This window comes from Macaca mulatta, chromosome 19, assembly GCF_049350105.2.
Source record: "Macaca mulatta isolate MMU2019108-1 chromosome 19, T2T-MMU8v2.0, whole genome shotgun sequence".
Taxonomy (NCBI): Eukaryota; Metazoa; Chordata; class Mammalia; order Primates; family Cercopithecidae; genus Macaca; species Macaca mulatta.
The window spans coordinates 16,224,283-16,365,409 of NC_133424.1; the positions used below are offsets into that span (position 1 = coordinate 16,224,283).

Consider the following 141,127-nt stretch of genomic DNA (forward strand, 5'->3'; position numbering starts at 1 on the left):
TGTTTGTTCCTGCTCCTAGCAGTCAGGTCTCCAACAGGGCCCTGGGCTGCCTGGAGGCAGGACTTGAACTCTATCCAGCAGCAGGGGGGATAGAGGCTTATCTCTTCCAAGTTGCCTGATTCAGCATCCAGAAGTGGTGCATGGTGTCCTGCTGGCCCAGTCTTAGAGAGGAGCGCAGGAGATGATCTGGAACAAGGCTTGGCTTGGCCTGGCTCACTTGACACCTGAACTCTCAAGTTCATGCTTTTATCTGCCACACACTCAGTAGCCACTCTTCAAGAGCAGGTGTCACACAGTAGAAACTCTATCTGACCCCTCTCAGCTTACTCTTCACCTTATGTGGGAGGTGCTGAGACCTGAGGATCCAGTGCCCTTGCTGTGTCACCCGAGCTGGTTCTTCTGCATCCAGCTGGTCCCCCACACCCAGGTTTTGGCCGGCTGCCCAGACACAGGAGAAGCACCCAGGCTGTGGGGATTGGCTGGGCCAGCTCAGCCCAACCCAGCCTCCCACAACCCTCCCTACATCAGGGGCCAGGGGCAAAAACCTCTCAGAAGAAGGGGAGAGGAAGTTGTGTGGGACAAGCTGCTCCTGACAGAAGGTGCCAGGGTGGGGGTGGCGGGCCTGGGGCATCCTAGCCTGTGATGGAGAGGGGCACTGGGCAAGGGGTTGGGTGTGCGAGCCCCTGGCCTTCCCACATTCTCCATGGCTGCCCAAGGCCCAGGCAGCTCCTGGGTGCTGGGCTGGAGGATGGGTGGGTTCCTAACTGAAACCAAGCCCCTGGCAACCTCCCAGTGATTCAGGCTGGGTCTTTCTGGACTTTAATCAGTCTCTCTCTCTCTTTCCCAATCTAAGTGCTTACCAGGTAACTGGAGGTCACTTGGCTGCTGGTTTTGGCTGGGCCTTTGTGGACTTTACCTCTCAGCCCCTGTTTATCCATCCGTGTTTACCCTCCCTGTTCTACCTCCAGCACTGCCCATCCCTGCCTCTCTCCACTGTCCCTGGAGCTCCCTGGGCCCTTCCCTGGGCCTCAGGGCCTCACCTACCATCCCATCTGCCCTGCAGAATGCCACAGCTGAGCCTGTCCTCGCTGGGCCTCGGGCCGGTGGCAGTATCCCCGTGGCTGCTCCTGCTGCTGATCGGGGTCTCCTGGCTCCTGGCCCGTGTCCTGGCCTGGACCTACACCTTCTATGACAACTGCCGCCGCCTCCGGTGTTTTCCGCAACCCCCGAAACGGAACTGGTTCTGGGGTCACCTGGGCCTGGTGAGTGTGGCAGCAGGATGGGTCTGGAGTCTCAGAGTGAATGGACTTCCTGAGGGGTCTGAGGTTCAGGGAGTGCGGGTAAAGGGGTGGGCTGGGGTCTGGGGTAGCAGAGAAGCAGGGGAGGCGTCTTACTCATTCCTCTGCTTATTCACTCATTTCTGTGCTGTGCCAACCCAAGCCCTTCTCACCTCCTCGTCCTCCCACTCCTGGCCTGCATCGAGTCCTTTTCCTGCCTGTCTTCCCACATTAGCGGAGAGAGGCCACTGCGGGGCTTCTGGGCAGAGGGTTGGCTGCACAGAGAGGCGAGTCCCTGGCATTCCCACATTCTCCGTGGCTGGACTCGAGGCCTCCTGCACCCACTGTCCAGGGTCCTCTCCCTGCCTCGCCTATTTCCTGTTATGAGGGTACAGGTGGGCCCGAGGAGAGGTGTGGGCTGTCTCTCACCTCCACCACATCCGGAGGCACCTTCCTCTTATCTTGTTCCTCCCCAGTAAGATGTCCCAATGAGGTCCTGTTGCCAAACCCACATAAAAGTTGGTCACTCACTTCCCCTTTCAGAAGCCTTCCCTGACCTTTCTCCTCCCCCAGACCTTGCCCTCTGACTTAGACCTGCTCTGCCCTTTGGGGAACGTGGTCTCAATCTGCTCATTGCAAATGGCAGGATTGATGGGTGTGTCCACAGGTGAAGTGGGAGGGTGCACAGGACGCATTAGCACAGAGCCTGGTGCAGAAGCTGCTCCCAGGTGGGAGACACTGTCCTGATGGACGGTCAGAGTCACCTCTGCTCCCCTAGTGGCTGCTGAGAAGGGAGGGTCCCCTGTGTGCAGAACATTCTCCATGGGAGGAACTGGAACCTGTGTGGCTGGCAGAGGAACCAGTCAGGGCATGAAGGGATGTGAGGACCAGTCTTAGGGACATGTGTTGAGGCCATACTGCTCCCCACAAATCTCTCCTGTGAGGACCTCCCCATGTGGCCGCCTCTGGGCTGAAATGACTCCCAGAACAAGAAAATCTTTCCTCTCAAGCTAAGCAGACCTCTGTGAGTGGACGGTGTGTCTTTTCCTTCTGCCTTGGGATGCGCTCTTGGGACTTGGAGGTGGCCCCGAGAGAGAGAGCAGGAGGAATGTAGACAGATAGATAGGTAATAGGATAGATGGATGGATGGATGTACAGATAGGGTGAATAGATGGCTGGCTGGCTGGATAAGTAGGTGGGTGAGTAGATAGATAGATAGATAGATAGATAGATACATACATACATACATACATACATACATACATACATACATACATAGATAACAGGATAGATGGATGGATGGACAGATGGATGTATGGATTGGATGGATGGATGGATGGATGGATAATACATACATAGAATAGTAGATCGGATGGATAGATTAGGTGGATAGATATCTAGATTAGATATGTAGGGTGGATAGATTAGATAAATGGATAGATAGCCAGATGATTGATAGATAATAGTATAAATGGATAAGTGGATGAATGTACAGATAAGATGGATGGATGGATGGATTGATGGGCAGATAGATATATAGATAGAAAGGTTAGATAGGATGAATAGATTAGATACATAGATAGATGAATAGATAGGTAGGTAGGTAGGTAGGTAGATAATAGGCTAGATGGATAAATGGGTGCACAGATAGGATGGATGAATGGATAGATAGATAGATAGATAAGATAAATGGATGGATTAGATAGATGGATAGATACATAGAAACATAGGTATATAGAATAGATAGATAGATAGATAGATAGATAGATAGATAGATAGATAGATAGATAGATATGTAGGTAAATAGATGGATAGGTAGACAGATAGGTAGATAGGTATATAGATGATAGATAGGTAGATAGATATATATAAGAGGAAGTTTATTACGGGAATTGGCTCACAGGATTATGGAGGCTGAGATGCTTCATGATCTGCTGTCCGCAGGCTGGAGAAATAGACACTAGCAGTGTAACTCAGAGTCCAAAGGCCTGAGAAGGTGGAGTTCTGATGGCCAAGGGCAGGAGAAGATGGATGTGCCAGTCCCAGAACAGAGCCAATTAGCCTTTCCTCTGCTTATTTGTGCTACCTGGGCTCTCAAAAGATTGAATGAGTTCTGCCCATACTGGGGAGGGTGGTTCTTCCTTCTTCAGTTTAACCAAATCGAATGCCAGTCTCTTCTGGAAACATCCTTACAGACAGATGATCAGCTATCTGGGCATCCTTTAGCCCAGTCAAGAGGACACCTAGAATTAACCATTACAGGAGGTGATGGCCCCTGCCTTGTTTGCAGGTCACCCCCACGGAGCAGGGCATGAGGGTCCTGACTCAGCTGGTGGCCACCTACCCCCAGGGCTTTAAGGTCTGGATGGGCCCCATCATCCCCGTCATCCGTTTTTGCCACCCCAACCTCATCCGGTCTGTCATCAACGCCTCAGGTACCACCTGGAACACTTGGTGGTGGGTGCTGCGGTGCATTTCAGGCCTGCGAGTCCCTCTGTCCCCAAGCTCCCGTTTGACCCCTGCAGTACTCTGGCCTCTCCTTTCCTTCTCTCTCAGCCATCTTCATCTTTCTTTCATGTATTCACCAATTCCCATCTCAGCATCTCCTCTCTCCATTGCCCTCTGACACCCTGTCCTGGTGTTCTGGGCTGCCCTGAGGCCCCAAGAGACTTCAACCCAAGGCCCTGTCCTGGAGGAACCCCCAAGTTTAAGGAGGTGGATGTGGATGGAGACATCCCCAACTTCATGGGGTCAAGAAAGGGCCAGAGGGAGATGGATGATAGCCCAGAGAAGAGCAAGTTGTCTGCTGGGGCAGGCTGGAAGCCTTCCTGGGGGAAGAGTTACTGGAGCCATGTCTGGAACAATGAGTAGGAATGTTTGAAAGGAGAGCGCAGGGTGATGCAATTGGGCATCGTTAGTATTCAAGGCCCCTTGCCAGGTCTAGCATCACCTTGCCTGTCGCAAAGCCTAGAACAATGAGGAGGACTTGTGATTGGTGGAGGATCTGGACTGTTATTTCCATGACGTCCACCTCTGGTGTGGGTCAAGTCCTTCTACCCCATCCTGTAGTTTGTCTGCCCTAAATTCATTGCTCTCCTGCTGCAGGCCCTGGGAATCTCCAAAAGGAGACTCCACCCCAACTTGGGGCCATCTCCTTGACCCCTGTGCTTCCCATCTTGGACAGGCCAGGCTGAGCAGGGGAACAGGCAGCATCCTACAGACGATGACTCTGGCCTCAAAATGCTGAGTGACTCTGGGCTGTTTCTCAGCTGCTGTCTCTGGTTATTGAGGTCTCTTTCAGTTGTGAGTGGTGGAAACCCAACCTGGTGTGGTCTAAGCAAAGAAAGAGAATCTATTGATTTTAAAGTCCAGCGAGGATGGCCTTTAGGCATGGCTGGATCCAGGTCTCAAACAACGTCATTGGGAATCTGCCTTCCTCTCTTGGCTTTAGCTTTCTCCACGCCACTTTTCCTTTCAAGACAGCCTTTCCCTCATGACATCAACAATAAGTCCCAGAAGCTCAATTCTCACGGGAAAGCCCACATTTCCCCCAGAGTTCCCAGAAAAGGCCCATGATTTACTTCTCCTGGCCTGGATCACAGGACCAATTTTTCACCCAAACCCTGTGTCTCCGATTGCCCAGTCTTGGCAGGCCTGGGTCTTCCAGAGCTACTGTTTTGGGGGCACAAAGAAGTTTGATGGTTAAGGACTCAGACCATGGGTGCAGATAGACCCAGTCTCAGGCCTCAGGCTTGCCATGGTCTGGGACTACGGGCAAGTGACTTTATCATTTAGAGCCTCAGTCTCTTCATCTGGAAAATGGGATGAAATGAAAGCCCAGCCCAGGGAACATGGTGTGTGGATCCACATGGGGAAATACTTTTTCTGTCTGTGTAACTGAAGGACTGGAGAGTCCTGTGTGGAGGATGTGAGGAGGAAGCCCGGGGCGGGGCTCAGCACTGAGAGGAGGATGAGATGCTGCTTGAAATCCTCAGGGTGAGGGCCTCGAACTCCTCTCTTCAGATCCTTCTCTCTCACAGCCTAGGAGAGCTTGAATTGGGTTCTGTGTCTTTCTCTCCAGATTCACAGCTCGGAGGAAGGTCTCCTATACATACAAAGCCTGGTGTGCACCTTTGGTGATGTGTGCTGCTGGTGGGTGGGGCCCTGGCACGCAATCGTCCGCATCTTCCACCCCACCTACATCAAGCCTGTGCTCTTTGCTCCAGGTAGACACTGCACTGGCCACGCCTTGCCCACAGTTGGGGTCTCTGTGCTGCCTCCAGTGGATTGCGTGCCCACGTGCAGACAGGAGGAGCTGTGGTGGAGATGCCACTGCCTCCCTCTCCCCTGGACTTCCACCTGTCTGACCTCTGTTCCTGTTTGCTCATGTCTGGGACATGTCTGTATGATGGCTGTTATATGGTCAGGTCTGCTGTACGGCTATGTCTTGTCACGTGTATATTTACACGTGGGTCCTGGTTACACCTGAAATGTGTTATACCTGCTTACATCTGGTGTATCATTCCAACTGGGGCCATGTAGAGCTGGTCATGTGTGGGGCTCATCTGTGGCCAAGGACATGTGGGGCAATGTGAGGGCCTGTTTGGTTCTTGTCTCAGGTGCTGTTTGACATTGCCGTTTCCTCCTGCTGGTCACATCTGGGCCATGTTTGGGGCTTGTGTGAGGTCTGGGACCCAGAGTCCCTACGTGAGCTGTCTGAGACATTATTTGAGTCTTGTCTGAGGCTGTGTTATAGTATGTTTGGGTCATGCCTAAGGAACAGTCTGGATCACATGTGGGCTATGTCTGGGACGTTAAAGATACCATATTTATATTCAACCCGGAGCCTGTATGTGGAACACGCGTTTAAGGTCATGTTAGACCATCTCATGTCCATGTTAGAGCATACTGTCTCATGTTAGGAATTGTCATGTATTTTGTGGCCATGTCAGGACATGTGAACACATGTCAGGGTCATGTCTCATGTCCAGGTCCATGTCAGAAGATGCCATGCCAGGAGATGTCAGAGAGTGCTGGGGCAGACAGGGTGTCCTAGGTCCTCGTGAAGGCATTCTGTAGAGTGCCGAGCTGTGCTCAGGGGTTGAGGAAAATGTTGGGTCATGTAGGAGGCGTGTCAAGGCATGCTGGAGGCCCGACATAGCTTCTCCGTGCCAGGTTAGGCAGTGTCATTGCTGTACTGTGCTGCCGTAGCCTGGTCTGGTCTTCCCTCCCCTCCCCCATCCTCCCTTCTTCCTCTGCCTGGTCCCCTTCCTGCTACGTGGGGCTTGGAGGGGAGAAATGCAAACCTCTTGCTGGGAGCCTCCCCCCACCCCCAAAGTTCCTCCTTCACCTGCCTCCATGGCCCCTGATTGTCCTCATTTATGTCAGCCGCCATTGTACCAAAGGACAAGCTCTTCTACAGCTTCCTGAAGCCCTGGCTGGGTGAGTATCTGCAGGTGAACAGGGCTGGGAACAACCTGGAGGGCCAGGGGAGGGAGACACCCTTGCCCATGGCCCTTGGCTGCCCTATTAGGGGATGGGCTCCTGCTGAGTGCTGGTGACAAGTGGAGCCGCCACCGTCGGATGCTGACACCCGCCTTCCACTTCAACATCCTGAAGCCCTATATGAAGATTTTCAATGAGAGTGTGAACATCATGCATGTGAGTTATTTGAAGCCAAGGTCCCAGCTGCAGCCTTTGGCTGGGGGGATCAAAGACAGATCTGGTATGGAATTTTGGCTCTGCTTGTGCCATTGGGTCATTGCTCTTCCTCTCTGAGCTTTGGTTTCCTCATCTGTAAAATGGGGCTAATCATCCCTACTTAAAAGATAGTCAAGGTGATGTAATGGAGTCATGTCCCTGGTGCATAGTAGGTGCCCAGAGGTGTCTGTTTCTATGTTTCCGTCACCCAAGCCCTGTAAACTCAAGAGGGGCATGACGACAATTACATAGTAGCTATTGCTGAGAAGAAACAACCTGAAAGCTCATTGGTTTAAAGCAGTAAAGGTTTATGAACGCTGATAAGTCTGTGGGACAGCTGGTGGGTTCTTCTGGATGTGGATGGAAGGGATCACTCATGATACGAGAGCAGCCTGGGGTCATGTAGGCAGCCTTGCAGGTGTTGGCCGAGTTCTCTCACATGTTTGGGTTTTGGCTGGCTTCAGCTGGGACCCCTGGATGTTCCTTCCATCTGATTCTCTCCCTCCAGAAGGCACCCCATGGTTTACAATGCAGACAGGGTTCCAGGGAGTAAGATGAGGTTTAACTTCATTCGTTATCACCTCATCATTTTTACCACATTGTATTTTGACATCAAAAGCCATTAGTCCAACACAGAATCAATGGCGGGGGGTAAAATAGGCTCTGTCTATTATTGGGAGTTGCTGAAAAACCACATTGCGAAGGGTGTGGATATGAGGAGAAGGGAAGGATTGGAGCAAAAATTTTGTGAAGTGTTTAGATTTTTTTTAACTTTAAAATTGACGTTAAGCTAGTTGCTGTTTCATAAATTCTTCTGGAAGAACAAGAAGCTCCTGGGTCAGAGACAAAGGATAGTTTTACTATTCATGAAACAGAGAGGAGTATGTGTTTCTTGTTAGATTGCATTTCTTCTCCAAGCCTCTCAAATCCCATGGGCTGACACAGGTGGGCTTCTTTTTTTTTTTTTTTTTTTTTTGAGACGGAGTCTGGCTCCGTCGCCCAGGCTGGAGTGCAGTGGCTGGATCTCAGCTCACTGCAAGCTCCGCCTCCCGGGTTTGCACCATTCTCCTGCCTCAGCCTCCCGAGTAGCTGGGACTACAGGCGCCCGCCACCTCGCCCGGCTAGTTTTTTGTATTTTTTAGTAGAAACGGGGTTTCACTGTGTTAGCCAGGATGGTCTCGATCTCCTGACCTCGTGATCCGCCCGTCTCGGCCTCCCAAAGTGCTGGGATTACAGGCTTGAGCCACCGCGCCCGGCCACAGGTGGGCTTCTATAAATGCCGGCTGACATCATATATTGCATTACAGGGAAGGGGCATTAGGCTTAGGAATCTGTTTTTATAGCAAGCAGAAGCAGCATATCCAGGGGGTGTCCCTTATCCTCAAAGTTATTTTCTGCAAACACAACTCTGAGAAAATTTTCAAGTTAAGAATATCAGTGTCTTGCATTTGTGACATGCCCAGAAAGGGTGCTCAGGACTCATGGAGGACTACCTCTGCAGACATAGGTATGTTTTGGTAATCAATTTATAACAATGCAGATGAGGAAACCCAACATTTATTAAACACTCACCATATGCCAGAAACAATGCCATGTGCCCATTCCATGACACGAGTACATATTGTCTAATTTGATTTTAAGAACTCTGTGAAGGAGAGATGATGTATTTCTGCCCCATGGCAGATGATGAAACTGCAGGTCTGAGAGATTAGGGAGCTAACCCAAGTTCACCCAGCTAATGAGTGAGCTTGGCGTGGTGGACCAGTTTCTAACGTGGATTATATGGCTCCAAAGCACATCATCTTAACTGTTCCTGAAGATTTGACAGGTGTGATATAGGGTAGGGTAGTGAATTGACTAATGGCACACAGAGCACAGGAGCCAGAGCTGGAACTTGAACCTAGGTCTCCTAACTCCCAATCTTGGGTCTTCATCTCTTAATAGTAACAGCTTTTGCTTGCAGCATAACCTGGTCCTCTCTGGGGAGGGGTCCCAGGGGAGAAGATGAAGAGGCTTATTCTGGGGAGTGCATCTTGACGGTTGGGGTTGGAGAGGTGCTCAAGGGAGCAAGGAGCCTGCCCCAGCTCCATCCCCTTCTCTGGCTAGGCCAAGTGGCAGCTCCTGGCCTCAGAGGGCAGTGCCCGTCTGGACATGTTTGAGCACATCAGCCTCATGACCTTGGACAGTCTGCAGAAATGTGTCTTCAGCTTTGACAGCCATTGTCAGGAGTAAGTTCTTGCCCAGGGTCTGGGATCTTGGGCCGTGGACCCAAGGTGGGTAGGTGGGGGAGGGAGGACTGAGTGGGGAAATCAGACAAACCTTCCTGGAGTTTTGTTATACCTGATCATTGAAGGACTGGTGTGAATTTTATCTTGAGGTTTCTAGGGACTCATTAAAAGGGTTCGAACTGGTGGGTGTGGTCAGAGCGGGTCTCTGTCAGGGACTGACTGTAATGTAGCACTAAATGGAGTTAACACTGATGCAAAGAAGCTAGGGTGGAAGCTGGACCATGCACTAGTTGGAGGAGCATAAAGTCCTAGCTTTGTGAACAGCTTCAGGAAGGAGAAGGGGCAAGACTGCATACTGGGAGGGAGAGAGAGAATAGGAGCATAATGTGCAAACTATCCTCCGGGTGCCTAGCGGCATGGAGGCATCTCACAGAGATAGGATGCAGGGAGAGATAAGAGAGCCTGGAGAGTTGATTTCGTGCTGATCCCCACCCTGTATCTGTGGGGTCATCTGTTCCTGGATACTCCGTTTACTGATAGGAGGTAGCTCCTGGCTACTGGTGGGAGGTGCTCCTGGGGCTTCAGGTGTATTAAATTGTTTCCTCCCTTTCTGCCCTTATCCTGCAGGAAGCCCAGTGAATATATTGCCGCCATCTTGGAGCTCAGTGCCCTTGTGGCAAAAAGACACCAGCAGTTCTTCCTGTACATAGACTTCCTGTATTATCTCACCCATGATGGGCAGCGTTTCCGCAGGGCCTGCCACCTGGTGCACGACTTCACAGATGCCGTCATCCAGGAGCGGCGCCGCACCCTCCCTAGCCAGGGTGTTGAGGACTTCCTCCAAGCCAAGGCCAAATCCAAGACTTTGGACTTCATTGATGTGCTCCTGCTGAGCAAGGTGGGCTTCTCTGGGATCTGAATTCAAGAAGCAGAAGGGAGTTTCATGTGAAATGTCAGATGAAAGAATTTGAACTTGATCCAGAGGGCACTGGGGAGCCATGGAAGGTGATTGAGGAAGGGAGGGACAGGTCAGAGATAGGTTTTGGAGATGACTCTGTGGAGTGCACGTAGCAGGGAGCTGCTAGGTTTGAAACTGACAAGTCTGGGAGTTTGCTCTATTTACAAGCTAATGAGTTAATTGGCCACATTTCAATCTATACATCTATGTCTATGTCTGGGTCTATGTTTATGTTTTTGCCTATATCTTTCTATATCTTTGTCTCTGTTTGAGTTTGTGTCTTTGTCTATGATTGTGATTGTATGTGTTTGTCTTTGTCATTGGCCATATCTGTATGTCTTTGTCTGTATCTGTGTCTTTGTCTTTGTCTATGTTTTTACCTTTCTTTCTTTCTTCCCTTCCTTTCTTTGCTTCCTTCCTTCTCCTTCCTTCCTTCCTTCCTTCCTTCCTTCCTTCCTTCCTTCCTTCCTTCCTTCCTTCCTTCCTTCCTTCCTCCTTCCCTCCCTCCCTCCCTCCCTTCCTTCCTTCCTTCCTTCTTTTCTCTTTTCCTGTTTTTGACGGAGTCTCACTCTATCACCCAGGCTGCAGCTCAATGGCGCAATTTCGGCTCACTGCAACCTCTGCCTCCTGGGTTCAAACGATTCTCCTGCCTCAGCCTCCCCCAGTAGCTGGGATTAGAGGCACCCACCACCACGCCAGGCTAATTTTTTTGTATTTTTAGTTGAGAGGGAGTTTCACTATTTTTAGTCTTGAACTCTTGACGTTGTGATCTGCCCGTCTTGGCCTCCCTAAGTGCTGGGATTACAGGTGTGAGCCACCGCGCCTGGCCATATTTTTGTCTTTGACTGTGCCTGTGTGCCTGTGTCTGTTTTTATCTGTCCATGTTTATGTCTACGAGTGTTTGTGTCTGTGGGTGTTTCTATATCTATGTCTTTGTTTATGTCTATGTTTATGTGGATTTGTGTGTCTGTGTTTGGGTCTAAGTCTATGACTTTATCTATGTGTGTCTGTGTCTATGTCTGTGTGTCTATGTCTTTGTCTATGTGTATTTCTATTACGACAGATGCATTAAACCTCTAAATCAGAGCAGCCCATGTCTTGCTCACGGCAATACTATCAGCCAGAGTAGGATCGTGGCACTGACTTTCCACCCCCAAGTCAAAGTCCTCCAAGGGCAATGCAATGTTTTCACCTGTATGTGCAGCACAGTTTGTACCCTAGGAGAGGCACCCTACATTATGAGTTCCAGCACATTTTCTACAGAGAGAGAGAGGGAGAGAGCGTGCGAGAGAGAGAGAAAGAGAGAGAGAGCGAGAGGAAGAAAGAGAGAGGGCACCAGCTTTGTGAGAGATTATGTGCTTTGTTCTGGATGCCATATTCCATAGACTTACAACTCAAATATCTCCAGGGAGGTAAGATTCATTTACCACTGTAGAATGTGGGCAAATATCTTTGAAGCAATACTTAATCTCTAATTTCCAAAGCAAATTGCCATTTAATTATCCTGTAACCCAGGTTGCCAGCAACTTTTTCTCGGAAAGTTTTCATCATGCAGAAACATGAAAGCATCCATGGGTCATTGAGTCTTCCCACTAGGGACCAAAGGAAAGGCAAGGAAGCCGGGAGGAAGTCCATGGGGTTGGGGCTCTGGCCATGGTGACCAGTAGGGGTCTAGGAGTGCAAGATGGGCTTGGGTTTCTGGAAGGAGGATGAATCTTCAGAGCTTGTCTCAGATTAGACTCAAGAGCCCTCAGAGGTAGTGTGGCTTTTTATGGGAGTGGGGGTTGGGAAATTATTGCCTTCTCTCCAGGATGAAGATGGGAAGAAGTTGTCTGATGAGGACATAAGAGCAGAAGCTGACACCTTTATGTTTGAGGGTGAGGGCCCCAGTGTGGGGCTAGAGTGGGGACTTGGATCTCTTCATTCCAGGAACAGGGTGGGTGGATCCCTCGCACTTCCCATCCCCCTTTCCCCATCTTCCATGAGGCCCAAAATGCACGGTTGCTGTCCACCCTTGGGTGCTCAAGCAGCCCAGAGACCCAAGCCTGCCTTGCTGCCTCCCAGGCCATGACACCACGGCCAGTGGTCTCTCCTGGGTCCTGTACCACCTTGCAAAGCACCCGGAATACCAGGAGCGCTGCCGGCAGGAGGTGCAAGAGCTTCTGAAGGACCGTGAGCCTAAAGAGATTGAATGGTGAGTGCAGGTGCTGGTGGCTGTTCCTGAGCCTCTCTCATTGACTCTGTTCCCCAGGTGGGAAGGGGAGGAGGGGTTGTTTTTGTTGATTCTTCCACTGTTGCTTAGTGGGAATAGGAGCAGAGGACCACAGGCAGGACTTAATACCCAGCCTGACTGTCTGGGGAAAGGTTACAGGCCGTTAGGTTACAGAAAGACCTGGGCTTCTGAGAGAATTGGTGATGATATGTGAGGACAGATAACGCCACTTAGCACATGTTCAGCAAATGAACTTCCCCTCCACTCTCTTCCTTTTCTCCCAGAAATATCATTTTTTTTCAAACATCTTCACTTGTTGAATGTTTGCTCTTCTGTTCCCTAATTCCTACCCTTCTGTCCAGTCCAGGGATTTATAAGGGAGACCTGGGGGTAAAAGTCATCCATTCTAGTCCAGAACACCTGCATCGTTCATCCATCCCGTCCTCATTCAGCAAACGCTCCCACACTGCATTCCCACCCCCACATCTGTGCACAGCATCTTTCTGTGCTCTGGAGACCTGGGAAGGATCCAGCCCAGGGATCTGTTTTCCAGGTGCTCCCAGCCTGGTGGGGGAACTGTCCCTGGGCAGGACTCTCCCAGCCCACGTGGGCAGGGATGGGGTTTAGAGTAAGAGAAGCAGGACTAGGGGGATATAGAAAGTGTCTCAGTTGAGAGCCTGAATAATGATCAGTCGATAATTGGGTACAGTTGGGGAGCAGTGCCCTAGGTCAAGAAGACCACCTGGGGTCTTTGAGGGAGGAAGAGAGAGAGAGGAGAGAGAGAGGGGGAGAGAGAGAGAGAGAGAGAGAGAGAGAGAGAGAGAGAGAGAGAGAGAGAGACAGCAGAGCAGGGTCAGGACAGAAAGGAGGAGAAGGGGAGAGAGAGGAAAAGACTGAGTTGTGGGTTGTGGTGAGATGATAAAACTGGAGATGGTAGCAGGGGCTGGTTGTGGAAGCCTCTGGGAAAATGTTAATGGCTTCAGTTTTAGCCAAGGGCAATAGGGAGCCATGAGAAGTGTTTGAGCAGGGGAGGGACAGGTCACATCTAGGTACCAGGAAGATCTTTCTAGGGCTAGTGTGGAGGGTGGACTGGAGAGGACCAGCTATAGAACGAGGGCACAGTGGGGACATTCTAAGGCCTGAGCCAGGCCAGGGGCTGGAGGAAGGAGAGGAAGTTTTGGAATGAATGGGTGTCTTGGATTCAGTGTCCTCCTGTCCACGCCTTTGCCCAGCACAGCAGTCCTGGGAGGGAAATAAACATTTTTATGCTTTTAAAATAAAGAATATTTTTGCAATTTTATTTTTTAAAACACATTTTTATTGATGCATAATAGATGTACATAGTTTTGAAATACATGTGATAATCTAACATATGCATATAATTGATAAAGATCAAGTCAGTGTTCTTGGGATATCCATCGCTTGAAATGTTTATCTTTTCTTTATGCTAGAAACGTAACTAACACAAGCAAACTATTTCAGAATGTGGAGAACATATTGTAAACTATAGTGAGCCCAGTGATCTCTCGAGTGCTAGGTTTCATTTCTCCTATCAAACCTCATATTTGTACCCATTAATCAACTTTTTCTCATCCTTCCCTCCCCTCTGCCAACCTATCTTCTTTTTTCATGAGATCCACTTTTTCAGCTCCCACATATGAGTGAGAACATGCGATATCTGTCTTTCTGTTTTTGGCTTATTTACTTACCACAGTGACCTCCAGTTCCATCCATGTTGCCACAGATGACAACATTTCAGTTTTTTAAATGACTGAATAGTATTCCATTGTGTATACACACTACATTTTCTTTATCCATTCATCTATTGGTAGACACTTAGGTTGAATCCATATTTTGGCTGTTGTGAATAGTGCTGCAATAAACACGGAAGTACAGATATCTCTTCAACAGATTCATTTTCTTTCTTTGGGATAGAAATTTCTTGTCTTTCTTTTCAGTAGTGGATTTTCTAGGTTATACGGTAGTTCTAGTTTTAGTTTCTTAAGGAACCTCTGTGCTGTTCTCTGCAGTGGTTGCACTAATTTATATTCCCACCCACAGTGTGTGAGAGCTCCCCTTTCTCCATGTCCTCACCAGCATCTATCGTTGCCTGTGTTTTTGATAAAAGCCATTTTAACTGGGATGAGACGATATCTCATTGTGGTTTTGATTTGCATTTCTCTGAAGATTAGTGACATTGAGCATTTTTCCATCTACCTATTGGCCATTTGTATGTCTTCTTTTAAGAAATGTCTATTCAGATCTTTTGTCCGTTTTAAAATCAGATGATTTGGTTACTTTTCCAATTGAGTTGTTTGAGCTGCTTATATATTCTGGTTATTAATCGCTTGCCAGATGGGTAATTTGTATTTTCTGCCATTCTGTGGGTTGATTCTTCACTTTGTGGATTGTTTCCTTTGCTGTGCAGAACGTTTTTCTTTTGATATAATCTCATTTCTCTATTGCCTGTGCTTTTGAGGTCTTACATAGAAAATCTTTGCCCAGACCCAAGTCCTTTAGTATAAAACCAAGATTTCAAGCAAAATTATATGTGTAGTTAAAAAAAATGGTCAAAAGACTTTATGATAAAAATGAAGTTCCTTTTTAAACTCCACCTTAGCAGTGACTACAGTCAACAGTTTTCTGTGTATTCTTCTAGAAAATGGCTATCCCAATGCCAACATTTATATGAACTCACACTGTGACTTTTATTTATATGAACACGTACTATGCTTTTCTTTGTAAGTGAAAGTCCACAAAATAGACACAGGTCTGCATATTATCTCTGAGATCTTTTACTTTTCTCAAAATATTAGGCCGGGCGCGGTGGCTCACGCCTGTAATCCCAGCACTTTGGGAGGCCGAGACGGGCGGATCATGAGGTCAGGAGTTCGAGACCATCCTGACTAACACAGTGAAACCCCGCCTCTACTAAAAAAATACAAAAAACTAGCCGGGCGTGGTGGCGGGCGCCTGTAGTCCCAGCTACTCCCGGAGGCTGAGGCAGGAGAATGGCATAAACCCGGGAGGCGGAGCTTGCAGTGAGCTGAGATCCGGCCACTGCACTCCAGCCCGGCGACAGAGTGAGACTCCGTCTCAAAAAAAAAAAAAAAATATATATATATATATATATATAAATTTTGGAAAATGAGTTTTTTTTTTAATTTGTTCTTTGTCTTCGACAAGTTTTAATTATATATGTTTAGAGGCACAATATGATGTTATAATATATATGATATATGTATACATATATCAACATAGAAATGAGCTGAATAAACTATACAGCACTCAGAAAAAAATAGCATTAAGGCACCCTGTTGAGTGAAAAAAACTTACAAGTATATACATAAGTACATGTAAAACAGCAAGAAGTATATAGATATATATTTATAAAAATGAATGATTTATAGGTAGATGATGGAGAGATAGATGATTGATGGATAGATAGATACGTTGATATATGTATATGATATATTTATGATATATGATATATATGATGTATGTACACAACCTGAAATTATTAAATCGAGGTAATGAACAAATCCATCACTTTATGTATTTATCATTTTTGTGTTGAGAACATTTGAAGTTTACTTTCTTAGCAATTTCAACTAATACAATACTTTGTTTACTAAAGGCACGAGGCTGTGCAGCAGATCTCAAAAACTTATTCCTGTTGTCTAACTGAAGCTTCCACCCTTTGACTAACTTTTCACCCTCTCTGTCCCTCCCCCAGCCCTGGCGTCTGGTAACCACCATTCTATTCCTATTTCTATGAGCTTGACTATTTTAGTCAAGATAAGTAAGATAAGATTATTTAGCCAAGATAAGTAAGATCATGTGTGTTTGTGTTTCTGCACCTGGCTTACTTCACTTAGCATGAGTTCCTCCAGGTTCTTCCATGTTGTGGCAAATGAGATAAGTTTTCTTTTTTAAAGGCGAAATAGGATTCCATTGTGTATACATACACACCACATGGGAAAAGAGCATTAAGTTACAAAACAAATGATACAAAAGAGTTCTTCTTGCACCAAATGAGACATTACAGATAAGACTAGGGTTTTCCTTAACAATCCTGCCACCCCACCTAAGCCTTTCTCATTCTCCAAAGGTGTCTCTAGAGCCATAGATTTGTTATCTATCTATCTATCTATCTATCTATCTATCTATCTATCTATCTCTGTATCTATGTAACTATGTCTCTATCTTCTGTTATCTATCTCTACTTATCTATCTACATATTATCTATGTATCTATCTATATCATCTATTTATCATCTATCTATCTATCCATCAATCATCTATCTCTCCATCACCTATGAATCATTCATTTTTGTAAATATATATCCATATACTTCTTACTGTTTTACAGGTACTTACGTATATATTTGTAACTTTTTTCCACTCAACAGTGTGCCTTAATGCTATTTTTTTTCTGAGTGCTGTATAGTTTATTCAGCTCTTTTCTATGTTAAAGAGGACATTAAACATTTTCAATTATAGTAGATATTTCCAATTTGCCTTCCAGAGTGTCTGTACTGATTTACCTTCTCACCTGCAGTATGTGATGAGACTAGTGATCCCTATTTCCTCCTTTTGTGTAGCTGTATAGTATTCCATTGTGTGGCTGTTTATCTAAACATTTTCCCATCGATGTATATTTGGCTTGTCTCCAAACTTTTGCCAAACTGGGTGTGATGCAGTCAGCATGTGTGCACAGTGACCATTCCTTACATATATAAGCATCTCTGCAGGACAAATTCTCTAAAGTGCAATTGCTGAATCAAAGACCATTTGCACTGTACAATTATTATATTTTTTGAGACAGTTTCACTCTTGTTGCCCAGGCTGGAGTGCAATAGTGTGATCTCAGCTCACTGCAATCTCCACTTCCCAGGTTTAAGCAATTCTCCTGCCTCAGCCTCCCGAGTAGCTGGGATTACAGATGCCTGCCACCAAGCCTGGGTAATTTTTTTGTAGAGATGAGGTTTCACCATGTTGGCCAAGCTGGTCTCGAACTCCTGATCTCAGGTGATCTGCCTGCCTCGGTCTCCCAAAGTACTGGGATTACAGGCGTGAGCCACCGTACAATATGATTGCAAATCCTTTACTATTAGCTGAGTTTTATGGCACAAACTTTCCCATAACTTTACCAATAGTACTATTGTATTATTGAATTTTAAATCTGGACCAATCTTCATATTTCTTCTTTTGATGGACATTTAAAAAAATAAGAGTGAAACTGAACATCTCTTGCATGTGCTGATGTTATTTGCTTTCTTTTTATGGAACTGATTTTCTTATTATTTTTCCTCTTTTTCTTTGGACTGTTTAAAAGTATTTACTTTTAAGAATGTGTATTAAGATTGATTTTTTTCTGCCTTGTGTTGCAAAATATTGCCTTTTAACTTTTGGAGGGTACTTTTGATTAATTTCTATGACGTTAAGTTGGTTCACATGTTTCTTTCAGAACTGTAAAATCTATCCATTTCCCAGGATTTTGTTTGGGGTGGGTGGGGGTCCCTTTACCAAATGTGAAGTTTTCACTTATTCTCATGTCTTTTTCTGAGCTCTTTGTGCTGTTCCATGGGTCTGTTTTCTTGTTTCTGCAACAGTGCCACACTGTTTTTATTCCTGCAACTTTGTAACAATTATTATTATTATTATTATTATTATTATTATTATTATTTTATTTATTTATTTTTTTTTGAGACGGAGTCTCGCTCTGCCGCCCAGGCTGGAGTGCAGTGGCCGGATCTCAGCTCACTGCAAGCTCCGCCTCCCGGGTTCACGCCATTCTCCGGCCTCAGCCTCCCGAGTAGCTGGGACTACAGGCGCCCGCCACCGCGCCCGGCTAGTTTTTTGTATTTTTTAGTAGAGACGGGGTTTCACGGTGTTAGCCAGGATGGTCTCGATCTCCTGACCTCGTGATCCGCCCGTCTCGGCCTCCCAAAGTGCTGGGATTACAGGCGTGAGCCACCGCGCCCGGCCGTAACAATTCTTTTTAAAAGTTTATTTCGTTACAGGGAGAAAACGTCTCACTTGCAAACAGAGAAGCTGATAGTTGTGTCTTTGCTCCCTTGATAAGGATTGGGGCTGGGTGTTTCCTTAGGGACGACTTGGCCCAGCTGCCCTTCCTGACCATGTGCATTAAGGAGAGCCTGCGGTTGCACCCCCCAGTTCCTGCCATCTCCCGCTGCTGCACCCAAGACATTGTGCTCCCAGACGGCCGGGTCATCCCCAAAGGTGCCCACAGCCTCAGGGGGAGGAGCCTCCTGGGTAGGAAGAGGAGCCCCTCAGGCAGGGGTACTTGTCCTGATGGCCCCCTTCTCTCCCACAGGTGTTATCTGCCACATCAGTGTTCTCGGAACCCATCACAACCCAGCTGTGTGGCCGGACCCTGAGGTGTGGGGCCCCCTCCATCCCTCTGTTTTTTGTCCATTCCAAGGCTCCTAGAGGAGGGGGCAGGATTTTCATCAGGAGAATCCAACATCGCCTCCCTCCAAGACACACACAACTCTCTCTCTCTTCAAGGGTCGTGGACTGGGAGACCCCATCCAGCAACCCTTCTTGATCTCACTTCCAGGTCTACGACCCCTTTCGCTTTGACCCAGAGAACATCAAGGAGAGGTCACCTCTGGCTTTTATTCCCTTCTCGGCAGGACCCAGGTAAGGGTGGCCTGTGTCTGAGGTGGGGACGGGTTGATGGGTGCAGGGGTCTGGGCATGACAGTGGGGAGAAGGGGGACATTGTAGATGGTCCGAGTTCCAGCTCTCTTTCCCTCACCTCCTCTGGAGTTTATGGGAAAAGGTCCATAGAGTAGGGTTGGGTTGGTCCTAGAAGGGTCTGTGGTGTGCTCAGAGCCCTCTCCCACCCCACCTTGGTCTAGGCTGGGGGCTGGAGCTGGGCTAGACTTGCAGGATATGCAAGCCCACATGGGGATCCAGGCACGGATACCCACTTCTCTATTCCTCAAACTGACCTGGGCGGGGTTGGGTGTCCCAGGCCAGGTTTTCAGCTTGAGGGGGCCAGGATGGGGCTCCTGGGTGCAATCAGAGTTTCCATCCCTCTCCCCAAGGAATTGCATCGGGCAGGCGTTCGCGATGGCTGAGATGAAGGTGGTCCTGGCGCTCACGCTGCTGCGCTTCCGCGTCCTGCCGGACCACACCGAGCCCCGCAGGAAGCCGGAGCTGGTCCTGCGCGCCGAGGGCGGACTTTGGCTGCGGGTGGAGCCCCTGAGCTGAGTTCCGCAGAGACCCACTCTGACCCCATTAAAATGACCCCTGATTCATCAAAAGTGAAGCACAGAATTACCCTATGACCCTATTCCACACTCCTGTATTGCATCCTAGATACCTACTCAAAATAATTGAGACAGGTGTTCAAACAAAAAGACGCTTGTGCATGAATGTTCATGGCAGCCCTATTCACAGTGGCCAAACGATGAAAACAACCCCAAGGTGTATATTACCAGATGAAAGGATAAAACAAAATGTGGTCCATCCATACAATGGAATATTATACAGCCATAAAAAGGAATGAAGCAGTGATCCCTACTACACTGTGGATGAACCTTGAATACATGATACTGAATGAAAGACATCAGATGCAAAAGGTCACACAGTGTGCGGTCCTTTTATATGAAATTTCCAGAACAGGCCAATCTGAAGAGATGTATAACAGATTGGTGGCTTTCAGCAGCTGTGGGGAGGTGGGACTGAGGAGCGACTGCTAATCAGGATGGGGTTTCCTCCTGGGATGGTGAAAATGTTCCGGACCTAGATAGTGACGAAGGTAGCACGACATTGTGAGTGCACTAAATGCTGTTGAATTGGACACTTTAGAATGGTTGGAATGGTGATTTTTATGTGAATTCTACCTAAAAATGCTATTATAGCTCATATATTCTTCTTTCCATCTGGATTATTCACACAGGAATATGTTGTGAGCATCTTTCCATGACATTAAATCATCTTAGGAAACATTATCTGGTGTTCTTCAAAATGTGTATGTTAAGTATTCAAATCACTCTTAAATGTTTTAAAAGATGTAATTTTAGAAAATAATGTAAAAGGGTTTTGTCTCAGTTTGTAAGATTTCTTTTCATGCACATTAATGGCTTGAAGTATCATTATCAGTTAGAAATCGAGTTATTCTTCATCAAATGACTTTTGGAGTAGAGATCTTATTTTTATAGCAATAGATGCACAAATATTCCTGTAAGATACAGGTGTGGTTAGACACGTTTCTAGAACAGGTATGCCCTGCGAACTCCACAGACACTGATTGTTTTTGTCCTATTAACAAATAGACCACTGAGAAGGGAGAAGGTGGCATTTTAGCTCTCCCAGGTAAAAGTGCTTTTCATCCTCACACCAATTTTATGGAGTGGACGCTAACTCTCTTGCTCAAGGTCACTCAGTGAGTGGCAGAGTGGGAATAAATCTGGTTCATTTGGCATCAGAGGTCATGCCTTATCCTACCACAGAAGTGATTTTCAAAGTGACCCTCTGCCCTAGGTGCATCAGATCACCTGGGTGAGTAGACGAGACTTTGATAGGGGGTGCCTTTTTTTTTTTTGAGACAGAGTCTCACTCTGTTGCCCAGGCTGGAGTGCAGTGGCACGATCTCGGCTCATTGCAACCTCTACCTCCCAGGTTCAAGTAATTGTCCTGCCTCAGCCTCCCAAGTAGCTGGGATTACAGGCACCTGCCACCACACCCAGCTAATTGTTGTATTTTTAATAGAGACAGGGTTTCGCCATGTTGGCCACACTGATGTTGAACTCCTGACCTCAGGTGATCTGCCCACATCAGCCTCCCAAAGTTCTGAGATCACAGGTGTGAGCCACCATGCCTGGCCTTAAATTTTTAAATGTAATATTGTGGACATGAAATACATTCACTCATGTAAAAAGTTAAATGCACAGTGAGAAGTACTGGTGCTACATATGTCCTTCCTCTGCCCATTTTCTCCCTCTTTATAAAGGTAAACACTTTTACTCTCTGAGTATCCTTTCATCTATTTAGGCAAACAATACATGTAGTTAGTAACCCTCTGCCTCACCCTCAAATTACGTTAAATTTTCAGAAGTAAAACTTTGTTCTATTGGGCGCACAGTTCTGAGTTTTCACAAATGGCTAGAGTCGTGTACCCATCACTACCATAGCCACCCTTTGCAGTAGAAAGCTTTCTTCCATCCCTAACCCCTGGCAGCCACAGGTGTTCCCTTCCTTTCCCTTCCCCTCCCCTACCTTCCCCTCCCCTTCCCCTCCCCTCCCCCTCCCTTTCCCCTTCCCTTCCCCTCACCTTCCCCTTCCCCTCCCCTTTCCCTTCACCTTCCATTTCCCTCCCTTTCCCCTCCCATTCCCCTCCCTTTCCCCTCCCCTTCCCCTTCCCCACCCCTTCCCTTTCACCTCCCCTTCCCCTCCCCTCCCTTCCCCTCCCCCCTCTCTTCCCCTCCCCCCTCCCTTCCCCTCCCCCTCTTCCCCTTCCCCTCCCTTCCCCTCCCCTCTCTTCCCCTTCCCCTCCCTTCCCCTCCCTTCCCCTCCCCTTCCCCTCCCTTCCCTTTCCTTCCTCTCCCTTTCCCCTCCCTTCCCCTCCCCTTCCCCTCCCTTCCCTTTCCTTCCTCTCCCTTTCCCCTCCCTTCCCCTCCCCTTCCCCTCCCTTTCCTCTCCCCTTCCACTCCCCACCCCTCCCCTTCCCCTCCCCTTCCCCTTCCCTTCTCCTTCCCCTCCTCTTCCCCTCCTCTTCCCCTCCCCTTCCTTCTGTCTTTCTGTCTTTTCTCACTGTGTTGCCCAGTCTGGAGTGCAGTAAAGTGATCTCAGCTCACTGCAACCTCCGCCTCCTGGGTTCAAGCGATTCTCATGCCTCGGCCTCCCAGGTAGTTTGTATTTTTAGTAGAGATGGAGTTTCACCACGTTGGCCAGGCTGGTCTCCAACTCCTGACCTCAGGTGATCTGCCCGCCTCGGCCTCCCAAACTGCTGGATTACAGGTGTGAGCCACCGCACCTGGCCCAGTTTCTCCCTCTTTATAAAGGTAAACATTTATTCTTTGGGTATCCTTTCATTATTTAGGCAAACAACACATGTAACTAGTCACCCTCTGCTTCACCTTGAATTACGTCAACATTTCAGAAGTAAACTTTCTTCTACTGGGCGCACAGTTCTGAGTTTCGACAAATGGCTAGAGTCGTGTACCCATCACTACCATAGCCACCCTTTGTAGTAAAAAGCTTTCTTCCATCCCTAACCCCTGGCAGCCACAATGGGTTTTGTATTCCTATAGATTTTCTTTCTTCATATTGTTGTAAATGGAGTCATATCATATGTAGCCTTGGAGTCTGGCTGCTTTCCCTTAGTATAATGCATTTGAGATTCTCCCATATTGCACATGTCAAGACTTTGATTCTTTTTATTGCTGAGTAAGAGTCCCTGGCATAGATGGGACACTCTTTGCTCATCAGCTGAAGGATGTGTGGATTGTTTCCAGTTTTCAGCTATTATGAATGAAACTGCTACGAATATTTGTATAGAGGTTCTTGGGGGAGCCTAAGTTCTCATTGCTGTTAGAATGAGATGGCTGGATCATATTCTAAGTGTACGTATAACATGATAAGAAACTATCAAACCGGGCCGGGCCTGTAATCCCAGCACTTGGGAAGGGCTACGCAGGCAAATCACTTGAAGCCAAGAGTTTGAGACCAGGCTGGGCAACAGGGTGAAACCCCATCTCTACAAAAATACAGAAGTTAGCTGGTTGTGGAGGTGCGGGCCTGTAATCCCAGCTACTCGGGAGGCTGATGCATGAGAATCACTTGAAACTGGGAGGCGGAGGTTGCAGTGAGCTGAGGTGGTGCCACTGCACTCTAGCCTGGGGGAGGGGGACATAGCGAGACTCAGTCTCAAAAAAAAAAATAAAATAAAATAAAAAGAAACTACCAAACTGTTTCCAAAGCATCTGCATCATGTTTAATTTCCGTAAGTCATGTATGAGAATTCTGGGTCCTCCAAATAATTAATAGCCATTGGTAGTGTGAGCTTTTGTTTCAGCCTTCCTTATGGGCATGTTGTGGCATACCCCTGAGATTTTAATTCGTGTCTCCCAGTGACTAACGGCGTTGAACCACTCGTGCCTTCCTGTGCCCATTTGACACTCCTGTATTTTCTTTGGTGAAGTGTCTATTCAATCATCTGCTCGTTAATTTTTCCTTGGGTGGTTCGCCTTCTTATTGTTGGATTTTGAGAGTTCTTTATAAATTTTGTGTACAAGTCCTTTGTCAGTTGTGTGATTTACAAGTCTTTTTCCTAGACTCTGAAGTTTCTTTCATAGAGCAAACGTTTTAAATTTGAATGAGGTAAGACTTATCAATTATGTTTACACTGCCATATGTAGGAACTCTTTGCTTAACTGGACGTCACGGAGATTTTCCCCTACACTCTCTTTAAAAGTTTTATAGTTTTAGATTTTACATGAAATTCCATAATCTCTATTTAGTTAAATTTTGTACGGGGCGTGAATTGTGGTTTGACTGTGTTTTTGGATGTGGATATCCAATGTCTGACAGGGGAAGCCAACAGGTCATAAGAGGAAGGAGGCAGAAATGGACACATCTTTTAGCTATTTGGTTGTTCCTCTGGGAGCTGGGTTTTTATACTCCTGGCACAGCCTCAGGGGCTGGTCCCTACCCAGGGCCCCATCTTCAATGTCACTCAGCTTTCTGCTCCAAGGTGACCTCTGGGGGAGTCCCTGCGTGATCACCGCGTTCAGAAGAGCCCCCTCCCTCCCCTTCTAGCTCACCTCAGTGTGGCAATGATTTTCATTACCACCACCGTTGGACTTGGTCTTATGACCTGTTGGCTTCCCGTCAGACGTGAGCAACAGGATGGCAGGGACCCGATCTGTCTTGTTCATCCTGTATCCAGGGCCCTCTCACTGTGCCTGGCACAGTGTAGCTGCTCAAGTAAAGTGTGTTATTGAGTTCAACTACCTGTGAGGTAGAACCCCACTTCTTCCTCTTACCAAGGAGGCTACGAGGCTCAGAGAGAGCAAGGGACTTACTAAGGGTCACTGAGCCGGCAAGAGTCTGGACATCAACTGAGTTCTACTAAATCCAGAACTTCTTCCTTCTTGAAAGTTGAAGACAGGCAAGGTGAAACTCCAGCCAACAGGCGGCATGAATGCTTGTTCTAGAGACCCCATGCAGATTCCTAGGAACTGTGTCTTCATGGACACAGAATAACAACTGCTCACCTGTGTTGTGTGTCAACTATGTGCCTTTGCTCTGCCAAATCCTTATTCCTTCCTAAATATTTGCTTAGCAGTTAAATGTATAGCAGCTCAGTTTGAAAAACAAAGCAACAGAGATGTGTAGAAAGATAAAATGGTCTTTACCTTAATTCTACTTCTTCTAATTCCATGGTGATGTGTGGATTTTTCTGAAAATTTGTCAAGTGCATATATAAATGAGTAAACAAATATACACACATACACTGTATTTTTTTTTTTTTTTTGAGACGGAGTCTTGCTTTGTTGCCCAGGCTGGAGGCAATGGCACAATCTTGCCTCATTGCAACCTCCTTCTGCCTCCCAGGTTCAAGTGATTCTCCTGCCTCAGCCTCCTGAGTAGCTGGGACTGAAGGTACATACCACAATGCCCGGCTAATTTTTGTATTTTTAGTAGAGACGGGGTTTCACCATTTTGGCTGGTCTCGAGCTCCTGACCTCAGGTGATCCGCCCGCCTTGGCCTCCCAAAGTGCTGGGATTACAGGTGTGAGCCACCGAGCCCGGCCCACTCAGGCATTTTCTATATAGATGGGATCAGCCCTCACCTAAGATTTGAGACGTACTTGTCCCTGCTCTCTGTGCTGGTGTCTGATGGAACATGTACAATGCTGTGTGAAGGTTTATGAGGACTGTTTCTCAGATGGGAAGACTGAGGCTCACAGGTGAATGGGTGATGCCTGAGCCTGGTCCCTCACAGAGTGGTCTCCATGGCTGGTCCGACATGCCTGCCCACTGTCCTACTCTAGGCAGGGGGGCAGGGGGTGGAAGAGCCCCTGAGAGAAACATGAACTTCTGTCTTCTGGATGGTGGCTTCCTTCCCTCCATACTCGCTAGGAGACATCCCTTGAGGTTGTGTGACTTGGCAGCTGAGACGTTCCTGGTTGGAAGGAAAACCACTGAAGGGGCTCCAGCCTCTTGGGGCTCTGACAGTTCCCACCTGAGACTTCCTGATCTCCACACTGCCTCCCTTTTTGCCTCCTGTCACCTGGAGCAGGATCTGGCTGAGGGATGCTGCTGCCCCACGCCCTTTATTTTTGGATGCCTACTAGGCAGGGAGGAGGCAGGCAGGGATTTGATGGCCCAGCCCAGCCTCTCCTAGCCTTCCCCAGGGGATAAGAATAGACCAGGAACAAGGAAGTCCTAGGTGGAGCTATTGTTTTGGGGGCTCTGATATGGTTTGGCTGTGTCTCCACCCAAGTCTCAGCTTGAATTGTAATTCCCATAATCCACATGTGTCTAGGGAGAGGCCAGGTGGAGGTGACTGGATGATGGAGACTGTCTCCCCCATGCTATTCTCATGATAGTGAGTGAGTTCTCACGAGAACTGTGGCACTTCCTCATTCTCTCTTCTCTCTCCTGCTGCCAAGTGTGAAGGTCCAAGCTTGCTTTGCCTTCACTCTCTGCCATGACTGTAAGTTTCTCGAGGCCTCCCCAGCCATGCAGAACAGTGAGTCAATTAAATCTCTTTCCTTCATAAGTTACCCAGTCTTGAGTATTTCTTTATAGCTGTGTGAAAACGGACTAATACAGGCACAAAGAAGTTTGATGGTTAAGAACTCAGGCCATGGATTCAGACAGACTCAGTCTCAGGTCTCAGGCTTGCCACTTGCTATCTCGGGACTGTGGGCAAGTGACTTCATTGTTCAGAACCCATCTGGAAAATGGGATGGAGGAGAACCCAGGGAATGTGGTGTTTGGAATCCACATGGGGAAAGACCTTCTTTGTCTCTGTACCGTAAGGACTGGAGAGTCATGTATAGAGGATGTTGGGGGAAGCTTAGGAGAGGGCTCAGCCATAAGAGAGGATGTTGAGATGCTGCATGGAATTCCTAGGGCTTGGGTCTAGATCTTTTTCCTGCAGTTCCTTCTCTCTGACAGCCTAAAAGGGTATGAATTGGATTTTGTGTGTTTTTCTCCTGATTCAGAGCTCGGAGGAAGGACTCCTATGCACACAAGGCCTGTTGAGCGCCCTTGGGACCATGTGCTGCTGGTGGGTGGGGCCCTGGCACATAGTCATGCACATCTTTCTCTCCATCTGCATCAAGCCCATGCTCTTGGCTCCAGGTGGACACTGCACTGACTGTCCTTTGCCCGCTGCTGAACTCTCTGTGTTGTCTGAAGCTGGTCGGGTGCCCCATGTGCGGAGAGAGGGGGCTGTGGTAGAGCTATCACTGCCTCTGTTTCCCGTGGACTTCCACCTGTTTGACCACTGTCTGCTTATGACTGAGGCGTGTCTGTGGGATGGCGGCTGCTGTATGGGCAGATCGGCTCTATGATCACATCTTATCACATGTATATTTATACCTGGGTCCTGGTTACACCTGGAATATGTCATACCTGTCTACACCTGCTCTATGTTTACACCTGGGATCATATGGCCCCTCTCAGCCTCATCCCCTCTGCCTCCACTCTGTCCTCCTAGGCTGAGCCCAGCCTGTAGGTTTGCTCCTCCAGCTGGACTCTTTATCCCCAGAATCTGACGCGGGTAATCCTCAGTGGGGTTGGGATTGGATTGTTTCTTCCTGCTTCCAGCAGTCAGGTCTCAACTCAGGCCCTGGGCTGCTTGGAGGCAGAACTTGAACTCTTGCCAGGTTATGAAGCCAGAGATGAGAGGCTTCTGTCTCTGAATCTCCTAAGTCTGCACCAGGTAGGGTGCCTGACATAATCCCCACCCGTGTTTGGAGAGGAGCCCAGATGATCTGGGACAAGGGTTGGCCTGGCCCAGCTCAGCTGACTGAGAACTCTCACGGTAAGTATACACTTTTACCTGAATGCCCTTGTCTTGGAAGGGCAGGGTGGAGGCAAACTTGGGGCTCAGAGTCCTCTTCTTGGCAGACTGCCAAGAAGGTGCAGAGACCTGAGAATTCAGTGCTCGTGCTGGGTCACCCTGAGCTGCACCAGCTGACCCAACCCCAGGTTTTGGCTGGCTGCCCAGGCACGGAAGACACACCCAGACTGTGGGGATTCGCTGCCCCAGCCCATCCCAGCCCAGCCCAGCCCAGCCTCCTAGGGCCTTCTTCCCTAGATCAGGGGCCGGGCCACAGACCTCCCAGCAGAGGAGGAGAGAAGGTTGTGTGGGACAAGCTGCTCCCGACAGAAGGTGCCAGGCTGGGGGTGGCAGGGCTGGAGGGTCCTGGCCTGGGATGGGGAGAGGCACTGCCCAAGGCTGCGGTGGCTTCAAGCTGCTGGCCTGGGACAGTGGTGGTTTCCTGGTACCTGGACTCCTAGCAAACTCCCAAGGATTCAGGCTGGGCCCTTCTGGACTCCAATCAGCTCCTCTCTCTTTCCCTTTCTCTGTGGTTACCAAGTCACTGGAGGCGACTTGGTTGTTGGTTTTGGTTGGGCTTTTCTGGACTTTAGATCTCAGCCCTTGGTTACCCATCCCTGAGCCCTCCCTGTCCTGCCCCCAGCAGTTCCTGACCCTGCCCCTCTCCGCTGTCCCCAGAGCTCTTCCCGGGGCCTCAGGACCTCACCCTCCATCCTGTGTGCCCTGCAGGATGTCGCTGCTGAGTCTGCCCTGGTTGGGCTTGGGGCATGTGGCAGCATCCCCTTGGCTGCTCCTCTTGCTGGCTGGGGGCTCCTGGCTCCTTGCCCGTGTCCTGGCCTGGACCTACACCTTATATGACAACTACCGCCGGCTCCAGTGTTTCCCGCAACCCCCGAAAAGAAACTGGTTTTGGGGTCACCTGGGCGTGGTGAGTGCGACAGCAAAATGTGTCTGGGGTCTCAGGGTAGATGGATTTCCAGAGGAGCAGGAATGGGGTTCAGGGAGCTGGGTATTGATGGTGGCTGTGATCTGGGACCCCAGAGAAGCAAGGGCGATGGCTCACTCATTCCTCTCCTCACTCATTTGTCGGCTCACTCACTCATTCCTCTCCTCGATCACTTATTCCTTTCCTCACTCACTCATTCCTCTCCTCACTCACTCCTTCCTCTCCTTACTCACTCCTTCCTCTCCTTACTCACTCCTTCCTCTCCTCACTCACTCCTTCCTCTCCTCACTCACTCATTCCTTTCCTCACTCACTCATTCCTCTCCTCACTCACTCATTCCTCTCTTCACTCACTCATTCCTCTCCTCACTCACTCATTCTTCTCCTCACTCACTCATTCCTCACTCACTCATTCTTCTCCTCACTCACTCGTTCCTCTCCTCACTGATTCCTCTATCCACTCACTCATTCCTGTCCTCACTCACTCATTCTTCTCCTCACTGACTCATTTCTTCCCTCACTCTCACTCATTCCTTTCCTCACTCACTCTTTCCTCTCCTCACTCATTCATTCCTTTCCTCACTCACTCATTCCTCTCCTCACTCACTCATTCCTCTCCTCACTCATTCCTCTCCTCACTGATTCCTCTCCTCACTCACTCATTTCTCTCCTCACTGATTCCTCTCCTCACTCACTCATTCCTCTATCCACTCACTCATTCCTGTCCTCACTCACTCATTCTTCTCCTCACTGACTCATTTCTTCCCTCACTCACTCATTCCTCTCCTCACTTGCTCATTCCTTTCCCCACTCCCTCATTCCTCTCCCCGCTTGCTCATTCCTCTCCTCACTCGCTCATTCCTCTCCTCACTCACTCATTCCTCTACCCACTCACTCATTCCGCTCCTCATTAATTCATTCCTCTCCTCACTCACTCCTCTGCTCACTCACTTATTCCTCTCCTCGCTCACTCATTCCTCTATCCACTCACTCATTCTTCCCCTCACTCACAGATTCCTCCCCTCACTCACTGATTCCTCTGTTCACTTACTCATTCCTCTACCCACCCACTCATTTCTCTCCTCACTCACTCATTCCTCTCCCTGCTCGCTCATTCCTCTCCTTGCTCACTAGTTCCTCTCCTTGCTTGCGTTTCCTCTATCCACTCATTTGTTCCTCTCCTCCCTCCCTCATTCCTCTCCTCACTCACTCATTCCTCTCCCCGCTCGCATATTCCTCTCCTCACTCACTAGTTCCTCTCCTTGCTTGCGTTTCCTCTATCCACTCGTTTGTTCCTCTCCTCCCTCCCTCATTCCTCTCCTCGTTCACTCATTCCTCCACTCACTTACTCATTCCTCTCCTAACTCTCATTCCTCTCCTAACTCACTCATTCCTCTCCTCACTCACTCATTCCTCTACCCACTCACTCATTCCTCTCCTCGCTCATTCCTCTCCTCATTCACTCATTCCCCTCTTCAGTAACTCATTCCTCTGCACCTACTATTTCCATCCTCAGTTCAGCTTCAAACACTAGTATCTCCTGAAACACTCTCAGAGACCCACATAGCAATAATGTTTGACTGGGTATCCCGTAGCCCAGTCAAGTGGACACCTAGAATTAACCATCACAGGAGTTGACAGCCCCCTGACTTGCTTTCAGATCGCTCCTACAGAGGAGGGCTTGAAGAACTTGACCCAGCTGTCGGCCACCCATTCCCAGGGGTTTACAATATGGATGGGTCCCATCATCCCCTTCATCGTTTTATGCCACCCTGACACCATCCGGTCTATCACCAATGCCTCAGGTACCCATGCGGAGTTTGTGGTAGCCTCTGCATGGCCCCTGCAGTACCCAGACCCCTCCTTGAGTATTCATGCCCATCACTGAGACTTCCATCTCAATGTCTTCTCCCTCCATTGCCATCTGCTTCCTGCTTTGGTGTTCTGGGCACCACTGGGGCCCCAAGACGCCTCAATTCAGGGCCCTTTCTTGAAGGAACCCCCATGCTTGAGGAGAAGGGTCCAGACAGAGACATTTCCAGCTTCATGGGATCAGGAATGGGCAAGAGAGAGATGGGTGTGACAACCTAGAGGAGAACTGGGTGTCTGCTGGGGCAGGCTGAAAGGCTTCCTGGAGGAAGAGTTGTTGGAGCGAGTCTGGACCAATGAGTAGGATTTTTTAAAAGTGTGTGGCAGGATGATGCAGTGGGGATCATTTGTATTTGTGGGCCCAGCCAGTCCCGGCGTCAGGTTGTCCATCCCTCAGCCCAGAGTGGTAGGAGGACTTGTGGCTGGTGGAGAATCTGGGCTGCTATTCATGTGACCTCCATCTATGATGGGTCAGTTCCTTCTACCTCATCCTGTCACTCATCCACCCTGCGATCACTGCCTTCCTCCTGCAGGCTTCAGGATTCTCCAATAGGAGATCCCACACCAGCTGCTTGATCTTCCCTGCTCTCTGCCCTTCTCGTCCTTGGACAGACCAGGCTGAGCAAGGGAAGGGGCAGCATCCCACAGAAACTATGGCTCTGACCCCAAAATGCTTAGTGACTCTGTGCAGGTCACCTGCTCTCTCTGGTTGCTAAGGTCTCTTTCAGTTGTGAGTGCTGGAAACTCAACTTTGTGTGCTCTTAGCAAATAAAGAGAATCAAAAGAGTGTAAAGTCCAGGGAGGGTGTCTTCAAGCACGGCTGGATCCAGGTGTCAATGAACATCATCAGGAATCTGTCTCCTTTTCTTAAGTTCACCATTCTCTGCATCACTTTTTCTTTTAAGGCAGTCCTTTTCTTACGGTGTCAACCATGGGTCCCAGAAGCTCAGTTTTTGTCAGAAAGCTCACCTTTCCCCCAGGGGCCCCAAAAATATTCTATGATTTCTATGTTACACCTCATTACATCTGGTATTGTTTTCCTGGGATCATATGGAGAAGTCATCATGTGTGTGGCTCAGCTGTGGCCAAGGACACTTGGGGCATATGCCAGACTTTCTGGTTCTTCTCTGACATGTAATTTGAAATTGTCTTTTCTCCTCCTTGTCATCTCTTGGCAATGTTTGTAGCTTGTCCAAGATCTGGGACCCAGGGTCCCTTTGAGAACTGTCAGAGTTATTATTTTAGTCTTCCTGAGCCAGGTTTCAGAATCCATTGGAATCATACTTGAAGAGTCTTGGTTACACCTGTGACATGTCCAAGACATTTAAGAACTCATATTTAAATCCTATCTGGGGCCTGTCTTTGGGGTACACAGAGGTCATGTCTGACTATCTCAGGTCCATGTCAGACGATGTGTCATTTAGGGCTCCTCATGTGTGTTGTGGCTATGCCAAGGCATGTTAACATATGTTGGGGACATGTCCCAAGTCCCAGGTCCATGTCAGGAGATGATAAAGAGTGGCCCGCCCTAGGCCTCTTTAAAGGTATTTTGTAGAGTGTGGAGCTACGCTTGGGTGTTGCAGAACATGCTGGGTCATGTAGGAGCCATGTCAAGGTGTTGTGGGGTGTGCTGTGCCCCGTTAGGTTGTGTCATTGCTCTACTGTGCTGTTGCAGCCTGGTCTGGTCCTTCTTCCTGTATCCTCCATTCTTCCTTTGCCCTTGGCCTCCTGCCTGCTCTTCTAAGCATGAAGTGGGGAAATTCTTGGTAGGGAGCCTCCCTCTACACCTGAAGTTCCTCTCTTGCCCTCTGCATGGCCCCTGACAGTCGTCATTCATGCCAGCTGCCACTGCACCCAAGGATGACCTCTTCACCAGGTTCCTGAAGCCCTGGCTGGGTGAGTACCTGCAGACGAAAGGGGTTGGGGATAACTTTGTGGGGGGTGGGGATGATGCTGCTCTTGCCCACTGCCCTTGGTTGCCCTACTAGGAGAAGGGATAATTCTGAGTAATGGTGACAAGTGGAGCCGCCACCGTCGGATGCTGACGCCTGCCTTCCATTTCAACATCCTGAAGCCCTATATAAAGATCTTCAATGAAAGTGTGAACATCATGCTCGTGAGTCCTTTGAACTCTGGTTCCCAGCTGGAGTCTTTGGGTGGAGGGACCAGGGACAGATCTGGTCTGGGATTTTGGCTCTGCTGGGTGGCACTGAGCCATTGTTCTTCCTGTCTGAGACTTGGTTTCTGCATCTTTAAAACGGGGATAATAATCCCTAATTAAAAGGTGGCAAGACGATCGAATGAAGTCATTTGCTTGGCACACAGTAGGTTCTCAGAAGGTGTTAGTTCCTGTTTTTTTCGCAGAAACCCTGTAAACTCAAGAGAACAAAGATGAAGATTGCATAGTAGTCATTGCTGATTACAAACCACTTCAAAACTCATTGGCTTAGAGCAATAAGGGTTTATGATTGCTAACAAGTCTGTGAGACAGTTGGCTGGTTCTTCTGGATGTGGAAGGAATCACTCTTGGCACATGAGCAGCTGGGGATCAGGTAGGGGCTTTGCTGATCCTGGCTCAGTTCATTCACATGTTTGGGGCTTCACTGGTTTCAGGCTGATTTGGGATGGCCTCAGCTGTGACACCTGGACTTTCCCCCATGTGATTCTCTGCCTCCAGAAGGCATCTTGTTGTTCACATGGCAGAGAAGCTGCAATGCTTCTGGACATTGTCTCTGCAATGCTTCAAAGTTCAGCCAGGTTTGGGTCTGTCAGAGTTATTACATCATCATTTCGCCACATTGTATTGGCCAAAGAAAGTCAAAAGTCCAGTACAGACTCAAAGGGGTATAAAATGGAATTAATGGGAGTTGCTGAAAAATTACTGTACAAAGGGTGTGAATACAGTGAGAAGTGAAGAATTGGGGGTCAGGATTTCGTGAAGTGTCTAGGATTTTTTTAAAAAATATACAAGCTGGTAAGTTAGCTTGTTACTGTTTGATGGATTCTAACACAAGACATGAGACTCCTGGGTCAGAGACAAAGGGTAGTTGATTACTCATGGCACAATAAGCAACGTGTACTTCTTGTTGGTTTGTATCCTTTTTCTGAGCCAGCCTATATTCCATGGGGGTGACACTGGTGGGCCTCTATAGTAGTCTGCTCATGCAGTACATTGCATGACAGACAATGGGCATTAGGCTTAGGGAATCTGCTTTAATAGTGGCAATTACAAGCCTGATATTGGTCCAGGGGGAGTCATTGCCTTATCTCTCCAGGTTGTTGTCTGCAAACACAACTCTGAGATATGGCTCAGGTAAGAACATCACAGTCTTGCATTGGTGGCATACCCAGCAAGGATGCTCAGGGCTGATGAAGAAGTGCCTCTTCCAACACAGGGATATTTTTGAAATGAACTTATTACAATGGAGATGAATAAAGTGAACACTTACTGGTCACTCACCATATGCCTGAGAAAATGTCATGTCCCAATGCCAGGATATATGTTGTCTAATTTAATAACCCTGTGAGGTTGTGGTTATTTTTGACCTATTGCAGATGATGAACTGAGGGCCAGAGAGATTAGGGAGCTGAACACAGTTCAACCAGTTAGTAAGTGAGCTAGGAGTGGTGGAACAGAGATTGTATCCTGGTTTATCTGTCCCCAAAGCAGATCACCTTGACCATTATTGAATATTTGACAGGTGGGACCTAGAGGAGGGCAATAGGTTGTACCAAGGGCACACAGAGCATAGGAGACAGAGCTGAGACTTGAATGCTTGTCTCTTGGCTCCAAGCCATGGGTCTTCATCTCCTAATACTAACACCTTCTGCTTCCATCCAAGTCTGGTTCTCGCTGGCAATTGGTTCCTGGGGCAGAGGACCAGGGGGCTGATTGAGGGGGAGTCCCTCCTGATACTTGGGGCTGGGGAGGGGCACAAAGGAGGCAGGGCCCAGCTCTAGCTCTCTTCACTTCTCTGGCCAGGACAAGTGGCAGCACCTGGCCTCAGAAGGCAGCAGTCGTCTGAACATGTCTGAGCACATCAGCCTGATGACCTTGGACAGTCTGCAGAGATGCATCTTCAGCTTTGACAGCCACTGTCAGGAGTGAGTTCCTTGCCAGGGCCTGGGATGTGAATCCACGGACCAAAGGGAGTTAAGTTGGGGAGGGAGGAATGAGCAAAGTAACCCGAAGTACCTTTCAGGAGGATTTGTATCATAGTTGGGCTTTGAAGGTCGAGGAAGAGGAGAAAGGGCTGTCTTTCCAGGTAGGTAGAAATATCTGGGTAAAAGCAAGGTTAGGATGAGCCAAGCATGTGCAAGAGACAGTAGAAATGAGGTTGTGGAAGTAGGGGCTAGATATTAGGGACACTGAAAATTAGGAAAAGTGGTATGAAGTTTATCAAGAGATTTTCAGAGAGCTTTTGTAGTTTCAGCTGATGATGGATGTGGTAAGAGCTGAGCTGTGTGGGAAACTGACGGCTCGCCATCACACCCAGCTAATTTCTGTATTTTTGGTAGAGCGGGGGTTCGCCATCACGGCCAGGCTGGTCTCGAACTCCTGACCTCAGTTGATCTGCCCGCTTTGGCCTCCCAAAGTGCTGGGATTACAGGCGTAAGTCACTGTGCCCGGCTGCTCCTTCTGTCTTACAGTGTGAAAGTTGAAACAGAGAGAGAGAGAGAGAGAGAGAGAGAGAGAGAGAGAGAAATAGAGTTGGTTATGGTGGGGGTTGGAGCAGGGATCAACTGGAAGAGGATGAAGTCTGAGTTGTGCGGACATTTTTGGTAAGGTACTGGATACTGGGTAGGAGACAGAGGAGAGAAACATGGTGTCCAACCTATACTCTAGGTGCCTTGGTGCATGGAGACTGCTCTCTCAGAGATAGGAAGCAGGGAGAGAAGACGGTCTGGAGAGTCAATCTCATGACTGATACCCACCATGCATCTCTAGGACCATCTGTTTCTAGATACCCAGTTTCCTGATGGGAGGTAGCTCCTGGCTGCTGGTGGGAGGTGTTCCTAGGGCTTTGCATATGTTACATTGTTGCCTCCCTTTCTGCCCTTGGCCTGCAGGAGGCCCAGTGAATATATTGCCACCATCTTGGAGCTCATTGCCCTTATAGAAAAAAGAAGCCTGGATATCCTCCAGCACATGGACTTTGTGTATTACCTCACCCAAGACGGGCGGCGCTTCCGCAGGGCCTGCCGCCTGGTGCACAACTTCACAGATGCCGTCATCCAGGAGCGGCGCCGCACCCTCCCCACTCAAGGTATTGATGATTTCCTCAAGGACAAAGCCAAGTCCAAGACTCTGGATTTCATTGATGTGCTTCTGCTGAGCAAGGTGGGTTTCTCTATGATCTGAATTTAAGTGAGAGAATAGAGCTTGATGTCAAAGGTCAGATGAAATAAATTGGGCTTCATCCAGAGGGCACTGGGAGCCATGGAAGATGCTTGAGAAAGAGAAGGTCACAGGTAGGTTTTACAGATGACTCTGTTGAATGCAGCCATCAGGGCACTGCTAATTTTGAAACTGTGAGGAGCCTGAGATTTTACTCAACTTACAAGTCAGTTTGTTAGTCTTTCACATTTTTATGTATATCTATATGTCTATGTCCTTGTCTAAATCTATGATAAAAGATGCACTAAACCCTTGGATCACAGCAGCCCATTAGCTATTTACAGCAATAACAGCAGGCAGAGTAAGATTGTAGTGCTGGCTCCTCACTCCCAGAGCATCACAATGTTTTTACCTGTAAAATTTGCACCATAGGAGAGGGGCCCCCACACGATGAGTCTTATAGCTTACATAGGACAGCTAGCTCATATGCTCCTTCTTTTTTACAGGGTGAAAGTTAGATGGAGAGAGAGAGAGAGAGAGAGAGAGAGAGAGAGAGAGAGAACACTGTGTTCTGGAGTATAAACTACTCCTCTCCAGTGAGATGGCAATTTCTATAGTTTATAACCCAAATATCTTCTGGACAGATAAGATTCTCTTCAGTTTACTGCTCTAGACTGTGAGCAAATATTTTTGGAGCAATACATAATTTCTAACCTCCAAGGCAAATTGCCACTCAAATATCCTGTACCCCAGGTTGCCAGTATCTTTTTCTCTGAAAGTCTGCATGATGCAGAAATATGAAAATATTCCAGAGCCATTGATTCCTCCCACCAGGGACCAAAGAGGAGGCAAGAGAGCTGGGGGAAGCCCTTGGAGTAGGGGCTCTGGTGACGGTGACCAATAAAGATCTAGAAGGGCAGAGTGGGTTTGAGTTTCTGGAAGAAGATTGGATCTTCAGACGTTGTCTCAGGTTAGACTCGGGAGTCTCAGAGATAGTATAATATGTGTGTGTGTGTGTGTGTGTGTGTGTGTGTGTGTGTGTGTCTGTGTGTGTTTTGCTTTCTCTTCAGGATGAAGATGGGAAGGCATTGTCAGATGAGGATGTAAGAGCAGAGGCTGACACCTTCATGTTTGCAGGTGAGGGTCCCAGTGTGGGACTACAGTGGGAATAGGGGTTCTTCCATCTCAGGAACCTGGTGGGTGGACACTGGATCACTTCATTCTGCCCATCGTCCCCCTCCCTCCATCCTCGTGAGGGCCTCAATATATGGGCACTGTCCACCTGGTGGTGTTGAAGCAGCCTGGAGACCCAACCATACCTGGCTGCTCCTCAGGCCATGATACTACAGCCAGCGGTCTCTCCTGGGTCCTGTACAACCTCGCAAGACACCCAGAATACCAGGAGCGCTGCCGACAGGAGGTGAAAGAGCTTCTGAAGGATCGCGAAGCTAAAGAGATTGAATGGTAAGTGCAGGTTCTTGTGGACTGTTCCTAAGCCTGTCATTTCTTTGATCCCCAGGTGGTGAGGGGAGGAGGAGCTGTTTTGTTGATTCTGCCACCATTGCTTAGTGGGTATAAATGCAGAGCACCACAGGCGGGGCGTGATACTCAGCCTGGCTGTCAGGGTAAAGGTTACCGGCCTTTAGGATTGAAAGACCCAGGCTGCTGAAAAAATTAGTGACAGTATGTGAGGACAGATTATGCCACATTGCACATATTCAGCAAGTGAACTTCCCCTCCACTCTCTTTCTTTTCTCCTGGAAATATATATATATATATATATATATATATATATATGTGTGTGTGTGTGTGTGTGTGTGTGTGTGTGTGTGTGTGTGTGTGTGTGTATGTGTGTGTATATATATATTTTGAACATCCTCACTTCTTGAATGTTTGCTCAGGTGGCGAGGGGGAAGTTGTTTTTGTCAATTCTTCCATTATTGCTTAGTAGTACTAGGAGCAGAGCCCAGAGGCAGAACTTGGTATCCAGCCTGGCTAGCAGGGGAAAGTTTCCAGGCTTTTGGGACAGAGAGTCTTAGCCTGCTGAGAGAACCAGTGACAATATGTGAAGGCAGATGATGACACCTAGACATATTCAGTGAATGAATTTCTCCTTCACTCCTTTCTTGTTTTCTCTGAATTATCATTTTTTTCAAACATCTTTACTTCCTGAATGTTTGCCCTTCTGTTCCCTAATTCCTACCCTCCAGTTCAGTCCAGGGAGTTGTAAGAGAGATCTGGGGGTAAAAGTCATATATCTCTTGTCTAGAACACCTGCATCATTCATCCATTCAGTCTTCATTCAGCAAAGTCTTCCACATGCCTTTCCAATGAGTTCTGTTCCCAGCACCTTTCTGTGCTCTGGAGACCTGGAAAGAATGCTGCCAATGAATGTGTTTTCCAGGTACTCCCAGCCTAGTGGGAACAGTCCCAGTGCAAGGCATTCCCAGTCCACACGGGCAAGAATGGAGTTGAGAGCAAGAGAAGCATGGCTGGGAGTGTAGAAAGTGTTTCAAGCTAAACGAGGTGGCTGGCGCCCGTGATACCAAATACTAAGGAGGCTGAAGTGGGAGGATCACTTGAGGTCAGGTTTAAAATGAACCTGGACAATATCTAAATCTGTAAAAAAATCCATCTAAATCTGTAAAGAACCTATCACTAAAAAAGTAAAAAAAACAAAATAATAAAGTGCCTCAACTGAAAACCTGAATGATGATCAGTAGATGTTTGGAGGCAGTAGTGCCCTAGGTCAGAAAGACAGCCTGGGCAAAGATGTAGACAGCCTGGGGTGGTGGGCAGAGAGGGAGAAGAGGGAAAGAGAGAAGGAGTGGTTTATGCATCGGGGGAAGGAGATGGTTATACAGGGAGAAAGAAGTAAGACGGAGGGAAAGTGAGGGAGAGCAAAATAAATAGAGGAGGGAAGAAAGAAGGAGACAGAGAGAATGAGAGAGGAAGGAACTGAGTTATGATGAGATAATAACCAAGGTGGTGAAGGCAGAGTCCGGTTGTGGAAGGCATGGGAAAGTGGTAATGGCTTCCATTTTAACCCAAAGGCAATGGGGAGCCATAACAAGTGGTTGAGCAGGGGAGGGTTGGGTCAGATCTGGCCACCAGAAAGATCTTTTCAGGGCAACTGTGGAGAGAGGACAAGCTGTAGAATGAAGTCCCAGTGAAGATATTCTGGAACCTGAGCCAGGCCAGGGGCTGGGGATGGAGAGGAGGCAAGGGACTGGACAGGTGTTTTGGAGGCAGTGTCCTCCCATCCACGCCTTTGCTCAGCACAGCAGTCCTAAAAGGTGGCAACATATTTTTATGCTTTTAAAAATCAAAATATCAAGTAACATTGTGCACTTTGTAAACAAAAAGTGTCCAAAACATTCATAAAAATGAGCTTCTTTCTTGAGTCTCACCCTAGTGGTTTCTACCATGAATGGTTTTGTGTGTGTCCCTCCAGAAAATGGCTATCCTGATGCCTACTTTATATGAACGCAGACTTTTTCTATACAAATAAGAGTGTATAAAAAAGACACAGTATTTTTTCCCAAGACGGTGGATTGGAGGCAATGTCAGTGTGCTCTCCCATGTGGAAGGACAGAATAGTATGTAGAGATTCACACTGTGAACTTTCTTTTCCCAAGAAACAACACGGGAACTTAACAGGAAAACCAAAAGAATCCACAGACCCTTCAACAGGAGCTGCAGGTTGCATCCTACTCTGTAAGACAGGTGAAAAACTGTAAATCCCCAGACTGTGAGAGGGGGAGAGACTGCCTCCAGGGTACACATCTTCACTGAGGAATCTGAAAATCCAGACCCAGGAGAAGGCCTTAACTCTACCCAGGGCTTGAACTGATTTAAGGAGTGGTGAGAAATATAAAAGTAGAAGTAGCAGCAGGAAGTGCCTTGCAGGCATTCCCAATCTCCAGCATTGACTGAGGGAAGCCATTCCTTATTGTGTCTCACAGGGGGCCTTGGGGAAGTCATATAACTAGCTCAGGCGAGGTCACAGGTTGAAATGCCCAACTGAATTTCTTGATATAACCTCGAGTGGGGATGAACGCCCTTGACCAGAACCTGGAAGGCAAGCAGGAAGTGTGCTACAGACAGGAGTTCAGGAGCTGGGTGCCTGGCCTTGGACAGGGACAAAAAAGGGCGTGCCCTGAAAGCATTGCTATTTCTGTGGGAAAAGCTTATGGCCTGTGGCAGGTCTTGGTTCTGTTCACAGACTGCCTGGATCTAAATCCAGTGCTATGAGTGGAACACTGCAGGTGTGACACCCACCTTGTGCCAACTGCATGGGAGCTGGATGAGGCTTACTGCCACCTGCTACTCTCCACTCCCTTGGCAAACTCTTCTGTGCGGCAGAGGCAGGTATACTCACCTCTGGAACATTACCTCAGTGACCTGAGAACTGCCCTCTGACTTTCACAGGGCAAAACAAACAAACAAACAAAAGTTACAAAAAACAAAACAAAACAAAACAAAAAACCTAGGAATATACTTAACCAAGGAGGTTAAAGCTCTCTACAAGGAGAACTACAAAGCAGTGCTAGACAAAACCAGAGATGACACAAACCAATGAAAACATATCCCACGTTCATGGACTGGAAGAATCAATATTGTGAAAATGATCATACTGTGCAAAGCAATCTACAGATTTAATGCACTGCCTATTAAAATATCTTCATCATTTTTCACACAACTGGGAAAAGCAATTCTAAAATTCATATGGAACCAAAAAAGAGCCTGTGTAGTCAAAGCAATACCAAGCAAAAGGAAAAAATTTGGAGGCATCACATTACCAGACTTCAAATTACATTACAAGGCTACAGTTACCAAAACAGCATGGTACTGGTATAAAAGTAGGCATTTAGACTGATGGAACAGAAAGGAGGACTCAGAAATAAAGCCAAATACTTACAGCCAACTGATCTTTGACAAAGCATGCAAAAACATAAATAGGGGAAAGGACCCCCTATTCAATAAATGGTGCTAGGAGAACTGGATAGCAATATGTAGAAAAATAAAACTGGATTCTCATCTCTCACCTTGTACAAAAATCAAAGGCTTAAATCTAAGACCTAAAAGCATAATAATTCTATAAAATAACCTTGGAAAAACTCTTCTGGACATTGGCCTAGGCAAATAATTCATGGCCAAGACCACAAAAGCAAATGCAACAAAACCAAAAATAAATCAGTGGAACTTAATTAAATGAAAACGCTTCTGCATAAAATCCATCCAGCAATCCGACTACTATTCACCCAAAGGAAAATAAGTCATTATATGAAAAAGATACAGGCACATGCATGCTTATAGTAGTACAATTCACAATTGTAAAGATATGGAACCAACCTAAGTGCCCATCATCCAACGAGTGGGTAATGTGGCATATATATATACCATGGAATACTACTTGTCCATAAAAAGGAATGAAATAATGTCTTTTGTTGCAACTTGGATGGAGCTGGAGGCCATTATTCTAAGTGAAGTAACTCAAAAATAGAAGACCAAATACTATATGTTTTCACCTGTAAGTGGAAGCTACGCCATGAGGACATAATACATACAGAGTGATATAATGAGCTATGGAGACTCGGAGGACAAGGTTGGGAGGTGGGTAAGGGAGAAAAGACTACCAACTGGGGACAGTACACACTGCATGGGTGATGGGTGCACTAAAACCTCAGAATTCACCACTATAGAAATCATCCATGTAACCAAAGCACTTGTACCCCAAATGCTATTGAAATAAAAAGAAATAAAGTAGACACAGATCTGCACATTAAAATCTATCTTTGGGAGCTTTTCTTTTCTTTTTCTCAAAATATGAGTTTCGGAAAATTTGTTATTTTTAATTGACAAATTTTAATTATATATTTATGGGGTGCAATGTGATGTTATATGTATACAATGCGTAATGACTAAATCAATTTAATAAACATTCCCATCATCTCATATACTCATCATTTTTGTGGTGAGAACATTTGAAATTTGTTCTCTTAGCAATTTTGAGATATATATTATTATTAACTGTAGTCATCACGCATGTAATAGACCTCAAACGTATTCCTCCTGTCTAATGGAAACTTGTACCCTTTGACCAAAGTCTTTCCGTTCTTTCTTCCTCTCTTCTCTGGTAACCACCATTCTCTTCTCGGTTTCTATGATTTCTATGTTAACCATTTTAGATCTCACAGGTAATAAAGGTCGCGTGTTATTTTTCTTCTTGTGCCTGGCTTACTTCACTTAGCGTAATGTCCTCCAGGTTCTTCCATGTTGTCACAAATGAAAGAATTTTCTTCTGTTTTTAAGGCTGAATAGCACTCCGTTCTGTATATATATCACATGGAAAATGAGTTTTGAATAACAAAAGCAATGATGAGAACAGGTTCTTCTTGCACTCAATGAGACATTACAGATAAGACAAGGGTTATCCTTGACATTCCTGCTACCCCACCTAATCTCCCTTTCTCCAAGGGGGCCTGCAGAGATACTGATCTGTCATCTATCTGCCTGTCTGTTTATCAATCTATCTACATATCTTTCTATCATATATCTCCTTTTATATTCCATATATTTTTTGTCCTATGGTATTTACATATATGGACATTTGCGAACATGCTTTTTTTCCACTCAATAGTGTGTCTAATAGCTATTTTTTCTGAGTGCTGAATAGCATTCCATGTTTTATTTGTCCCATCCCTTTCTTGAAGACACTTGTGTAAACATTTCCAATCATTGTAGATATGGTCAATTTACCTTCCAGAGTCTCTATACTGATTTACCTTCCGGCCTGCATTGTGTGACAGGACTAGTGATCCTTATTTTCTCCTTTTGTGTAGCTGTATAGTATTCCATCTTGAGATGAGGGAAATACAGATATTTCATGTTTCTTCTTTCTTTTTTTCTTTTCTTTCTTTTTTTTTTTTTTGAGAGGGAGTCTCGCTCTGTTGCCCAGGCTGGAGTGCAGTGGCGTGATCTCCGCTGACTGCAAGCTCCACCTCCTGGGTTCACGCCATTCTTCTGCCTCAGCCTCCCCAGTAGCTGGGACTACAGGCACCTGCCACCATGCCTGGCTTATTTATTTATTTTTTTTGTAGTTTTAGTAGAGATGGGGTTTCACCATGTTAGCCAGGATGGTCTCGATCTCCTCTTAATTTTTTAAGATGCTAACAATCAGCCCACAAAGCACGCATTAAAAAAATAACCTGGCAACGTGTGGGGAGAAGTAAGCGGCATTGGGCCATAGGAGTGGATTATGTTTTATAGTTTTCAAATTCTGAACCAGATAATTGTAGACGGTATTAAAATTTTAAATAGCCACTGCAAAAGAAGAAAGATTAAGCAGAGAATTCAGCTCCTTTGCTGGATCTTAAATGTTTATCAACGTTTTCCAGTGGGGCCTCTAGTGTTTCCTAAGTATAAAATCACTCTCTGCCAAAATGATACATTTACTCCCACATTCAAATGGCATGAATCTTTTTTTCCCTTGCCTAATTGCACTTGCTGTATCTCTAGTACCATGCTAAATAAGAGCAAAACTTTGGATCTGGGTATTTTGTTTGTTATTCATTTGCATTTGAGTTTGCTTTCTTGCCATAGACAATATTTATTTTTATGCAAATCTGTTAACTTTTTACCGCTGGCTTCTGGGTGTTTTCCTCAGAGTGTGTGTGTGTGTGTGTGTGTGTGTGTGTATATATATATATATATATATATATATATATATATATATTTTTTTTTTTTTTTTTTTTTTTTTTTTTTAGACGGAGTCTCGCTCAGTTGCCTAGGCTGAAGTGCAGTGGTGCGATCTTGGCTCACTGCAAGCTCCGCCTCCCGGGTTCACGCCATTCTCCTGCCTCAGCCTCCCCGGTGGCTGGGACTACAGGCGCCCGCCACCACGCTCGGCTAATTTTTTTGTATTTTTTAGTAGAGACGGGGTTTCACCTTGTTAGCCAGGATGGTCTCGATCTCCTGACCTTGTGATCCGCCCATCTTGGCCTCCCAAAGTGCTGGGATTACAGGTGTGAGCCACCGCACCCGGCCAGAGTATATATTTTTAACTACTTGGCTAAATTTTCTCTGGTGCTTTTCTAATTCTCTGCTTCTCTAATTATTTTCCGCTTTTTAAAATTCTCAAATGTTTGATCCCCGTAGAGTTTATTTTCGTAATAAGGAGAAAAGGTCTCACTTGCAAATAGAGAAGCTGGAACGTTGTGTCTTTGCTCCCTTGATAATGATTGGGGCTGGGGTGTTTCCTTAGGGAGGACCTGGCCCAGCTGCCCTTCCTGACCATGTGCGTGAAGGAGAGCCTGCGGTTACATCCCCCAGCTCCCTTCATCTCCCGACGCTGCACACAGGACACTGTTCTCCCAGATGGCCGAGTCATCCCAAAAGGTGCCCACAGCCTCAGGGGGAGGAGCCTCCCAGGTAGGAAGATGGGCCCTTTAGGGAGTCCTCGTCCTGACTGCCCCCTTCTCTCCCACAGGCATTATCTGCATGATCAATATTATAGGGGTCCATCACAACCCAACCGTGTGGCCAGATCCTGAGGTTCTGCCTTCCTCATTCACCACCCCCCCCATCCTCTACCTTTTTTTTTTTTTTTTTTCTTTGGTGAATTTCAAGGTTCCTAGTGGAGGGGTCAGGGTTTTGATGAGGAAAATCCAACATCACCTCCCGGCAACACACACACAACTGTCTCTCCAAGGCTGCTGGACCTAGGAGACCCCACCCAGCAAACCTTCTTTGTCTCACCTACAGGTCTATAACCCCTTCCGCTTCGACCCAGAGAACAGCCAGAAGAGGTCACCTCTGGCTTTTATTCCCTTCTCCGCAGGGCCCAGGTAAGAGCACCCTGTGTCTGAGGCAGGGATGGGGTGATGTGTGTGGGAGTCGAAAAAGGAGGATGTTGCAGATGGTCCCAGTTCCAGCTCTTCCCTCCATTCCTTCACAGTTTATGGGAAAACGTCCATGGAATGGGGATGGGTAGGTCCTAGAGGGGTCCCCAGAGTGCTCAAAATCCCCTTCTCCATCTGCTGGTCTGAGCTGGGAGCTGGAGTCTGGCCCAGGCTCCAGGACATGCAAGCCCACATGGGGGTCCCAGGCATGCTTAGCCCCTCTCTATATCTCTCAGGCTGAGCTGGGTGTGGTTAGGGTCCCGGACCAGGTTCCTAGAGTGATGGGACCCAAATGCGGGTCTTGGGCACAGTCACAGTCCACTCTCCTGCCTGCAGGAACTGCATCGGGCAGACGTTCGCCATGGCAGAGATGAAGACTGTCCTGGCGCTGTTGCTGCTGCACTTCCGGTTCCTGCCGGATCACACTGAGCCCCGCCGGAAGCCGGAGCTGACCATGCGCGCCGAGGGCAGGCTTTGGCTGCGGGTGGAGCCCTTGAACACAGGCTTGCAGTGACTCTGTGACCCATCCACCTCTTTTTTTGCAGATTCTAATGAATAAAACGGTGCTGTCACCTCTGCCTGGGCCTCACTGACTGCCAACAGGGGCTCTTGGGGATTGGGAGGCTTCAGGGAAGAGGTCTAACCTCGATGGGTTGGGCGGGGTGTTGTCCCTGACCCCAGGAACCTGACTGCCTTTTTGGCTGAGCATAGGGCCTCCATGCCTATAGCAGGGTCTCTCAGAGCCCAAGGATGGACTTTATCCTGTGGACAATATGGAGTCATGGGAGGTTTTTGAGCAGGAGAGGGACCAGGATTAAGAACGGATTTAAGAAGCGAGACCCAGGCTGGGTTAGTGAGAAGCAACCGTAGAGGCAGATCCTTTCTTCTGATCTGGGAGTGTCCCAAGACCGAGATCCCTGGCCAGTTCAGAACATAGGGATAGAAGGGTGCAGCTTTTACCCTGGCAGGCTCTCAGGAATTCTCAGTTTCCTTTCTTGCCAACGTCCCACCCTATGTCTCCCCTTTCCAGTTGATCACTTTTCTGATCCCCTTTCCCTAACTTCAGGTAGCGCCATTTTTTCCCTCTTTTGAACCCTCTGACTCTGTCCAGGCAGCCCGTCCATCAGGTACTACCTGAATCCTCCCCCTACTCTCTTTTGTTATGTGCCAGGCACTCTCACAAGTGTCGGAGGTTGGGCACGTCCTCACCCTTTCACCTCTAGATTCCTCCTTCATTCCCATCACTGACCCGTCTTGGGGTGGAATGCAGTCAGGACCTTCCCGTTTGACCCTTGAGATTCAAAGCAGATGATTGGAAGCAAAACACCATCCCAAACGTATGGGATCTGGAGCCAGACTGTGGTGTTGAAGTCTCATCTTTGCTGTGTGTCTTGAGCCAGTTAATTCCCCTCTATGCACTTCAGTTTCCTCCAACATATAATGCGGGCAACAACACTACCTACCTCAGGGTTGTTCTGAAGACAAAGTCTGAGGAACCCAGAACTGTGCCTGGTGTACATTGGATGCTTAATAAATGTGGCCATTATTACCTCCTCTCTGAGAAAGTCTGGCTAATAAAGCATGTTGCCTTTTGAGATAGTTTTTTTCTACCATGACTTTAAAGACTGTCTTGGAACTCATAGGCAAAAATTCTGATATCTGTGCTCCTTGAATAATCTCTTGCCTTTTAGAGGACGGTGCACTTAGGAGGCAATTTTTTCCAAGACTGGTTGCGGGCACCTGAAAGTGCAAGGTGGTAGGAGAAGAAAAGAAGCTTCAGTTAATGTTTTAAAATGATGTCCTGCTACAAACATTGACCTCTGTTCATAGTCTAAGGAATCCTGCACCACTGCACCCTGCTGACTTGTCAAATCTTCTCTCCAGCTCATATCCCTCCCTTGTTACACTCAGTCGCCTTGTCCTTGATTCTTATCTACAAATACATTGTGTTTTCTTGTTTAGTGCCATTATACTTCCTTTGTACTTTTGTGAAAGATCAGTTGCCTATATTATCGGGTCTATTTTCTGGGATTTATATTCTGGTCCGTTGACCTATTTGTCTTTTCTTTTACTAGTACCACAATATCTTGATTACTGTAACTTTACAGTAAGTCTTGAATTTGTACAACTTCAATAAATGATGCACAACTTCAATAAATTTATTGAATCTGCACAACTTCAATAAATGATGGTGAGAGAACTGGATGTGTACATGCAGAAAATGAAACTAGAGTCTTAGCTCTTACCATATTCAAAACTCAAATCAAAATGGATTAAAGACTTAAATGAAAAATCCTGACACTGTGAATTACTTGAAGAAAATATTGGGGAAATGCTTGAGGAAACTGATACAGGCAATAAGTTTTTTTGATAAGAACTCAACAGCATAAGCAACAAAGGTAAAATAGATGGATGGAGTTAAATCAAACTAAAAAGCTTCTTCAGAGCAAATAAATCAATCAACAAAGTGAAGAGACAACCTACGGAATGAGAACAAAAATTTTCACATTTTCAGTCTGAGAGAGGATTAATAATCAGACCATATGAGGAACTCGAACAACTAATAGTAAAGGAAGCCCATAAATAATTTAAAGAAAAATGGGCAAATGATTTGAATAGCATTCCTCAAAAGAAGACATACCAATAGGTATATGAAGAGTTGCTCAACATTACTAACAATCTGGGAAATGTAAATCAAAAGCATAGTGAGATAACACCTCACCCCCGTTGAAATGGGGATTATAGAAAAGACAGTTTATTTATTTTATTTTTCCTGAGATGGTGGATTAGAGGCATTGTTAGCATGCTTCTCCCACTTGGAAAAACAAATTCGTGTGTAAAGATTCACACTGTGAAGTTTTTTCCAAGAAGTGACACAGGAACTTCATAGGAAAACTGAAAGAAATCACGCTTTGAAAGAAGCATCAGGCTGCGGCCTACATCACGAGCCAGGTGGACAACTGTAAGTCCCCAGAGTGTGAGAGAGGGATAAAGTGCCTCCAGGATATACAGTCCCACCAGGGAATCTGGCAATCCAGGCCACATAGAAGGTCTTAAGGAAATGAGGAAATGGGTATATTCTTGGAAACATAAACTCTCCTAGCTTGAAACAGGAAGAAATAGAAACCCTGAACAGACCAATAACAAGCAGTGAGATTGAATCAGTAATAAATAAATTGGCAACAACAACAACAACAACAAAAAGTCCAGGGCCAGATCAATTCACAGTCAAATTCTACCAGACATTCCAAAAATAATTGGCACCAATCCTACTGAAAGTAGTTCAAAAGATTGAGAAAGAGGGCCTATTCTCTAACTGACTCAGTTTATGAATTCAGTATCACTCTGATAACAAAACCAGGAAAGGACATAACAACATATGAAAACTACAGACCAGTACGCTTGATGAACATAGATGCAAAGATCCTCAACAAAATGCTAGCTAACCAAATCCAACAGCACATCAGAAGGATTATACACAATTGTTAAGTGGGGGTTTATCCCAGGGATGCAGGGATGGTTCAACATATGCAAGTCAATAACTGTGATTAATCACATAAACAGAATTAAAAGCAAAAATCATATGATTATCTCCATAGATACAGAAAAAGCATTCTATAAAATCCAGCATCCTTTTATGATAAAAAAGTCTCAACAAACTAAGCATAGAATAAATATACCTTAAAATAATAAAAGTCTTACAAGGCAAAACCACAGCCAACATCAAATGGAATGGGAAAAACTGGAAAGCATTCCCCCTGAGAACTGAAACAAGACAAGGATGCCTACTTTCACCATTTCCATTCAATGTAGTGCTGGAAGTCCCAACTACAGCAATCAGGCAAGAGAAAGAAATAAAAGTCATCCAAATTAGAAAAGAGGAGGTCAAAGCATCTCTGTTTACTGATGATATGATCATATATCTAGAAAACCCTAAGGACTCCACCAAAAGACTCCTAGATTTGTTAAATGATTTTAGTAAAATCTCAGGTTACACCATCAATGTACACAAATCAGCAGCGCTGCTATACATCAGCAACAACCAAGCTGAGAATCATCAAGAACTTAATCCCTTTTGTAATAGCTGCAAAAAATAAAATGCCTAGAAATATACCTGACCAAAGAGGTGAAAAATCTCTACAAGGAGAACTACAAAACACTGCTGTAAGAAATCATAGATGACACAAACAAATGGAAACACATGCCATGTTCATGAGTTGGAAGAATCAATTTGTGAAAATGACCATACTATCCAAAGCAATCTACAGATTCAATGCAATGTCTATCAAAATACCATTATTTTTCACAGAACTAGGAAAAGCAATCCTAAATAGTGACCAAGAGACATCTAGGAGTGCAAGCTGGGCTTGGTTTTCTGGAAGGAGGATGGATCTTCAGAGATTATTTCATGTTAGACTGAGGAGTCCTCAGAGCTGGTGTGATTTTCAAGGGTGTCTTGCCTTCTCTCCAGGATGAAGATGGGAAGGAGTTGTCTGATGAGGACATAAGAGCAGAAGCTGACAACTTCATGTTTGAGGGTGAGGGTCCCAGTGTAGGACTACAGTGAGGGTCAGGATCTCTCACCCCAGGGATGTTGTGGGTGGACCCTGGATCGCTTCACCCTTCCCATTCCCCTTCCCCCATCCTCCCCAAGGCTCTCAATGCACGGGTGCTGTCCATCCTCTGGTGCTGAAGCAGCCCAAAAACCCAAGACTGCCTGGCTGCCCCTCAGGCCATGACATCATGGCGGGTGGTCTCTCCTGGGTCCTGTACAACATTGCAAGGCACCCAGAATACCAGGAGGGCTGCTGGCAGGAGGTGCAAGAGTTTGTGAAGGACCACAAGCCTAAAGAGATTGAATGGTGAGTACAGGTGCTGGTGGCTCTTCCTGAGCTCCATGACTCATGTTGGCAGTGTGGATGACTCTGCTCCCCAGGTAGGGAGGGGAGGAACAGTTGTTTTTGTCTACTCTGCCACTATCGTTTTGTGGGAATAGGAGCAGAGGACGACAGGCAGGGCTCAATACCCAGTCTGGCTATTAGGGGAAAAGTTGCAGGCTGTTTGGACAGAAAATATCTGCTCTACTGAGAGAATTGGTGACAATGAATGAGGGGAGGTGATGCCACTTAACACATGTTTAGTAAATGAACTTCCCCTTCACTCCCTTCTTTTTATCCCAAAACGTTATTTTGCATGCATCGTCTGTTTTAGTTATTATGACAACTTTGTGAGATGGTGCTACTGAAACACCCATTTACAAACGTGAAGGAGCACAGCCTGGTGGTGAGGGGGGTACAATGTGAGGCTGGGTGGGTGGTCTGGTGCACAGCCCAGATCCATCAGCTGTGTGACTGTGAGTAGTCACTTAAATATTTTCCAGACTTGATTTCTCATTTGTGAAATGGAAAAACAAAATGGTTAATATACTTAAAAGACTTAAAACAGGCTCCATGACTCATGTTGGCAATGTCGATGGCTACCATTCCTGCTCTAGGCTGCCTGCCCATCCCAGGCACACAGGAGGTTGCAGTGAGCTGAGCCCCTCTAGCCACTGGGGGCACTTTCTTCTCTGTCCCTAGGACTCTGGCTGTTCATCAACCTCTGGCTTTGCTCCCTGAGCCTAACAGGGATGGAACCGCCAGCAGGTGAGGTCTGTCCTTGCAGAGGGAGTGGGAATTTTGGGGGATGCACCCTACCCAATTGAGGCCGTAGGGCCAGGTGCCTGAATGCCCTGGCTGTTTGAGTTGGCAGAGGTAGTGGGGTGGGGGTGGTCTAGGGGCTCCCCAACACCCAGCCAGTGTCAGGAGTACTGACTTTCCCACCCTCCTGCTCAGCAGCTCTGCTAGGAGCCCCCTCCTTCAAGCCCCGCCTCACCTAAGTCCACCTCACAGGGAAATTCTGAACAGATCTAGGGACGGCCAGGAGGGGAGCCCTGAATCTGTTGGGCGAAGGATCCTGTGTGTGGGAGAAGGAGCCAGGTACTGATCCAAGGGCCTCAAGGTATTTCTCCTTTGGGGCCTCCACATTGCCTGAGATTCCTCCATTATAAATGTCCCTATATTAACATGGTATTGACGCTAATGAATGGGGGTGGTGCAGCATGGCAGAGAGGATGGATTTGGACTTGAGGGTCTCAGAGACCTGAGTTCCTGTGAGCTCTGCAACTTGGACTAGAGGACTGCCCTCTCCGAGCCTCAGTTTGCTTTTATGTTAAATGGACACCTTCCCTCCTCTGGGTGCCATCACTCAGGTCTCTCCAACAATGCCCAGGGCTCTGGTCTAGAGAGCTGATGGGAGGGTGGTGGGACAGCTTTGGGCACTGTGAGCCAGGTGAGCATCTGATACAGTCGGGTGCATGTTATGTAGAGCACCTGGCACACAGTAGGTGTACTTTATGTGGCGCACCTAGCACATAGTAGGTACACTTTATGTGGCATAATTGGCACACAGCAGGTGCTCTTTATGTAGCATATCTGGCACACAGTAAGGCACACTTTATATAGTGCACCTGGCACACAGTATGTCTGCTTTATGTCAAATATGTTGCACAGAGTACTTTTACTTTATGTAGGGGATCTAACACACAGGAGAAGCATTTTATGTGGAACATCTAGCACACAGTAGGTGTGCGTTATTTAAAGCACCTGGCACACAGCAAGCGTGGTTTATATAAAGGGCTAGGGACTCAAGATACAGGTTTTGTGAAGGGCACTCAGCATACAGTAGACACTCTTTATGTGGAGCACCTGGCACACAGTAGGTGCACTATATGTGGAGTAGCCAGCACATAATAGACAAGATTTATGTAGAATACTTGACACAGAGTAGGTGCGCTTTAGGTAGGTCACAAGGTACATAGTAGACATGTTCAAAGTGGAGCACCTGACACACAGTAGGTATGCTTTATATATGGCATGTGGCACAGAGTAGGCACGCTTTATATGAAGTACTCTGCACAAAGTAAGCTTACATTATATAGAGCATGCTGCACACAGTAGGTGAGCTTTATGTGGCACACCTGGCACATAGTAGACAGAATTTATGTAGAGTAGCTGATACACAGTAGGTGCACTTTATATAGTGAGGCTGGCACACACTAAGTGCACACAGTAGTACCTTCCATACAGTCTTTTGCACAGAGTAGAGACAGGCACACAGCAGCTGAAGTGCTAGTTGCCATCCCCTTCCCTTCGGTCCCTCTTTTTGGAGCTCTTTCTTCTTAGGAGCCTTCCCCTGTCACCCTCTAAGGCCTCATCTGATATCCCATTTCCCAGATGGGAAGCATGAGCCCAGGAGGGCCACATTGCCCACAGTCAGAGAAAGGACAGGGCAGAACAAGGACTCCACTCAGGGTCCTCTCGCTCTGCCCTCCCCTGCCTGGACCCCGTCCACTCACAGTCACGCTCAGCCTCATCCCCTATGCCTCCACTCTGTCCTCCTAAGCCGACCCAGCCTGTAGGCCTGTAGGTTTGCTCCTCCAGCTGGATTCTTTATCCTCAGAATCCGATGCTGGTAATCTTCAGTGGGGTTGGGGCTGCATTCCTTCTTCCTGCTTCCGGCAGTCAGGTCTCAGCTGAGGCCTTTGGCTGCCTGGAGGCAGGACTTGAACTCTTGCCAGGTTGTGAAGCCAGAGATGAGAGGCTTCTGTCTCTGAATCTCCTAAGTCTGCACCAGATATGGTGCCTGACATCCTCCCCGCCCATGTTTGGAGAGGAGCCCAGATGATCTGGGACAAGGGTTGGCCTGGCTCAGCTCAGCTGGCTGCGAACTCTCACGGTAAGTATATGCTTTTACCTGAATGCCCTTGTCTTGGAAGGGCAGGGTGGAGGTAAACTTGGGGCTCAGATTCCCCTTTAACCACCCCCCAACTTCCCCTGCACACTGCCAAGAAGGTACTGAGACCTGAGAATTCAGTGCTCGTGCTGGAGCACCCTAAGCTGCACCCAGCTGGCCCAAACCCAGGTTTTGGCTGGCTGCCCAGGCACGGAAGACACACCCAGACTGTGGGGATTGGCTGCCTCAGCCCATCCCAGCCCAGCCCAGCCTCCTAAGGCCTTCCCTAGGTCAGGGACCAGGGCCAAAGACTTCCCAGCAGAAGCGGAGAGGAGTTTCTGTGGGACAGGCTGTTCCTGACAAAAGGTGCCAGGCTGGGGGTGGCCGGGCTGGAGGGTCCTGGCCTGGAATAGGGAGGGGACTGCCCAAGGCTGGGGTGGCTACAAGCTGCTGGCATGGGAAACTGGTGGTTTCCTGGTAACTGAACTCCTAGCAAATTCCCAAGGATTCAGGCTGGGCCCTTCCGGACTCTAATCAGCCCATCTCTTTCCCTTTCTGTGTGGTTACCAGATCACTGGAGGCCACTTGGTTGTTGGTTTTGGTTGGGCCTTTCTGGACTTTAGATCTCAGCCGTTGTTTACCCACCTCTGAGCCCTCCCTGCCCTGCCCTCAGTAGTTCCTGATCCTGCCCTTCTCCACTGTTTCTGGAGCTCTTCCCTGGGCCTCAGGACCTCACCTTCCATCCCCTCTGCCCTGCAGAATGTCACTGCTGAGCCTGCCCTGGCTGGGCCTCGGACCGGTGGCAACGTCCCCAGGGCTGCTCCTGATGCTGGTTGTGGGCTCCTGGCTCCTTGCCCGCGTCCTGGCCTGGACCTATGCCTTCTATGACAACCGCCGCCGGCTCCAGTGTTTCCCGCAGCCCCCAAAACAGAACTGGTTTTGGGGTCACCTGGGCCTGGTGAGTGTGACAGCAAAATGTGTCTGGGGTCTCAGGGTGGACGGATTTCCAGAAGAGCAGGAATGGTGTTCAGGGAGCTTGGTATTGATGGTGTCTGGGGCGTAGGACCCCAGAGAAGCAAGGGCAATGGTTCACTCATTCCTCTCCTGACTCACTCATCCCTCTACCCACTCACTCATCCCTCTACCCACTCACTCATCCCTCTACCTCCTCAGTCATTCCTCTCCTCACTCGCTCATTCCTCTCCTCACTCGCTCATTCCTCTCCTCACTCACTCATTCCTCTCCTCACTCACTCATTCTTCTCCTCACTCACTCATTCCTCTACCCACTCACTTATTCCTCTCCTCACTCGCTCATTCCTCTACCCACTCACTCATTCCTCTCCTCACTCGCTCATTCCTCTCCTCACTCGCTCATCCCTCTACCCACTCATTCCTCTACCCACTCACTCATCCCTCTACCTACTCAGTCATTCCTCTCCTCACTCGCTCATTCCTCTACCTGCTCGCTCATTCTTCTCGCTCGCTCATTCCTCTCCTCACTCACTCATTCCTCTCCTCGCTCACTCGTTCCTCTCCTCGCTCACTCATTGTTCTCCTCATTCACTCATTCTTCTCCTCAATCACTGATTCCTCTACCCACGGACTCATTGTTCTCCTCTTTCATTCATTCCTCTGCAGTTCCATCCCAATCCTTTCTCACCTCCCTGTCCTTCCACCTCAGCCTGCTTGGATCCTTTTCCTGCCTGTCTTCCCTACACTACTGCACCTCCCAGAGGCTCCTGCATGGCTGTGGGGTGCACAGAGCAGGGCTCTCCTGGCATTCCCACCTTCTACTCTGCTGGACTTGAGGCCTCCCGAACCCATTATACAGAGGCTGCTCCCTGACTGGCCTATTTGCTTGTATCTGCCCATCTCTGGGCTGCTGCTTTCCCACAGGAATTAGCTCTGACTTCCTTCCCCATGGAAGGACACAGCAGGACCAGAAGAGAAGCAGGCAGTCTCCCACCCCATCCCCTTCCACAGACAATGTGCTCTTCCCCACTAAGATGTCCAAATGAGCCCTGTAGCCCAACCTGGATATAATTTGCCCACTCCCTTCCCCTTTCAGAAGCCGTCCTTGACACTCTCAAACCTTGCCCTCTGACTTGAACCAGTCCTCCCCTTTGGGGGATGTGGCCTCCATCTGCTCACTTACAAGTGGCAGGATTGATGGGTGTGTCCACATGTCCACAGGAGGTACTAGCACAGAGCCTGGCATAAGGCAGGCTCTCCCAGGTAGGAGCTGCCATCATGATGGACATTAGAGTCACCTCCGCTCCCCTGGGGGCTGCTAAGAATGGAGGGCCCTCAACATGCAGACTCTTAGTCTGTGGGATGAACCAGTGCCCATGTGGGCCAGCCAGGACACAAAAGGATGTGGGAACCAGCCCTAGGGATATGTCCTGAGGCCACACTGCTGCCCACAAACCTCCTCCCATGGGGACCTTCCAATATAGCAATCCCCAGACTGAAATCATTTCCAGGACGAGAAAACACATCCTCTTGAGCAGACAGCTTGTCTTCTCTCTCTGCTTTGGTGTTTACCCTCGGATCCTGGGACGGCCCCAAGAGAGAAGGAGCAGAGGTCAGCATAAATCCCCTGCAGCTGTTCAGAATCCAGACACGCTGCTCACTGCAGATGCTGCACCACATCCGGTGGCTGCAGGGGGACTTGTGGCTCCTTCTAGGGTGGAGCATTATTCAAGGTTCTTCCTAGAAACGGAATCTCCTTAGAAACAGATAGGGTGTTTCTTCTTACCTCTAGTGCATGTATGTATGGAGACAGAAAGAGACAGAGAGATAAGAATTTATTATGGGAATTGGATAATGTGATGATGGAGGCCAAGAATTCCCATGATATACCATCTGCAAGTCAGAAACCAGTGATGCTGGTGGTGTAAATTCAGCCAGAGTCCAGAAAGGCCTGAGTATCTGGAGTTCTGAGGGCAGGAGAAGACGGATGTCCCAGTTGCAGAAGAGTGAGCAAGTTCTTCCTTTCCTCTGCCTTTCTGTCCTGTTCATGCCCTCAATGGATTGGATGGGGTATGGGGTCTCAGTGTAGATGGACTTCCAGAGGGGTAGGACTTCCAGTAGGGGTTCAGGGAGCTGGGTATTCATGGTGGCTGGGGTCTGGAACCCCAGAGAAGCAAGGGAGATGGCTCAATCATTCCTCTGCTCACTCATTCCTCTCCTCACTCGCTCATTCCTCTGCCCCTTCACTCATTCCTCTCCTCACTCACTCATTCTGCTCCTCACTCACTCGTTCCTCTCCTCACTCACTCAATCGTCTCCTCACTCACTCATTCTGCTCCTCACTCACTCATTCCTCTCCTCACTCACTCATTTCAACACCCACTCACTCATTCCTCTCCTCACTCACTCAATCGTCTCCTCACTCATTCCTCTGCCCATTCACTCATTCCTCTACTCACTCACTCATTTCTCTCCTCAATCACTCATTCCTCTCCTCAATCACTCATTCCTCTACCCACTCACTCATTCCTTTCCTCACTCACTCATTCCTCTGCCCATTCACTCACTCCTCTACCACACACTCATTCCTCTCCTCACTCACTCATTCCTCTGCCCTTTCACTCATTCCTCTACCCACTCATTCCTCTCCTCACTGACTCGTTCATCTACCCACTCACTCATTTCAACATCCACTCACTCATTTCTCTCCTCAGTCACTCATTCCTCTCCTCACTCACTCATTCCTCTCCTCACTCACTCATTCCTCTACCCACTCACTCATTCCTCTACCCACACACTCATTCCTCTCCTCACTCACTCTTTCATCTACCCACTCACTTGTTCCTCTCCTCACTCACTCATTCCTCTCCTCACGCATTCACACTCATTCCTCTCCTCACTCACTCCTTCCTTTACCCACTCACTCATTCCTCTCCTCACTCACTCATTCATCTACCCACTCACTCGTTCCTCTCCTCACTCATTCATTCCTCTCCTCACTCACTCATTCCTCTGCTCACTCACTCATTCCTCTCCTCACTGACTCTTTTCCTCACTCACTCATTCCTCTCCTCACTGACTCTTTTCCTCACTCACTCATTCCTCTCCTCACTCACTCATTCTTCTCCTCACTCACTCATTCCTCTGCACCTACTATTTCCATCCTGCTTACCTTCAAATGCTAATCTCTTCTCAAACACCCTCACAGACACACACAGCAATAATGTTTGACTGGCTATCTGGGCATCCCTTAGCCCAGTCTAGTGGACACCTAGAATTAACCATCACAGGAGTTGACGGCCCCCTGACTTGCTTTCAGATCACTCCTACAGAGGAGGGCTTGAAGAACTTGACCCAGATATCGGCCACCTATTCCCAGGGGTTTATGATATGGATGGGTCCCATCATCCCCTTCATCGTTTTATGCCACCCTGACACCATTCGGTCTATCACCAATGCCTCAGGTACCCATGCAGAGTTTGTGGTGGTGGGTGCCAAGCCAAGCCTCTGTGTGGTCCCTGCAGTACCTAGGCCCCTCCTTGAGTATTCATGCCCCTCACTGAGACTTCCATCTCAATGTCTTCTCCCTCCATTGCCTTCTGCTCCCTGCCTTGGTGTTCTGGGCACCACTGGGGCCCCAAGACGCCTCAATTCAGGGACCTTTCTTGAAGAAACCCCAATGCTTGAGGAGACGGGTCTAGACAGAGACATTTCCAGCTTCATGGGGTCAGGAATGGGCAAGAGAGAGATGGATGTGACAACCTAGAGGAGAACTGGGTGTCTGATGGGGCAGGCTGGAATGTTTCCTGGAGAAGGAGTTGTTGGAACTGAGTCTGGACCAATAAGTGGGATGTTTTTAAAGTGTGTGGCAGGATGATGCAGTGGGCATCATTGGTATTTGGGGGTCCAGCCAGTCCTGGCACCAGCCTTGTCCATCCCTCAGCCCAGAGTGGTAGGAGGACTTGTGGCTGGCGGAGGATCTGGGCTGTTATTTATGTGACGTCCACCTATGATGGGTCTGTTCCTTCTACCTCATCCTGTCACTCATCCACCTTACAATCACTGCCCTCCTCCTGCAGGCTTCAGGATTCTCCAATAGGAGAACCCACCCCAGCTGGTTGATCTCCCCTTGCTCTTTGCTCTTCTCATCCTTGGACACACCAGGCTGAGCAAGGGAAGTGGCAGCATCCCACAGAAACTATGGCTCTGACCCCAAAATGCTTAGTGACTCTGTGCAGGTCACCAGCTCTCTGGCTGCTGAGGTCTCTTTCAGTTGTGAGTGACGGAAACTCAACTTTGTGTGCTCTAAGCAAATAAAGAGAATCAAAGGAGTGTAAAGTCCAGGGACGGTGGTCTTCAGGCATGGCTGAAACCAAGTGTCAATGAACATCATCAGGAATCTGTCTCCTTTTCTTAATTTCACCATTTCTCTGCATCAATTTTTCTTTTAAGGCAGTCTTTCTTTATGGTGTCAACCATGGGTCCCAGCAGCTTAGGTCTTGTCAGAAAGCTCACCTTTCCCCCAGGAGTCCCATAAACAGCCTATAGTTTCAATATTATACCTGGTTGTATCCTTTCTGTTTAACCTGGGATCATATGGGGAAGTCATCATGTGTGTGGCTCAGCTTTGGCCAAGGACACTTGGGGTATGTCAGAGACTTTCTGGTTCTTCTCTGACATGTGATTTGAAATTGTCTTTTCTCCTCCTTGTCATCTCTTCGTCACGTTTGTAGCTTGTCCAAGGTCTGGGAGCTAGGGTCTCTTTGGAATTGTCAGAGTCATTATTTTAGTCTTCCTGAGCCAGGTTTCGAAATCCATTCCTATTATGCTTGAAGAAAAGTCTTGGTTACACCTGGGACATGTCTGGGACATTTAAGAAATCATATTTAAACCCTATCTGGGGCTTGTCTGTGGGGTACACAGAGGTCATGTCAGACTATCTCAGGTCCATGTCAGGAGATGACAGAGAGTGCTGGGGCAGACAGGGTGTCCTGGGCTCCTTTAAAGGTGTTTTGTAGAGTGTGGAGCTGTGCTCGGTTGTTGCAGAACATGTTGGGACATATAGGACCCATGTCAAGGAGTGCTGGGCTGTGCTATGCCCCGTTAGGTTGTGTCATTTGCAACTGTGCTGTTGCAGCCTGGGCTGGTCCTTCTTCCTCTATCCTCCCTTCGTCTTTTGCCCTTGGCCCCCTTCCCGCTATGCTGGGCATGGAGTGGGGAAAGTGCGGGTAGGGAGCCTTGCCCTACACCTGAAGTTCCTCTCTTGCCCTCTACATGGCCCCTGATGGTCCTCATTCATGCCAGCTGCCATTGCACCCAAGGATGCTCTCTCCATCAGGTTTCTGAAGCCCTGGCTGGGTGAGTACCTGCAGGTGAAAGGGGTTGGGGGTGACCTTGGGCAGGCGTGGGGGAAGGTGCTGCTCTTGCCCACCGTCCTTGGCTGCCCTACTAGGAGAAGGGATACTGCTGAGTGGCGGTGACAAGTGGAGCCACCACCGTCGGATGCTGACACCCGCCTTCCATTTCAACATCCTGAAGCCCTATATAAAGATCTTCAACAAGAGTGCGACCATCATGCTTGTGAGTCCCTTGAACTCTGGGTCCCAGCTGGAGTCTTGGGGTGGAGGAAGCATGGACAGATCTGGTCTAGAATTTTGGCTCTTCTGGATGACATTGGGCCATTGCTCTTCCTTTCTGAACCTTAGTTTCCTCATCTGTAAAATGGGGAGGATAATCCCTACTTAAAAGGTCGTTTACTTGGCACGTAGTAGGTTCTCAGAAGGTGTCAATTTCTGTGTTTTTCTCACAGAATCCCTGTAAACTCAAGAGAGTAAAAGTGAAGATTGCGTAGTAGTCATTGCTGAGTACAAACAACTTCAGAACTCACTGGCTTAGAGCAAAAAGGGTTTATGATTTCTAACGAGTCTGTGAGACAGCTGGCCAGTTCTTCTGGATGTAGAAGGGATCACTCTTGGCACATGAGAAGCTGTGGGTCAGGTGGGCAGCTTTGCTGATCCTGGCTTAGTTCATTCACATGTTTGGGGCTTCACTAGCTTCAGGCTGATCTGGGATGGCCTCCGCTGTGACACCTGGATGTCCCCCATGTGATTCTCTGCCTCCAGAAGGCACCCTGTTGCTCATATGGCAGAGACTGGGTTCCAAGAAACTGAGAGGAGGCTGCAATGTCTATGGACATTATCTCTGCAATGCTTCAAAGTTCAACCAGGTTTGGGTCTATTAGAGTTACTACACCATCATTTCATCACACTGTATTGGCCAAAGGAAGTCAAAAGTCCAGTACAGACTCAAAGGGGTGTAAAATAGAATGCATCTCTTAATGGGAGTTGCTGAAAAATTACTGTGCAAAGGGTGTGAATACAGGGAGAAGTGAAGAATTGGGGGTCAGGATTTTGTGAAGTGTCTAGGACTTTTTTAAATATGCAAGCTGATAAGTTGGCTCGTTACTGTTTCATGGATTCTAACACAAGACACAAGACTCCTGGGTCAGAGACAAAGGGTAGTTGATTACTCATGGCACAATAAGTGACATGTACTTCTTGTTGGTTTGTATCCTTTTTCTGAGTCAACCTAAATTCCATGGGGGTGACACTGGTGGGCCTCTATAGTAGTCTGCTCATGCAGTACATTGTACGACAGACAATGGGCATTAGGCTTAGGGAATCTGCTTTAATAGTGGCAAATACAAGCCTGATACTGCTCCAGGGGGAGTCACTGCCTTGTCTCTCCAGGTTGTTTTCTGCAAACACAACTCTGAGAAATGGCTCAAGTAAGAACATCACGGTCTTGTATTGGTGGCATACCCAGCAAGGATGCTCAGGGCTGATGAAGAAGTGCCTCTTCCAACACAGGGATATTTTTTGAAATAAATTTATTGCAATGGAGATGAATAAAGCAAACATTTACTGGGCACTCATCATATGCCTGAAAAAATGTCATGTCCCAATGCCAGGATATAAGTTGTCTAATTTAATTTTAATAACTCTGTTAGGTTATGGTTATTTTTGTCCTATTGCAGATAGACAAACTGAGGGCCAGAGAGATTAGAGAGCTGGACACAGTTCAACCAGCCAGGAAGTGAGCTAGGAGTGGTGGAGCAGAGATTCTATCCTGGTTTATCTGGCCCCAAAGCAGATCATCTTGATCTTATTGAATATTTGACAGGTGGGACCTAGAAGAGTGCAATAGGTTGACCAAGGGCACATAGAGCACAGGAGACACAGCTAGACTTAAATGCTGGTCTCTTGACTCCAAGCCATGGGTCTTCATCTCCTAATACGAACAGCTTCTGCTCTCATCCAAGTCTGGTTCTTGCTGGCAATGGGTTCCTGGGGCAAAGGACCAGCAGGCTGGTTGTGGGGGAGTCCATCCTGATGTTTGGGGCTGGGGAGGAGCACAAAGGAGGCAGGGCCCAGCTCTAGCTCTCTTCACTTCTCTGGCCAGGACAAGTGGCAGCACCTGGCCTCAGAGGGCAGCAGTCGTCTGGACATGTTTGAGCACATCAGCCTGATGACCTTGGACAGTCTGCAGAAATGCATCTTCAGCTTTGACAGCCGTTGTCAGGAGTGAGTTCCTTCCCAGGGCCTGGGATGTGAATCCTCGGACCAAAGGGAGTAAGTTGGGGAGGGAGGAATGAGCAAAGTAACCAGAAGGACCTTTCTGGAGGATTTGTATCAGCTGTGCTTTGAAGGTCGAGGAAGAGGAGAAAGGGCTGTCTTTCCAGGTAGGTAGAAATATCTGGGCAAAAGCAAGAAGGTTAGGATGAGCCAAGCATGTACAAGAGACAGTAGAAACGAGGTTGTGGAAGTAGGGGCTAGATATTAAGGACACTGAAAATCAGGAAAAGTGGTATGAAGTTTATAAAGAGATTTCCGGAGAGCTTTTGTAATTTCAGCTGATGATGAATGTGGTAAGAGTTGAGCTGTGTGGGAAACTGATAGCCCGTCACCACATCCAGGTAATTTCTGTATTTTTAGTAGAGAGGGGATTCGCCATGTTGTCCAGGCTGGTCTCGAATTCCTGACCTCAAGTGATCTGCCCTCTTTGGCCTCAGAAAGTGTTGAGATTACAGGCGTGAGCCACTGTGCCTGGCTGCTCCTTCTTTCTTACATGGTGAAAGAGAGAGAGGGAGAAAGAGAGAAGAGAGACAGTTGGTTATTGGGGTGGGGGGAGGGTAGCTGGAGCAGGGATGAATTGGAAGAGGATGAAGTCTGAGTTGTGTGGACACTTTTGGTAAGGAAAATGATCAGTACTGGATACTGGGTGGGAAAGAGAGGAGAGAAACATGGTGTCCAAGCTGTACTCTAGGTGCCTAGGTGCATGGAGACTACTCTCTCAGAGATAGGAAGCAGGGAGAGAAGACAGTCTGGAGAGTCAATCTCATGACTGATACCCACCATGCATCTCTAGGACCATCCGTTTCTAGATACTCAGTTTCCTGATGGGAGGTAGCTCCTGGCTGCTGGTGGAAGGTGTTCCTAGGGCTTTGCATATGTTACATTGTTGCCTCCCTTTCTGCCCTTGGCCTGCAGGAGGCCCAGTGAATATATTGCCACCATCTTGGAGCTCAGTGCCCTTGTAGAGAAAAGAAACCAGCATATCCTCCAGTACATGGATTTTCTGTATTACCTCACCCAAGACGGGCGGCGCTTCCGCAGGGCCTGCCGCCTGGTGCACGACTTCACAGACGCCGTCATCCAGGAGCGGCGCCGCACCCTCCCCACTCAAGGTATTGATGATTTCCTCAAGGACAAAGCCAAGTCCAAGACTCTGGATTTCATTGATGTGCTTCTGCTGAGCAAGGTGGGTTTCTCTACGATCTGAATTTAAGTGAGAGAATAGAGCTTGATGTCAAATGTCAGGTGAAATAAATTGGTCTTGATCCAAAGGGCACTGGGAGCCATGGAAGATGCTTGAGAAAGGGAAGGTCACAGACAGGTTTTAGAGATGACTTTATTGCATGCAGCTCACGGGGCACTGTTAATTTTGAAACTGTGAAGAGCCTGAGATTTTACTTGACTTACAAGTTATTGTGTTAGTCTTTCACATTTTTATGTATATCTGTATGTTTATGTCTATGTCTATATCTATGATGACAGATGCACCAAACCCCTGGATCATAGCAGCCCATTAGCTATTTACAGCAATAACATCAGGCAGAGTAGGATTGTAGTGCTGGCTCTCCATTCCTAGGGCAACACAATGTTTTTACCTGTAAATGCACAAGAATTTGCACCATAGGAGAGGGCCCCCCCCCATGATGAGTCTTATATCTTATATAGGACAGCTAGCTCATATGCTTCTTCTTTCTTACAGGGTGAAAGTTGAGACAGAGAGAGAGAGAGAGAGAGAAAGAGACAGAGAGAGAGAATGCTTTGTTCTGGAGTATAAACTACTCCTCTACTGTGAGATGGCAATTTCTATAGTTTTATAACCCAAATATCTTCTGGAAAGATAAGACTCTCTGAGTTGACCACTCTAGAATGTGAGCAAATATTTTTGGAGCAATACATAATTTCTAACCTCCCACACAAATTGCCATTCAAATATCCTGTACCCCAGGTTGCCAGTATCTTTTTCTCTGAAAGTCTGTATTATGCAGAAAAAGAAAACATTCGAGAGCCATTGATTCCTGCCACCAAGGTCCAAAGGGGAGGCAAAGGAGCTGGGGGAAGCCCTTGAATTTGGGGCTCTGGTGACGGTGAACAAGAGAGATCTAGACGTGCAGAGTGGATTTGAGTTTCTAGAAGAAGACCAGAGCTTCAGAGATTATCTCTGGTTAGACTTTGAAGTCTCAGAGATAGTATAATTTGTGTGTGTGTGTGTGTGTGTGTGTCTTGCTGTCTCTTCAGGATGAAGATGGGAAGGCATTGTCAGACGAGGATATAAGAGCAGAGGCTGACACCTTCATGTTTGCAGGTGAGGGTCCTAGTGTGGGACTACAGTGGGGACAAAGGTCCCTCCATCTCAGGATCCGGGTGGGTGGACCCTGGATCACTCCATTCTGCCCATCTTCCCCCTCCCTCCATCCTCCTGAGGGCCTCAATGTCTGGGCGCTGTCCACCCCTGGTGCTGAAGTCAAGCTTACCTGGCTGCTCCTTAGGCCATGACACCACGGCCAGTGGTCTCTCCTGGATCCTGTACAACCTTGCGAGGCACCCAGAATACCAGGAGCGCTGCCGACAGGAGGTGCAAGAGCTCCTGAAGGATCGCGATCCTAAAGAGATTGAATGGTGAGTGCAGGTTCTTCTGGCCTGTTCCTGAGCCCATCATTTGTTCTGCTCCCCAAGTGAGGAGGGGTGGAGGAGTTGTTTTGTTGATTCTTCCACTATTACATAGTGGGTATAAAAGCAGAGGACCACAGGCAGGGCTTGATACCCAGCCTGGCTGTCAGGGGAAAGGTTGCAGGCCTTTAGGACCGAAAGACCTGGGCTGCTGAGAGAATTGGTGACAGTATGTGAGGAGAGATTATGCCACTTTGCACATGTTCAACAAATGAACTTTCCCTCCACTCTCTTTCTTTTCTCCAAGAAATATCATATTTTTCGAGCATCCTCACTTCTTGAATGTTTGCTCAGCTGGTGAAGGGGAAGTTGTTTTTGTCAATTCTTCCATTATTGCCTAGCAGTACTAGTAGTAGAGCCCAGAGGCAGAACTTGGTATCTAGCCTGGCTAGCAGGGGAAAATTTTCAGGCTTTTGGGACAGAGTGTCCTAGTCTGCTGAGAGAACTAGTGACAATATATGAAGGCAGATGATGACACCTAGACATGTTCAATCAATGAATTTTACCTTCACTTCTTTCTTGTTTTCTCTGAATTAGCATTTTTTTGAACATCTTTACTTCCTGAAAGTTTGCTCTTTTGTTCACTAATTCCCACCCTCCAGTCCAGTCCAGGGAGTTGTAAGGAAGACCTGGGGGTAAAAGTCATGTATCTTTGTCTAGAACACCTGTATCATTCATCCATTCAGTCTTCATTCAGCAAACTCTTCCATACACGTTTCCAATGCCAGTTCTGTTCCCAGCACCTTTCTGTGCTCTGGAGACCTGGAAAGAACCCTGCCTATGGATATGTCTTCCAGGTACTCCCAGCTTAGCGGGAACAGTCCCAGTGCAGGGCATTCCCAGTCCACATGGGCAAGGATGGAGTTGAGAGCAAGAGAAGCATGGCTGGGAGTGTAGAAAGTGTTTCAAGCCAGATGTGTTGGCTGTCACTCGTGATACCAAGTACCAAGGAGGTTGAGGTGGGAGAATCACTTGAGGTCAGGTTTAAGATCAACCTGGACAATACAGAAAGAACCCATTTCTAAAAAAGTAAAAAACCAAAATAATAAAGTGCAACTGAAACCCTGAATGATGATCAGTAGATGTTTGGATGCTGTAGTGCTCTAGGTGAAAAAGACAAGCTGGGCAAAAAATGCAGAAAGGGGGAGTAGGAGAGAGGGAGAAGAGGGAAAGAGAGGTTTGTGCATTGGGGGAAGGAGATGGTCATAAAGGGAGAAAGAAGTAAGAGGGAGGGAAAGTGAGGGAGAGCAAGATAAAGAGAGGAGGGAAGAGAGAAGAAGACAGAGAGAGAATGAGAGAGGAAGGAACTGAGTTATGATGAGATAATAACCATGGCATTGAAAGCAGAGTCCGGCTGTGGAAGGCATGGGAAAATGGTAATGGCTTCCATTTTAACCCAAAGGCAATGGGGAGCCATAACAAGTGGTTCAGCAGGGGAGTGACAGGTCATATCTGGGCACCAGAAAAATGTTTTCAGGGCTACTGTGGATAGAGGACAAGCTGTAGAATGAAGTCCCAGTGAAGACATTCTGGAACCCGAGCCAGGCCAGGGGCTGGGGATGGAGAGGAGGCAAGGGACTGGACAGGTGTTTTGGAGGCAGTGTCTTCCCATCGAAATCTTTGTTCAGCACAGCAGTCTTGAAAGGTGGCAAAACTTTTTGTGCTTTTAAAAACCAAAATATCAAGTAATATTGTGCACTTTGTAAAAAAAAAAAGTGTCCAAAAATTTATCAAAAGGAGCTTCCTTCTTAAGTCTCACCCTAGCAGTTTCTACCATCAATGGTTTTGTGTGTGTCCCTCCAGAAAATGGCTATCCTGATGCCCACTTTACATGAACACACACTTTTTCTATACAAATAAGAGCATATAAAATAGACATAGTATTTTTTCCCAAGACGGTGGATTGGAGGCAATGTCAGTGTGCTCTCCCATGTGGAAGGACAGAATAGTATGTAGAGATTCACACTGTGAACTTTCTTTTCCCAAGAAACAACACGGGGACTTAACAGGAAAACCAAAAGAATCCACAGACCCTTCAACAGGAGCTGCAGGTTGCATCCTACTCTGTAAGACAGGTGAAAAAACTGTAAATCCACAGAGGGTGAGAGGGGGAGAGACTGCCTCGAGGATACACATTTTCACTGAGGAATCTGAAAATCCAGACCACAGGGGAAGGCCTTAACTCTACCCAGGGCTTGAACTGATTTAAGGAGTGGTGAGAAATATAAAAGTAGAAGCAGCAGTAGGAAGTGCCTTTCAGGCATTCCCAATTTCCAGCATGGACTGAGGGAAGCCATTCCTTATTGTATCTCACAGGGGGCCTTGGGGAAGTCAGACAACTAGCTCAGGCAGGGGTCACAGGTTGAACGAAATGACCAACTGAATTTCTTGATAAAACCTTGAGTGGGAATGAACTCCCTTGAACAGAACCTGGAAGGCAAGCAGGAAGTGTGCTGTAGACAGGAGTTCAGGAGCTGGGTGCCTGGCCTTGGACAGGGACAAAAAAGGGCGTGCCCTGAAAGCATTGCTATTTCTGTGGGAAAAGCTTATTGCCTGGGGCAAGTCTTAGTTCTGTTCACAGACTACCTGGATCTAAATCCAGTGCTATGAGTGGAACACTGCAGGTGTGAGACCCACCTTGTGCCAACTGCATGGGAGCTGGATGAGGTTTACTGCCACCTGCTACTCTCCACTCCTTTGGCAAACTCTTCTGTGAGGTAGGGGCAGTTATACTTACCTCTGGAACATTACCCCAGTGACCTGAGAACCGCCTTCTGACTCTCACAGGGCAAAACAAACAAACAAAAAAAAGTTGCAAAAAAAAAAAAAAAAAAACAAACCTAGGAATATACTTAACCAAGGAGGTTAAAGCTCTCTACAATGAGAACTACAAAGCAGTGCTGGACAAAACCATAGATGAAACAAACCAGTGAAAACATATCCCATGTTCATGGATTGGAAGAATCAATATTGTGAAAATGATCATACTGTGCAAAGCAATCTACAGATTTAATGCACTGCCTATTAAAATACCTTCATCATTTTTCACACAACTGGGAAAGGCAACTCTAAAATTCATATGGAACCAAAAAAGAGCCCGTGTAGTCAAAGCAATGCCAGGCAAAAAGAAAAAATTTGAAGGCATCACATTACTGGACTTCAAATTACATTACAAGGCTACAGTTACCAAAACAGCATGGTACTGGTATAAAAGTAGGCATTTAGACCAACAGAAAGGAGGACCCAGAAATAAAGCCAAATACTTACAGCCAACTGATCTTTGACAAAGCATACAAAAACATAAATAGGGGAAAGGACACCCTATTCAATAAATGGTGCTGCAAAAGCTGGATAGCCATATGTAGAAAAATGAAACTAGATCCTCATCTCTCACCTTGTACAAAAATCAAAGGCTTAAATCTAAGACCTGAAAGCCTAACAATTCTATAAGATAACCTTGGAAAAACTCTTCTGGACATTGGCCTAGGCAAATAATTCATGATCAAGACCACAAAAGCAAATACAACAAAACCAAAAATAAATCAGTGGAACTTAATTCAACTAAAAAGCTTCTGTACAACAAAATAATAATAATAATATAATAATAATAATAACAATGATAGCAGAGTTAACAGACAACCTATACAGTGGGGGAAAATATTTGCAAACTATCCATCTGACAAGAGGCTAGTATCCAGAATCTACAAGGAACTCAAACAAATCAGCAAGAAAAAAAAAAAATTCCATCAAAAAGTGGGCAAAGGACACCAATAGATAATTCTCAAAAGAAGATACACAAACAGCCAAGAAACATGTGAAAAAATGCACAACATCACTAATCATCAGGGATATGCAAATTAAAACCATAATGAGATACCACCTTATTTCTACAAGAATGGCCATAATTAAAAAGTTCAAAAACAAAAGATGCATGTTGTGGATGTAGTGAAAAGTGAAATGCTCATACACTGCTATGAAATTAACACAACCTCTGTGGAAAACAGTAAGGATATTCTTCAGGGAACTGAAAGTAAAGCTACCATTCCATCCAGCAATCTCATTACTAGGTATCCACCCAAAGGAAAAGTCATTACATGAAAAAGACAAAAGCACACACATGCTTACAGTAGCACAATTCACAAGTGTAAAGATTCGGAACCAACCTAAGTGCCCATTGACCAATCAGTGGATAAAGAAAATGTGGCATATATACACCATGGAATACTACTCAGCCATAAAAAGGAATGAAATAATGTCTTTTGCTGCAATTTGGATGGAGCTGGAGGCTATTATTCTAAGTGAAGTAAGTCAAGAATAGAAAACAAAATACCATATATTTTCACCTATATGTAGGAGTTAAGCTATGAGGACACAAATACATACAGAGTGATATAATGAGCTATGGAGACTCGGAGATCAAGGTTGGGAGGTGGGTAAGGGAGAAAACTACATATTGGGGACAGTATACACTTGGGTGATGGGTGCACTAAAACCTCAGAATTCACCACTATAGAAATCATCCATATAACCAAACCACTTGTACGCCAAATGCTATTGAAATAAAAAGAAATAAAGTAGACACATACCTTCACATTAACAATATATCTTTGGGAGCTTTTCTTTTTCTCAAAATATGAGTTTTGGAATATTTGTTTTTATTTTTAATTGACAGATTTTACTTATATATATTTATAGGGTGCAACGTGATGTTATGATATATGTATACAATGTGGAATGATTAAGTCAATTTAATAAACATACCTATCATCTCATATACTCATCATTTTTGTAGTGAGAACTTTTGAAATTTGCTCTTTTAGCAATTTTGAGAAATATATTATTATCATCTATAGTCACCATGCATGTAATAGATCTCAAAACTTATTCCTCCTGTGTAACAGAAACTTGTACCTTCTGACCAATGTCTTTCCATTCTTTCTTCCTCCCTTCTCTGGTAACCATCATTCTCTTCTTGGTTTCTATGATTTCTGTGTTAGCTATTTTAGATCTCGCAGGTAATTAAAGTCACGTGCTATTTGTCTTCTTGTGCCTGGCTTATTTCACTTAGCATGATGTCCTCCAGGTTCTTCCATGTGGTCACAAATGAAAGAATTTTCTTCTGTTTTTAAGGCTGAATAGCACTCCGTTCTGTATATATACCACATGGAAAATGAGTTTTGAATTACAAAAGCAATGATGAGAACAGGTTCTTCTTGCACTCAATGAGACATTACAGATAAGACAAGGGTTATCCTTGACATTCCTGCTACCCCACCTAATCTCCCTTTCTCCAAGGGGGCCTGTAGAGATACTGATTTGTCATCTAACTGTCTGTCTGTTTATCAATCTATCTACATATCTTTCTATCATCTCTCTCCTTTTATATTCCATATATTTTTTGTCCTATGGTATTTACATTTATGGACATTTCGGAACATGTTTTTTTCCCCACTTAATAGTGTGTCTGATAGCTATTTTTTCTGAGTGCTGAATAGCATTCCATGTTTTATTTGTCCCATCCCTTTCTTGAAGACACTTGTATAAACATTTCCAATCATTGTAGATATGCTCAATTTGCCTTCCAGAGTCTCTGTACTGATTTACCTTCTGGCCTGCATTGTGTGACAGGACTAGTGATCCTCATTTTCTCCTTTAGTGTAGCTCTACAGTGTTCCATTCTGTGGATGTTTGTTGCAGGAAGTCAGGGACCCTGAATGGAGGTACCAGCTGGAGCCCCAGCAGAGGAACATAAATTGTGAAGATTTCATTTTAATATGGTCATTTATCAGTTCCCAAATAATGCTTTTATAATTTCTTACGCCTGTCTTTAATCTCTTAATCCTGTTATCTTCATAAGGTGAGGACGTACGTCAATTCAGGATCATTGTGATAATTGTGTTAACTGTACAAATTGATTGCAAAACATGTGTGTTTGAACAATATGAAATCAGTGCACCTTGAAAAAGAACAGAATAACGCAATTTTTAGGGAACAGGGGAAGACAACCATAAGGTTTGACTGCCGGCAGGTTTGGGCAAAAAGAGCCATATTTTTCTTCTTGCAGAGAGCCTACAAATGGACGTAGAAGTAGGGAAGATATTGCTAAATTCTTTTCTTAGCAAGGAATATTCATACCCTGGGAAAGGAATGCATTCCTGGGGGGAGGCCTATAATGGCCGCTCTGGGAATGTCTGTCTTATGTGGCTGAGATAAGGACTGAGATTCACCCTGGTCTCCTACAGCACCCTCAGGCTTACTAGGGTGGGGAAAACTCTGCCCTGGTAAATTTGTGGTCAGACCAGCTCTCTGCTATCAAACCCTGTTTTCTGTTGTCTAGGATGCTTATCAAGACAATACGTGCACTGCTGAACATAGACCCTTATCAGTAGTTCTGCTTTTGCACTTTGCCTTGTGATCTTTGTTAGACCCTTATCAGTAGTTCTGCTTTTGCCCTTTGTCCTGTTCCCTCAGAATTGATCTTTGTTAGACCCTTATTAGTAGTTCTGCTTTTTGCCCTTTGAAGCATGTGATCTTTGTACCTACTTCCAGTTCTTACATCCCCTCCCCTTTTGAAATCCTTAATAAAAGCTTGCTGGTTTTGAGGCTCAGGTGGGCATCATGGTCCTACCAATATGTGATGTCACCCCCGGTGGCCCAGCTGTAAAATTCCTCTCTTTATACTGTCTCTCTTTATTTCTCAGCTGGCTGACACTTATGGAAAATAGAAATAACCTACATTGAAATATTGGGGTGGGTTCTCCCAATAGATATTTATCTAAATGTCTCCCTATCCATGTATATTTGGCTTGTTTCATCCTTTTGCTAAATTAAACCTGTGCAATTGGCATGTGTCTACAGTGACCATTGCTCATATGTGTAAGCATCTCTGCAGGACAAATTCCCAAAAATGCAATTGCTGAATCAAGGACCTTTTGCATTCTACAATTGTAATAATGATTGCAAATCCATTTCTATATTTGCTGAGTTTGATGGCACAAGCTTTCCCACAAATTTGCCAATAGTATTATTGTATTATTAAATTTAAAATTTTTGTCAGTCTTCACATTTCATCTTTTAATGAGCATTTTCTTAAATAAGAGTGAGAAAGAGCATCCTTTGCCCAAGTTGATAAGCCACTTACTTTCTTTCTATGGGAGTGGTCATCTTATATTTTCTGCTGTTTTTCTTTGGGTTCTTTTTTCTTATTTACTTATAAGAATGTGTATCACAATTAATGATTTTTTTCTGCCTTTTGTTGCAAAAGATTGCCTTTTGACTTTTTTGGGGGGTGCTTTAGTTAATTTTTATGAAGTTACATTTGTCCATATTTTCTTTTGTATCACACTATCCATCTATTTCCCAGAGTTTTGTGGGGCTTCCTTTAGCAGATGGGAAGTTTTCACTTATTCACACGTCTGTCTCTAACCTTTTTAGTCGTTTGAATGCATCCTTTTTTATGGCATTGCCATACTATTTTTATTACTGTGACTTTTTTTTTCTTTTTGCTTTTTTTGAGATGGAGTCTAGCTGGAGTGCAGTAGTGCGATCTCGGCTTACCGAAACCTCCCATCTCCCGGGTTCAAGCAATTCTCCTGACTCAGTCTCCTGAATAGCTGGGATTACAGGCACTGTCCACCACGCCCAGCTAATTTTTGTATTTTTAGTAGAGATGAGGTTTCACCACGTTGGTCAGGCTGGTCTCAAACTCCTGACTTCAAGTGATCCACTCACCTCGGCTTCCCAATACTGTGATTTTCTAATAGGTTTTAACATCTGGCAGACTGGCTTTTTTTGTTGTTGTTAAATCAACCCTTACAAACATTTGTTGCATGGCAACGTGTGTGTTTTATTTGGATTGAGGGAAATTTATAATGAAATACAGAGATTTCATGTTTCTTTTTAAGTTTAATCCAGGTATTTTATATTATTTTGACTAGTATATTTTCTTTTATTATCTTTTCAGTTGACGGTTAATTCTACATGGCAAAACTAACGATTTATGCAAATAAATTCTGTGCCCAATGAACACAGTACATGCTAAAGATGGTGTTGTGTATCAAGAGAAAAAATATAGATAATTAAGTAAAAGTTCTTGGGACAACTGGAAAGCCTTCTGGAAAAAAGGCAACTGAACCTGGTTCTCGTGTCTTATGACAAGATAACGTTCAGATTAATCATTTTTTTCTAAAAGAGTCCTAAAAGCTCTAGAAGGAACCATGAGAAAATTATTTCATAGCTCCAGAGTAGGGATAACCTTATTTTGACATAAATCCCAGGGGCTATGAAAAAGTGATACACTGTTAAATGAGAAAAGATACATGCCAGGCATGGTGGTTCATGCCTGTAATCCCAGTACTTTGTGAGGCCAAGGTGGGGAGATCACTTGAGATCAGGAGTTCAAGACCAGCCTTGTCAACATGGGGAAACCCCGTCTCTACTAAAACTTAAAAAAAGTAGTTGGCTATGGTGGTGAATGCCTGTAGTCCCAGCTACTTGGAAGGCTGAGTCAGGAGAATCACTTGAACCTGGGAGGTGGAGGTTGCAGTGAGCCGAGATTGTGCCACTGCACTCCAGCCAGGGCAACAGTGACTCCATTCTAGCCCCCCACTCCCATATAAAGGATACATAATAGTGTCTATAGTAGATGCTGTGCTCCCATATAATTTTTTAAGATGCTAAAAATTAGCCCAGAAAGCACACATTAAAAAGATAATAATCTGGCAACGTGTGGGGAGAAGTAAATGGCATTGGGCCATAGAGGTGGATTATGTTTTAAAGTTCTCAAATTCTGAACCAAATACGTGCACACAATATTAAAATTTTAAATAGCCAATGCAAAAGAAGAAAGATTAAGCAGAGAATTCAGCTCTTTTGCTGGATCTTAAATGTTTATAAACATTTTCCAGTGGGGCCTCTAGTGTTTTCTAAGTGTAAAATCATTATCTGCCAAAATGATACATTTGCTCCCACATTTCAAATTGCATGACTCTTTTTTTCCCTTGCCTAATTGAACTTTCTGGTATCTGTAGTACCATGCCAAATAAGAGCAAAACATTGGATCTGGGTATTTTGTCACTCATTTGCATTTGAGTTTGCTTTCTTGCCACAGAAAATGTTTATTTTTATGCAAATTTGTTAACCTTTAAACGCTGGCTTCTGGTGTTTTCACCAGAGCATTTATTTTTAACTGCTTGGCTAAATTTTCTCTGATACTTTTCTAATTGTCTGCTTCTCTAATTGTTTTCTGCTTTTGAAAATTCTCAAATGTTTGATCCCCATGGAGTTTATTTTGTGACAGAGAGAAAAGGTCTCATCTGGAAATAGAAAAGGTGGAGAGTTGTGTCTTCGTTCCCTTGATAATGATTGGGGCTGGGGTGTTTCCTTAGGGACGACCTGGCCCAGCTGCCCTTCCTGACCATGTGCCTGAAGGAGAGCCTGCGGTTACATCCCCCAGCTCCCTTCATCTCCCGACACTGCACACAGGACATTGTTCTCCCAGATGGCCGAGTCATCCCAAAAGGTGCCCACAGCCTCAGGGGGAGGAGCCTCCCAGGTAGGAAGATGGGCCTTTCAGGGGATCCTGGTCCTGACTGCCCCCTTCTCTCCCACAGGCATTATCTGCGTCATCAATATAACAGGGGTCCATCACAACCCAACTGTGTGGCCGGATCCTGAGGTGCTGCCTTCCTCATTCACCACCACCACTCCCATCCTCTACTCTTTTTTTGTTTTGTTTTCTTGTCAATTCCAATGTTCCTAGTGGAGGGGTCAGGGTTTTGATGAGGAAAATCCAACATCACCTCGCCCCAACACACACATTTGTCTCTCCAACAAGGTTGCTGGACCTAGGAGACCCCACCCAGCAAACCTTTATCTCACCTGCAGGTCTATGACCCCTACCGCTTCGACCCAGAGAACAGCAAGGAGAGGTCACCTCTGGCTTTTATTCCCTTCTCCGCAGGGCCCAGGTAAGAGTGCCCTGTGCCTGAGGCAGGGATGGGGTGATGGGTGCGGGAGTCGAAAAAGGGGGACATTGTAGATGGTCCCAGTTCCAGCTCTTCCCTCCACTCCTTCACAGTTTATGGGAAAACGTCCATGGAATGGGGATGAGTAGGTCCTAGAGGAGTCCGTGGAGTGCTCAAAATCCCCTTCTCCATCTGCTGGTCTGACCTGGGACCTGGAGTCTGGCCCAGACTCCAGGACATGCAAGCCCACATGGGGGTCCCAGGCATGCTTAGCCCCTCTCTATATCTCTCAGGTTGAGCTGGGTGTGGTTGGGGGGTCCCGGGTCAGGCTCCTGGAGTGATGGGACCCAAATGAGGGTCTTGGGCACAGTCACAGTCCACTCTCCCGCCTGCAGGAACTGTATCGGGCAGGCGTTTGCCATGGCGGAGATGAAGACGGTCCTGGCACTGATGCTGCTGCACTTCCGGTTCCTGCCGGACCACACTGAGCCCCGCCGGAAGCCGGAGCTGATCCTGCGCGCCGAGGGCGGGCTTTGGCTGCGGGTGGAGCCCCTGAGCGCAGGCTTGCAGTGACTCTGTGATCCATCCACCTTATTTTGCAGATTCTCATGAATAAAACGGTGCTGTCACCTCTGCCTGGGCCTCACTGATTGACTGCCAACAGGGGGCTCTTGGGGATTGGGAGGCTTCAGGGTGAGGTCTAACCTCGGTGGGTTGGGCGGGGTGTTGTCCCTGACCCCAAGAAACTGACTACCTCTTTGGCTGAGCATAGGGCCTCCATGCCTATAGCAGGGTCTCTCAGAGCCCAAGGATGGACTTTATCCTGTGGACAATAGGAGCCATGGGAGGTTTTTGAGCAGGAGAGGGACCAGGATTAAGAACGGATTTAAGAAGTGAGACAGAGGCTCAGTCAGTGAGAAGCAACCATAGAGGCAGATCCTTTCTTCTGATCTGGGAGTGTCCCAAGACCGAAGTCCCTGGCCAATTCAGAACATAGGGATAGAAGGGTGCAGCTTTTACCCTGGCAGGCTCTCAGGAATTCTCAATTTCCTTTCTTGCCAACCTCCCACCCTACGTCTCCCCTTTCCAGTTGATCACTTTTCTGACCCCCTTTCCCTAACTTCAGGCAGCTCCATTTTTTCCTCTTTTGAGCCATCTGACTCTGCCCAGGCAGCCCGTCCATCAGGTACTACCTGAATCCTCCCCCTACTCTCTTCTGTTATGTGCCAGGCACTCTCACAAGTGTCAGATGTTGGGCACGTCCTCACCCTTTCACCTCTAGATTCCTCCTTCATTCCTATCACTCACCCGTCTTGGGGTCAGGACCTTCCCTTTTGACCCTTGAGATTCAAAGCCAGATGATTGGAAACAAAACACCATCCCAAACATATGGGATCTGGAGCCAGACTGTGGTGCTGAAGTCTCACATTTGCTGTGTGACTTGAGCCAGTTAATTCCCCTCTATACACTTCAGTTTCCTCAAACATATAATGCGGGCAACAACCTACCTCAGGGTTGTTCTGAAGACAAAGTTTGAGGAACTCGGAACTGTGCCTGGTGCACATTGGATGCTTAATAAATGTGGCCATTATTACCTTCTCTCTGAGAAAGTCTGGCTAATAAAGCATGTTGCCTTTCGAGATAGTTTTTTTCTACCATGACTTTAAAGACTGTCTTGGAACTCATAGGCAAAAATTCTGATATTTGTGCTCCTTGAATAAGCTCCTGGTTGCCATGGTGCTTCATTGATGATAAGCACACATGCAAGTGTTGTCTAGAGTATGCAGGATAAGGCAAAAGATAGTTTTTTTTTTGTTTGGAATTTTATAGCATAAACATAGGTTAAAACTTCTTCCAACCATGTCACCTTTTGACCTTGCGAGTCCATGATCTCTACTTTTCTAGAATGAAATCTCTTTCAGTGTTGACCACATTCCAGCACCAGCAGGAAGCACAGGCGAGGGCACTATGAGTAGCATTAGAAGAGAATTCACACTGTAAAAATAATATTCATTCCTCAGTGAGTGGAACCAACGGCTATAACCAGAAAACCAAAAAAATGATGCATCCATTGGAGGCAAGGGAGTACATATCCTAGAATGACCCATCGACATTGCAGAGCAACTGTGTCAAAAATGCTTGGAGGAGAGATGAGGCTACCTTATCAGGACATATTACAGACCTATTATTAAGATATATTAAGCCCTATTACCAACCTCCTTTTTTCTCTCTTCCTCCCTTTGCCAGATTTTGCTCCAAATTCTTAGTTATTACATTTCCTGTACAGATAAAAAAAATTTAAAGAACTCACTTTTTGCTTGACACCTGCTTTCTCTCTGTCTTCCTCTCTCTCTCTCTTTATTCTGTCTATGTCTCTGTATCTCTCTCTGTCTTCTATCTCTGTCTCTGTATCTCTCTCTCTTTCTCCTTCTTGGTCTCTCTCTACTTTTGCATTCTGACATCCTTCACTCAACTCCACATATTAATATCCACACCCAAACTTAGGATATATCTCTCCCAAAGACAGTGAGGAACTTTATATAAGAACCAGTTTCTCTGAGGGAAGTAGTTTATTTTCCTTTGTACATTTCTTCTAATTAAAAGGATAATATTTATAAAACACTGGACACAGTGCCGATACATTGAAACAGCTTAATGCTTGGTGGCATTTATGACTATCATGTTATTCTTACTTTTTCTTACACTAGGGGAAAATAAAATCTTTTTTGCCTGTCCATTCAAGAAGAATCACGTTCATAAGTGCCCAGACACATCAATGTGATGATCTTCACCTGTCCATAGATAGAAAACACATTTCTAGGCACAGATAATAGGATAAAGTTCATCACAATGGCTCATAAACAAGAGATTGTGATCACTTGAGGCGAAGCAAAAAGGTATAAGAAACAATAGCTAGTATGTATCAAATAGATATTTTCACATACCTGAACCCTTACAACAGTCCTATGGAGACAGACATTATCTTCAGCTCTTCTATTATATTTTATCACCACCAAATTGGCACGCAGGAGCTTAGAAGACAGAATTTTCTGTGAAAGTTTTTATTTATGGCATTCTTCAGCTTCTTGTTCCTTAAGCTGAAAATGATTGGGCTAAGGAAGGGGGTGAAGACAGTATAGGTGGTGGCCATAAAGGTGTCACTGTACATAGAATGGAGGCCCTTGGGCTTGAGGTAGATAAGGGAGGCAAAACTATAGTGCACGACCACCACAGTGAGGTGGGACACACATGTGGAGAAAGTCTTCTGCCGGCCCTCAGCAGAGGGAATCCTCAAGGTGGCAGCCATAATGAAGACATAGGAGAGGATGATGAGGAATAAACAGCCTATCAGGGCTGTGACACACACCAGCATCACACCCATGATGACAGATGATGTCTTGTTCCCACAGGCCAACTTCAAGAGGGAAATTACATGACAGACAAAATGATGGATCACGTTAGACCCACAGAAAGTGAGGTGAAAAACTATCATTGTCACCATCATCCCCATGACTGAGCCACCAGCCCAGGTCCAGGCCACAAGACGGGCACAGTCACGGGGGCTCATGAGCACATTGTAACGCAGTGGGTGGCAGATGGCCACGTAGCGATCATAGCCCATGGCCATGAGAAGGAAGGAGTGAGTGAAGCCAAACATGAAGGAGAAGAACATCTGACCGGCACAAGACACAAAGGTGATGGAACGATGGGTGGAGAGCAGATCAGCCAGCATGCGAGGGGTGATGGCGACAGTGAACAGACTCTCGGAGATGGAGAGGGCACACAAGAAGAGGCACATGGGTGTGTGGAGTCTGTGTTCAATCCAGATTGTGGCCATGATGAGAAGGTTGCCCAGCAACGTGAACAGGAACATCAGGAGGTACAGCAGGAACAAGACAGGCAGGAGCTGCTGGGGGAAGCCTGAGAAGCCAAAGAGGATACATTCAGACATGGTGCTGTAGTTCTGACCAGGCATGGATACTGCATCTGGTGAGATTAGAAACAAAATTAAATGACAGTGGTTAAAACACAGACTCTAGCACAGACCAAATGGCAACTCAGCAGCTCTATGCTATTCAACAACTGGCAGAATTTTCTGGGTCTCACTTTCCTCATCTGTAAAATGGAGTAAACAATAATAGTTCTTAACATTCAGCAATGTGACAAAGATCAGATGAGATCAATATATTAGATGATCATGTCAGATTTTGGCTACTAATTGGGTTTCTATTAACACCGACTGACATAAAGGAAAGGTTCAATACTTGGAGCCATTAGAGACAGGCATAGATGATCAGGGTCAGAGTCTCTTGATAGTGTGCCAGTTCTAGAAAACATATATTTTGATCTTGGGGTTTAAAAGTTTTTTTCCTGAGAGTCTTTATCTTTTAGTTGCTTATTTAACTCAATTACCTTTATTTTAATACTGATTTATTGATACTCATTTATGCCATCCTATTTCAAATTGTATATTTGCCATTCTAAAAAATCTGAATAGAAAATTTGAAAGAAAAGGCTGGATACATACCTGTCAGACAAATATGCCCCAAATGAAAGCTGAGGTTGCAATCTTAATAATAATAAAAGGCGGAATTTATGGAAACAATGATCACAATGTCTCTAATACCATATGCCACTCCAGGGAACCAGAGTTCCTTGAGACATGGCTGATCTGTGGTCTGGACACAGAAAAAAGCCTTAAACACCTTGTACCAGTGTGAAATGAAACTTCCACTAAGTAATGGGGTAATATTAAAAGCCTGGAGGTTCTAGATCGAAAAGATGCCCACTAGCCAAAAAGGATAATCATTGTACAGAAGATGGAGGAATAAGCTAAATTACACCATGAAGAAGCTTTCAGAAAAATTCAGAAGGATAATTCCACAGAACAATTGGTCTGGTCTCATTGATAAAGGCTCACTCAAAGGACAAGAGAAATTCGAGGACATAACCACTGAATGCAACATAGGAGACTAGTTGAATATTGATTTACATAACCAGCTGTAAGTATTTTTAAGGCAATAGAGAACATTTTGATTATAGTATGAATGAATGATTAGGTATGAGTAATATTAAGGCATTATTATTGATCTAATTACCAATTATTTTAGAGACAGGTCTCACTCTGTTCCCCAGCTTAGAGTAGGATCATGACTCACTGCATCCTGGAACTCCTGGGCTCAAGCAATCCTCTGCCTCAGCCTCCTAAATAACTGAGACTACAGGTGTGTGCCACGTCAACTGTCTAATTAAAAAATTTTTAGAGACAGGGCCTCACATTGTTGCCCAAACTAGTTTCGAACTCCTGGCCTCAAGTGATCTTCCTATCTCAGCCTCCCAAAGTGCTGGGATTATAGGCATGAGTCACCATGCCCAGCTAATTATTTTTTTTAAGTGCAATCTGGTTACTTTGTCTATGGAGAAAAATGTATGGTTTCTTGATGCATGCTAAAATTTTTAAATTACACACACTAAAGGACAGAGAATAATATTTATACCATTTAAAAGAACATTACAGCCACCAGCATAAATATAATAAGTCTACATTACTATGTATCCTGAAATATTAAGTAATAAATAATCAACACAACTTCAGTGAGATAGATATAAATAACTAAATCAATGACAGAGAGATAGATATTATAGTTAGAAATTTTAACAGAGTTCAGAAATGGAATTTATTATTAATTTCGATGCAATTAATAATATTCAGATATTAGCTATCATATATATTAGACTCTTCACGAAACAGATAGTAAATATTTTTTCAAGCACACAGGTACTTTGTAAAAATGGACATTTCATTAAGATATAAAAAATTCTTTAATTCTAAAGTATAAATGTTGTATAGATTATAATGCATTAACATTAAAAATTAATAGAGAAGAAATAGCTTTTCAAATCTCATATGTTTGGAAGCTAACTATATAATTGAATAATCTTTAAGTTCAACAGTAAATTATAAATTTAAGAAATTTTTAGAATTAAATGATAATTCAAATATTGAGTGTCAACATTTTAACCTAAAATAGTACTTTGATGGAAATATACAGCACTAAGTAGATTTATCAAGAAACTTCCTTAAGAAAAGTTCATGCTTAATAAAACCAAAATCAAGCATTAGAAAACATTGAAAGGATAGAGAGAAACAAGGAGAAGGTGCCAATAACAAAATCCAAAATTAAAAATGGTAAATATGGATATTTTTAAATTAATAAAAGCCTTTAAAAAATAATAAATTTGGGTTGTAGATGAAATGACCGAACACTTAGAAAAATATAAAATTCTAAAACTGGTTCAAGAAAAATGGGGGTCTGTATGCTCAAATAGGCTTTAAAGAAATCTAAATGGTAGCCAAAGATTGTCTCTCTCTAAAATCTTTGCCCCAGTGAGTTTTGTTAAAGTGTAGTAATTATTATTAAACTGCTAAGAAATAGTTGGTTAGTATCTTATACATAAGCTTCAAAATCATAGACAAGTGTTAGGAAATCTGACCAGCACATCTCGTCAGGTTAATGCAATCTTGGTCTAAAATCAGGTAAGAATGTTTGCCGAAAAAAGAGACAATTATAGGCCTACTTCATCTATCCATGCAGATTTTAAATTCCAGAATAAAACCATAACCTAGTCAAATGTAACGGTGTATTAAAAATGGCTTACCATAACAAAGTGGTATTGGTTTATTTAGTAAATGACAAGGATGACTAACATCAGAAAACCTATCATATGATTTATCATAGGAATTGATTTTTTAAAAATTATCATTATTTAAGTCACGGCATGAATACATTTTTCTTAAACTCTACTCCTATTTATGATTTTTAAAGAACACTTCACAACACAAAACTCAAGGAGACTTTCTTAGCTACATATAGAATATATAGCACAAAATTAGCAAATACTATACTAAATGAAGAAACTTTTTAATGCATTATTTTAGGATCAAGAAAAAGCAAAGGATACTCACTAACTCTGCTGTTCTTTAACATGGAGCTGAAAGTCGTGAGTGATGGTATAAGGCAAGAAAAAGAAATAAGGTATCTAAGGACTGGAAGGGATGAGATGAGATCATCTACCTAGAAAAAGATAAAAGAATGATGACATCATCTATTAGAACAATAACAGAGCCCAGTAATGCAGAAGGCAAGGTCAGCTGGCAAAAATCCTGGTAATCCTCCTAGTATCACATCCAATAAATATAAGTTGAATACAAAGAAAGAACATTCTTTGTATCAAGCATCCAATAAATATAAGTTGAATACAAAGAAAGAACATTCCCAACAGCAACACAAACTATTAGGTTGGTGCAAAAGTAATTGCAGTCTTTGCCATTATCTTTACATTTAGTAGAAGAAAGTGTAGGATAATACCTTTGTAATCTAGGCATGAGGAAAGGCTTCCTAAGCAAAATTTCAAATGCATGAAATATAAAGAAAAATATAAAGAAACATGTCTCAAGATTCCTTTACACCCCCAAACTGCTGAGCACTCTAAAGGGCTTTTGTTTATGTGGTTTAGATCAATTTTTACCATATTGGAAATGAAAATTGAAAATTATTTAAAATATGAGTTACTAGTACATTTAAAAGAGCAATAATAAACCTATTGCATGGTAATATTGACAGAGCAGGAGCATCACTATCTTGGACAAGCCCCTCATTCTAAAATTCACCTAAATCCAAAGGGTGTCAAGCTAATGGCTAAGGTCAGTACAACCATAAACCACAAATAACATCTCCAGCCAGAAATATTCCGAACTCCTCCCCAATCAGAGACACGCCAGCCCCTAGATAAGCCTCTTCCGGCTGGGAAGATGCCAGCCTCAAAATACCCCCACCCGGCCAGAAAGATGTCAGCCCCAAGATAACCTCCCCTCCTCCCAGAGACATTCCAATCCTGCCATAAAACTTCTCCCCAACACAGAACATTCCAAGCTTGTAATAAGTCCCTCACCCTAAAACCAATATAAACTCTTAGTCTGTAAGAGAAAGTGCTCCTGACTGAAATTGGCCAGAAGTCCTTCTCAGGTTTTATCTAGATGTAAACCTGTCTTTAACCACCAAGCCATGTTTTGTGTTTCTTTCCTGTTTCTTTAATGCTTACAAATATAAGTAACACTTTCAGGCAAATAACCACATTAAGAAAAAAGCATTCCATGTGATGAGTAGCCTTGTTCGACATTTTAGGAAAAACATCGTATGTGCCAGCTTGGCGGGAAACAGCTTGATGCTCACATATGCTTCTTTATTCAGTCTGTGGCAATATGATGTCTTAGTTGAGGCATATGATGAAAATATATTCTCACATATAATTAGTAAAATTAAGACTTCAGGGACCACCCTGCAGAGGTCCTCATATCATACTTTGAAAAATTCTACTATAAAATATCTAGGAATTAACCCAAAACATCCCATACCTTCAAAGAGAAATCTTAAATCCATACTAATAAACATGTAGAAGATTATCTGAAGATATGGGGAGCAGTTTAGTCTTGGGTGGGATGGCTTGATGTGCTAATGATGTCAATTCATACTCAAATAGTAACTTTAATACAATTGTGTTTACAGTTCCAGTGAATCAACCATATATGTGATAAACACTATTTGAAAATTCCTTCAGAAAAATAAATGTCAGGCTGGTGTGATGGCTTACACCTGTAATCCCAGCACTTTGGGAGGTTGATGAGGATGTACTGCTTGAGGCCAGGAGTTCGAGACCAGCCTGGCCAACATGACGACACCCCATCACTACTGAAAATACAAAAATTAGCCGGGTATAGTGTTGGGCGCCTGTAATCCCAGCTACTCAGGAGGTTAAGGCAGGACAATCACTTGAACCCGGGAGGTGGAGGTTGCAATCAGTGGAGGTGGCACCACTGCACTCCAACCTGGGTGACAGAGTAAGACTCTGTCTCAAATAAATACATACATACAATACATAAATGTTAGCACAAAACCATACTAATATTATAAAAATGGAATCAAGAGAAGAGCTGTTCCCTCCCACATGCTGAGACACACAATAGAGTCATAGTCATTTTTAAAATTATGAAACGTGGAACAGACATAGATCTGAGCAAGTTCATTGGAAATCTCAGAAAATAACCCTGCATTATTCAAAACCTAATATAGTACATGATAAATGTACTAGCACAAATCAAGAAGAAAAGATAGATTGTTCACCCATTGTAGTGAGAAAACTGCTCATTTTATGAAGCAAAGTAAGTAAATCTGAATTTCTGCCTAACAGCACATACAAAGGAGGAATCCAGCTGGATTCAAAAAACAAATACCAAATATCAAAGTATAAATTTAATAGAAGAAAGTATAGGAGAATAACTTTGTGATCTAGGCTTGAGGAAAGACTTCCTAAACAACATTTCCAAAGCACAATCATTAATATGATTTTTAAAACGTGACAAAAAACCAACATTGAGGACTTCCATTCAACAAAGGATTTCTGGGATGAAGTTAACAGGTAGATGGGAAATGGGGAAAAGATATTTGCATTGTCTAAAACTGACAGGAGCACATTCATGTTGTGTGGGGAATTTCTTAAAGACTGACAAGGGAATAATATCTAGAACAAACAAGAAACCGGTTATATCAAGAAGAAGTAGGTACCTTAATGCAAAAATGAGCAAAAGATGTGAGAAGATGATGCACAGGAGTTACTCAGACAAATGAACGGATGTTCAAAAAAAAAAAAGAAAGGAAACCAAAAGGAAGAAAAGAAGAACAGAATAGAGGAAAGGGGAAAATGAAAAAGAGCAGTGGAATTTCACTGTATACCCCTGCAGTTCCCCAAATTATAAAATGTCTTGTGTTTGTTGGGCTATGAGGAGAAAGAAATACGTATGCACTATGGGCTGGGCATGGTGGCTCATGCCTACAACCCCAGCACTTTGGGAGGCTGAGGCAGGAGGATCACTTGAGGCCAGGAGTTTGAGACAAACCTGGCCAACATGGCAAAACCCCGTCTCTACCAAAAATACAAATATTAGCCAGGTGTGGTGGTGAACGTCTGTAATCCCAGCTACTCTGGAGGCTGAGGCATGAGAATTGCTTGAACCCAGGAGGTGGAGGCTGCAGTGAGTCGAGATCGCACCATAGCACTCCAGCCCGCTGGTGACAGAGGGAGACTCTATCTCAAATAATAATAATATTAAAAGAAATATCTATTAGTGGGCATGTAGAATGGTGGAAATTAAAATCTTTAATGGGAGTCATGCTCTGTATACCAGCAAACTTGCTACTGTGTATCTATCTTGACTTCTGAAACCTGTTTACAGTGGGACATGTAAGAGAATGTTCCCTGCAGCAGTTAATTTAGTGGGGGTGTTGGATAAGCCTGCTTGTCCCTAATTGGAGAGAAGGCAGGTAAAAGGATATAGAGTCAAACAATAGATATAGAGGCAAAAGGATATAGAGCTTTTGGCAGGAGTTAGATGCACACAGAGTAATGTAAGTGAACCTTTAAAATAATATTGAGTGAATAAAACACAAAACAGGATGAACTCTCTAGCATAATTCCATGTGGTCACATTAAAAATACATCTACATGAAACTACTCTGACTAATATAGTAATAATGAATCCATGTCATTTGTCAAAATCCATATATACAATGCAAAGAGTATAACTTAATGTAAACTATGGAATTTAGTTAATAATAATGCATCAATATTGGTTCATCAATTGGAACACACGGTACCACAGGAATGCAAGATGTCAACAAAAGGAAAAACTACTCTAGAACTTGGTTAAGAATGTGTCAGTGTTGGTTCATCAATTGTAACAGATGCTACAGGAATGCAAGATGTCAACAATAGGAGATACCACTGTAGAACTTGGTTAATAATGTGTCAATATTGGCACATCAATTGTAGCACAGGTGCTGGAGGAATACAAGATGTCAACAATAGGAGAGAGGTCCCCACATGCAGGGGTGAGGCATATATGAGAACTCTCTATACTTTCTGATCAATATTTCTATAAATTTAAAACTCCTCTAATAAAATTAAGTCCATTAATTTACCATTTAAAAAAAGTCACATAAGAAATATATGCAGATAGAAAGCAATGTGTATCTTACAAGAACATATACAAATCAAAAGGTGCATATTACGTATGTGAAAATGCCTGTCAAGAAAAGAATGGAAACAGTGAAAGAAAGGGGGTAAACAAATGAAATAAGAAAAGGATCTTGCACAAACCAATGTCAATCAAAAGCCGCAAACTGGAAATATCATGGACTCAAACCTCTGCGCCTGAATTCTACCATAAAAGAAAACAGAAATGTTTTTATGAATAATGTGAGCCACATTGCTACAAGAGTTTCTGAAATCCTTGGTTCTGGATGGGCCCATCCATCATTACACCCCATAGTAGTCTCACTAGGACATTGTCCCCAAGTATCTGCCCCCGACTCCCTGCCACACAGGAGGAGTCAGTCCGGCTCTTGGACAACAGAGAATCACCCAGACAGTGAGGAACTTTACTGCAGTGAGGATGACGTATTCCACATGAAAAGACCACACTTATGACATGGAAGGAAAGTCTTCTGACCACGTAGCAGCCCTACCCAGAAACCATCCCCCAGCATCAGCCACCTTCCTTCCCCATCCCTCCCATTGCCGGGCATCCTCTCTCCTACTAAGCACTTCTCCATCTGCTCCGCTCCTCTCCATCCCCTCTCCTGGGCCGCTGCCCCATCCTCCTCCTCATCTCCTGTCCTCTGCACGCACTCCACTCTGGCTTCCAGAGAGAAATTTCTGAAATGCTTACAAGTTGCAGAGACATCAGACCCAGGGTGGAAACCCCAGCTCTCACTGTGTGTCTTTGGGGAAAGGACTTTGCAGCTCTGAGGCTCCTCTCCCCAAGTGAAAAACAGGAGTAACCAGAGAACTGTGAGAGTCCACCTTGTAAAAGTCATTGTCATTGACTGATGATGATACTGGTCTTCAGAGCTGGTTTGTTTGTATCATTCTGTACCAGATGTCACTCACTGACCCCATTCTAGACTCATGGTCTCCAACCCTAGCAGGGACCTTAGCATTCCTGGCAATGACACAACACAGTGTCTGATCCAACCAAGAGTCTGATCCAACCTTCCCCCTCTGCGGAAGCTCCTGCCTCACCCCTACAGTCCACCATCCTGCCTCCTGCTTGCTGAAGCAGCCACAGTTCTCGAGGCTGGGGTCCCCCGTCTCCTCTGACAGGTGGACAGAATTCTGCCTACTCTGGTATCACTGCGGATGGCTCACACACAGGTGCAGAGCAAATATCTCACAGCACTGGAATGCATCCAGCTCCATCCTACCTCTTGCAACTAGGTTAGCAAGGACACAACAGTGGAGACAAAATACACCTAGCACAGGGTTTCTCAATCTCAGCACTCGTGACATTTGGGACCGGATCATTCTTTGTAGTGGGAGCTGTCCTGTGCATTGTCTGCCATTTAGCGGCGCCTTTACCTCAATCCCTTAGATGCTAGTAGGAAAATCCCCCCCCTCCCCACAAGTCCTGACAACCGGAGTATCTCTGGGCATGACCAAATGTTTCCTGGGGGCCAGAATCACATTCAGTTGAGGACCGCTGACCTATAAGCTGCAACGGGCACCTGGGCTGGCTGAAAAGCCAGGCGCTCTGCGTGGGAAAAAACCACCCCAGGCAGCCACCTAAGGCTGAGATCTCTCTCTTTTCCCCGTCTCCCCAGTTCTGCACCCCACCTGCAGGCTGGGCAGCTCCATCCACAACTCTCTGACTCTGCCCTTGTACCCATATCCTCTTGGTTCCCCTCCACCTGGGGCTGCCTTCAATCAAGTGGTCTTAAGGAAAACGCAGAAAAAGGACCCTTTTAAGGTGCTTTCAGAGGGTACCTGCAGGCAAGCGTAGGAGCCTTGAACTGGTGCTGTGAGCTTTATGCCTGCAGTGGCCTTCCCAGCAGGTCATTCCCATGGGTCTCCCCAGGAAACCACCCTGGAAGGGCTGTCCTCTGTGTCTGGAGAGGCCAGGCGGGGCTTCAGGGGGCGTTCCGGAATCTGCAGCCTCCACCTCTTCCTCCAGCACACAAGGGCTCACTGCTACCTCTCTGCCCAGGGAGGCTTTAGCTCCTGCAAAGGATGGAAAGATTCCAGTCTCAAAGGAGATAGGACTGGAGAGAATTCTGGTTAAAGATTAATCAGGAAAGGACATACTGAGGCATAGTCGAACTCCCCTCCCGTCATAGCTGGGAACTCAGTTTTTAAGATTTCTCTGGGGTTTCTGTGTTCAAGAGGATGGCTGCTCAGTTGATTGGGGGCCTTAGGATTTTATTTTTATTTCTCCAAATCCAACAGACCCCGTGGTGCTCTGAGAGACTGGAAAATGAAGATGCTGCGTAAGAACTTGCAGGACACAATAGGGGATTCACAGTGGAAATGTTTCATATGTTAGGGTGAGAAATCACTGTTCTTCACTGAGACAATAAGTCTTCACTCACTGCTGAGCCCCAGTAAGGACACAATCCAACATGTTCATCCTGGACTAGGTGTGTTCTCTTCATAAAGCCATAAAATTAGGTGCACAATCCAACTTCTCACCAAATACAAGTGGTATATACAAAGCTGGGCTCAAGCCAGTCTCTTTTTTTTTTGAGACGGAGTCTCACTGTCATCTAGGCTAGAGTGCTACGGTGTGATCATAACTCACTGCAGCCTCAACCTCCTAGGCTCAAGTGATCCTCCTGCCTCAGCCTCCCAAGTATCTGGGACTACACGCTGGTGCAAGCATGCCCAGCTAATTTATTTTACTTTTTGTAGAATTGGGGTCACACTGTGTTGCCTAGGCTGTCCCCAGACTCCTGGACTCAAGCGATCTTCTGCCTCAGCCTCCCAATGTGCTGGGATTACAGACATGAGCCACTGAGCTCAGCCACTCAAACCAGTCTTTTTTTTTTTTTTTTTTTTCTTTTTTCTCAGATGTAAGTATTCGGTTTATTGATTTAAAAACATCTGAAATTCTGTTTTGTAAAAAATATATATATTCAAGCCTGGCACGGTGGCTCACGTCTGTAATCTCAGCACTTTAGGAGGCCTAGGTGGGAGAATTGCTTGAGCCTAGGAGTTGGGATCAGCCTGGTGAACATAGTGAGACCCCATCTTAAAAAAAAAAAAATCTTGGCTGGGGCACAGTGGCTCATGCCTGTAATCCTAGCACTTTGAGAGGCGGAGGCCAGTGGCTCACTTGAGGGTAGGAGTCAAAGACCAGCCTGGCCAACATGGCGAAACCCGGTCTCTACTAAAAATACAAAAATTGGCCTGGCGCGGTGGCTCACGCCTGTAATCCCAGCACTTTGGGAGGCCGAGGCGGGCGGATCACAAGGTCAGGAGATCGAGACCATCCTGGCTAACATGGTGAAACCCCGTCTCTACTAAAAAATACAAAAAAATTAGCTGGGCATGGTGGCAGGTGCCTGTAGTCCCAGCTACTCGGGAGGCTGAGGCAGGAGAATGGCTTGAACCTGGGAGGCGGAGCTTGCGGTGAGCCGAGATCGCACCACTGCACTCCAACCTGGGCGACAGAGCGAGACTCCGTCTCAAAAAACAAAACAAAACAAAACAAAAAACCAAGAAACAAACAAATAAAAAAACCCCCGAAAATTAGCCTGTGTGGTGGCGGGAGCCTGTAATCCCAGCAACTCGTGAGGCTGAGGCACGAGAATCGCTTGAATCTGGAAGGCAGAGGTTGCAGTGAGCCAAGATTGCGTCACTGCACTGCAGCCTGGGTAACAGAGTGAGACTCTGTCTCAAAAAAAAAAAAAAAAAAAAAAAATTCTTTATTCCGATATAATTCACAGCCAAAAATTCATCCATGTAAAGTGTACAATTCAATGCTTTTTCAGTATGGTCACAGAATTGTGCAACCATGGCAACAATTCATTTTAGAACATTTTCATTATTTGTAAAATAAACGCCATGCCCATTAACAGTCACTCCCCATTGCCTGCTTCCACCCAGACTTAGACAACCACAGATCTGTTTTCTCTTTCTGTCTTTATGGATTTGCCTGTTCTGAACATTTTATATAAATGGAATCACATACTATTTTGACTGGCTTCTTTCACTCGGCATCATGTTTTCAAAGTTCATCTATGTTGCAGCATTAGTATCTATGTTACAGTATTAGTATCTATGTTACAGCATTAGTATCCATGTTACAGCATTAGTATCTATGTTACAGTATTAGTATCTATGTTACAGCATTAGTATCCATGTTACAACATTAGTATCTATGTTACAGCATTAGTATCTATGTTACAGTGTTAGTATCTATGTTACAGCATTAGTATCTATGTTACAGTGTTAGTATCTATGTTACCGCATTAGTATCTATGTTACAGCCTTAGTATCTATGTTACAGCATTAGTATCTATGTTACAGTTTCAGTACTGCGTTCCTTTTTACAGCCAAACGATATTCCATTGGATACATACACCATATTTTGTTTATCCGTCCATCCATTATTAGACATTTGGGTTGCTTCCACTCTTTCGCTATTATGAATAGTTCTGCTACAAACATTGATGCATAACATAAAAGGAAAATAAAATCGCGGGACCCCAATTCACTCTCCCAAAAAGAAAAAATTAAGCTGAAAGCTGAGTCATGCAAGAACTTGCTGGAAAGCTTTAGTAGAAATTGATAAGCTGATTCTAACATTTATATGAAAATGCAAATGACCCAGAATAGAAAAAGTTAATTATATAAAGGAGATCAAAGTCGGAATACGTATACTGTCTGGCTTCAAGACTTCTATAAGAGTGAAATCAGCAAGATGGTGGGATAGGAGGTCCCCCCCAGTTGGATCCCCCTACAACAACAATAATTTCACAGCCATCCACGGGAAAAAGTGACTTTTGGAGTGTCTTGGGATTCAGGTAGGCATTTGTGAAACCCAAGACCTAGAAGGGTTGCTTTGAGAAGGCAGACAGACCCACAGCCAGGTGGCAGACCTGCTGTTCTGGTCCCAGCTCCCTATTCCGGTAGAGACCCTATTCCATAGAGGGCTTAGGACCAGAGACAGCAGCCACCCAGGAACTCCTTGGCCTCTGAGCCTGCAGGGAGCTGTGGCTCAGGTGCGTCCCACACACTCCCAGAGCACAGAGTCCAAGAAGTGGGAGCTTTGTGGGGTCCCACAGAGTGGAGACCTGGGAGGATTACTGGCTGTACACACAGAGGAGAAAACAAACCACACAAGTGAAATACATAAACATATAAATAGTTATATGTACATAAACATTTATTATTATTATTAAATTGGATGGAGTTTTACTCTTGTTGCCCAGGCAGTAGTGCAATGGTGCAATATTGACTCACTGCAACCTCCGCCTCCTGGGTGCAAGCGATTCTCCTGCCTCAGCCTCCCAAGTAGCTGGGATTACAGGCGTCCACCACCACGTCCAGCTAATTTTTATATTTTTAGTAGAGATGGGGTTTCACCACGTTGGCCAGGCTGTTCTTGAACTCCTGACCTCAGGTGATCCACCCAGCTCAGCCTCCCAAAGTGCTGGGATTAAAGGCATGAGCCACTGTGCCCGGCCCTAAATATTTATGTTCTAAGCTTTAAAACTACTCATGCTAGAGTTTATTTATACAAATATGATGGATAGAAGGTATGCCTCTATGCACTGTCCACCTCATTTCTGTGAATATCTAGCAGACATACCTGCTGTTCTGTACCTCACTCTCTTAGCCTCATACCTTGCCTCCCTTGACGTGTGTGCACATAGAGGAAGATGCATTTTAAATGATCCCCTTTCTTGTTGATTTCGAACTGGTTGAGTTTGAGGCTCATTTCCATAGAGTATCTACCCTCTAATATTCTGTAAAGCAAGGGACCCCAACCCCTGGGCAGCAGACAGGTACTGGTCTGTGGCCTGTTAGGGACTGTACTGCACAGCAGGAGGTGAGCGGTGGGTGAGTGAGCGAAACTTCATCGGTATTTACAGTCACTCACCATCACTCACATTACTGCCTGAGCTCTGCCTCCTGTCAGATTAGTGGCAGCATTCGATGCTCATAGGAGTGCAAACCCTAATGTGAACTGCACATGCAGGGGATCAAGATTGCATACACCTTATGAAAATCTAATGCCTGATGATCTGTCACTGTCTCCCGTCACCCCCACTTGGGATCATCTAGTTTCAGGAAAACAAACTCAGGGCTCCCACTGATTCTACATGATGGTGAGTTGTATAATTACCTCATTATATATTACAATGTAATAATAATAGAAATAAAATGTACAATAAATGTGATGCGCCTGAATCATCCTGAAACCATCTTTGTCTCTCCTCTCCCTGCCACAGTTTGTGGAAAAATTGTCTTCCACGAAACTGGTCCGTGGTACCAAAAAGGTTGGGGACCACTGCTGTAAAGGCATAGGCTGTGTGTGTGTGTGTGTGTGTGTGTGTGTGTGTGTGTGTGTGTGTGCATGCACGCTGAGGTCTCCATGCTGCGGAGCATTCAAGCAGAGACTATCGGGGATGCAGTAGCTGGGCTGTGCAGAGCTCACGTGTTCATTGGATGGGCGGCTGGGCTCCCTGGATGTTCAGTTCCCAGACACAGAACAGCTGACATCTCCCCGGGAAGAATCCACCTGTGAGTCTGCCTTAACACCTACCAGGTGTTCAAATTTCCTGTTGCTGCTTCACCACAGATAACTCTTCTGGATTCAGGCCAAGGCTCCTGTGTCTAGGAGGTTGCTCCCCTAGCCATAATCTACAGCCAAAGAGAGCAGGTGGTGAGGGCAGGGTGGACCTTTGGGGCCCTTCTCCAATACAGCGCAAGGCCATGTCTCTGCCCGCTGCGGGATCCGGGTCAGACCCCATATCCAGCTTACACAGCACCCACAGCAACAGCAGGAACAGCGAGTTGCACTTGCTGAGCCTTTAGTCTGCCTTGCGCATTTTGCCTGCATTGTCTGTTTTAAGTATTACAACAGCCATGTGAGGCGAGTGCTACTGAAACGCCCATTTACAGATATGAAGGAGTACAGCCCAGTGGTGGGGGTGGCACAGTGTGAGGCTGGGTGGGTGGTCTGGATAACCAGCCTGGCTCCACCAGCTGTGCGACTATAGGTGGTCACTTAAATATCTTGCAGGCTTAATGATTCATTTGTAAAATGGAAAACAAGGTGGTTAATATACTTAAAGGACTTAAAACAGGCTGTGTGAGTTATGTGGGCAAATGGTGGTGGTCACCATTCCGGCTCTAGGCTGCCTGCTCATCCCAGGCACACAGCAGGTCTGCAGTGAGCGGAGCCCCTCTAGCCGCTGAGGACGCTTTCTTCTTCGTCCCTAGAACCCCGCCTGGTTCATCAAACTCTGACTTTGCTCCCTGAGCCTAATAGGGGTGGAACCGCCAGCAGGTGAGGTCTGTCCTTGCAGAGGAAGTGGGGATTTTGGGGGATGCACCCTACCCCACTGAGGCTGTAGGGCCAGCTGCCTGAATCCCTTGGCTGAATGAGCTGGTAGTGGTGGTGGGGTGGGGGAGGTTTGGGGGCTCCCCAACACCCAGCCAGTGTCAGGAGCGCTGTCTTCCCCATCCCCCTTCTCAGTAGCTCTGCTAGGAGCCCCCTCCTTCAAGCACCCCCTCTCCTGAGTCCACCCCGCAGGGCAGTTCTGGACAGGATCCAGGGAGAGCCAGGAGGGGGGCCCTGGGTCTGTGGGCGGAGCATTCTGCGTGTGGGAGGAGGAGCCACGTGCTGATCCAAGGGCCTCCAGATATTTTCCCTCTGGGGCCACTACGTAGCCTGAGATTCCTTCGTTATTAATGTCCCTGTATCAATATGACATTGACCCTAACGAATGGGTGCAGAACAGCATGGCAGAGGAAAAAGGTTTGGGCTTGAGGGTCTCACAAACCTGGCTTCCTGTGAGCTCTGCAACTTGGGCTAGAGGCCTGCCCTTTCTGAGACTCAGTTTGCTCTTGTGTTAGATGGACGCATTCCCTTCTCTGGATGCCATCACTCGGGTCTCTCCAACAATCCCAGGGCTCTGGCTCAGAGAACCGAGGGGAGGTTGGTGTGAAGGCGTTGGGCACGGTGATGCAGGTGAGCATCTGACATGAGCAGGTGCACTTGACCTAGAGTAGGTGGAGCTCAGTAGGCATGCTTTACCTAGAGCCCCTGCCACACAGTAGGAGTGCTTTGTGGAGAGTGCCCTGCACACAGTAGGCATTCTTTATGTCAAGAACTTTGCACAGAGTAATTTTACTTTATGTAGAGCACTCGATACACAGAAAGAACACTTTATGTAGAGTATCTGGCACACAGTAGGTGTGTTTTATGTAGAGTATGGGACACACGGAGTCAGAGTTTATGAAAAGTGCCCAGCACCCAGAGTAGGCACACTTTGTGTAGAGCACTTGGCGCACAGTAGGTGCACTTTACATAGATCACCAGGCACGTAGTAAACATGCTCTATGTACAGCATCTGACACACAGTAGGTGTGCTTTATACAGAGCAGTAGGCGCAGAGTAGGTCCACTTTACATAAGTTACTCTGCACAAATTTCACTTTATGTAGAGGACCGAGAACACAGAAGCAAGATTCTGTAGAGCGCCCCGCACACATTGGGCACACTTTACATAGAACACTTGGCACACAGTACACGACATGTATACAGAGTACCTGGCACAGGGTAGGCGTGCTTTATGTAGAGTCCAGCCCACAGGATATTGCAATATCGCATATTGTCTTTTGCAAAGAGCAGAGACTGACACGCAGCAGCTAAAGTACTAGCTGCCAGCCCCTTCCCTTCATTCCCTGTTTTTCAGGCTCCCTCAGAATCCATCTGTCCCCGTGTAAGGCCCATTTTCCTGTGATCCCTCCTCTGTCCCCCTCTAAGGCCTCATCTGACGTCCCATTTCCCAGATGGGAAGCCTGAGTCCAGGAGGGGCTCACTGCCCACAGTTAGAGCAAGGAGAGGCCAGAATAAGGACTCCACTCAGGGTCTCCTGGCTCGGCCCTCCCTGGCCCCATCTGCTCATGGCCCCTCTCAGCCTTACCTCCCATGCCCCATCTCTGTCCTATTCTGAGTCCAGCCTCCAGGTATTCTCCTCCAGCAGAGCTCTTTATCTCTGGAATCAGACCGGGTAATCCCCAGCACAGTTAGGTAGTTTGTTCCTGCTCCTGTCAGTCATGTCTCGACCCAGGCCCTGGGTTACCTGGAGGCAGGACTTGAACTCTTGCCAGGCTGTGAAGCCAGAGGCCAGGAGCTTCTGTCCCTGAATCTCCTAAGTCTGCACTGAGAAATGGTGCAGAGCGAACTCCTGGACCACACGTGGAGAGGAGCTCAGAAGATGATCTGGAACAAGGGTTGGCCTGGCCCTGCTCACCTGCTGCCTGAACTCTCAAGTTCATGCCTTTATCTGCCACACCCTTGGCCTTGGAAGGGCAGGGTGGTTGTCAACTTTGGGGCTCAGAGTCACCTTTGCACCTCAAGATCCCCTCTCACCCACCTGAGAGGTGCTGAGACCTGCAGAACCAGAGTCCATGCTGTGTCACCCTCAGCTGGATCCTCTGCACCCAGTTGGCCTGATGCCAGGTTTTGGTTGGCTGCCCAGGCACGGAAGACACACCCAGGCTATGGGGATTGGCTCGCCCAGCCCAGCCCAGCCTAACCCAGCCTCCCACAGCCTTCCCTACATCAGGGGCCAGACGTAAAGACCTCCTAGCAGGTGGGGAGAGGAGATTGTGTGGGACAAGCTGGTCCTGACAGAAGGTGCCAGGCTGGGGGTGGCAGGGCTGGAGGATCTTGGCCTGGGATGGGGAGAGGCACTGCCCAAGGCTGGGGTGGGTCCAGGCTACTGACCTGGGAAACGTGATTTCCTGGTAACCGGACCCCTGGCAACCTCCCAGTGATTCAGGCTGGGCCTTTCTGGATTCTAAACAGCCTCAATCTCTCCCTTTCTGTGTAACTGGAGGCCACTTGGCTGCTGGTTTCCATTGGGTGTTTCTGGACTTTAGATCTCAGCTCTTGTTTACCCGTCTCAGACCCTTCCCTGATCTGCCTCCAGCACTGCCCTTCCTTGCCCCTCTCCACTGTCCCTGGAACTTCCTGGGCCCTTCCCTGGGCCTCAGTGTCTCACCCTCCATCCCGTCTCCCCTTCAGGATGCTGATGCTGAGCCTGTCCTGGCTGGGCCTCGGGCCCGTGGCAGCATCCCCGTGGCTGCTCCAGCTGCTGGTTGGGGGCTCCTGGATCCTGGCCCGTGTCCTGGCCTGGACCTACACCTTCTATGACAGCTGCTGCCACCTCCAGTGTTTCCTGCGGTCCCCAAAATGGAACTGGCTTTGGGGACACCAGGGCCTGGTGAGTTTGGCAGCAGGACAGGTCTGGGATCTCAGGGTGGATGGAGTTTCTGAGGGGCAGGAAAGCGGTTCAGGGAGCTGGGTTTTGAGGGTGGCTGGGGTCTGGGAACACAGAGAAGAGAGGGAGATGGCTCACCCATTCCTCTGCTCACTCATTCCTCTCCTCACTCACTCATTCCTCTCCTCACTCACTCGTTCCTCTCCTCACTCACTCGTTCCTCTATCCACTCACTCATTCCTCTCCTCATTCACTGATTCCTCTCCTCACTCACTCACTCATTCCTCTCCTCACTCACTCATTCCTCTACCCACTCGCTCATTCCTCTCCTCACTCACTCATTCCTCTCCTCACTCACTCATTCCTCTCCTCACTCACTCATTCCTCTCCTCACTCACTCATTCCTCTCCTCATTCACTCATTCCTCTCCTCATTCACTGATTCCTCTCCTCATTCACTCATTCCTCTCCTCACTCACTCATTCCTCTCCTCATTCACTCATTCCTCTCCTCACTCACTCATTCCTCTCCTCACTCACTCATTCCTCTCCTCACTCACTCATTCCTCTCCTCACTCACTCATTCCTCTCCTCATTCACTCATTCCTCTCCTCATTCACTCATTCCTCTCCTCATTCACTGATTCCTCTCCTCATTCACTCATTCCTCTCCTCACTCACTCATTCCTCTCCTCATTCACTGATTCCTCTCCTCACTCACTCATTCCTCTCCTCACTCACACATTCCTCTCCTCACTCACTCATTCCTCTCCTCACTCACTCATTCCTCTCCTCACTCACTCATTCCTCTCCTCATTCACTCATTCCTCTCCTCATTCACTCATTCCTCTCCTCATTCACTCATTCCTCTCCTCATTCACTCATTCCTCTCCTCATTCACTCATTCCTCTCCTCACTCACTGATTCCTCTCCTCACTCACTCATTCCTCTCCTCACTCACTCATTCCTCTCCTCACTCACTCATTCCTCTCCTCATTCACTGATCCCTCTCCTCACTCACTCATTCCTCTCCTCACTCACTCATTCCTCTCCTCATTCACTGATCCCTCTCCTCACTCACTCATTCCTCTCCTCACTCACTCATTCCTCTCCTCACTCACTCATTCCTCTGCTGTACCACCCCAAGTCGTTCTCACTTCCCTTTCCTCCCACTCCAGCCTGCTTGGATCTTTTTCCTGCCTGTCTTCCCTGTGTTACTGCACCTCTCAGGGGCTCCTGTGGGCGTGGTATGGGTGCGCAGAGCAAAGATCTCCTGGCATTTGCGCCTTCTGTACTGCTGGACTTGAGGCCTCCTGAGCCCACTGTCCAGGGGCTGCTCCCTGCCTGGCCCATTTGCTTGTGTCTGTCCATCTCTGGGCTGCTGCTTTCCCACAGGAATTAGCTCTGAGCCCCTTTCCCTATGCAGCGGGGCCAGAAGAGAAGTGTGGGCAGTCTCCCGCTGCCTCTTTCCTGGAGATGCCTTCCTCCTATCTTGCTCTTCCTCACTAACATGTCCCAGTCAGCCTTGTTGCCTGCCTGAATAAAAGCTGGTCACTCCCTGCTCTTTTCAGAAGCTGCCCTTGACTCTGCAGACTTTGGCCTCTGACTTAGACCTGCTCTCCCATTTGAGGGACATGGCCTTTGTCTGCTCACTTGTAAATGGCATGATTGATGGGCGTGTCCACGGGCGCAGTGGAGGGTGCGGAGCCTGGCCTGTGGGAGGGGCTGACTGTGGACAGTTAGAGTCACTCCTGTGTCCCTGGAGGCTGCTGAGAATGGAAGGTCCCCAGTGTGGGAACAGCAGCAGCCCATGCGGACCAGCCGGGATGTGAGAGGGATGTGGGAACCAGCCACAGGGACACGTCCTGAGGCCATACTGCTGTCTACAAACCTCCTTCCGTGGGGACTTTTCCGTGTGGCCGTCCCCAGGTTGAAACCATTTCCAAGATGAGAAAATATATCCTCTTGAGCAGACAGCTTGCCTTCTCCCTTTGCCTTGGTATTTACCCTTGGATCTCTCTCTCTCTCTCTTTTTTTTTTTTTTTTTTTTTTTGAGATAGAGTCTCGCTCTGTTGCCCAGGCTGGAATGCAGTGGTGCTATCTAGGCTCACTGCAACCTCCACCTTCTGGGTTCAAGTGATTCTCCTGCTTCGGCCTGCTGAGTACCTGGGACGACAGGTGTCAGCCACCACACCTAGCTAATTTTTGTATTTTTAGTAGAGACAGGGTTTCACCATGTTGGCCAGGCAGGTCTCGAACTCCTGACCTCAGGTGATCGGCCCACCATGGCCTCCCAAAGTGCTGAGATTACAGGCACGAGCCACTGTGCCTGGCCATTATCTTTGGATCTTGGGGACAGTTCCAAGAAAGAAGGAGCAGGGATCAGTAGAGATTCTCTGCAGCTGTTCAGAATCCAGACACGCTGCTGAGGGCAGAGGCTGTACCACATCTGGAGGCTGCGGGGGGGGAACTTGCTGTGGCTCCTGGTGGGGAGTTGTGTTACTCAGGTTCTCTTTAGAAACTGAATTAACAGGATATCCTTCCTCTTATCTCTCATGCATATACTGAGACAGAGAGGGGGAGAGAGAGAGAGAGAGAGAGAGAGAGAGAGAGAGAGAGTTTATTATAGGAATTGGAAAATGTGATGATGGAGGCCAAGAAGTCCCATGATATAGCATCTGCAAGCCAGAAACCAGGGACACTGGTGGTGTAAATTCAGTCGGAGTCCCAAAAGGCCTGAGAACCTGGAGTTCTCATGTCCAAGGACAGGAGCGGATGGATGAGCCAGCTCCAGAAGAGAGCTCACATCCACCCTTTCCTCTGCCTCTTTGTTCTATCCGCACCATCAAAGGGTTGGATGACACCCACTCCCACTGGGGAGGTGGATCATCCTTCCTCAGTTTACCTATTCAAATGTGAATCTCTTCTGGAAATACACCGATGGACACATCCAGAAATAATGTTTTACCAGCATGTTTTATCTGGGCATCTCTTGGCTCAGTCACATGGAATTCATAGTTAATTCAGGACACCTAGAATTACCATCACAAGGGCTGACGGCCTCTGCCTTGCTTTCAGGTCACCCCCATGGAAGAGGGCATAAAGAAGTTCGTCCAGCTGGTGGCCACCCAAGGCTTTAAGTTGTGGCTGGGTCCTACCTTCCCCCTCCTCATTTTATGCAACCCTGACATCATCCGTTCTATCACCAGTGCCTCAGGTACCCATGCGGAGCTTGGGATGATGAGGGCTGCAAAATATCCGAGGCCTTCTATCCTCTCTTCCCCCAAGCTTCCATGTGGGCCCTGCAGGGTCCAGGCCCCTCTTCCTGCTTCTCTCTCAGCCATGTTCCTCTTTCCTTTGTGTATTCACCAACCCCCATGTCAGCATCTCCTCCGTCCACTGCCATCTGTCCCTGCCATTTTGTGCTGGGCACCACTGGGGGCCCAAGAAGCCTCAATTGAGAGCACTGTCCTCGAAGTAGCCCCCCATGCTTGAGGAAATGGATGCGGACAGAGACAGCTCAAACTTCGTGGAGTCAGGAATCGAGAGAAGGAGATGGATGCAACAACCCAGAGAACAAGGTCTTTGCTGGGGCAGGCTGGAAGGCTTCCTGGAGGAGGGGTTGCTGGAAAAATGAGTAAAAAGATTTTAAAGCAAGGGAAGGGTGATGCAGTGGACATCATTAGTATCCAGATCCCCCTACCAGACCTGGCATCAGCCTTGGCTGTCCCTAAGTTACTACACTAGGAGGATTCGAGGCTGGTGGAGAATCTGGGCTGCGATTTATATGATGTTCACCTCTGGTGAGTTTATTCCTTCTACCTTGTTCTGTCACTCATCCACCCTATTCATGGCTCTCCTGCTCCAGGCCCCAGGAATCTCCAGTAGGAGATCCCACCCCAGTCTGGGGCCCTTTCTTTCCCTTTGCTCATCCTGTTTTTGAACAGGCCAAGCCAAACAGGGGCAGGGGCAGCATCCCACAGAAACTATGGCTGTAACCTCAAGATGCTGAGTGACTCTGGGCAGGTCCTCAGCTCTCTCTGGCTGCTGAAGTCTCTTTTAATTGTGAGTGATGGAAACTGAAACTCATGTGGCCTACGCAAATAAAGAGAATCAGTGGGCCATAAAGTCTGGAGAGAGTGGTTTTCAGGCATAGTTGGATCCAGGTGTCAATCCACATCACTGGGAATCTGTCTCCTCTTGGTTTTACCATTCTCTGTGTCACTCTGCCTTTTCATATGGTATCAATGATGAGTCTCAGAAGCCCAATTCCTATCAGAAAGCCCACCTTTCTCCCAAGGGTCCGAGATAGCCTGTGTTTTCTACATTATATTTGATTGTATCTGGTGTATGCTTCCACCTGATCACATAGAGAAGTCATCATGTGTGGGGCTCAGCTGTGGCTGAGGACATTTGGGGCATGTCAGAGTCTTTTTGGTTCTTGTCTGAGATGTAGTGTGAGGTTGTCTTTTTATCCTGCTTCACATGTCTTGGCCATGTTTGGTGCTTGTCCAAGGTGTAGTACCCAGGGTCTCTTTGAGAACTGTGTGAGGTATTATTTGAGTCTTAGTAGAGTTAGGTCTTAGGGTAGATTTGAATTATGCCTGAAGAATAGGCTTGGTTACGCCTGGGCCATGTTTAGGACATTCATGGCATCATATTTAAAAGTTATCTGGACCCGTCATTGGAGTACACAGAGGTCACATTACACCATCTCAGGCTCATGGGAGAGCATGTTGTGTCATTTAGGGTTTGGCATGTGTATTTTGGCCATGTCACGAATGTTAAGACATATCAGGGCAATATCCCAGGTCCCAGATCCATTTCAGAAGATAGCAGAGAGTGCTGGGGACATACAGGGTGTCCTAGATCCCTGTAAATGCATTCTGTAGAGTGCTGAGCTATGCTCAGGTATTGCAGAACATGTTGGACCATGTAGGAGATATGTCATTGTGTGCTGGAGCATACTGTGTTATTGCTGTGCTGCTGCAGCCTGGTCTAGTCTCTCCTTCCTCCACCATCCTCCTTTCTTCCTCTACCCTTGGACTTCTTCCTGCTATGCTGGGTGGGAAAAGTGGAAGTACACACCCCTGGCTGGGAGCATTCCTCCATACTCAAAGTCTTTCTCTTACCCCTCTCCACGGCCCCTGAAGGCCCTCAATCATGTCAGCTGCTGTTGCACCCAAAAATATGATTTTCTATGGCTTCATGAAGACCTGGCTGGGTGAGTAATTGCAGGTGAGTGGGGTTGGGGATATCCTTTAGGGATAAGGGAGGGTGCTGCCCTCGACCACTCTTCTTGATTGCCCTGCTAGGGGATGGGCTCCTGCTGAGTGGTGGTGGCAAGTGGAGCCACCACCGTCGCATGCTGACTCCTGCCTTCCATTTCAACATCCTGAAGCCTTATATGAAGATTTTCAACAAGAGTGTGAACATCATGCACGTGAGTCCCTTGAACTCTGAGACCCAGCTGGAGCCTCAGGGCAGAGGGACTACAGGCATATCTGGTCTGGAATTTCGGTTGTGCTTTGGGGCCAATGCTCTTCCTTTCTGAGCCTTGGGTTCCCTATCTGTAAAACAGGGATAATGATCTCTACTTAAAAGGTGGTAAGATGACATAATGGAATCGTGTCCCTGGCACATGGTAGGTCTCAGAGGTGTGAGTTTCCATGTTTCTCTCACAGAAACCCTTCAAACTCAAGAGAGTAAAGGTGAAGTTTGTGTAGTCACAATTGCTGAGTACAAACCGCTTCAAAACTCATTGGTTTAGAGCAATAAGGGTTTATGATACCTAACAAGTGTGTGAGACAGGTGGCTGGTTCTTCTGCATGTGGATGGGATCACTCTTGGTACATGAGCAAGTCAGGTGGGTCAGGTGGGCAGCTTTGCTGATCCTGGCTCAGTTTATTCACGTGTTTGTTTGGAGCTTCACTAGCTTCAGGTTAATCTAGCATGGCCTCAGCTGTGACACCTGGACTTTTCTCCATGTGTTTCTCTGCCTCCAGGAGGCACCTGCTGTTCACATGGCATAGACTGGGTTCTGAGAGACTGTGAGGACACTACAATGTCTCTGGACATTCTCTCTGCAATGTTTCAAAGTTCAACCAGGCTTAGGTCTGCACAGACTCAAACGGACATAAAACAGGCTCCATGTCTTAATAGAAGTTGCTGGAAAATCATAGTGCAAAGTGTGAATACAGGCAGAAGTGAAGAATTGGGAGTCGGTATTTTGTGAAGTGCTTAGGATGTTTTACTTACTTGCAAGCTGATAAGCTAGCTTTGTTAATGCTTCATGGATTCTGCCAGGAGATACGAGAGTCCTGGGTCAGAGACCAATGACTATTTATTACTCATGGCATAGCAAGCAGTATGTTCTTGGTTTGCATCATTTCTCCAAACCACCCAAATCCCACGGGGTGCCACAGAGAGGTTTCAGTAGTTGCCTGCTCATGCAGTGCATTGCATGGGAGGAAAGGAGCACTAGGCTTAGGGAATCTGCTTTTATAGCAAGCAGAAGCTAGCCTGATTTTGGTCCAGGGGGAGCCATTGCCTTGTCTGCAAAACAACTCTGAGAAGTGGCCCAAGTAAGAAAAACAGGTCTGGCATTCTTGGCATACCCAGAGAGATGCTCAGATCTGATGGAGGAGTCCCTTTCACAACAGGGATGTGTGTGTGTGTGTGTGTGTAAATGTATATATATATAATTTATATAAATTATATAAATATATATGTGTGTATATATATATTTACGTTCTGGGATACATGTGCAGAACGTGCAGGTTTGTTACATAGGTATACATGTGCCATGGTAGGTTGCTGCACCCACCAACCCATCATCCAGGTTGTAAGCCCCGTATGCATTAGGCATTTCTCCTAATGCGCTCCCTGCCCTCGCCCCCAACCCCCTGACAGGCCCCAGTGTGTAAAGTTCCTCTCCCACAACAGGGATATTTTTGAAATGAATCTGTGGCAATGGAGATGAGTAAAACCAACGTTTACTGAGCACTCACCATGTGCCAGAAACAGTGCCATTTGCCAGCTCCAGGATACACTTTTTCTAATTTAATTTTAATAACTGTGTGAGGTTGTGGTTGGTTTTGCCCTATTGCAGGTGATAAAACTGGGGGCCAGAGAGATTAGGGAGCTCACCAAAATTGAAACAGATAGTAAGTGAGCTAGGAGTGGTGGAGCAGTGATTCCACCCTAGTTATCAGGCCCCATAGCATGTTGTCTTAATTGTTACTGAAGATTTGATCGATGGGACCTACAGGAGTGCAGGAAGTTGACCAAGAGCACACAGACCATAGGAGGCTGAGCTGGGACTTGAACCCAGGTCTCTCGACTCCCAGCCATGAGTCTTTATCTCCTAATAGTAACAGTTTCCGGTCCTATCCAAGCTGGTCCTTCCTGGGGATGGATGCCTGGGGCAGAGGACCAGGAGGATGATTGCAGGGGATCCATCTTGGTGTTTGGGTCTGGGAAGGCACTCACAGGAGGCAGTTCCCAGCTTCAACTCTGTTTTTACTCTGGCCAGGACAAGTGGCAGCGCCTGGCCTCGGAGAGCAGCGCCAGACTGGACATATTTGAGCACCTCAGCCTTATGACCTTGGACAGTCTGCAGAAATGCATCTTCAACTTTGAAAGCAATTGTCAGGAGTGAGTCCTTTCCTATGGCCTGAGAACTTGGGCCACGAACCCAAGGGAGTAGGTTGGAAAAGGATGACTGACTGGGGTAACCAGAAGTGTCTTTCTGAAGGCACTTTCTGTGTGTCATAGCTGGGCTTTGAAGGATGGGGAAGGGAAGAGAGAAAGTACAGTCCTTTCAAGTAGGTAGAAATATTTGAGTATAGGCAAGAAGACTAGGATGAGGCAAGCGTGTGCAGCAGACAGTAGAGATGAGTTTGTGGAAGTAGATAGGGGCTAGATACCAGGACACTGAAAATCAGGAAAAATGGCATGAACTTTATCAGGAGGTTCCCAGGAATCTTTTCAAGGGGGTTGGACCGATGACAGGTGCAGTCACAGATGAGCTTTGTGGAGGTCTGCCTGTCATGTGGACACGACACGGAGCTGACATTGGATGCAAGTCGGTTACGGTGGGGGCTGGGCCAGAAAGAGCTGGAAGACAGTGAGGTCTGAGTTTTGTGAACAGTTTTTGGAAGGGAAAGAGTCTAGGCTGGATACTGGGTGGCAGAGACAGGAGAGAAGCATGGTGTCCAAGCTATGCTCTGGGTACCTAGGTGCATGGAAGCAGCTCTCAGAGATGGGACGCCTGGAGAGAAGGGAGTCTGGGGAGTCAAGTCTCCTGGCTGTTTCCGGATACTCAATTTCCTGATGGGCAGTAACTTCTAGCTGCTGGTGAGAGGTGCTCCTGGGACTTTGCATATGTTAAGTTGTTACCTCCCTCATGCAGGAAGCCCAGTGAATATATTGCCGCCATCTTGGAGCTCAGTGCATTTGTAGAAAAAAGAAACCAGCAGATTCTCTTGCACACGGACTTCCTGTATCATCTCACTCCTGATGGGCAGCGCTTCTGCAGGTCCTGCCGCCTGGTACATGACTTCACAGATGCCGTCATCCAGGAGCGGCGCCGAACCCTCCGCACTCAGGGTATTGATGATTTCCTCAAGAACAAGGCAAAGTCCAAGACTTTGGACTTCATTGATGTGCTTCTGCTGAGCAAGGTGGGCTTCTCTGGGATGTGAATTCAAGTCACAGAGTGGAGATTTATGCCAATGTCAAATGAAAGAACTTGGACTTGATCCAGAGGGCAGTGGGAGCCATGGAACATGCTTGAAAAAGACAGGTCAGAGATAGGTTTGAGAGATGACTCTGTGGAATTCAGCTGGCAGGGGACCACTAAGTTTGAAATAGTGAGGAGCCTGAGATTTTACTTACATGTTAGTAAGTCAGTCTGACACATTTTTATGCATATCTATGTGTCTATGTCTATATCTATGATGACAGATGCACCAAACCCCTGGATCATAGCAGCCTGTTTTAATCATTCACAGCAATAGCAGCCACCAGAGTAGGATTGTAGAGCTGACCCTCCATTCCCATATTCCTCCTAGGGTAGCACAATGTTTTTACCTGTAAATACACCAGAATGCACTGCAGAGAGGGGGCCCCACATTATACATCTTGGAGCTTATATAGGATAGCTAGCACATCTGCCCCTTCTTCCTTCCATGGTGAGTGTGAGAATGGGAGAGAGAGGGGGTAGGGAGAGAGAGAGAGAGAGAGAGAGAGAGAGAGAGAGAGAGAGAATGTTTGCTTTGTTCTGGAGTAAAATCTACTCCTCTCCAGGGAGATGTCCATGCCCGTAAGTGCATGGTGTTATAGATTTATAACGTAGGTGGTGGTGTTATAGGTTTATAACCCAGATGCCTTCTGGAAAGATAAGAAGGATTCTCTGAGTTTACCACTCTAGAATGTGAGCAAATATCTTCAGAGCAATACTCAATTTCTAACTTCCAAGCCAAACTGCCATTGAAATATGCTGTAACCCAGGTTGCCAGTAATGTTTCACTCCAAAAGTCCTCATTATTCAGAGACAAGATAATATTCATAGGTCATTGACTCTTCCCAGCAGGGCCAAATAGGAGAATTCAGCGGGGAAGCATGTGGGTGGTAGTCTCTGATGGTGGTTACCAAGAGACATCTAGGAGTGCACGATGGGCTTGGTTTTCTGGAAGGAGGATGGATCTTCAGAAATTGTTTTAGGTTTGACTCAAGAGCCCCCAGAGCTGGTGTGATTTGGGGCAGGGGTATTGTCTTGCCTTCTCTCCAGGATGAAGACGGGAAGGAGTTGTCTGATGAGGACAAAAGAGCAGAAGCTGACACCTTCATGTTTGAGGGTGAGGGTCTCAGTGTGGGACTACAGTGGGGACAGGGGCCTCTCCATCCCAGCGACGTGGTGAGTGGACCCTGTGTCACTCCATTCTGCCCATCCTCCCCCTCCCTACGTTCTCCCGGAGAGCCTCAGTGTATGGGTGCTGTCCACCCTCTGGTGCTGAAGCAGCCCAGAAACCCAGTTTTGCTTGGCTGCCCCTCAGGCCATGTGGTCTCTCCTGGGTCCTATACCACCTCGCAAAGCATCCAGAATACCAGGAACGCTGCCGGCAAGAAGCGCGAGAGCTTCTGAAGGATCGTGAGTCTATTTTTTTTTAAATTTATTTATTATTATTATACATAAGTTCTAGGGTACATGTGCATAACGTGCAGGTTTGTTACATACGTATACTTGTACCATGTTGGTGTGCTGCACCCATCAACTCGTCAGCACCCATCAACTCGTCATTTACATCAGGTATAACTCCCAACGTGAGTCTATTGAGATTGAATGGTGAGCGCAGGTGCTGGCCTGTTCCTGATCTTTTCCCATTGGTCCTGCTCCTCAGGTGGGGGAGTGGGGGAGGAGTTGTTTTTTGTCAATTCTTCCATTATTGCTTAGTGGGAGTCAGTGCAAATCCCAGACGCAGGGCTTAATACCCAGCCTGACCAGCAGGGGATGGTTTGGAGACTTTTGGGCCAGAAAGACCTGGGCACTATAGACTCAAAGGTGAGTCAGATCAAGCCCTTGCCCCTGCAAGATTGCTCATGTGTGGGGTGATGCACCCGTGATCCGACAGTCCAGTCCAGAGTTGCACACTGAAATGAAAGCAGGTGCTGTTAACATTAGCCTCCCAACTGGCAGATGGAGGTACAGAGAGATCAATTCACTTTACCAAAGCCACACAGCCAGGGAGTGGATAAGCCAGGAATTGAACCTGAGTCTGTCTGATATGAGTCAGTGCTGTGAAGCAAGGAACTATCCAGACTACGCTACAAGTCTCCCCTTAATCATTAATCTGTGTTTACGAGACTGAAGAGAAACGAACAATTCACAGTGGTGATCAGCTGGTCTCTGTTTTAAGAAGAAGAAAAGCCCCTGGAGCATACAATTGAAGTGATGTCATGGGGTCTCCAAACCAAGCAATTAGTAAAATGTATCTGAACCTACCACCTCCAACCCCGCTCTAAGACTCTCAGTGCCCATCGCTCAAAGCCCCCAGGTATCTTTTCTGGCAGACACAACAGAGAAGAACATGGTTAGAGCCTTGATTGGTATTAAAGATCCCAGTGGGACAACTGTCTGCACAACTCGCCAAACTCCACTGCATAACAATCCCCAGGAAGCCAATTCTAAGTTTTATTAGTGAACAAGCCATGGGACTTTCACTGACACCTGGGGGCTCATTAAAAGTTGACACACAATTTCCATCTCCACTCCATTTTGTTTTTTTGCAAATGAAAGAGTCTCTAAGGATCAGCTACAGAGCTGCAGGGAGATTAGGTTTGAATGCATAGCTCAGGGATGAGGTGGAGACCAAAACACAGGCTCATCTCACTCTGGGGAAATGGTCCCAGAGAATTTTTCACTTAGCCTCACGTCCAAACTTAGGTGTCTGATTAGCAGCAAGAGATGTAGGTAGGCATTGGAAGTGGCTCTTTCTTCCCCAAGACACTAAGTCCCAGAGCTCCACGTAGCCAAATGTTACAGAAAGCACCACAGCATCTTGGCTGTCAGAACCAAAGCATGCAAAGCACTTGGTGCCAAGAGTGGCTCCTGTGAACATTTTGCGCTGCTGGAGGTGATGGAGGGGAAGGTCTCCAGATCTCCGAGGTGGGCCAGGTTTCCGCTTCCTCCATCCTAACACTTACCACACTCTCCTTATTATATAAATGACTTATTCATAGTTACTGTCTTTCTGTACTCAACATTCCCCACAAGAGGATAAGACCACACTGTATTTGCTCAACTTTGTGTCCTCACTGCCTGGCACCTAATAGATGCTCAGTAAATATTCACAGAGAAAACAAGCAAATGACTCTCTCATTGCAACCCCATTCCATGTCTGTGAGTTGCAAAACCCTTCCAAAATGTGGCTATTCTCTAGTTAACCTGAAATTCATTTTGTAGATGTGGCTGACATCATTTGAACCCACCTGCCCTTATGTGTACATCCCCTGTGTAGATGAGTGTCATCTCAGGTCTGATAGATTATGGGGAAAGGTCCACTGGATGCAAACCTCTGCCTGTCTTTTAGGCTCCATGAACCACTCCTCACTCCTTGCTGCCCAAGGTCCCTCTCCTATTGGCCTTCTGCTCCTTGGATGAAGAGTTATTTCCCCACCTTAAGTCCTTTGCACATGCCCTTCTCTCTGCTTGGGGCATAATCTTTCCTCTCCCTCTGCAGAATAACTCAGATGAAATGCTACCTCCTCTGTGAAGTCCTCTCCTATCAGCCTGCCCTGCTTTCTGAGGATTCATTTGTCTACTCCTGTAGCCACTGCCATCCCCTCCTTATGCTCCTCCTGCTCTTGTCTGACATTCAGTTATTCATCATCCACCTTCTCTCCTCCACTGTAAAGTCCACAAGAACAGGCACTAAGTCTGTAATGGCCATTGCAGTCTCCCCAGCTCCTGGCTCAGTGATGAGCTCCATTGCTCTGGATACATCTGTTAAATGGGTGGTAGCTGAGGTTGAAGTTCCTCTGAGCTGGAGATAGAGGTTACCTCATGCACAGTCTTTAGGGGTTGAGGCTGGTCAGTGTCACCATCTTAAGCAGCCAGTGTGGCTCTTTCTATTTCTCCGTGTCACCAAAGAGCAGATCAAGCATGAGGTTTCCTGTTTCTACTAATATTTATTTTCAGGCAGTGCTCATCTCAGATGGAGGAGACCTCTTGAGCAAGAAGTTGACCAAGGCATTGAAGAGCCCTTCAACCCAACTCAGCCTTCCAATCTTTAGTGAAAATGTTATCCTATGAATATTTATGACACACCTAAAATGTGCTAGAATGGTGACTGTGACTTGGATTCCACCTCTAAGAGCTTCAGGACAGAGAAGGGAGGCAGACCAGTGCATTAGTCATTCAGATACCACAAGATAAATGCAATGAAAATGCTGCAGACTGCAGACTCCTGCTTACAGCTCCTTTCCCTTCTCTGAAACTCACTGAGGTGAAAAGATCCAAAAAGGGAATTCATCTAGAATAAATTACCATTAATACTAAAGAGAAACTGCCTGGCTTGTTTCACTTAACGCAGTGTCTTCTAGGTTCATCCATGTTGTCATGAATGAGAGGATTTCCTTCTTTTTCAAGGCTGAGTAGTATTCCATGTGTGTTTATTACCTCATCCATTTATCCGTTGATGGACACTTAGGTTGATTCCATCCCTTAACTTTTGTGAATAGTGCTGTAGTGAACGTGGGAGTGAAGATGTTTCTTCAACATACTGATTTCATTTCCTTTGGGTATATACCATACCTAGAAGTAGGATTGCTGGATTATATGATAATTCCATTTTTAATTTTCTGAGGAACCTCTATACTGTTTTCTGTAATGGCTGTACTCATCTACATTCCCACGCACAGTTTACAAGAATTCCCTTTTCTTCACATTCTTGCCAACATTCTTTTTATCTTTCATGTTTTTGATGTTGGTCAAAGAACATGAAATTTCAGTTAGACAGGAAGACCATGAGATCTATTGTGCATGACTATAATTAATAACAATCTATTGTATATTTGAAAATTATTGAAAGTTGATTTTGAATATTGCCATCACAGAAAAGAATGATAAGTATGTGGGATAATGCATATGTTAACAGGCTTGAATAAACCATTCCACAGTGTATACAGATATCCAAACATCATGCCATACAGTATAAATATATACACATTTTGCCAATTAAAAAAATGAGTATCTGCCAGATTTCATGTATTTGGAATCAAATGGAAGTAACAGAGGAAATTGTCTCACAGTCCCTTACTCAAGGGCAGAATGCAGTGAAGGGAAGTAGATGGAGAAAATGTTTCTTTTTCTTTTCCTTCTTTCTTATTTTATTATTATTATTTTTTTATTTTTTGGAGATGGATTCTCACTCTGTCACCCAGGCTGGAGTGCAGTGATTTGATCCCAGTTCACTGCAACCTCCACCTCCCGGTTCAACTGATTCTCCCACCTCAGCCTCCCAAGTAGCTGGGATTACAGGCAGCCACCACCACTCCCAGCTAATTTTTGTATTTTTTGGAAAGAAGATGTTTCTTGAGGGAGGGATGGGTTCTGATCCACACCTCCTCACAGTTGTGAGCCCAGGTTCTGGTGCACAGGAAGGGCTGATGCACGTTTGGGGAATGCATTTTCTGAAACTCATATTTTTTTGGTCATCCCTGGGTGAAGCCCAGTGGAAGCATTCAGAAATGCAAGGGCCCTGCCTGGCAGAAAAGCTGAGTTGAGCCACAAGGTTGAAGGTCAAAGAGACTTTTTGCTTATTTGCCACTCACTGCTGGGCACATAGTAGGCGCTCAACGAATACTTGTGGGGTGAATGAAGGAATAACACGCACAGTTTAAGAAAAAAATGAAGGCTGGGTGCAGTGGCTCATGCCTGTTATCCCTACACTTTGGGAGGCCAAGACGGGCGGATCACCTGAGGTCAGGAGTTCGAGACCAGCCTGACCAATATGGAGAAACTCTGTCTCTACTAAAAATACAGAATTAGCCAGGTGTGGTGGCGCATGCCTGTAGTCCCAGCTACTCAGGAGGCTGAGGCAGGAGAATCGTTTGGATGCGGGAGGCGGAGGTTGGGGTGAGCTGAGATCATACCATTGCACTCCAACCCGGGCAACAAGAGCAGAACTCCATCTAAAAAAAAAAAAAAAATGAAATGGGGGAAGAGGAAGTGGCATTCACCCCGACCAAACACCTACTCTGGGACAAGATCCTTACACATAATGTGTCTGTTCCTGGAATAATCCAGCCCCATTTTACAAAACGGAAAATGAGATCCAGAGAGGCCAAGCCACTGGTCCAGAGTCACGGTGCCCCCACCAGGCAGGGCCGCAAGATGCAGCTGGAACTGTGACCTTGGTCCTCCCACCTCATCTCCTGGCTCACAACCCCCCTTGTTTCCTGTTAACCCAGCCTCCCGTCCTCATTTCTCTGGGCATCCAGAAGCAGCAACAAAACACTTGTCTCCTAGTCCTGGCTCCATCTCTCAGCTTAACATCTGTCCCTCTGATGTCCCTTCCCGGTTCGAGCTGTGCCAAAGAAATGTCTCAGGAGAAAATATCTGCAGGTCCAGCCCAATTTCTCCAAATTCTGGGTCTTCTGCTGTCCTGGGAGGCTGGGCTTGGAGGAAAGTGTTGGCCGGACCCTCAGTCCAGGCTGGCATCTGTCCCTGCCAAGCTCGAGGCCCCAGCCCCTTCCTGGCCTCTCCTTCCAGCCTACCCTCCTCCCCTTGGGCCCAGAGTAATGATTCTAAGATGCCTCCAACGCCCTTCACAGTCTGGCCCCAATATGACTTCTCCAGCTCCCCTATCCTGTTGTGGGCACTCAAGCTGATTCCTCGGGCTGGGATGCCCTGCTTGCCACTGTGTCTAGGGACCCTTCCTCATCCTTCAAGCTCAGTGCAAATGTCACCTTTCCCATTTTCTCACCTGCCTTATGGAGTATCATGGCATCATACACGCCCTTCATTCATTATTTTCTTCAATGTACATTTCTTGAATATTTACTAGATGCCAGGACTTTTCTAGGTGTTGGAAACACAGCACAGACCCAATAAGATGCTGTCCTTGCCCTCAGGATGTTACAGTTTAGCAAGAGACACAGAGTGGTAACCAGGCAGTGACCACACTGTGTGGTGGGGGAAGCTCAGATCCAGAGAGGCACGTGACTCAGCCCAGGGTGGTGGAGCCATGGGAGGCTTCCTGGGAGAGATGATGTGAGGCTTGAGATCACTCGATTGAGGCAGATGGGAGTGAGAAGTGAGGGAGGCACAGGAAAATGGCCGAGTGTAGTGGCTCACGCCTGTAATCCCAGCACGTTGGGAGGCTAAGGCGGGTGGATCACCTGAGGTCAGGAGTTCAAGACCAGCCTGGGCAACATGGCGAAAATCCCATCTCTACTAAAAAATACAACAACAATCAAAACTTGGCCTGGGATGGTGGCATGTGCCTGTAGTCCCAGCTAGTTGGGAGGCTGAGGCAGGAGAGTCATTTGAACCCAGGAGGCAGAGCTTGTAGCGAGATGTGATCACGCCACCACACTCCAGCCTGGGTGACAGAGAGAGACTCCATCTCAAAAAACAAAACAAAAAAAAGTTACAGGCCGGTACAGTGGCTCACGCTTGTAATCCCAGCACTTTGGGAGGTTGAGGTGGGCGGATCACCTGAGGTCAGGAGTTCGAGACCAGCCTGGCCAACATGGTGGAACCCCATCCTTACTGAAAATACAAAAATTACGCCAGTGTGGTGGCGCATGCCTGTAGTCCCAGCTACTCGGGAGGTTGAGGTAAGAGAATTGCTTGAACCTAGGAGGTGGAGGTTGCAGTGAGCTGAGATCATGCCACTGCACTCCAGCCTGGGCAATAGAGAGAGACTCAGTCTCAAAAAAAAATTAAAAATTAAAAATTTTAAAAAGAGAAAATGGGGTGAGCTAGAGCCCCACATACTGAAAATGCTCCCATCTCATTTTGGCCCAGAGATTTAAATGTTAGACCTAAAACCATAAAAACCCTGAAAGAAAACCTAGGCAATACCATTAAGGACATAGGCATGGACAAGGACTTCATGTCTAAAACACCAAAAGCAATGGCAACAAAAGCCAAAATTGACAAATGAGATCTAATTAAACTAAAGAGCTTCTGCACAGCAAAAGAAACTACCCTCAGAGTGAACAGTCAACCTACAGAATGGGAGAAAATTTTTGCAATCTACTCATCTGACAAAGGGCTAATATCCAGAACCTACAAAGAACTCAAACAAATTTACAAGAAAAAACAACCCCATCAAAAAGTGGGCAAAGGATATGAACAGACACTTCTCAAAAGAAGACATTTATGCAGCCAAAAGACACATGAAAAAATGCTCATCATCACTCACCATCAGAGAAATGCAAATCAAAACCACAATGAGATACCATCTCACACACACCAGTTAGAATGGCAATCATTAAAAAGTCAGGAAACAATAGGTGCTGGAGAGGATGTGGAGAAATAGGAACACTTTTACACTGTTGGTGGGACTGTAAACTAGTTCAACCATTGTGGAAGACAGTGTGGCGATTCCTCAAGGATCTAGAGGGAAATTGCTGGGTCAAATGGTATTTCTATGTTTATTTTTTTAGGAACGTCCAAGCTGTTTCCTAAAGTCTGTGTATCATTTTACATTCCCACTAGCAATGCTGCAGGGGTCTAGATCCCCGCAACCTCACCAATACTTGTTACTGTCTTTTTTATTATAGCCATCTTCGTGGTTGTGAAGTGGTATCTCACTGTGGTTTTGATTTGTATTTCCTTAGTGAGTAAGGATGTTGACCATCTCACCGTGTGCTTGTTGGCCATTTAGAGATCTTCTTGGAGAAATAGCTCTTGAGATACTCCACCCATTTTCCAACTGGGTTGTTTGTATTTTTGTTGTTAAGTTTTAAGAAAACTACATTTTTAGTTAAGACTCTTTTATCTGATTTGTGATTTTCAGTTATTTCCTCACAGTTTGTGGGTTGTGTTTTCATGGTCTTTTCGGTGTCCTTCTATAGCACAATAGATTTACATTTTGATAACATCAATGTACATATTGTTTTCTTTTGTTGCTTGTGCTTTTGGTGTCACATCTTAAAAAGCATTGTATTGCTTTATCTAAGGTCATGAACATCTACGTTACCTCATAAGAGTTTTGTAGTTTTAGCTCTTACATTTGGGTTTTTGATATATTTTGAGTGTCAAACTTTGTGTGTGGTGTGAGGTAGGGGCCTAATCTTAGTTTTGACTGGGTTCAGTGTGGTTGAACGAATCCTGTCTGTGAACTTCCATCAGTGACCTATGTCTGTGATTATATAAGTTTATAAGGAAGAGGAAATCATCACACACACACACACACACACACACACAGCCCTAGGCAGATACATCATTCAGACTGAATTATTAGTAAACAGATGCTTCATTCCCAGCTATTAGGTTGCTTCCCATGCTGCTGCACAGCAATAGTAAAATAATAATAGTAGCCACTGTATGAGTGTCTACTACATGTTGAGCTGTATACTATGTTCAGTACCCTTCATAGATCATCTCTTCACTTCTAAAACTGTGTAACAGGTAAAAAGACAAGTGTGCCAGCAAAAATTGCTTATTATTTATAATTTCTCAATGGCTTTGAGGAGATTGAGCTCTAGAAAAAGATTTCTCTATGCAAGCTGTGGAAAGTGGGCATGGTGGCTCATGCCTGCAATCTTAGCTATTTGGGTGGCTTAGGTGGAAGGATACCTTGAGTTCAGGAGTTTGAGACCAGCCTTGGCAACACAGGGAAACACCAATTCTACAAAAAAAAAATTAGCTGGGCAGGCTTGCACTAGCCTCTAGTCCCACTTACTCAGGAGGCTGAGGTGGGAGGATTACTTGAGCCCAAGAGATTGAGGCTGCAGTGAGCTGTGATAACATCACTGCAATCCAGCCTCGGTGACAGAGTGAGATCCTGTCTCAGAAAAAAAAAAAAAAAGACTGCCTCAAGCCTAGTTTGCTGTATACTACTTGTACTTGGTGACAAGTTGGACTGTGCACCTAATTTTATGACTTTGTGAACAGAACATGCCTACTCCAGGATAAGCATATTGGGTTGTGTCCTTAATGGGGCTCAGTAGTGAGTGAAGACTTATTGTCCCAGGAAAGAATAGTGATTTCTCACTCTAATATATTAAACGTTTCCACTCTGGATCTCCCATTGAGCCCTGCAAGGTTTTACACAACATCTTCATCTTCCAGTTGCTCAGAGCACCACTGGGTCTGTTGGATTTTGAGAAATAAAAATAAAATCCTAAGGCCTCCAACCAAGTGAACAGACACCCTCTTGAACGTAGGAACCCCAGAGAAATCTTAAAAATCAAGTTCCCAGCTATGATGGAAGGAGAGGTCGGCTATCCCTCAGTATGTCCCTTACATATTAATCTTTAACCAGAATTATCTCCATCCCTATCTCCTTTGAGACTGGAATCTTCCCATCCTTTGCACGAGCTAAAGTCTCCCTGGGCAGAGAGGCAGTAGTGAGCCCTGTGTGCTGGAGGAAGAGGTGGAGGCTGCAGGTTCCTGAACGCCCCCTGAGGCTCCTCCTGGCCTCTCCAGACCTAGAGGACAGCCCTTCCAGGGTGGTTTCCTGGAGAGGCCCATGGGAATGACCTGCTGGGAAGGCCACTGCAGGAATAAAGCTCACAGCACCAGTTCAAGGAGGCCCTGGGTCTGGCTCCTACACTTGCCTACAGGTGACCTGTGAAAACACTTAAAAGCATGTTTTTTGTGCCTTTTTCTTATAGCCACTTCACTGAAGGCAGCCCCAGGTGGAGGGAGACCAAGAAAAGGAGGGTATAAGGGCAAAGTCAGAGAGTTGTGGATGCAGCTGCCCAGCCTAGAGTTGGGGAGCAGAACTGGGGAGATGGGGAAAAGAGAGAGATCTCAGCCTTAGGTACTGCATGGGGCCTTCTTTGTTTGCCCACTCAAGATGCCTGGTTGTTTAGTGAGCCCAGGTACCCATATCACTTCTCAACTGGACATGATTCTGGTCCCCAGGGGACAGTTGGTCATGCCTGGAGACAGTTTGGTTGTCAGGACTTGTGTATGGGGCTTGGGGGGATTTTCCTACTAGCATCTAAGGGATTGAGGCCAAGCATGCCGCTAAATGTCAGACAATGCATAGGACAGCTCCCACCACAAAGAATGACCTGGTCCCCAAATGTCACTAGTGCTGAGATTGAGAAATCCTATTCTAGGTATATTTTGTCTTCACTATTGTGCCCCTGCTAACCTGGGGGCAAGGCTCTGTGGGAGGTCAGGATACACTCTAGTGCTGTGAGATGTTTGCTCAGTGCCTATGTGTGAGCCATCTGCAATGATACCAGAGTAGGCAGAATTCTGGCCACCTGTCAGAGGAGATGGGGAAGCCTGGCCTTGAGAGCTGTGGCTGCTCCAGCAAGCAGTAGTCGGGATGTTGGACTGCAGGGGTGAGGTAGGGGCTTGAGAGAGGAAGGTTAGATCAGACTCTTGGTTGGATCAGACACTGTTTCGTGTCATTGCCAGAAATACTGAGGACTCTGTTGGGGTCAGAGAATTAGCCTAGAATGGGGTCAATGAGTGACATCTGGTACAGAATGACACAAACAAACCAGCTCAGAAGACCAAAATCATTATCAGTCAATGACAATGACTTTTACAAGGTGGACTCTCACAGTTCTCTGGTTACTCCTGTTTTTCACTTGGGGAGAGGAGCCTCAAAGCTGCAAAGTCCTTTCTCCAAAGACACACAGTGAGAGCTGGGGTTTCCACCCTGGGTCTGATGTCTCTGCAACTTGTAAACATTTCAGAAATTTCTCTCTGGAAGCCAGAGTGGAGTGTGTGCAGAGGAGAGGAGATAAGGAGGAGGATGGGGCGGTGGCCCAGGAGAGGGGATGGAGAGGAGCGGAGCAGATGGAGAAGTGCTTAGTAGGAGAGAGGATGCCCAGCAATGGGAGGGATGGGGAAGGAAGGTGGCTGATGCTGGGGGATGGTTTCCGGGTAGGGTGGCTGCGTGGTCAGAAGACTTTCCTTCCATGTCATAAGTGTGGTCTTTTCATGTGGGATACGTCATCCTCACGCCAGTAAAGTTCCTCACAGTCCGGGTGATTCTGTGTTTTCCAAGCACTGGGCTGACTCCTGTTTTGGTGGGGGGGATACTTGGGGACAATGTCCTAGTGAGACTAGTAGGGGGTGTAATGATGGATGGGCCCATCCAGAACGAAGGATTTCAGAAACTCTTGTAGCAATGTGGCTCACATTATTCATAAAAATATTTCTGTTTTCTTTTATGGCAGAATTCAGGTGCAGAAGTTTGAGGCCATGATATTTCCAGTTTGTGGCTTTTGATTGACACTGGTTTATGCAAGATCCTTTTCTTATTTCATTTGTTTATCTCCTTTGGTTCACTTTGTTTCCATTCTTTGTGTGACAGGCATTTTCATATACTTACCATGCATTTTTTGATTTGTATGTGTTCTTATAAGATACACATTGCTTTCTGTCTGCACAAAATTTAATGTGACTGCTTTTAAATGGTAAATTAATGGACTTAATTTGATTGGAGAAGTTTTAACTTTATAGAAATATCGGTCAGAAAGTATAGAGAGCTCTCACATACGTCTCACCCCTGCATGTGTGGTCATCTCTCCTATTATTGATATCTTGCATTTCTGTAGCACCTGTGTTACAATCAATGAACCAATATTGATGCATTATTATTAACTAAATTCCATAGTTTATATTAGGTTATACTCTTTGCATTGTGTACATGGATTTTGACAAATGACCTGGGTTCATTATCACTATATCATTCAGAATCATTTCATGTACATATATTCTTAATGTGTCCACATGGAATTACACTAAAGAGTTCATTCTGTTTTTTGGTTTTTTTCACTCAATATTATTTTAATGATTCACTTACATTACTATGTGGGCATCAAACTCCTGCTAAAAGCACTATATCCTTTTGCTTTCATATCCGTTGTTTGCCGCTATATCTTTTACCTGCCTTCTCTCCAATTAGGAACAAGCAGGGTTATCCAACACCCCCACTGAAATAACTGCTGCAGGGACCATTCTCTTACATGTCCCACTGTAAACAGGTTTCAGAAGTCAAGATAGACACACAGTAGCAAGTTTGCTGGTACACAGAGCATGAATCCCATTAAAAATTTTAATTTCCACCATTCTACATGCCCACTAATAGTGCATAAGTATTTCTTCTTCTTCACCTCCCCCTCCCCTTTCCCTTCTTCTTCCTCCTCTTCCTCTTCCTCTTCTTTTTCTTCTCCTTCTCCTTCTTCTTCTCTTTATTATTATTATTATTATTATTATTATTATTACTGAGATGGAGTCTCACTCTGTGGCCAAGGCTGGAGTGCAGGGGTGGGATCTCAGCTCACTGAAACTTCCACCTTCTGTAGCTCAATCGATTGTCATGCCTCAGCTTCCTAAGTAGCTGGGATTACAAATGTGTACTCCCAGCCTGGCTGATTTCTGTATTCTTGGTAGAAATGGGGTTTTGCCATGTTGGCGTAGCTGATCGTAAACTCCTGGCCTCATGTAATCCTCCTGCTTCGGCCTCCCAAAGTGCTGGGATTACAGGCGTGAGCCACCATTCCCTGCCTATAGTGTGTAAATTATTTCTTTCTCCTCATAGCCCAACCAATATTGGACATTTTATAATTTGGAGAATTGCATAGGCATACAGTGAAATTCCACTGCTGTCTTTCATTTTCCCCTTCCCTCCATTCTTTTCTTCCTTTTTGTTTTCTTTTTTCTGTGTGTGAGCATCCTTTCATTTGCCTGAGTAACTCCTGTGCATCATCTTCTCACATCTTTTGCTTTTTGCATTAAGGTACCGACTTCTTCTTGATATAACTGGTTTCTTGTTTGTTCTAGATATTATTCCCTTGTCGGTTTTTAAGAAACTCCCCACACGACTTGGATGCGCTCCTGTCGGTTTCAGACAATGCAAATATCTTTTCCCCCTTTCCCATCTACCTGTTAACTTCATCCCAGAAATCCTTTGTTAAGTGGAAATCCTCAATGTTGATTTTTTTTTCATGTTTTAAAAATCATCTTAATGTTTGTGCCTTGGAAATGTTGTTTAGGAAGTCTTTCCTCAAGCCTAGATCACAAAGTTATTCTCCTATACTTTCTTCTATTAAATTTATACTTTGATATTTGGTATTTATTTCTTGAATGCATCTAGATCCTCCTTTGTATGTGCTGTTAGGCAGAAATTCGTATTTACTTTGCTTCATAAAATGAGCAGTTTTCTCACCACAACGAGTGAACAATCTACCTTTTCCTCTTGATTTGTGCCAGCACATTTATCATGTACTGTATTAGGTTTTGAACAATGCAGGGTTATTTTCTTAGATTTCCAGTCAGCTTATTCAGATCTATGTCTGTTCCACGTTTCATAATTTTAAAAATGACTATGACTCTATTGTGTGTCTCAGCATGTGGGAGGGAACAGCTCTTCTCTTGATTCCATTTTTATAATATTAGTATGGCTTTGCACTAACATTTATTTATTTATTTATTTATTTATTTAAGACAGAGTCTCACTCTGTCGCCCAGGGAGCACACTGCAACCTCCGCCTCCCGGGTTCAAGCAATTCTCGTGCCTCAGCCTCCCAAGTGGCTGGGATTACAAGTGGGCCATCACGCCCGGCTAATTTTCCTATATTTAGTAGAGACAGGGTTTCGCCATGTTGCTCAGGCTGGTCTTGAATTCCTGACCTCAAGTGTTCTGCCCAACTTGGCCTCCCAAAGTGCTGGGATTATAGGCTTGAGCCACCGTGCCTGGCTTGACATTTATTTTTCTGAAGGAATTTTCAAATAGTTTTATCAAATTTAGAGTTGATTCACTGGAATTGTAAATATAATACAATATTATATTATTGAGTATGATTAAGTATTGAGGTTATAATTTGAGGTTGAATTGACATCATTAGCATGTCAGGCCATCCCAGCCAAGACTGTACACTGCTCTCCACGTGTTCAGATCATCTTCTACATTTTTATTAGTATGTATTTAAATTTTTTTCTTTGGAGTTATGGCATGTTTTTGGTTAATTCCTAGATATGTTATAGCAGATTTTTTCAAAGTGTGATAAGAGGACCTCTGCAGGGTGGTCCCTGAAGTCCTTATTTTTCAAATTTACATGTGAGAATATATTTTCATAATATGCCTCAACATATTGACGCAGACTGAATGAAGAGGCAGATTAAAGCATCAAACTGTTTCCTGTCAAGCCAGGACATATGATGTATTTGCTAAAATGTCAAACAAGGCCACTCTTCTCATGAAATGCTTTTTTCCTACTGTGGTTATTTGCCTGAAAATGTTTCTTATATTAGTATGCAATAGATTTATTACTGCTCTTTAAAAAAATTTTTTTGAGATGGAGTCTCACTCTGTTGCCCAGGCTGGAGTACAGTGGCGTGATCTCCGCTCACTGCAATCTCCTCCTCCAGGGTTCAAGTGATTCTCGTGGCTCAGACTCCCGAGTGGCTGGGATTACAGGCGCATGCTCCCACACCCAGCTAATTTTTGTATTTTTTGTAGAGACGTGGATTCACCATGTTGGCCAGGCTGGTCTCAAACTCCTGACCTCAAGTGATCCACCCACCTCAGCCTCCCAAAGTGCTGGGATTACAGGCATGAGCCGTCATGCCTGGGAGTGCTCTTTTAAATATACTAATAACTAAATATTTTTAATGATTTTCAATTTTCATTTCCAATATGGTAAAAATGGATAGTTCTAAACCACATAAACAAAAGCCCTTTAGAGTGCTTAGTAACTTTGAGGTGTAAAGGGATCCCGAGCGATGTTTCTTTATATTAATTGTTTGTGTTGCTATTGGGAATGTTCTCTTTCTCTGTATTCAAATTCTACTTCTTAAATGCTTGTTACTGGTGTGGTACTAGGAGGAACACCGTGATTTTTGCCAGCTGATCTTGCCTTCTGCATCACTGGGCTCTGTTATTGTTCTAACAGATGATGTCATCATTCTTTTATCTTTTCTAGGTAGATGATCACGTCTTCCCTTCCAGTCCTTAGATACCTTAGATGCCTGGTTTCTTTTTCTTGCCTTATACCATCACTCACGACGTTCAGCTCCATGTTAAAGAACAGCAGAGTTAGTGAGTATCCTTGGCTTTTTCTGGATCCTAAAGTGATGCATTGAAAGCTTTCTTCTTTAGAGTTGTATTTGCTGATTTTGTGCTGTATATTCTATATCTAGCTAAGAAAGCCTCCCTGGATTTTGTGTTGTGAAGTGTTTTTTAAAAAATCATAATAGGAATAGAGTTTTAGAGAATGTATTTATGCCTTGATTGAAATAGTCGTGATTTTTCCTTTTAAATCGATTCCTGTGATAAACTGTATGATAGGTTTTCTGATGTTAACCAATCTTGTCATTTATGGAATAAACCAATACCACTTGATCATGGTAAATTATTTTTAATACACCATTAGATTTGACCAGGTTATGTTTTATTCTGGAATTTTAAATCTGCCTGGATAGGTGAAGTAGGCGTATAATTGTCTCTTTTTTCGGTAAAGATTCTTACCTGATTTTAGACCAAGATTGTATTAACCTGAGGAGGTGTGCTGGTCAGATTTCCTAACTCTTCTGTTTTTTTGGAGATCATGTATAAGATACTAACCAACTGTTTTCTTAATAGTTTAATAGTACTTACCACACTTTAATAAAATCCACTGGGGCAAAGATTTTAGAGAGAGATGATCTTTGACTACCATTTCAATTTCTCTAAAGCTTATTTGAGCATATAGGATCCCTTTTTTCTTACACCAGTTTTGGAATTTTATATTTTTCTAAGTACTTGTTCATTTCATCTACAATGTAAATTTATTATTTCTTTTACTGTTTTTATTAATTTAAAAATAACCATTGTCTCTGTCATTATTTCCCATGTGTAATTTTGGGTTCTGTTATTGGTACCTTCTCCTTGTTTATTTCTATCTTATTAATTTTTTCCAATAACTTGATCTTGATTTTATTAAGCATGATTTTTTTCTTGAGGCAGTTTCTTGATAAAGGTATTTTGAACTGTGTATTTCCTTCAAAGTACTATTTTAGGTTAAAATATTGTCATTCAATATTTAAATTATCATTTAATTCTAAATATTCCACTATTTTATAATTTACTGTTGAAACTGAAGATTATTTAATTATACAGTTATCTTCCAAATACATGAGATTTGTAAAGCTATTTCTCCCCTATTGATTTTTAATGTTAATTCATTATAATCTATATCACATTATTATACTTTGGAATTAAATAAATGTTTATATCCTAATTAAATGTCAATTTTTGTAAAAGTCACTTAGTGGTTGAAAAAATGTTAATTTTCTTTTTGGTGAAGAGTCTAATATATCTAATAGATAATTGAAAGGGTGGCCTGACCCTCCACACCTGTGGGCACTTCTCATTAGGTGGAACGAGAGACTTGAGAAAAGAAATGAGACACAGAGACAAAGTATAGAGAAAGAAAAAGTGGGCCCAGGGGACTGGCGCTCAGCATACAGAGGACCCGCGCCAGCACCGGTCTCTGAGTTCCCTCAGTATTTATTGATTATTATCTTTACCATCTTGGAAAAGGGGAAGTGGCAGGATAATAGGATCATCGTAGGGAGAAGGTCAGCAGTAAGGCATATGAATAAAGATCTCTGTGACATGAGTAAGTTTAAGGAAAAGTGCTGTGCCTTGATATGCATGTGCAAACATCTCCATAAATCTTTTTAGTGCATGAAGAGCAGCATTGCCGCTAGCAAGTCCCACCTTCAGCCCTAAGGCGGTTTTCTCCTTTCTCAGTAAATAGAACATACAATCGGGTTTTACACTGAGATGTTCCATTGCCCAGGGACGGGCAGGAGGCAGATGCTTTTCTCTATCTCAACTGCCAAGAGGCCTTCTTTCCTCTTATACTAGTCCTCCTCAGCACAGACCCTTCACGGGTGTCAGGCTGGGGGACGATCAGGTCTTTCCCTTCCCACGAGGCCATATTTCAGACTATCACATGGGGCGAAACCTTGGACAATACCTAGCTTTCCCAGGCAGAGGTCCCTGCGACCTTTCACAGTGTATATGTCCCTGGGTACTTGAGATTAAGAGAATGGTGATGACTTTTAACCAGCATACTGCCTTCAGGCACTTGTTTAACAAAGCACACCCTGCACAGCCCCAAATCCCTTAAACCTTGAGTCACCACAGCACGTGTCTCTTGCAAGGACAGGGTTGGGGGTAGGGTCACAGGTTAATAGCATCTCAAATACAGAACAAAATGGAGTCTCTTATGTCTACTTCTTTCTATATAGACACAGTTACAGTCTGATCGCTCTTTCTTTTCCCACAGATAATGTCTGGATATTATTAATTGCCTTATAATTAATAATCAATAAATTGCATTTCCTAACTCTGCTACAATTTCTAACTATAATAATCTATCTGCCTGTATATAGATTGTGGTGGCTCACACCTGTAATCTCAGCACTTTGGGAGGCCAAGGAGGGCAGATCACCTGAGGTCAGGAGTTTGAGACCAGCCTGGCCAACGTGGTGAAACCCCACCTCTACTACAAAAATTAGCTGGGTGTGGTGGCATGCGCCTGTAATCCCAGCTACTAGGGAGACTGAGGCAGGAGAATCAGTTGAACCTGGGAGGGGGAGGTTGCAGTGAGCCGAGATCGCACCATTGCACCCCAGCCTGGATGACAGAGCAAGACTCCGTCTCAAAAAAAAAAAAAATCAATCTGATGTTGATTTGGCTATTGCTATCTATCTCACTGAAGTTTTGTTGATTATTTATTAATATTCCAGGATATATAGTTATATATAGTATTTATGCTAGTTGCTATGTTCTTTTAATGGGTATAAATATTATTCTCTGTCCCTTAGTGTGTGTGCATGTGTGTGTGTGTGATTTAAAAATCTTAGTATACATTGAAAAAGTAAACATTTTTCTTCATAGTCAAAATAACCAGATAAAACTTAAAAACATAATTAACTGAGCATGGTGGCTTACGTGTATAATCCCAGCACTTTGGGAGGCTGAGACAGGAAGATCGCTTGAGTCCAGGAGTTAGAGACCAGTTTGGGCAACAAAACAAAGCCCTGTCTCTATGAAAAAACAAAAACAAAACAAACAAAAAAAAAAACATTAAATTAAACAGATTAGGTGGCACACACCTGTAGTCCCAGCTATTTAGGGGGTTGAGGAGAAGGATCACTTGAGCCCAGGAGTTCCAGGATGCAGTGAGTCATGATCCTACTACAGCACTCTAACCTGGTGGACATAGTGAGACCTTATCTCTAAAAAAATTCATAACTTGATCAATAAAAATGCTTTACTATTACTCATAGCTAATCATTCATTCATACTATAATCAAAATGTTCTCTATTGCCTTAAAAATACTTACAGCTGGTTACGTAGATCAAGATTCAACTAGTCCCCTATGTTGCATTCAGTGGTTATGTCCTGGAATCTCTCCTATCCTTTGAATGAGCCTTTATCCAATGAGACCAGACCAATTGTTCTGTGGAATTATCCACCTTCTGAATTTTTCTGAAAGCTTCCTCACAGTGTCACTTAGCTTATTCCTCCATCTTCTGTACAATGATTATTCTTTTTGGCTAGTGGGCATCTTTTCAATCTAGTACCCGCAGGCTTTTAATATTATCCCATTACTTAGTGAAAGTTTCATTTCACACTGGTACAAGATATCCAAAGCTTTCTTCCATGTCCAGACCAAGATCAGCCATGTCTCAAGGAACTCTGGTTTCCTGGAGTGGCATATGGTATTAGAGATATTGTGATCACTGTTTCCTTACATTTAACCTTTTATTATTATTAAGACTGCAACCTCAGCTTTCATCTGGAACATATTTGTCTGACACGTATCCAGCCTTTTCTTTTCAAATTTTCTGTTCAATTTTTTAGAATAGTAAAAGTAACATTAGAAATAAGATGGCATAAATGAGTACCAATAAAACAGCATTAAAATAAATGTAAATGGGTTAAATAAGCAATTAAAAGATAAAGACACTCAGGGAAAAAAAATTTAAACCTCAAGATCAAAATATATGTTTTCTAGAACTGGCACATTATCAAGAGACTCTGACCCTGATCATCTATGCCTGTCTCTAATGGCTCCAAGTATTGAACCTTTTCTTTATGTTAGTCAGTGTTACTAGAAACCCAGTTAGTAGCCAAAATCTGACTTGATCATCTAGTATACTGATCTCATTTGATCTTTGTCACATTGCTGAATGTTAAGAACTACTATTATTTACTCCATTTTACAGATGAGGAATGTGAGACCCAGAAAATTCTGCCAGTTGTTGAATAACATAGAGCTGTTGAGTTGCCATTTAGTCTGTTCTAGAGTCTGTGTTTTAACCACTGTCATTTAATTTTATTTCTAATCTCACCAGATGCAGTATCCATGCCTGGTCAGAACTACAGCACCATGTCTGAATTTATCCTCTTTGGCTTCTCAGCCTTCCCCCAGCAGCTCCTGCCCGTCTTGTTCCTGCTGTACCTCCTGATGTTCCTGTTCACATTGCTGGGCAACCTTCTCATCATGGCCACAATCTGGATTGAACACAGACTCCACACACCCATGTACCTCTTCTTGTGTGCCCTCTCCATCTCTGAGATTCTGTTCACTGTTGCCATCACCCCTCGCATGCTGGCTGATCTGCTCTCCACCCATCGTTCCATCACCTTTGTGTCTTGTGTCAGTCAGATGTTCTTCTCCTTCATGTTTGGCTTCACTCACTCCTTCCTTCTCATGGTCATGGGTTATGATCGTTACGTGGCCATCTGCCACCCACTGCGTTACAATGTGCTAATGAGCCCCCATGACTGTGCCCGTCTTGTGGCCTGGACCTGGGCTGGTGGCTCAGTCATGGGGATGATGGTGACAATGATAGTTTTTCACCTCACTTTCTGTGGGTCTAACGTGATCCATCATTTTGTCTGTCATGTACTTTCCCTCTTGAAGTTGGCTTGTGGGAACAAGACATCATCTGTCATCATGGGTGTGATGCTGGTGTGTGTCACAGCCCTGATAGGCTGTTTATTCCTCATCATCCTCTCCTATGTCTTCATTGTGGCTGCCATCTTGAGGATTCCCTCTGCTGAGGGCCGGCACAAGACTTTCTCCACATGTGTATCCCACCTCACTGTGGTGGTCACGCACTATAGTTTTGCCTCCCTTATCTACCTCAAGCCCAAGGGCCTCCATTCTATGTACAGTGACACCTTGATGGCCACCACCTATACTGTCTTCACCCCCTTCCTTAGCCCAATCATTTTCAGCTTAAGGAACAAGGAGCTGAAGAATGCCATAAAAAAAAAGTTTTTCAGAAAGTTCTGCCCTCTAAGCTCCTAATGGCCAGTTTGGTGGTGATAAAATATAATAGAAGGGCTGGGGATAATAACGTGTATCTCCGTAGGACTGTTGTAAGGGTTCAGGTATGTGAAAATACCTGAAAATATGTGTTTGATACATACTAGCTATTGTTTCCCCCCTCCCTTTTTGCTTAGGCTCCTGTGATCATAATCTCTTGTTTATGAGCCATTGTAATAAACTTTATCCCATGATCTGTGCCTAGAAATCTGTTTTCTATCTATGGACAGGTGGAGATCATCACGTGGGTGTGTCTGGGTACTTATGAACATGGTTCTTCTTGAATGCACAGGCAAAAAGTATTTTCTTTACCCCTAGTGTAAGAAGAAGCAAGAATATCATCATAGTCATAAATTCCACCAAGTATTGAAGTTTTTCTATGTATCTGATACTGTGTCTAGTGTTTTACAAATATTATCCTTTTAATTAGAAGAAATGTACAAAGGAAAATAAACTACTTGTCTGGTTTCTTTTCCTTTTTTTTTCTTTTTCTTTTTCTTTTCTTTCTTTCTTTCTTTTCTTTTTTTTTTTTTTTTTTGAGAAGGAGTCTTGCTCTGTCACCAGGCTGAAGTGCAATGGTGCAATCTCAGCTCACTGCAACCTCCCCATCCCTGGTTCAAGTGATTCTTCTGCCTCAGCCCGGCGAGTAGAGGCGGGGTTTCACCATGTCGGCCAGGATGGTCTCGATCTCTTGACCTCTTGATCTGCCCGCCTTGGTCTCCCAGAGTGCTGGGATTATAGGCGTGAGCCACCACGCCAGGCCGCCGAAATTGGTTTCTTATTTAAAGTTCCTCACTGTCTTTGGGAGACATATACCCTAAGTGTGTGTGTGTGGCTATTATGTTGAATAGAGTGAAGGATATCAGAATGCAAAAGTGGAGAGAGAGCAAGGGGAGAGAGAAAGAGAGAGAGATACAGAGACAGGAGAAAGGCAACTAGCAAGGCCCACTGTGTCACCCCATGGAATTTAGGTTGACTCCGAAAAAGGATACAAACCAACAAGTCTTACATGCTGCTTGCTGTGCCTGAGTAATCAACTACCCTTTGTCTCTGACCCAGGGGTCCTACGTCTTCTATCAGAATGCATGAAACAGTAACTAACAGTCAGTTAACTTATCAGCTTGCAAGTAAGAGAAACACCCTAGGCACATCACAAAATCCTGACCCCAAATTCTTCACTTCTCCTTGTATTTACACCCTTTGCACAGTAATTTTTCAGCAGCTTTCATTAATAGATAGATTCTATTTTACACCCTTTGAGTCTGTGCTGGACATTTGACTTTCTTTGGCCAATACAGTGTGGTGAAAATGATGATGTAATAACTGTAATAGCCCCAAGCCTGGTTGAACTTTGAAGCATTGTAGAGACAATGTCCAGAAACATTGCAGCCTCCTCTCAGTTTCTCGGAAGCCAGTCTCTGCCATGTGAACAAAAGGGTGCCTTCTGGAGGCAGAGAATCACATGGGGGAAAGTCCAGGTGTCACAGCTGAGGCCATCCCAGATCAGCCTGAAGGTACTGAAGCCCCAAACATGTGAATGAACTGAGCCAGGATTAGCAAAGCTGCCTAGCTGATCCCCAGCTGCTCATGTACCAAGAGTGATTCCTTCCACATCCAGAAGAACCAGCCAAATGTCTCACAGACTCATTAGCAATCATAAACCTCTATTGATCTAAACCAATGGGTATTGATGCAGTTTGTAATCAGTAATGGCTACTATGCAATCTTCGTCTTTACTGTCTTGCATTTACATGGCTTCTGTGAAATAAACATGGAATCTAACACCTTCTGAGGGCCTACTATGTGCTAGGGACATGATTATTTTGCATTATCTTACCACCTTTCAAGCAGGGATTATCCTCTCCATTTTACAGATGAGGAAACCAAGGCTCAGAGAGGAAGAGCAATGGCCCAATGTCATCCAGAGGAGCCAAAATTCCAGGCCAGATCTGTCCATGCTTCCTCCACCCCAAGACTCCAGCTGGGACCCAGAGTTCAAGGGACTCACGTGCATGATGGTCGCACTCTTGTTGAAGATCTTTATATAGGGCTTCAGGATGTTGAAATGAAAGGCGGGCGTCAGCATCCGACGGTGGCGGCTCCACTTGTCACCGCCACTCAGCAGTATCCCTTCTCCTAGTAGGGCAGCCAAGGAGGGTGGGCAAGAGCAGCACCTTCCCCCACCCCTGCCCAAGGTCACCCCCAACCCCTTTCACCTGCAGGTACTCACCCAGCCAGGGCTTCAGAAACCTGATGGAGAGATCATCTTGGGTGCAATGGCAGCTGGCATGAATGAGGACCATCAGGGGCCATGTAGAGGGCAAGAGAGGAACTTCAGGTGTAGGGCAAGGCTCCCTACCTGCACTTTCCCCACTCCATGCCCAGCGTAGCAGGAAGGGGGCCAAGGGCAAAGGACAAAGGAGGATAGAGGAAGAAGGACCAGCCCAGGCTGCAACAGCACAGTAAAGCTATGACACAACCTAACAGGGCACAGCCCACCCCAGCACCCTTTGACATGTCTCCTGCACGGCCTAACATGTTCTGCAACACACAAGCACAGCTCCACACTCTACGAAATACCTTTAAAGGAGCCTAGGACACCCTGTCTGCCCCAGCACTCTCTGTCATCTCCTGAAATGGACCTGGGACCTAGAGCATGTCTCCAACATATGTTAACATGCTTGACATGGCCACAACATACATGATGAGCCCTAAATGACACATCATCTGACATGGACCTAAGATAGTCTGGCATGACCACTGTGTACCCAACAGGCCCCAGATAGGATTTAAATATGATTTATTAAATGTCCCGGACATGTCCCAGGTGTAACCAAGACTTTTCTTCAAGCATGATTGCAATGGATTCTGAGACCTGACTCAGGAACACTAAAATAATAACTCTGACAATTCTCAAAGGGACCCTGGGTCCCAGACCCTGGACAAGCCACAAACATGGCCAAGAGATGACAAGGAGGAGAAAAGACAATTTCAAACCACATGTCAGAGAAGAACCAGAAAGTCTGGCACATTACCCAAGTGTCCTTGGCCACAGCTGAGTCACACACATGATGACTTCTCCATATGATCCCAGGTAAAGCATACAAGATATAACCAGGTATAACATAGAAATCATAGGCTATTTATGGGACCTCTTGGGGAAAGGTGAGCTTTCTGACAAGAACTGAACTTTCAAGACCCATGGTTGACACCATAAGGCAAGGGCTGCCTTAAAAGAAAAAGCAATGCAGAGAAACGGTGAAATTAAGAGGAGACAAAATCCTGATGCTGTTCATTGACACCTGGATCCAGCCATGCCTGAAGACCACTTTCTCTGGACTTTACACTCCTTTGATTCCCTTTATTTACTTATAGTGTACAAAGTTGAGCTTCCATCACTCACAAGTGAGAGAGACCTCAGCAGCCAGGGAGAGCCAGTGACCTGCACAGAGTCACTAAGCATTTTGGGGTCAGAGCCACAGTTTCTGTGGGACACTGCCCCTTCCCTTGCTCAGCCTGGTCTGTCCAAGGACAGGAAGAGCAGAGAATAAAGGAAGATCAACAGACTGGTGTGGGATCTCCTACTGGAGATTCTTGAGGCCTACAGGAGGAAAGCAGTGAACACAGGGTGGACGAGTGACAGGATGAGGTAGAAGGAACTGACTGACCCATCACAGGTGGACGTCGCATGAATAGCAGCCCAGATTCTCCACCAGCCACAAGTCCTCCTACTGCTCTGGGTTGAGGGATGGACAAGGTTAGTGCCAGGACTGGCTGGGCCTCCAAATACTAATGATGCTCATTGCATCATCCTACCCCACACTTAAAAAAATCCCTATCCATAGGTCCAGATCCAGCTCCAACAACTCCTCCTCCAGGAAGCCTTCCAGCCTGCCCCAGCAGACCCCTAGTTCTCCTCTGGGTTGTCACACCCTTCTCTCTCTTGCCCATTCCTGACCCCATGAATTTGGGGTTGTCTCTGTCAAGATCCGTCTCCTCAAGTGTGGAGGTTCCTTCAGGACAGGGCTCTGGATTGAGACTTCTTGGGACTCCAGTGGTTCCCAGAACACCAGGACAGGGGGTCAGATGGCAATGGAGGGAGAAGACATTGAGATGGAAGTTGGCGAATATGTGAAGGAAAGCAGAAGATACCTCTTCCTCTTTCAATGGAGGGAGAAGAGAGGGCGGAGGGTGGGGGGACTGGGAATTGCAGGGGCTTCACAGAAGCTTAGGGGAGAAGAAACTGGAAGCCCTTGGATGGAAGCCCCCAGCACCAACCCCCGCAAGCTCTGCATGGATACCGGAGGCATTGGTGATAGACCGGATGATGTTAGGGTGGCATAAAACGATGAAGGGGAAGATGGAATCCATCCATATCCTAAAGTCCTGGGAATAGGTGGCCAACATCTGGGTCAAGTTCTTCAAGCCCTCCTCCATAGCAGTGATCTGAAAGCAAGTCAGGGGCTGTCACCCCTGTGATGGTTAATTCTAGGTGTCCACTTGACTGGGCTAAGGGATGCCCAGATATCCAGTCTAGCATTATTTCTGTGTGCGTCTATGTGGGTGTTTCAGGAGAGATTAGCATTTGAAGGTAAACTGCAGAAGGAAGATTTACCCTTCCCAATGTGGGTGGATGTCATCCAATCCATTGAGGGCATGAACAGGACAAAAAAGCAGAGGAAAGGAGGAATTTGCTCTCTCTTCTGCAGCTGGGACATCCATCTTCTCCTGCCCTTGGAACTCCAGGTTCTCAGGCTGTTTTGGACTCAGGCTGAATTTATACCACCAGCGTCCCTGGCTTCTGGCTTGCAGATGGTATATCATGGGACTTCTTGGCCTCCATCATCACATTATCCAATTCCCATAATAAATTCTTATCTCTCTGTCTCTTTCTGTCTCCATACATACATGCATTGGAGGTAAGAAGAAACAGACCCTATCTGTTTCTAAGGAGGACCCTGAGTAATGCACCTCCCCGGAAGGAGCCACAACAAGTCCCCCTGCAGCCACCGGATGTGGTGCAGCGTCTGCAGTGAGCAGCGTGTCTGGATTCTGAACAGCTGCAGGGGATTTCTGCTGACCTCTGCTCCTTCTCTCTTGGGGCTGTCCCAGGATCCGAGGGTAAACACCAAAGCAGAGGGAGAAGACAAGCTGTCTGCTCAAGAGGATGTGTTTTCTCATCCTGGAAATGATTTCAGTCTGGGGATTGCTATACGGGAAGGTCCCCATGGGAGGAGGTTTGGGGCAGCAGTGTGGCCTCAGGACATATCCCTAGGGCTGGTTCCCACATCCTTTTGTGTCCTGGCTGGCCCACATGGGCACTGGTTCATCCCACAGACTAAGAGTCTGCATGTTGAGGGCCCTCCGTTCTCAGCAACCCCCAGGGGAGCAGAGGTGTCTCTAAGGTCCATCAGGATGGCAGCTCCCACATGGGAGAGCCTCCCTTATGCCAGGCTCTATGCTAGTGCTTCCTGTTCACCTGTGGACACGCCCATCAATCCTGCCATTTGTAAGTGAGCAGACAGAGGCCACGTCCCCCAAAGGGGAGGGCAGTTCCAAGTTGGAGGGCAAGGTCTGGGGGTGTCAAGGACGGATTCTGAAAGGGGAAGGGAGTGGCCAAATTATATCCAGGTTGGGCTAGAGGGCTCATTGGGACATCTTAGTGGGAAAGAGCACGTCACCCCTGGAAGGGGAGGGTGTGGGAGACTGCCCACACTTCTCTTCTGGCCCAGCTATATCCCTCCATAGGGGAAGGGAGTCAGAGCTAATTCCTGTGGGAAAGCAGCAGCCCAGAGATAGGCAGATACAAGCAAATGGGCCAGGCAGGGAGCAGCCCCTGTGTAGTGGACTCAGGAGGCCTCAAGTCCAGCAGTGGAGAAGGTGGGAATGCCAGGAGAACCCTGCTCTGTGCACCCCCACAGCCCTGCAGGAGCCTCTTGGAGGTGCACTATTGTAAGAAAGACAGGCAGGAAGAGGATCCAGACAGGCTGGGGTGACAGGACAGGGAAGTGAGAAAGGATTGGGAAGGGACAGCAGAGGAATGAGTGAGTGAGGAGAGGAATGAGTGAGTGAGGAGAGGAATGAGTGAGTGAGGAGAGGAATGAGTGAGTGAGGAGAGGAATGAGTGAGTGAGGAGAGGAATGAGTGAGTGAGGAGAGGAATGAGTGAGTGGGTAGAGGAATGAGTGAGTGAGGAGAGGAATGAGTGAGTGAGGAGAGGAATGAGTGAGTGAGGAGAGGAATGAGTGAGTGAGGAGAAGAATGACTGAGTGAGGACAGGAATGAGTGAGTGAGGAGAGGAATGAGTGAGTGAGGAGAAGAATGACTGAGTGAGGACAGGAATGAGTGAGTGAGGAGAGGAATGAGTGAGTGAGGAGAAGAATGACTGAGTGAGGACAGGAATGAGTGAGTGAGGAGAGGAATGAGTGAGTGGGTAGAGGAATGAGTGAGTGAGGAGAAGAATGACTGAGTGAGGAGAGGAATGCGTGAGTGAGCCACCTCCCTCTCTTCTCTGCTGGCCCACACCTTAGCCACCCTCTAAACCCAGCTCCTTGAGCCCCATTCCTGCCCTTTGGGAAGTCCATTCACCCTGATACCCAAGGTCATCCTGCTGCCACACTCACCAGGTCCTGGTGACCTCAAACCCATTTCTGTTTTGGGGGTTGGGGGAAATACTTGAGGCAGTGGCAGCTGTCCCAGAAGGCACAGGTCCAGGCCAGGAAGCGGTCCAGGAGCCAGGAGGCCCCAGCCAGCAGCAGGAGCAGCCATGGCGATGCTGCCACCAGGCCAAGGCCCAGCCAGGACGGGCTCAGCTGCGGCATTCTGCAGGGCAGACAGGATGGAGGGTGAGATCCTGAGGCCAAGGGAAAGGCTCAGGGAGCTCCAGGGACAGTGGAAAGGAGCAGGGAAGGGTTGGGGTGAAGGCAGTAAAGGGAGGACTCTGGGATGAATAAACAAGGACTGAGAGCTAAATTCCAGAGAGCCCCAGCCAAATCCAATGGCCAAGTGGCCTCTAGTTGCCTGGTAACCACCCAGAAAGGAGAAGAGAGAGAGACTGTTCAGAGTCCAGAAAGGTCCAGCCTGAATCACTGGGAGGTTGCCAGGGGCTGGTTACCAAGAAACCACCAGTCTCCCAGGCCAGGAGCCTGGAGCCACCCCAGCCTTGGGCAGTGTCCCTCCCCATCCCAGGCCAGGACCCTCCAGTCCCACCACCCCCAGCCTGGCACCTTCTGTCGGGAACAATTTGTGCCACACAGCCTCCTCTTCTCTTCTGCTGGGAGCTCTTTGCCTCTGGCCCCTGATTTAGGGAAGGTCATGGGAGGCTGGGCTGCGCTGGGCCGGTCAATCTCCACAGCCTGGGTGCATCTGCCTTGCCTGGGTAGCCAGCCAAAATCTGGGGTTTGACCAGCTGGGGGCAGAGGACCCAGTTCAGGTAGGGGGACTGGATTCTCAGGTCTCAGCATCTCCTTCTCAGTTTAGAGGGGAAGTTGGGGAGTAGTTAAAGGGGATTCTGAACACCAAGTTTACAGCCACTCTGCCCTTTCAAGGCAAGGATGTGGCAGGTAAAAGCATGAACTTGAGAACTCGCAGCCAGCTGAGCTGGGCCAGGCCAACCGTTGTCCCAGATCATCTGGGCTCCTCTCCAAACATGGGAGGGGAGGATGTCAGGCACCATATCTTGGTGCAGACTTAGGAGATTCAGAGACAGAAGCTTCTCATCTCTGGTTTCACAACCTGGCAAGAGTTCAAGTCCTGCCTCCAGGCAGCCAAAGGCCTGAGCAGAGACCTGACTGCTGGAAGCAGGAAGAAAGAATCCAGCCCCAACCCCGCTGAGGATTACCCATGTCGGATTCTGGGGATAAAAAGCCCAGCTGGAGGAACAAACCTACAGGCTGGGCTCAGCCTAGGAGGACAGAGTGGAGGCAGAGGGGATGAGGCTGAGAGGGGCCGTGAGCAGACGGGGTCCAGGCAGGGGAGGGCAGAATGAGGGTATCCCAAGTGGAGTCCTTGTTCTGCCCTGTCTTTTCTCTGACTGTGGGCAATGTGGCCATCCTGGGCTCAGGTGGGAAATGGGATGTCAGATTAGGGCCTTAAAGGGGGTCAGAGGAAGGCTCCTAAGAAGACAGAGCCCCAAAAAGAGGGATTGAAGGGAAGCGGGTGGCAACTAGCACTCGAGCTGCTGTGTGCCTGTCTCTACTCTGTGCAAAAGACTGTATGGAAAGTACTACTGTGTGTGCACCTACTGTGTGCCGGTCTCACTATATAAAGTGCACCTACTGTGTATCAGATACTCTACATAAATTCTACTATGTGGCAGGTGTGCCACATAAAGCTCACCTACTGTGTGCAGCATGCTCTACATAATGTAAGCTTACTTTGTGCAGAGTACTTTATATAAAGTGTGCCTACTCTGTGCCACGTGCCGTATATAAAGCATACCTACTGTGTGTCATGTGCTCCACATTGAACATGTGTACTATGTACCTGGTGACCTACCTAAAATGCACCTACTCTGTGTCAAGTATTCTACATAAATCTGGTCTACTGTGTGCTGGCTACTCCACATATAGTGCACCTACTGTGTGCCAGGTGCTTCACATAAAGAGTGTCTACTGTATGCTGGGCGCCCTTCACAAATCCTGTATCTTGAGTCCCTGGTCCTTTATATAAACCATGCCTGCTGTGTGCCAGGTGCTCTAAATAAAGCACACCTACGGTGTGCCAGATGTTCCACATAAAATGTTCCTCCTGTATGTTGGGTGCCCTACATAAAGTAAAACTACTCTGTGCAACATACTTGACGTAAAGCCCACATGCTATGTGCCAGGTACATTACATAAAGACCACCTACTGTGTGCCAGGTATGCCACATAAAATGCGCCTACTATGTGTTAGGTACTCCACATAAAGTGCACCTACTGTGTGCCAGGTGCTCTACATAAAGTGCACCTACTGTGTGCCAGGTGCTCTACATAAAGTGCACCCACTGTGTGCCAGGTGCTCTACATAAAGTACACCCACTGTGTGCCAGGTGCTCTACATAAAGTACACCTACTGTGTGCCAGGTGCTCTACATAAAGTGCACCTGCTGTGTCCCAGGTGCTTTACATAAAGTGCACCTGCTATGTCCCAGGTGCTTTACATAAAGTGCACCTACTGTGTGCCAGGTGCTCTACGTAAACCATACCTGCTTGTATCAGAATCTCACCTGGACGACAATGCCCAAAGCTGTCCCACCACCCTCCTATCAGCTCTCTAGGCCAGAGCCCCGGGGATTGTTGGAGAGACCCGAGTGATGGCATCCAGAGGAGGGAAGACGTCCGTTTAACATAAAAGCAAACTGAGGCTCAGAGAGGCCAGGCCTCCAGTCCAAGTTGCAGAGCTCACAGGAACTCAGGTCTACGAGATCCTCAAGCCCAAATCCTTTCCCTCTGCCGTGCTTCTCCACCCCCATTCACTAGGGTCAATGCCATATTAATACAGGGACATTTATAATGGAGGAACTTTAGGCAATGTGGTGGCCCAGAGGGGAAATATCTGGAGGCCCTTGGATCAGCACCTCGCTCCTCCTCCCACACCCAGCATGCTCCGCCCAACAGACCCAGGGCTCTCATCCTGGCCCTGCCTGGATCCTGTTCAGAATTGCCCTGTGGGGTGGACTCGGGAGAAGGGGGTCTCGAAGGAGAGACCTCCTAACAGAGCTGCTGAGCAGGAGGGTGGGGAAGCCAGTACTCCTGACACTCGCCAGGTGCTGGGGAGCCCCTGGACCTCCCCCACCCCACCACCACTGCCAGCTCAATCAGCCAGAGGATTCAGGCAGCTGGTCCCACAGCCCCCAGTGAGTGGGGTGCATCCCCCAACATTCCCATCCTCTCTGCAAGGACAGACCTCACCTGCTGGCAGCTCCATTCTTGTCAGGCTCAGGGAGCAAAGCCAGAGTTCCATGAACAGGTGGGCAGATCGCTTTGAGCTCAGGAGTTGGAGACCAGCCTGATCTGCAAGACAAAACCCCGTGTCTATAAAAAATATTAAAACTGGCCAGGCATGGTGGCTCATGCCTGTAATCCCAGCACTTTGGGAGGCCGAAGGGGGCGGATCACGAGGTCAGGAGATCGAGACCATCCTAGCTAACACGGTGAAACCCCATCTCTACTAAAAATACAAAAAAAAAAAAAAAAAAAATTAGCTGGGCGCGGTGGCGGGCACCTGTAGTTCCAGCTACTTAGGAGGCTGAGGCAGGAGAATGGCATGAACCTGAGAGGCAGAGCTTGCAGTGAGCCGAGATCGCACCACTGCACTCCAGCCTGGGTAACAGAGTGAGACTCCATCTCAAAAAAAAAAAAAAAAAAACTAAACTAAACTAGCCAGGCATGGTGGCACATGCCTGTGGTCCCAGCTACTCAGGAGGCTGAGGCTGGAGAATCACTTGGAACCGTAAGGCAGAGGTTGCTGTGAGTCGAGATTTTGCTACTGTGCTCCAGCCTGGGTGACAGAGTGAAACCCTGTCTCAAAAAAAAAAAAAAAAAAAAAAAAGGCTAGATTGCAGTTAACTTTCTTTAAGCACATGAGAAAGGACATCTATAGTTTTCCAGATTTTACTTTTGGCGTTGAGAAGTTAGCTGTCCATCTCCCCATCTCCTTAGAATTTAATCTCTCTCTTTACTCCCTCTTCTTAACTATTTTGATTTTTTTTTCTCTTTTTTTTTTTTTCCGAAGTTTTACCACAATGTGTTAAGGTGTGGAATCCTCTTAATTTATTTTGCTTGGGGTTCATTGAGGTTCTCGAATCTACGGACAACTGTTTTTAATTAGTTTTAGAAAAATCTTGGCCACAATTTCTTCAAATAATGCATGTGCCCTATTTTTTATTTTATTTCTGGGATTCTAATTAAACAAAAGTTACACGTTCTCATTCTGACACTAATGTTTTCTTCCCTCTCTTTTATTTATTTATTTATTTATTTGCTTGTTTATTTATTTTGAGACAGAGTCTCACTCTGTCGTCCAGGTTGGAGTGCAGTGGCACCATCCCCGTTCACTGCAACCTTCGCCTCTCGAGTTCAAGCAATTCTTCTGCCTCAACATCCCAAGTGGCAGGGATTACAGGTGTTCCCCACCACACCTGGCTAGTTTTTGTATTTTGAGTAGAGACGGGATTTCGCCATGCTGGTCAGGCTGGTCTTGAACACCTGACCTCAAGTGATCCGCCTGCCTCAGCCTCCCAGAGTGCTGGGATTATAGGCGTGAGCCACCACACCTGGCCTCCAATTCACTAATTCTCTCTTCAATTCTGTCTGACATGCATTAAACTTCTCCTGGGATACTAATATTATATTTTTGGTTCTAAAAAGTTATATTTCTTTTTTTTTCCAAATCAACCATGCCACTCTTTACAATGCCTTATTTATTCCTTGAAGATATTTCCAAAATTGCATTTCATTATTTAAACTTAGTAAGCAATATTGTTTCATAGTCCCTGCCTGATAATTCCAATATCTGAAGTCTTTGTTGGACTGTTTCTGGAGCTATGGGGAAGTGGGAGATTCTGAAGGTGTTGATGCCTGGGTCGTGATGCATCCTGTCAAGTTTATGGGGAGGAAGAGGCAGAGCTGGAGCTCTTGGCTCCTCCACTCAATCTGGGCTTGCTGCAGGAGCCTGCCGTGTGACCTTGGCCTTGTTCCCTGCCCTCTGTGGGCTTTGTGTTCCCAGAGGCGACCATGAAGGATGCTTCTTCTGAGGACCACACCTCTGTATTTCTCCAGATCTTTTTCCTGATATTCGCTGAGAAGAGACACCATCCTGGGAAACATCACCCAGAGTCCAGTTCCATTTTTCCAAAATGCTTGGAATTGGGGCAGCCCAGCCCAGCCTCGCTAGCTGCAGGGGGTGGTGGTGGTGTCGGGGGGTTGATGATGAGATCTTTAGGGAGGAGGTGATGTAAAAACTGAGACCTCAAATGAGAACAGGACTGAGACAGGTGTCAGTGAGTAGTAGTGGAAGGAGTACCAGGCAGGAGGGAGGGAGGAAAGATGGAAGAAGGGAAGAAGAGAGGAAGGAAGGAAGAGAAGGAAGAAAGGAGGGAGGGAAGGAGCAAACGAGGGAGGGAGGCAGGAATGGAGAGGGCATTCCCAAGGCCCCCCGCCTCCCTCCTTGGACTTCGATTCCCCTGCATCCTGCACCCCAGGCAGGCTCCTCAAGACACCTCTGGGAACCTGCCACTGGGGAAGACGCCTGCAGAGATAAAGCTCTCGCCCTGGGTGCACTGTGTCCAGGGCCATTGCAGGCCTGGCTGCAAGGCGTCCCTAAAGGTCTCTGATGAAGGTAAGTGGAGTCCTCTATTTCCAAAGCTGCTTTCCAGGATGAAGTGGCAAGAGTACTGGGAGGTGGAAGGGAGAAGGCAAGAGAAGCAGGGAAAATTGGAACAGAGGGAGGCACAGGTTTGGGAAAAGAAACGAGAGGGAGCATGGGATGATATGGAGTAGGGGTTCTATAGCCTCAGCCACCTGGCTTCAGGCTGGGTCGGCCTGTCCTCACTCCAGATCCCCCACAGAGTTCACCCACTGCCCAGAGCGGCCCCCTTTCCACAGCAGTTGTGGCCACCAGGGTCTATGCTGCTGTGGGGTGTGGTCTCCGTACTAAGTTGTGAAGGAGGGTGGTTCTGAGCCAGGAGGGCGACACTGAGTGTGTCACCATGCACATGGGTGCACTTAGGCATCACCTATGTATGCTCCTGCCTTCAATGTGTGTGTGTGTGTGTGTGTGTGTGTGTGTGTGTGCAGTTGCGTGTGCTTGTATGGGATTATTGTAGCTGTCATTTCGAAGTGCCACAAACCTTGTGGCTTAAAACAAGATAAATGCATTCTTGCACAGTTCTGGAGGCTAGAAGTCTGAAATCAAGGTCTCTACAAAGTTATACTCCCTCTGAAGATTCTAAGGAAGAAGCTTCCCTGCCTCTTCCAGATTCTGGGTACTCCAGGCATTGATTGATTTGTAGTTGCATCGCTCCAATGTCTGCCTCTCTCTTCATGTGACCTTCTCTCTGTGTGTCCTCCCCTCTTCTTCAAAGGGCACCAGTCATTGTATTTAGGAAGCAACCTTATTTGGAATAATCTCATTTTTATTTTTTTTATTATTATTTTCAGGACAGGGTCTCACTCTGTCACTCAGGTTGGAGTGCAGTGGCACCATCACAGCTCACTGCAGTCACAACCTCCCAGGCTCAATTGATCCTCCCACCTTGGCCTCCCAAGCGGCTGGGACCACAGGCATGCACCACCACACCCAGCTAATTTTTGTAGAGATGGGGTTTTGCCATGTAGCTCAGGCTGGTCTCGAACTCCCGGACTTAAGCGATCTTCCCGCCTTGGTCTCCCACAGTGCTGGGATTACAGGTGGGAGCCACCACACCCACCCAATCTCATTTCTGGATCCTTACCTTAATGACATCTGTAAAAGACCCTATTGCCACCTAAGGTCACATTCTTTTAGTTTAGTTTAGTTTAGTTTAGTTTAGCTTAGTTTCAGGGTACATGTGCAGGATGTGCAGGTCTGTTACACAGGCAAATGTGTGCCATGGTGCTTTGCTGTACCTATCAACCCATCACCTAGGTATTAAGCCCAGCACACATTAGCTAGTTTTCTGATGCTCTCCCCACCCTTGCCCTACCTCAGCAGGCTCCAGTGTGTGTTATTCCCCTCCCTGTGTCCAAAGGTCACATTCTGAGGTTCTGGGTGAACATGAGTTTTGGAGGGACATGATTCAACACACACAGTGCCCTCACCATGGGATGGCTGTGTGTCCCCAGTTTATTCCAGCCCCAGATGAGCACCAGGCACTTGGCAAGGGCTCCGTAGGTGTGTGCAGTATGAGCACTGGTGTCTCTGGTACTGGCTGGGGGTGTCACTGCCAGTGTGCATTTCAGAGCCAGCGCGACTGTGTGGCATTGCTCAGATCTGTCTGCCTTTGCATCTGTGTGTCCAGTTATATGATTAAGTGCATAAGCAGAAAGAGCTGGATGAGTGGAATTGTGTCTCCTTTGAGGAGGGAGGGCACTGGAGCAGGGTCTGGGAGCCTACGTGTGTGCCAGCCTGGGGTTCTGTGTGTGCACCAGCCTGGGGTTCCACATGTGCAGCAGTCTGAGGTTCTGCCCGGGAGCCCTCAGCCGGGAGGAGGGCCCTGACCTTCCTCCTTCCCTAGGTCTAGACTTGGGCAGGGGAGTTGGAGAGCCCCCTTGGAGATTTCTGCCAAGGTGCTGTTCTGGGAAAGAATGGGACAGAAAGTGCCAGAGGGAGACAGGGAGCTGAGAGAGCCCTTTCTGTATTTTTTTTTTTTTTTGAGACAGGGTCTCACTCTGTCACCCAGGCTGGAATGTACTGGCATGAACATGGCTCACTGCAGCCTCGAATTCCTGTACTCAAGCAATCCTCCCACCTCAGCCTCCTGAGTAGCTGGAACTACAGGTACACATCACCATGCCTGGCTAATTTAAAAACAATTTTTGGGGTAAAGACGTAATCTCACTATGTTGCCCAGACTGGTCTCAAACTCCTGGCCTCGAGCGATCCTCCCTGCTCAGCCTCCAAAAGTGCTGGGATTATAGATGTGAGCCACTGGGCCTGTCCTCTTTCTGTAATTTTTAGTAATATTTGTGCATGTAGGAGCAGGGACCTTGGAGCCTGTTGGTAGCCAGTAGAGAGGAAGAGGTGAGCTGCATGAGGGAGGGAGTGCTGGAGGGTCAGGGGCATTTACAGTGACAGAAGGAAATTAGCCTGGAATGGGGTTAAAGCCCCGGACTGTCGCGGTGCCAATGTGGGTCACCTGGCGGGCAAGGAGGAGTGGCAACCAGCTCAGCAGACAGCAAACAGCAATGATGACGGAGGTTATCACAACAATGTTGGCTGGCAGCCTTGAGAAATGCGTGCTAAGCACTTGGCATCCCGTCCCCCAGGGAACCCCCAGGGCAGGTCTCTGGTTATCCCAGCATACAGTGAGAACCTGGGATTTGAACCATGGGTCTGCGTGACTCCACGACCTGGCTGTGTCTTAGAGAATTGTCTCTGGCTGTCAGAAGAGGGATGGGACAGAGGAGGGGAGACTGGTAAGCACCATTGACTGGGAAAGAGGGTGCGAGGCCAGAGCTGGGGTTGTGTCCATGTGATGGAGGGGCAGGGAGGCTCACAGATGGCAGGTGAGGGGGAGGAGGGATGAAGAAGAGGAGGGAGTTGAGACTGTGCTGCAGTTATTGGCTTGGCCGGCTGGGTCCCCTCCAGCCCACACATGCTACTTTTCTGTGTGGAATGATTGTTCCTAGCTTGAGCCAAATTGTCCATTTTCCAGGTAATATTCTGAGTCCTCCAACCACTGAGCTAACCTTGGCTCTGAGAGATAGTGACAATCTTCTAGGTAGGGCTAGGAGGAAATGTAATATTGGGGTGAACCCAGGTCCCTGGTAAGTATTTGAAAACCTGCTATCAAAACAGTAGCTTTCTCATAGAAGTAAAAAGTAGGACAGAGGATACTAGAGGCTGGGAAGGGTAGGCAGAAGGGAGAGATAGGGAGAAATGGGCTAAAAGACACAAAATTACAAATAGAGGCTGGGGTGGTGGCTCACGCCTGTAATTCCAACACGTTGGGTGGCCGGCCGAGGCAGGCAGATCACTTGAGGACAGGAGTTCGAGACCAGCCTGGCCAACATGGCAAAATCTTGTCTCTACTAAAAACACAAAAATTAGCCAGGCGTGGTGGCGGGCGCCTGTAATCCCAGCTACTCGGGGGGCTGAGGCAGGAGAATTGTTTGAACCCAGGAGGCAGAGGTTGCAGTGAGCTGAGATCATGCCACTGCACTCCAGCCTGAGCAACAAGAGCAAAACTCCATCTCAAAACAAACAAACAAAAATAAGTAAATAAAAATAAAATTAAAAAACAGTAGGCTTCAGTTAGTCAAAGATATCTACATAATTATATAGATACCATACACACACATACACACACACAATTTTTGTTGGACTTAAACTGCAGATGTACTCCACAACTCCTCAATGATATTTTATCATCCTTATCTGATCATCATTGATATGCACAACAGGGGCGATTTCATTTTATTTATTCCCATTTATCATCATGTCTCACTTCTACTCCGCTTTCCTGCCCCCACCACAGACAGCTGTTCCAATTCATTCGAAGTGTATCCCTTTGTTTGCATGAATTCTTATTAAATTCTCCAGCCTGGGTGACTCGTTC

The 141,127-nt window shown here is 46.3% G+C and overlaps 6 protein-coding genes and 1 pseudogene across 26 annotated transcripts; 5 read left to right on the top strand and 2 right to left on the bottom strand.

The window, feature by feature from the left end:
- The first annotated feature begins 453 nt into the window (after positions 1-453).
- Positions 454-20,361, top strand: LOC718349 (cytochrome P450 4F3). Of its 13 annotated transcripts, none has more exons than XM_015123187.3 (13): positions 454-599; positions 1,064-1,262; positions 5,359-5,503; positions 6,666-6,719; positions 6,811-6,938; positions 9,084-9,205; positions 9,833-10,103; positions 11,974-12,040; positions 12,228-12,357; positions 18,487-18,620; positions 18,715-18,779; positions 18,961-19,043; positions 19,453-20,361. In XM_015123187.3, exons 2-13 carry the CDS (start codon positions 1,065-1,067, stop codon positions 19,616-19,618), a joined length of 1,563 nt encoding a protein of 520 aa, XP_014978673.3. In that variant the 5' UTR covers positions 454-599; position 1,064; the 3' UTR covers positions 19,619-20,361. The 13 variants fall into 13 exon arrangements, 9 of the variants coding, with proteins under 9 accessions (XP_014978673.3, XP_001112302.3, XP_077834257.1 ...); XR_013409139.1 differs by lacking the exon at positions 5,359-5,503 and adding an exon at positions 3,568-3,712 and having other exon boundaries at positions 455-599; positions 18,715-18,803; positions 18,925-19,043; XR_013409138.1 differs by having other exon boundaries at positions 455-599; positions 18,715-18,803; positions 18,925-19,043.
- A 7,262-nt stretch (positions 20,362-27,623) lies between these two features.
- On the top strand, positions 27,624-45,055 carry CYP4F57 (cytochrome P450 family 4 subfamily F member 57). Of its 5 annotated transcripts, XM_028839791.2 has the most exons (13): positions 27,630-27,761; positions 28,158-28,356; positions 30,034-30,178; positions 32,085-32,138; positions 32,231-32,358; positions 34,225-34,346; positions 35,313-35,583; positions 36,651-36,717; positions 36,915-37,044; positions 43,847-43,980; positions 44,072-44,136; positions 44,347-44,429; positions 44,820-45,055. In XM_028839791.2, the coding sequence occupies exons 2-13, from the start codon at positions 28,159-28,161 to the stop codon at positions 44,995-44,997; spliced, it is 1,575 nt and encodes a 524-aa protein (XP_028695624.2). In that variant the 5' UTR covers positions 27,630-27,761; position 28,158; the 3' UTR covers positions 44,998-45,055. The 5 variants fall into 5 exon arrangements, 4 of the variants coding, with proteins under 4 accessions (XP_077834332.1, XP_028695624.2, XP_077834331.1 ...); XM_077978206.1 differs by lacking the exon at positions 30,034-30,178 and having other exon boundaries at positions 27,624-27,761; positions 32,119-32,138; XR_013409168.1 differs by lacking the exon at positions 44,072-44,136 and having other exon boundaries at positions 43,847-44,013; positions 44,820-44,886.
- Positions 45,056-52,521: 7,466 nt separating this feature from the next.
- On the top strand, positions 52,522-74,126 carry CYP4F12 (cytochrome P450, family 4, subfamily F, polypeptide 12). 4 transcript variants are annotated; one of them, XM_015123189.3, is made up of 13 exons: positions 52,573-52,622; positions 53,016-53,214; positions 56,550-56,694; positions 58,535-58,588; positions 58,683-58,810; positions 60,692-60,813; positions 61,780-62,050; positions 63,100-63,166; positions 63,351-63,480; positions 72,918-73,051; positions 73,143-73,207; positions 73,417-73,499; positions 73,892-74,125. In XM_015123189.3, the coding sequence occupies exons 2-13, from the start codon at positions 53,017-53,019 to the stop codon at positions 74,067-74,069; spliced, it is 1,575 nt and encodes a 524-aa protein (XP_014978675.3). In that variant the 5' UTR covers positions 52,573-52,622; position 53,016; the 3' UTR covers positions 74,070-74,125.
- A 2,254-nt stretch (positions 74,127-76,380) lies between these two features.
- Positions 76,381-86,507, bottom strand: LOC719279 (olfactory receptor 10H3-like). Its single transcript, XM_028839792.2, has 3 exons — positions 86,376-86,507; positions 80,464-80,572; positions 76,381-77,483 (listed from the first exon to the last, which is right to left on the bottom strand). Exons 2-3 carry the CDS (start codon positions 80,483-80,485, stop codon positions 76,504-76,506), a joined length of 1,002 nt encoding a protein of 333 aa, XP_028695625.2. The 5' UTR covers positions 80,486-80,572; positions 86,376-86,507; the 3' UTR covers positions 76,381-76,503.
- Positions 86,508-94,061: 7,554 nt separating this feature from the next.
- On the top strand, positions 94,062-107,906 carry LOC719292 (cytochrome P450 4F11-like). The gene is made up of 10 exons (XM_077978209.1): positions 94,062-94,200; positions 94,653-94,851; positions 97,924-98,062; positions 100,016-100,069; positions 100,161-100,288; positions 102,380-102,501; positions 103,259-103,529; positions 104,639-104,717; positions 104,867-104,998; positions 107,546-107,906. The coding sequence occupies exons 1-10, from the start codon at positions 94,079-94,081 to the stop codon at positions 107,638-107,640; spliced, it is 1,341 nt and encodes a 446-aa protein (XP_077834335.1). The 5' UTR covers positions 94,062-94,078; the 3' UTR covers positions 107,641-107,906.
- Positions 107,907-119,475: 11,569 nt separating this feature from the next.
- LOC718423 (olfactory receptor 10H3) lies at positions 119,476-125,082 on the top strand. The gene is made up of 2 exons (XM_028839338.2): positions 119,476-119,594; positions 123,909-125,082. Exons 1-2 carry the CDS (start codon positions 119,483-119,485, stop codon positions 124,868-124,870), a joined length of 1,074 nt encoding a protein of 357 aa, XP_028695171.2. The 5' UTR covers positions 119,476-119,482; the 3' UTR covers positions 124,871-125,082.
- Positions 125,083-125,401: 319 nt separating this feature from the next.
- LOC144336821 (cytochrome P450 4F11-like) lies at positions 125,402-131,762 on the bottom strand (annotated as a pseudogene). Its single transcript, XR_013409171.1, has 5 exons — positions 131,511-131,762; positions 129,190-129,334; positions 128,041-128,058; positions 127,119-127,154; positions 125,402-127,024 (listed from the first exon to the last, which is right to left on the bottom strand). The product of XR_013409171.1 is annotated as a cytochrome P450 4F11-like (transcript).
- Between the last annotated feature and the right edge of the window lie 9,365 nt (positions 131,763-141,127).

Bases quoted from the DNA above. Each gene is read 5' to 3' on its own strand.
- CYP4F57 (XM_028839791.2), top strand. From the start codon at position 28,159: ATGTCGCTGCTGAGTCTGCCCTGGTTGGGCTTGGGGCATGTGGCAGCA. The intron at 28,357-30,033 runs GTGAGTGCGACA...ACTTGCTTTCAG, and splicing joins TTTGGGGTCACCTGGGCGTG to ATCGCTCCTACAGAGGAGGG. The intron at 36,718-36,914 runs GTGAGGGTCCCA...GCTGCTCCTCAG, and splicing joins TGACACCTTCATGTTTGCAG to GCCATGATACTACAGCCAGC.
- CYP4F12 (XM_015123189.3), top strand. From the start codon at position 53,017: ATGTCACTGCTGAGCCTGCCCTGGCTGGGCCTCGGACCGGTGGCAACG. The intron at 56,695-58,534 runs GTACCCATGCAG...CATTCATGCCAG, and splicing joins GTCTATCACCAATGCCTCAG to CTGCCATTGCACCCAAGGAT. The intron at 73,208-73,416 runs GTGCTGCCTTCC...TCTCACCTGCAG, and splicing joins CTGTGTGGCCGGATCCTGAG to GTCTATGACCCCTACCGCTT.
- LOC719292 (XM_077978209.1), top strand. From the start codon at position 94,079: ATGCCAGGTTTTGGTTGGCTGCCCAGGCACGGAAGACACACCCAGGCT. The intron at 100,289-102,379 runs GTGAGTCCCTTG...TACTCTGGCCAG, and splicing joins AGAGTGTGAACATCATGCAC to GACAAGTGGCAGCGCCTGGC. The intron at 104,999-107,545 runs GTGAGTCTATTT...ATTTATTTTCAG, and splicing joins GCGAGAGCTTCTGAAGGATC to GCAGTGCTCATCTCAGATGG.
- LOC718349 (XM_015123187.3), top strand. From the start codon at position 1,065: ATGCCACAGCTGAGCCTGTCCTCGCTGGGCCTCGGGCCGGTGGCAGTA. The intron at 1,263-5,358 runs GTGAGTGTGGCA...CTTTCTCTCCAG, and splicing joins TCTGGGGTCACCTGGGCCTG to ATTCACAGCTCGGAGGAAGG. The intron at 6,939-9,083 runs GTGAGTTATTTG...TTCTCTGGCTAG, and splicing joins AGAGTGTGAACATCATGCAT to GCCAAGTGGCAGCTCCTGGC.
- LOC718423 (XM_028839338.2), top strand. From the start codon at position 119,483: ATGATCACGTCTTCCCTTCCAGTCCTTAGATACCTTAGATGCCTGGTT. The intron at 119,595-123,908 runs GTGAGTATCCTT...TAATCTCACCAG, and splicing joins GTTAAAGAACAGCAGAGTTA to ATGCAGTATCCATGCCTGGT.
- LOC719279 (XM_028839792.2), bottom strand. From the start codon at position 80,485: ATGTTAAAGAACAGCAGAGTTA. The intron at 77,484-80,463 runs GTGAGTATCCTT...TAATCTCACCAG, and splicing joins GTTAAAGAACAGCAGAGTTA to ATGCAGTATCCATGCCTGGT.